Here is a 143,923-nt window from a genome sequence, read left to right on the forward strand (position 1 = left end):
TCCGAGGGTTGTGTTTGGTGAGCCAGGGGTGTCCGAGAACGACAGGTGCCTGAGGTGAGTCCATGAGGAGGAACTGAATGTCTTCATTGTGATTGCCAGAGGAGATGAGAGTAACGTAGTCCGTAGAGTGAGAGATGCTGGGAAGTCGTTGTCCATTGAGTGCGTCGACAGTGATCATGCGGGTGAGTGGGATGATGGGTAAACTGTTAAGTTGTGCAAAGTTGGTGTCCATGAAGTTCCCCTCAGCCCCGGAGTCGATGAGTGCCTGGCAGGTGATGTTGTGAGTCGCCCATCTCAGTCTTACCGGGAGGAGGGTGGATGGTGAGGACTTCTCAGCGGAGATCCCACCCGATAGTAGCCTCAGATTTACTACCGGGCTTGATCTTTTACTGGGCAAGACCTGAGGAAGTGACCTGATGCTCTGCAGTAGAGGCATAAGCCTTGGGATCTCCGCCTTTCTCTCTCCTCCCGGGAAAGCCGAGCTCTCTCTACCTGCATGGGTTCGGGATCTAAAGAGGAGCCGACCGTGTCCGCTGTATTGGCCAACCGGCCCTCCGCTCCATGAAGCTTAGCGTTAGCAGATTCTAGACGTTCCAGCCTTTGAAGTCGAGCATCCACTCGCAGCGCGAGATCGATGAGTCCGTTGAGTGTCTGAGGAAGATCCAAGACATAGATTTCTCGATGGACACGGTCGGCCAACCCATGCAGGAACACATCCCACTGCGCCTCCTCGTTCCAGCGGCACTCCGCCGCGAGAGTGCGAAACTCGATGGAATATTCTGCGACCGTGCGGTTACCCTGCTTAAGTTCGGTGAGTTGTCGGGCAGCGTCCTTGCCAGCCACCGCACGGTCGAACACTCTCCTCATCTCCTGGTTCTCCCACACCGCCGTTCCCCACAATGCTGCCTTCCCTGTCAGGAGCGTGATCACAAAAGCCACCTTGGATTCCTCCCTCTCGAAGTTGCGTGGCTGCAACGAGAAATGCAAGGAACACTTGTTCAAGAACGCTCTACAAAAGTTCGGCTCACCGGCATAAGTCTGAGGAACAGGAAGGCATGGTTCTGGCTGATCCCACCGCTCCAGCGGCGTGGGGGGAATCGGCGGTGGGGGTGGCGCAGTGGGAGCTCGAAGCTGTTGAAGTTGCTGGGAGAGCTCAGACACCTGCGTCACCAGTGCTTGAACAGCGCGTCCGGTGGAAGAGATACTCTCCTGCTGTTGGTCCATGCGGGAAATGCTGTGGTTGATGAACTCCGTCAAAGCTGCTGAGTTTGCTGCATCCATAGTTGGTCAGATCGTTCTGTCACGTAAATAATGACGGATGCAATAGCAAGTTAATCTCTTTTATTAAGAGCTTCACACACAGATGGTCAGTCACAGATAACACAACGAACACAGCAGGAGAGTGGTGACGCAGGGACCTCGATGGGCGATGAGAGTCCAGATGAATGGTGACTGGTGAAGTGCGTCCGTGAAACAGTGCCGTGTAATCCGTGGGTGAAATCCAGAGAACAATCCAAACGAGGAAACAGGAAACAACGATGAGAAATCCAGTCCAAGGAACAAACAACACGAGCAAACACGAGACAACAACACCAGGACTCCAAACAACGATCTGACAAACATGAGACGAAAGACAAGGCGTTATATAGGCAGGTGTAATTGCAAACAGCTGCCGCTGATCAGATAATCAGCGGCGACGCCCACACGAACAATCAGGTGACACACTACAGAACACACAGACACCAGAATGAGACAGCAGATTCATGAACCGTGACACAGCCTGCAGTCCAGATCTTTCACCCATAGAAAACATATGGCGCATCATAAAGAGGAAGATGCAACAAAGAAGACCTAAGACAGTTGACCAACTAGAAGCCTGTATTAGACAAGATTGGGACAACATTCCTATTCCTAAACTTGAGCAACTTGTCTCCTCAGTCCCCAGATGTTTGCAGACTGTTATAAAAAGAAGAGGGGATGCCACACAGTGGTAAACATGGCCTTGTCCCAAATTTTTTGAGATGTGTTGATGCCATGACATTTAAAATCAACTTATTTTTCCCTTAAAATGATACATTTTCTCAGTTTAAACATTTGATATGTCATCTATGTTGTATTCTGAATAAAATATTGAAATTTGAAACTTCCACATCATTGCATTCTGTTTTTATTCACAATTTGTACAGTGTCCCAACTTTTTTGGAATCGGGTTTGTATTTTACACAAGTGGAAAAGGGCAAATTACAGTTAAGTTTTTGAAATTTGTTCTAAATTTGTGTATCCATGACTTAGTGCTGATATAATAAACAGATACAAAACCTGGTCTCATTATTTATAGCTATTATTCTGTTTAATGTGTATTGCAAAATAAATTATGAAATAAAACAATTTTTGTTTTTAAATGTTTTTGTTGTAATTTTAGTAAATTAGCATGTCTGTATTAACCACTGTAAATAGATTATTTATCTTGTCTATGTGGTTTATTTTAGGTGGGGAAATACAACTCAGCAGTAATCTTTTCTAATTAAATGATTCTTATTAAATAAGAAAGAAGAAAAGAAACAAAGAATAGTAAATAGTATAAATTCAAACATCATTGAAGGGCAGGTCTTCAGCCCCCGCAAGTGTAGCCAAAGTCAGTCTAAATACTGGCTGAAGTGTAACAGGGTATGTAAACAATACCCTCAGTTCCAAATGACTAAACTAATCCCTAATCCCCACCAATGTTTCAGATTCTGTGTTTACCAAATGGACCTGACGCCGACATTCCAAAAAAATTAGCATTCATCCCTGATGTCATCTACAGAAGTGTGCAGCATTTTAGATAACAACAGAAGAAACAGACATTGTAATAGCATCTACACTTCACATTAGTAACAATGTCTTACCATAGTTTTTGGAGCTATGTCAAAATTTGGCAATAAAAAAACACATTTTTGAGCTGGGACGGCGCAGCTCAAAAAGGTCCCAGGTTCCAGTCTGGCTGAGTTAGGAGGTATTTCTGGGTGAAGTTTGCATGTTTTCCCAGTGTTAGTGTTTATTTCTTACATAGAGACTTAAAATGACCTAAAAGAGAACAAACCTACTAAGAATCAAATAATAAATAAATCTAATAGATCAAAATGCTCTTGATTGAGGACGTGAGGGAATGTCTTTACCATATCTGAGCATCAGGTTCACATGATCTGCTCCATTTTACATGTGTGTAGCAGAGAGCAGTCATCAGATGGTATCGCTAGTTTCAGTATGATCTATAATTACTGTGGAAGTGAGGCATGAATCAGAGCTGCAGCCACACACACTGAAGCATATTTCATCCCATCAGTCATGCTGAAGTGACTAATTCTGAACAGGTTTTGACAGCTAAAACCATCTTGCACATCTCCTAGAAAAGTAAACTTTGTTCACATCTACATAACTGGCTATCAGTGAACCAGAAACACTTCCTCTGCCGACAATAGCTGCCGTATAGGGACAAAGAAGAAGAAGAAGAAGAAGAAGAAGAAGAAAAAAGACAAACACCAAGTGTGTAATTGTATTTTGTCAGATTGGTTATTCAGAGAGAAATGTACTTTTGAGACATGCACATTTCAAATGTATTCAATGCATTAAATTTTTTTTTTGATTTGTGATTTTATGAATTCTAATAAATACCTAAGAAAAAAAGAAAAGAAAAAAAAAACATTTCCTTGATTTTTTTTGTCAAAAAGCCAAAAGGTATGTCAAAGAGATGATTAAGATACACATCAGCTTGATATGTGTACAGTGCTAGACTAACTGTGACTTGTCACAGCACTTGCATATTGTTGCCTTTTGTTGGTTTGGCTGCTTCTATTGTTCTCCTCATTTGTAAGTCGCTTTGGATAAAAGTTATAAAATGTATTTATTTAAAGATATTATTTTCTTTACACATAATTAATACAACTAAATATGTCTAAAATGACCTCCAGGATACTGGAAGAACTATATAGTAGTTATTCCTGCCTAGATGCCCTTGACCCAGGTCAAACTACTGTTGAGCACTTTTGAAATTGTGCCCTTTGATATTTATACGTGAGTTTACAGTAGCTACACTGTCATGTCACACAGGTGAATCACCTGCATAGAGTGAAGCTCAGAATTCATAACAGTTTTGTTTTGGTGCTGTGGTAACAGAGCACATGCATACAGAAAGCATGTTGTTACAAAGAAGAATTATTTTTAAGCATGGTAATAATTGCACGGATAAACCACATGTATGTTTTATGAAATATGTGCAGTTTTTATGTTTATTCAATAAATACAAATTGTAATAAAAAAAAATCATCAAATGTTATGAAAATAAGAGTCACATAGTGAAGTTAATAAATGTAATTTCGGGAGGAGTACGCCCATCTAATCTTCCAATTAATACCAAGGTATAAAACCAGCATCTTACCTCTTCCTGTTAGTTCTTTCGGCATCCCTCCTCCTCCCCTTCTCCTCCTTTTTGTACTATTTTTGCCTGTTATAGGGTGGCAATCAGAGCTCGAGTAGAATATCCTTTCCAAGCCCCTCTATAGCAGACAGCAAGCCAAATCTGTTTACCACTTACACTAAGATTATATGGGCACATGAACTCGTGAATTGGTTAATGAAGCTGAACTTCTGCAGTATATGCAGTATATAGCATATGATAGCAAAACATTTAAACAACAAAACACATAACTGACATTCAGTTGTACTATCATGTGATCTTGGACCTTGTTATACTAGCTGTCACCCCAGTCTCCATCTCAGATGACAAACACATAGACAGATCTGATTGATTGGTTGGTTTTACACAATTTCTGAGCCAAGATTTTTACAATATACAGTATTTTATTTTTTGTTTGTTTACAATATACAGGGCTATTGCAGTGAATGAAGAAAAACTTCATTAGTTAAAACTAGTGTTAAAACTAGTTGCTAGTTTTAACATGAGACCATTGTGTCACCATGTCATTATTTTTATATGAGCAATACAATAATTCCTGTATACTTTAAATTAGAAAGTATACCTAATTATTAATACTAGCAGATTTCATCATTAGTGGTGTAAAAAAAGTTCAGTTTGATGTTGGCAATATTTAAAAGTAGGCTACAAAAAAAAGTGACAAAAGAAAAAACAAGTCAAATGTCTGTTATATTTCAACATAAGGATCATCAACATCAGAAATTTCAATCAACTCTTTTTTTTTTTTAAATCAAAATAAACACATTAACATAATTGGGTTGCCAATTTCTACTGTCAGTTATCATGATTTTTAGTTATTGAGATATATTTCCCATAATTAAAAAATGCAGTTCCTGATATAGATACACACTTTAATAACTTCACCAATTCACACTTTCATTTGTCATATTATGACCATTGTATTGATCACAATTCCCCTGTAGAAGATGGAATAAGTGTATGAAGCCTGTGCAACTTTTCAGCACTCCAGCTCTCTCAGCACATACATGGTGATTACTCGTACATGACCCCTGAGAGAACTGAACCTTACAGAGTCAGCAGGTTACAGACATCACTTTGGTAAAATGAGAAGCCAAGCAGGTGTGTGTCATGGCACCTCTCAAACATTTCCCTCTCCCTTTAGAGTTTTTTTTTTCTTCTGTTCTCTCTCCCTTTCTCCTCATTCCTCTTATCGTTCTTTAAGCTGTATATATATATATAGTAGCTTCCTGGTTCATAGAGAGAGCAAAGTACATTAGCCATGTTTTGTCTCTGTACTAAAACATAGTGCTAACGGATTTTTGTAAAGCAACGACCCATACTTTTCTCACTTTTGCTTGATCTTTGGTGCGGGAAGTTGATGTGCAACGTTTCTTCCTCATGTGTAGTTGATATTTGAATATACATGAATATTGTATTTTGATACAATATTTAGTCACCCATTCCTAAGGGCAGACCAATGCAGATAAAACAGCTGCACCAGCTGAAAGCTTGGACACTTCAACGCTTCAACATAGTGATGCTAAAAAGAAAAAAAGAAAAAAAGAAAATGATTTTGGATACCATTGTACTTTTTATTATTGTAAGAAGTACATGGAAGAAACGCAATATATTTTGAGTTTCAGAATCAACCATAGATCTTGGGGACATGTACACACAGGAGAAGTTGTAATGCTTCCCAGTAATGTCGAATTTAATGCTGCGTAGGTGCTGAAAGAGGCTTTGAGTGAGGAGACTGCATGTCGCACAGACAGAGAGACAGAAAGTGCTTGTTTATATGAGTGTGTGTTTGACTATGAGTCTATGAACTTTATTTGGCGGAAGGACAATTGATGCCCCTTTAGAAGGAGGTGCTGTGCCGGCAAAGACTTGTATTAAGTGGGATATGACAACAGTACAAGGTAATCCCTATATCAGCAGCAGTCATGAGCTCATGGAGTAATACAGAAACACCATTTTTATGGCCCCAGTTTGCAGCACGCACAGAAGTTAACCTATTAACTGTAATTTCTAAAATACTGGTGGTCTATGAGGATGTATTAAAAAATACAACCAATCCTATGTTTTTAAATAATACTAAAAACATATAAACATGTCTGTAAATACAACCCGAATTCCTGAAAGGTTGGGACTTTTTTTTAAATTTTAATAAAATGAAAACTGAAAGACTTTCAAATCACATGAGCCAATATTTTATTCACAATAAAACTTAGATAACATAACAAATGTTTAAACAGAGAAATTTTACACTTTTATCCAATAAATGAGCTCATTTCAAACTTGATGCCTGCTACAGGTCTCAAAAAAAGTTAGCACAGGGGCAACAAATGGCTGAAAAAGCAAGACATTTTGAAAATATTCAGCTAGGAGAACATCTAGCAACTAATTAGGTTAATTGATATCAGGTCTATATGATTAGCTATAAAAGGGATGTCTTGGAGAGGCAGAGTCTCTCAGAAGTAAAGATGGGCAGAGGCTTTCCAATCTGTGAAAGAGTGCGTAAAAAGATTACTTTAAAAAATTATTTGAAAACAATGTTCCTCAATGTCAAATTGCAAAGACTTTGCAAATCTCATCATCTACAGTGCATTACATCATCAAAAGATTCAGAGAAACTGGAGAAATCTCTGTGCGTAAGGGACAAGGACGAAGACCTTTATTGGATGCCCATGGTCTTCGGGCCCTCAGACGACATTGCATCACTCATCGGCATGATTGTGTCAATGACATTACTAAATGGGCCCAGGAATACTTCCAGAAACCGCTGGCGGTAAACACAATCTGCCGTGCTGTGGCGGATGTCTGCAGAGCTTGGGTCGGGTCAGTTTTGTTCGTGAATTTAATTACATTTATTTTCAGTAAAGAAGACACAATAAGATTAATTTGGTTTAATAGACTTTATTTAAACTTTCGTTTGGAGTTAAGTGCGCACACTCTTTAACAAGTAGTTTATTCTTACCATTTCTTTTGTTTGCTAGTCTGTTACGGTGCACCATCAAAAGTGGTTCGGGCGGAAACTTCAGACCTATACATACAGCTCCGGCTGGTGATTTAGCCATGACCATTTATGTTTCTGCATAGTGGGACTTCAAGGACTGTTTCTCTTCTTTTATATATATGCATAAATTAAGTAAAGTTATAAGTGAAGTAATTCTGCAAATAGTTATTTGAAGTGGTGTTTGTATGTATATTTGATGTTTTCATATGTGTTTATTATGTGTAATGGCCATTATGTGTACATGTCTTCCCCCTTTTCTTGTTAATTGGTGCTGGCCACCAATGTATAAGTTTGTGAGCTTTGTCTGTAGAGGTTAGTGTTGTTCTTTGTGAGAACAGGTCCTACAGTCCCTAGATCTCTGTATTTTTTAACCCTCTGGAGTCTGAGGCTGATTTGGGGCTTGGAGAAGTTTTGACATGCCCTGACATTTGTGCTTTTTTCAGTTGTTCATAAACATATAAATGACAAAAGTGTCATTACACTGTATTCAGCACAAACTAGGCTACAATAATATGTGAGGAACATGTATGTACATGTTTGTATTTTTGAAGGAATAATGTTTATGCGTGGTTATTGAAAAAACAAAAAACTTAAGTCACTGAAATAAGGACAAAAAAAGTATATTAAATCTGTGTTCACAAGACTTTTGGGTATTGGAGGTTGTAGACTAGAGTTTTTGCTTCAGAATTATGTAAAAATTATGCTGCCTACTCCTTCATATAAAACAATATATTGATTTAGTTTTTGTAAGACACTTTTTGTCAAGAAACACAGTATGCATGGAGGCGTGAATCTGCATGAATAATCGGCCATTTACACCTGAGAAGACAAAAGAATCACATAATAATGACCTGAAATGACTTGCATATTAATGAGGCCTTTCAGTCAGGTAGGCTGTGAAAAAAAACCTCTGTAATAATGTCTCAGCTCATCATAAACAGCAATACTGTGAAATATTATTACAATTTAAAATAATGGTATTCTATTATATTCTTTAACATAAAATGTATTTCTGTGATGCAAAGTGTCTGAACAATTATGTTACCTCTATGGCATTTCATATAGGCTTTTAGCTTAAAAGCATGCACATTTGGAGAAATATTGATGGATTCTTATATATTTATGTCAATTTTCTATACTGAGAAGTAATATTTATTGTCATCACTATGAGTGCTGGATACTGTTTTTTCAATTCATACTTGCAGCCGGAGGGCGCTCTCTGTACACCTTTAGGCCACAAATTATTCTAAAGAAGAAGAGGACATTTCAGGAATGGTGTTTTTAATTCATACTTGCAGCCAGAGGGCGCTCTCTGTACACCTTTAGGCCACAAATTCATATAAAGAAGAAAAGGAACTAGGAACTAACGGCACGTCTTCTAGAGATCGCTAACCATTGCTTTAACATCCAAATAAACACTTTTCAAGACAATAAATACACGATTGAGACAATGTATGCATGTATTGCCTCTGAATTTGCGTCTGAATAGCGCTGGCTCCGTGGGCGTGGCCGCATTAGCGGATAATGAGCTGAATCACAGACTTCTGACATGGCTCTCTTTTCATACAGATTATATAAACACAGAATGTTTGTTTTCGATTTGACTTGCACGATTTAAAACCTGACATTTAAACGTTTCTTTAGACGTAAGTGTCGTTTTTTTTGTCATTAGTATTCATAAGTTACAGTTAATTTTCTGAGAACTATCAGATTGGACTTCGTTCAGAGGGAGAGGAGAGATCACGCATCATGTTAGTTTTCTTTATTTTACAAAAAGCCCAACATTGTGTTTTTACTCTGAATGTACACAAATAAAAGAAGACATTCTATAGTTTCAATTGATATATTACTTATGTCTCTATGACAAGAAATGACGGAGTATTTTAAGTCTGTTTTGCTGCAATGTGAAAAAAATCCTGCAAAACGTGCCGGCGCGTTTTCAGACCTCAGGGAGTTAAAAGGCAAATGCAGTGACCCATGCTTATTGTAAATTTTTGTTTGTTTGTTTGTTTGTTTGTTTGTTTTATATTTCTTTTTTCCCCTTTACATTTTGGTTTACCTCAGTTGGGTTAGCATTTATAATTTTTTTTGTAACCATATTCTGTGGAAATAAACCCCTAAGCTTTTGCAGTAGCCTGCTGCCTCTGTGATCTTTTGCTCTTCACTGTCACATCTATAACAATTGGTGGCAGCAGTGGGATGTGCCAGTAGGAAGCAGCAGTGAGTGACCTTTTTTTTTTTTTTTTTTTTTTTTTTTTTGCCTGTCAAAATGGGACCAAAGAAAGTCATAATGGGTGATGATATGGCGGCAACAGCTACAGGAGGAGTTGATGCTGAGGAGCTGCTAGGAGCAAGTGCCTCACAGAATGCTACAGTAGAGGAGTTACGGGACATGTTCTGTGCACATATGAAAATGCAGCAAGAAAGAGATAAACGAGTCGACCAGGAGACAGCGCGGCAGGTGAATAGATGGAAGGCTCTGCAACATCAGTTCACGCTCCTTCAGGAAGAAGTACATACAAGAACAACACCAACTTCTGTTCATCCTTCCGGTCTTCAATACACCCCTTCAAATCAAGGGAGCGAGCAGGCAGATGCTCTGGGTTCACCATCTGTTGTTAATCAAGTGGTAGAACAGCCAAGGGCTATGGTAGAGCCGCGTCTTCAGCGACTTAATGAAGATGATGATGTGGAGCATTTCCTTACCACTTTTGAGCGGATAGCCACCGCATGCCGATGGCCAAGAACTGACTGGGCTGTGAGGTTAGTGCCGCTACTTACTGGCAAAGCTTGTAGTGCTTATGTGAACATGGATATTAATGAATCTCTTGTCTATGATAGTGTGAAAGCTGCAGTTTTAAAGAAATATGATATTAATCCAGAGACCTATTGTTTGAGGTTTCGGTCCACAGATGTAGGAGCCGATGAGACCCCAAAGGAGCTCTATGTGTGTCTCAAGGACACTTTTAACAAGTGGGTTCAACCACAGAATCGGAGTAAGGAGGAAGTTTCAGAGGTGATCATCATGGAGCAATATCTTTGTGTGCTTGCTCCAAAGCTTCAAACATGGGTCAAGGATCATAACCCTGATTCAGCGGCAAAGGCTGCAGAGCTAGCAGATGTGTTTGTTGCAGCACGACGACGAGGCCAGTCTTGGTCTTTTAATCAATGGAAAGTGTTCAAAGACCCTAAGAGACCCAGTAAGATATCTGTATCGCTGTGGGTGATAATGGTGGTCTTGTTAGTGGGAGTTTGAGATCTAGCCCCAAAGTTATTGTGTGCTATCAGTGTGGACAGGAGGGACATACTAAGCAAATTTGTGTGGGGTACCTAGACCAGAGGATCCTACTTGCACAGCAAAGGTGTTCTTGCATCATGTGACTGTATGTTTGAATGGACAGGAAGTAAGTGCTTTAGTAGACACTGGGTGTATGCAGACATTGGTTAAAGCTGAATTAGTTCCAGTCCATCGGTGGAATCATACAACCCCGGTAGTGATTAAATGTGTTCATGGTGATGAAAGGTACTATCCTACAGTTAATGTTTATGTGAAGGTGCAGGGACAGACTTATCTGTTGGAGGTGGGCCTTTCACCTGAGTTGCCATACCCAGTGGTGCTGGGTCAAGATCTGCCTGTTTTGTTTGATCTCCTTCCTTTGCAGGCTTGTAATGCGGCTATGACTCTGGCTATGGCTAAGAGTGGAGAGAAGGAGGTAGGGTTACTTGGAGCTTTACCTTTTTTTGAGGCAGACCAAGAAGCAGAGCCTGGAAAGACCCGGAAATCCAGGAGTCAGAGGAGGTGTGAGAAGTATCGACATGCAGTGGCGAGTGAAAGGGAGCCTGGCCCTGAGAATCCATTGGGCTATAAAGTACCTTCAGACATTGCAGAATTACAGAAAAATGACAACATAGTCAGTCCCCTGTACAAGATGGTAGAGAAGAGAACACTGGCAGGACAGACCGAGGTGAAAGGTAGTCAGGGAGTCTTTTGTCTCCATAATAGGATCTTGTTTCGTAAACTTCAGTCCTGATCCCCAGTTGGTAGTCCCCAGTGAGGGTAGAGAATTAGTCCTTTCTTTGGGTCATTCGGTACCATGGGCAGGCCATTTAGGTAGGTATAAGACAACAGCATGGATCCTTCGTCACTTTTACTGGCCAGGCATGAGAAAGGACATAGCGATGTACTGTACAATAAACTTGTTCGCAATGTCAACAGACCTCCCTAAGGGTTGCTCCTAGAGCACCTCTTGAGCCTCTCCCCATTCTCGGTGTGCCTTTCGATCAGCTGGGTATGGATATTTTAGGGTCTTTAGAAAAGGTCAAGGCAGGGAACCGCTATATGTTAGTCATTACAGACTACACCAAAAAATATCCTGAAGTTTTCCCCCCTAAGTCCATCAAGGCTAGAGCAGTAGCTTGCTCCCTTATACAACTGTTCTCTAGAGTAGGTTTTCCTAAAGATATAGTCACAGATCAGGGATCTAACTTTATGTCACTGTATGTTACTTTTGGGGATAAAGGGAATAAGAACCACCCCTTATCATCCACAGACCGATGGATTAACAGAACGATTCAATCAAACTCTGAAACAAATGCTTTGTAAGCTTGTTACAGACAAAAGTGATGACTGGGATCAGTGGTTCCCCTATTTGCTTCTTGCCTTCAGCGAAATTCCACATACTTCAACTGGATTTTCCCTATTTGAATTATTGCATGGACGTGCCTCCATGATCTTTTCCTCTTCACTGGTCACATCTATCACACGTGCCATCTGCAGATGCCAACTAAAGCTCTATCATGCAAAAAGGAAGCCATATGTGAACATGGTCCAGAGGCGTCATCATGTCCTGTGGGCCAAGGCTCATTTAAAATGGACTGTTTCAAAGTGGAAGTGTTCTATGATCAGACAAGTCCAAATTTGACATTCTTACTGGAAATCACGGATGCTGTGTCCTCTAGGCTAAAAAGGAGGGAGACCTTCCAGCTTGTTATCAGCATTCAGTTCAAAAGCCAGCATCTCTGATGGTATGGGGGTGCATAAGTGCATATGGTTTTGGAAGGCAATATGAATGCTGAAAGGTATATAAAGGTTTTAGAGCAACATATGCTCCCCTCCAGACTATGTATATTTCAGGGAAGGCCTTGTGTATTTCAGCAGGACAATGCAAAATTACATACTGCAGCTATTACAATAGCATGGCTTCGTCATAGAAGAGTCCGGATGCTGAAATGGATCTTTCACCTATAGAGAACATTTGGTGCATCATTAAACAAAAGATGACCACGAACTCTTCAGCAGCCGGAAACCTTTTTCAGGCAAGAATGGGACCAAATTCCAACACCAAAACTCAGAAACTCATAACCTCGATGCCCAGGTGTCTTCAAACTGTTTTGAAAAGAAGAGGAGATGTTACACCACGGTAAACATGCCCCCCTCCCAACTATTTTGAGACCTGTTGCAGGCATCAAATTTGAAATGAGCTCATTTTGTGCATAAAATTGTAAAATTTCCCAATTTAAACATTTGTTATGTTATCTATGTTTCAGAGATGGGCACTCGAGTTAGAGACTCGGACTCGAGTCGCACTCAAGTCGCATTTTAACAGACTTCAGACTTGGACTCGGACTCGGACTCGACCTGAAATGACTTCAGACTTGACTCGACTCGGCACAAAAGACTCTGAATATTTTTAAAACGACTCAAGTCTTTTACCCTTAACTACTGATATAATAAATAAAGAATTTGTCTTGTGTTTAAATGGTTTTATAATATCTGTGTCACATATATTTCCTTAGGTGTCGTGGTAGATTGGACTCTTGTCATAGAATCTGATTATGTATGTCCGTGTCATAATAAAAGTCCCATGAAAACATGACGGGAGCTGTTCTTTCGTTTGGGTTTATTATCACGTCAAATCAGCTAGAAGCACAGAATGTGAGAAAACAATTAAAGACACCGGAACAACATCATCAAATTTTATGAGGCATCGCATAAAATATAGGATTTGATTATGAGAATTTTTTTTTTTTTTTTAATGACTCGAGACTCGACTCGGACTCGGACTCGGACTCGTGACAAAAGACTCCAGACTTAACTCAGACTCCAGTGATAAAGACTTAAGACTTGACTTGGACTCCAGCTTAAAGACTTCAGACTTGACTCAGACTCCAGATAAAAGACTCGTGAACATCTCTGCTATGTTCTATTGTGAATAAAATATTGGTTCATGTGATTTGAAAGTCTTTTAGTTTTCATTTTATTCAAATTTAAAAAATGTCCCAACATTTCTGGATTTCAGGTTGTATGTATGTGTCAGGAAGGATCTGAGGAAGGTTGTGAGGAAGGTTGTTCACTGACTGCCTAATGCACACTGCACACAAAAAGTGCTGGTTCCAGTCTTATCTGCTTGCTTTATGTGACTTGTAGGAGCAAGAGCATACTGTTTTATATTTTAAAAAATATATTTAGTTAGCACTTGTAGTACACTATTGGCTCAAATGTACTATAAGTAGTATCTAAATATATATTTTTTAAATACAGAGATGGTATATTAAAAGCACATTTAAGTTCATATTTCATGGTGTCTCAAAATAGCACAGTTGAGTACACTTAGATGTTCTTAAGATGATCTTAAGAAGTACTAAAGAAGAAATTTTAGTATATTAAGTACAAAATGAGTGCATGCAAATAGAGCACTTTAAGTACATTATAGAAGTGTACTTTTTTTCACCTGGGTTTGCAGGGGACTTGCCTCATTGTCATGGCAACGGTCCATAGCCAGGTCAGATTATGTCAGAGTGCGTTGCTGTTTGTTGGAAAACTGTTCACACTGCTCAGACATTCCACGACCCAACAAACGCCGATTAAACATGTTCAGTTGGGTGAAAATAGACTTCGCCAACACCATTTGTCGACGCCAACAAATTCAGTGACTTTCCACTAATTCAGTGACAAATTTGCCTAAATGAAGGAACATGCATTTCCCCAGTACATTTTGTGTATTATTACTGTTTGTATATTGTTATGCATGCCCTTCTAGATAATGTAGCCATTTAGGTGGTGTTTCATATCAAATTACTCCTTGTTTAATGACTCACACTTTGGTGGACATCACCTATAGAATGCATTGTGTGTTTGTTATATTTATCAGAGTATAAATTGACATAAACTACAAGCTTACTCCCCTCATGCAAATGAGTCCACTTTCAAACAAAGGAACTTTCCCTCTTGGAAATGCACCTTTCTCACTGGTCAAGCCAAAAGTCAAAGATGTGACTACTGTAGAGATTTAAAAGCCCCCCACACAGATCACACTCTCTCTTCTGTTCTTCTGCCTTTGTTCATGCTGATTCTACTAACTGCTGGTCAACTCACCTAGCCCAGGGTCAAATTAACAGCACAAGTTCATCGTCATTTCTTCAGTCAACACAGAACATTGATTACAACATTAGCACCACTGAATCAAGAATTAAGACAGAATCAAGAATTTCTCCAGAACCTGCAGATCCGGACACTCCTCAACAGCTAAGGCAATTGAACACTAAATGATGATTTAGTATTAAGTTTAAACCCCTTTGTTAACAAAGGTGCTTTATAGTGAGAAACTGATGGTACTTCCAGCTTGTTAAATTACTCTTTTCATAGCTCCATTTCCCTGTTATGCTACAGTTCAAATGAATCTCCCCTCTCTCATTCCCTATGTATGCGTGACCTGTATGTCTGTGTGTGTTTAGTTTAGCAATGTGTTTGTGATTTAGTTCAATAAAAATGAAATAAGTACTGAAGTACTGCACTGGCAAAGGGTTATGAGACAGCCTCCTTGGCTGTGACAGGACAGACAGAGAGTGCAAAAAAACGACTCCTTGGCCGACACGGGACAGGCAGAGAGTTCACACACAGCCGCCTTGGCTGATACAGGAAAGGCAGAGAGTTCCAAAATAACCTCCTTGGCAATTACTCGACAGACAGATGAGGTGGGAGTGGAAGGCAAGGGTGAGAGCATAAACTGCAATGACATGGTGCTGGTCGACGAAACAGGCATGGTGCTAATCTTTTCCCACTCCTCAATTATACTCCTCTTAGAGTTCAGCACACACTTCTCAGCATTAGAAGTAAGGGCGAGGCTCCCCATCATCCCTTCATACTCCAATAGTAAACCCACTGGAGCAGACTCATGGACCTGGTCAAACCTCATACATGGCTCAGGCTCTTGGGCAAACATGGTCTCAGGTAAATGCTTCATTATTTATGTTTGATGCAGAGATGAAAAAGTAGAGTTTAAGTTATTTACTAATACCAAAATCAAAAGAACAAAATACTCACTTGAAGTGAAATTCCTGTTTCCACTTGGAGTGAAACTCCTGACAAGAGAGCCTTAGAGGCAGCCATACTCCCAGTAGGAAGGTTGTCTGGAAGACTCTTAAGCAAGAGAGATAGCCTCAACTACCACTTGCTCATTCTCTACTTTGACGCTGGGGTGAGCCAGAACAGATATTTGCTCTGCCTTACGCCACAGGGCAGCTCTGTGGACATAAGCATCTAAAGCTTAAACTGGACAAAGCAGATTATTTCTTTCCTGGTCAGAGTCCCAAAAGGGAGGAGGACAGAAGGCTTGTAGTACAATAGATTTAGCCATATTAGTGGGGACCTGGTCTCGGATGAAGAAACACTTTCACCATGCCAGGTGCAAATTCCAAGCACGAAAGGGCAACCGACAGGGCTTGCAGATCAGATCTCATATTCTTTTAAGAGACATGATAGCCAGAAGGAACAACGCTTTAAGAGTCAAACACTTGAATGTAACATCTTCATTTGACACGAAAGGAGCCAGGGACAGGCCTTGGAGCACCAAGGTCAGATCCCAAGCCAGTACCCTAGTGCATATTGCAGGCCTCAGACTCAATGTACCACGGAAGAAACGTGTAACCAACGGGTCTCTCCCTGAAGACATTCCACCAAAGGAATGAGGTAAGCAGCTATGGCTATGGCTGCCACATAGACCTTTAAAGTGGATCGGGATAACCCTGAAGTGAATCACTCTTGCGGGAACTCCAGCACTGTACCAACAGGGCAGTTAACTTGGTCCAGCTGATGACCACTACACCAGGAAGTGAATACTCTCCACTTCAGGGCATGCGTTAACCCCCCTGGGGATTTATGTACCGATGTGTTGTTTGAGCGGACAAGTACATGTTGGCCCCTGAGATCTGGGAGGAAATTCTTGAGACAGCCATCATTTCCATGCAGTTGATGTGCCAGGAAAGATGATGCTTTCATTATAACCGAAATCCACACCACACCTAGAAATGTGGTCCTCTGTGCTGGAGAAAGCACACTCGTTTAACTTTAACCCCAACATTTTTATGTGAGCAAGAACAACATCTCGATGCTGAATCGCTAACTGATGTGACTGAGCTAAAATCACCCAATCGTTGATGTAGTTCAGAATGTGGATTCCCTGTGGACGCAACAGTGCCAGTGCTGCATCCATGCATTGGGTGAAAGTGCAGGGTGATAAAGCTTGACCGAATGGAAGAACCTGATATTGATACGCTTCACCCCTGATGAATGTATGCATCCTTGAGATCTATCATAATAAACCAGTGCTCAGATCTGATTGGTGACACAAATTGTCTCAGGGTTAACATTTTGAACTTGAGCTGCATGACTGACTGGTTCACGTGATGCAGATCCAAAATGGGACGCAACCCGGAAACCGGTTTCTCTTTCGGGAGAAAGTACACGCTCTATGGCTCCCTTCCCCAACAAAGTTTTTTGCTTGTTCCATAACCAGAGCCTGTTTGGACCTACCACTGTGGGCAGGACCCCCATAAATCTGGGCGGGCGGGACACAAACTAAATAGTGTAACCCTTTTCGACTGTGCGCAGGACCCAGCGAGATATATTTGGCAGTAGCTTCCATGCTGCCAGATAATCTACTAAGGGAACCAGCCTCTCGAAACTGACTCTGGTGTTTTTGAGCCATCACTTCGGAGCCCTGAAGTGGCACACTGGCAGGGAACAACTGAACTGGTAGCTCTGGGACCATCCTCAGAGGGAGCGAGACAATACCAACACCTAGCCGTTTTTTGGGAGACAGGTACACTTTGTCAGTTTAAATCTATATTAAAGACCCATCTCTTTAACCTAGCATACACATAACACACAATAACATTTCTATAATTCAAATCCGTTAAAAGATCTTTAGGCTGCATAAATTAGGTCAGCCGCAACCGGGAACACTTTCCATAACACCCGATGTACTTGTTACATTGTAACAAGCTTCGACTTCTCCATACCATATCCAGGCATGATGTATCCCAATCTTCAAGCAGAAGGAACAGGATAAAATATTTGGAATGATACCAATCTACAATCTGACTTATAATGCAGACTGGAATCATAACCACACTATGTTGGTTCATTTGGCCGAAGGGTGACTGAGCCTGGTTTCTTTCAAAGTTTTATTATTCTCCATTTTTGTCACCGATGGAGTTTGGGCTTCTTGCCACTGTTGCCTTTTGGCTTTCTTAGTTGGGGGCACTTAATATTCATTGATTTGACTGTACTGAGAGTACTGGAATGAGAACTGAACTGAGCTGGAATGAGCTCTTGCAATCCGCAGAGCTTCCGTTAACCAACTTTTAAAACCTGATAGGTTATCGTCTAGCTGGTTGTTTTGTGAAGGGAAAGATAATACCTGGTTTGGGATCACAGGTCAAGGAGTTTCAGAGAGGTTTCTCAATCCTCGATTGCCAGTTTGAGTGATCTGCTGAATTAGGAGGCCCAGTGTCTGTCATCTTCCAATCCAGCAGAGAGCATGTTGCTGGCACCATCTAGCTCTGAGGAGGATGTAGTAGATGCTGGACTGATGATGTAAGTGGCATGTATTGCAATAATTATGACCTGTCATCTGATAGGTCCAATACAATGCTTGATGTTAAAGCACTGCTGAGGTAATGGTTAAGAAGAATGGTCGTGGTGAGATGATGCACCTTTTCTTGTTCCAGGTGCCTTTTTATACTGGAGTAGAGTTTATTATGAGATTGAAAGAAGATAATAACAATCTTCTCTTTTGAACTCTTTAAGTGCGTCTAGAGGGTGCAATCTTTAAGAATTGATGAGACAGTGAGTAAAGAATATGGCATTCTCATAAGTTCCCCTTCAGCATACAGGTGCTGGTCATATAATTAGAATATCATCAAAAAGTTGATTTATTTCACTAATTCCATTCAAAAAGTGAAACTTGTATATTATATTCATTCATTACACACAGACTGATGTATTTCAAATTTTTATTTCTTTTCATTTTGATGATTATAACTGACAACTAAGGAAAATCCCAAATTCAGTATGTCAGAAAATTAGAATATTACTTAAGACCAATACAAAGAAAGGATTTTTAGAAATCTTGGCCAACTAAAAAGTATGAACATGAAAAGTATGAGCATGTACAGCACTCAATACTTAGTTGGGGCTCCTTTTGCCTGAATTACTGCAGCAATGCGGCGTGGCATGGAGTCGATCAGTCTGTGGCACTGCTCAGGTGTTATGAGAGCCCAGGTTGCTCTGATAGTGGCCTTCAGCTCTTCTGCATTGTTGGGTCTGGCATATCGCATCTTCCTCTTCACAATACCCCATAGATTTTCTATAGGGTTAAGGTCAGGCAGGTTTGCTGGCCAATTAAGAACAGGGATACCATGGTCTTTAAACCAGGTACTGGTAACTTTGGCACTGTGTGCAGGTGCCAAGCCCTGTTGGAAAATAAAATCTGCATCTCCATAAAGTTGGTCAGCAGCAGGAAGCATGAAGTGCTCTAAAACTTCCTGGTATACGGCTGCGTTGACCTTGGACCTCAGAAAACACAGTAGACCAACACCAGCAGATGACATGGCACCCCAAACCATCACTGACTGTGGAAATTTTACACTGGAGCTCAAGCAACATGGATTGTGTGCCTCTCCTCTTTTCCTCCAGACTCTGGGACCCTGATTTCCAAAGGAAATGCAAAATTTACTTTCATCAGAGAACATAACTTTGGACCACTCAGCAGCAGTCCAGTCCTTTTTGTCTTTAGCCCAGGCGAGACGCTTCTGACGCTGTCTGTTGTTCAAGAGTGGCTTGACACAAGGAATGTGACAGCTGAAACCCATGTCTTGCATATGTCTGTGCGTAGTGGTTCTTGAAAGCACTGACTCCAGCTGCAGTCCACTCTTTGTCCACTCACAATCCTCTCCAGGAGGCGGTTATCCCTATTGCTTGTACACTTTTTTTTCTACCACATCTTTTCCTTCCCTTCGCCTCTCTATTAATGTGCTTGGACTCAGAGCTCTGTGAACAGCCAGCCTCTTTTCCACCTTTTGTGTCTTGCCCTCCTTGTGCAAGGTGTCAATGGTCGTCTTCTGGACAACTGTCAAGTCAGCAGTCTTCCCCATGATTGTGTAGCCTACAAAACTAGACTGAGAGACCATTTAAAGGCCTTTGCAGGTGTTTTGATTTAATTAGCTGATTAGAGTGTGGCACCAGGTGTCTTCAATATTGAACCCTTTCACAACATTCTAATTTTCTGAGATACTGAATTTGGGATTTTCCTTAGTTGTCAGTTATAACCATCAAAATTAAAATAAATAAACATTTGAAATATATCAGTCTGTGTGTAATGAATGAATATAATATACAAGTTTCACTTTTTGAATGGAATTAGTGAAATAAATCAACTTTTTGATGATATTCTAATTATATGACTAGCACCTGTATATCTGTGAGGTTATGAGAGTGGGCAGTTTGATCATACACAGGATTCTGCAGTAAAAATATGGACTCTGCGTTGTCATTCGTAGGGAGGTTTAAGATTATTTAACTTTTTCTCAGGCTCACGGTGATTATAACTACTGTACCGAATTTCACAGGGATTGAGTAGGTTTGTTTTAAAGTAAAACAAGAAGATACAGAACCACTGTCACAATTACATTGAGTTTGTCTTAGTTTCATTTTCATGGACTTTAAGTTTGCTCATCATTGTTTCTTATTTCCTTTGTTCTAGTTTCCCACCAGTCATTAGTTGCCATGGACATTCATTTAACAATCACACCTGTGTGTATTTGAGTTCGTTGTCTGGTATTGTTTGTGCTACTGTTACATTGCCTCTCATCTTTGGATTACCTTGGTTTGCTTTATAGAACAATTACCTTTTGTTATTAGAATCATTTTGGACTCTTTTCATCATCATTGAACTTTAATACGTTACAACCACTCTCTTTGTCACGCTTAGAATAAAATCCTATGCAATGCTGGCAGGTTCATGCATTCGGTGAGATGTTGGAGAGTGATCATATTTATATCTTGCTGTCTTCACCTGCTCCCTCTAGACAGACTAGAGATGATACAAGGTGAACAAAATTAGGTGGTCATTATAGTTTCTCTCTACTTCATTTACCTCCTTCTACAATTACTGTTGGGTATTGAAGTGGGGATATACGCTCCTCTTTGGATGGGTGCTTCTATAGGACTCTTTACTATGACCCATATTTGAGAATGCTGACAAGCAGAAGCAGAGATTGTCTGTGGGGCATCCATCCTTGTTATCTATTGCATACTATAGTTTAGTGCTAAAAGATAGCAAAAAGATGAAAAGCTAGCTATAGCGGGTCTAAGGAAAAGTGTCTTTACTTAAGTCAGTGTATGAACTGCTCTCTCATAGTTACATTGAGGTCTTTGAGTAGGTCCTAAGCTCCCCTGTGACTTCTTTGGAGTTTAGAGCCTAGGTTATGAGAGTTACTGGGCAAACTGCAATATTTTCTACTGTTGTTTGACTCCCTTTCCTGAATACTGGTAAGGACGTATGCTCCCCTCTGGTTGGGTGCCATTACTCAAGGTTGTTGTTTGGGCATTATGGAGTTGGACTAAATCCTAGGAAAATAAGTGGTTACCCACTACTTGTCTCTACTGAGGTGCTAATTATTGAAGTTTTTAACACCTTACATGCTCCATTTGGTAGGCTGCTCAGGTACCCCCTTAGGGTGAACAGAATTATGGTGGGTAGTTCGCAAGAGTCCCTCTGTTTCATTTACCACCATCCTCAACTACTGTTGGGTCTTGAAATAGGGATATATGCTCCCCTTTGGATCGATGCTTCTATAGGCCTCTATAGTATGATCCATGTTCAAAATAATTCTAATGAGTAGTGGTAGATCGCCTGTGGCATCCCTCCTTGTCAGGGGCGCATTGGTCTCAGCCTCAGACGTCATGCCCACAGACTGTTGGCTGAATGTCTGATGCATACGGCACACTTATCTGGAAACACTTCAGCAGTATCGAAGTCGTCAAGTGGTTGGTTGAATTCTACAGGATGTCCGGGAGACGTGTGTGTTGCGTTCTTTAATGGTCCATTTGGAAACAAATGCTGTGACGCCAAACCCCCTCATAGAAGAATGCCATCATGTTTACAACTGTGACAATGAGCGCTTATCAGGATCAAATAAACGCTGGATTTTCAAAAGTATGTGAAGTTTGCAGCTCCATTGTTTCAGTAAACTTGCACAACATTCTTGACTGAATAATTTATAGATGCACGCCGGTCTGTTATTGTAGGGACATCGACTTTCATTTTCATGCCCCTAAACATGACGTGGAACAAAACAAACTCTGATTGGTTGCTTTACATGTCAGTCAAACGTCCTCTTGGGCGGTCCTTAGTCAATGAATGCTGCGATAGAGTCCAGACTTTCTGCCGTCTGGCTACGCGAGACTAGGGCTGCATTAACGCACAGGCTTCCATGCGCTGAAGCCCAGGAGCCTACACTGGCCTGAAATTATATTTTTAAAATAATTATTTGTATATATGGGAGTTTGCAGCAGTGATACCAGCATTAAACCAACTGTAATTTTTTAGGATTCTCAACTGCATTTTCAGCAAAGCTCTGCTGTACAAATGGAACAGGACTGGACAACTTGTTTTCTGTAACGTCATTCAGTGTGAGAGAGCCGCCCTGCGCTGAACGTGGGTTCAGTAACTTTTGTGCGGATATAATCTGCGTGTCATCTGAAGGATCCAGTCAATTTTCCATCAGTGCTGCTTTAAAGCTTCAATAATTTCAGGTGGTTTTAAATATATTGGGATGGAAAAACAGGACTCGCAATATTGCTTAAATGTGATAATTAAACTTCAAAAGGCTATGATTTAATTAATAAAGACACCAGAACTGCATGTTTCAAAGAAACGACACATTGCTGTTGTTGTGCGTTTTACACCCCTCCCTTCATTGCTCTGCCCCTAAAATGCATGAACATGCAATGCAAGAAGCGAAGCAAAATAATGCTTTGCAAAAAATAAAGCGAAGATGACAAACAAATAACAAGGAAGCATACACAAAAAAATGAACATACAGTACACAAGAGTATAGAAGCAAGAGTTTGTTGTTAGTCTCCAACAGCAGACCAGCTCCAGACATGACACTCAAAACAAATGTTACTCATGTATGGAACAGAAACAACAACTTTGGCATCCATTTTCTGCTTAGGTCTGTCCAGTGCTGGAAAGCTTTTCTAATATTAATGCGGATCCTAAACCTCTTGCCTGATCATAGCCCTTCTTCTTCCAGTGATACTCCTCTGAGCTTTTCTCTTTTGTATTGTCTCTCAGTTGTCTCTGCTGTAATCAGTGCAGTCTCGTTCCAGCCACCTGAAGCTGCCAGAGGACGGAATTGTAGAGTATAAGAACTGAGCGACTGATTTCCATGATGTAAATTATACAGTTGATCATGCACAGAGAGTTCAGATGCAGTTTGACCAAATACCTCCTTGAAATGACAAATAAATGTTGTGAGCGATGTGGTTACCTGGGCATTGGAATTCCACAGAGATTGTGCCCACTGAAGTGCTTTACCAGACAGTAGGGAGATAACAAACACCACTCGAGCTTGGTCATTAGAGAACTGTTGAGACTGCATCTCAAAATACAGCGAGCATTGGAGAATGAACCTGTTGCAATCCTCCGCCTCACCGGTGAATGCTGCTGGTCGGGCCATGGAACCGGCAGAGGCAGTAGGAGAAGCAGCGGGAGTGAATGGTGTGAGAGATTGACGAACTACTTGGACGAGGTCTGTAAATGGATTGGATAAACGATCGCTTCCAGGGCTTGTTGCACTCTACATTTTGTGGTCTGGTCTTCTGTCACAGAACAGAAGGCAACCATTTTTAGAGTTCATGTCACAAATGGTATCGTACAACAGGCTCTGGATGTTGCAATGGTGAGTAAAGCAGTTCGACAGAGGCATATGAAGACTTAGCTGAGGAATAACTGGGCTTTCTCTTGCAGGTGATACATGGGCAGGCTGGACAGGAACACAGAGGGCATGGAGCAGACGACAGATGACTAGAGACTGGATACACAGAGTCAGGTAAGTCCACAGGTAAGTAACAGGTAGAAGTCTGTATGTAAGAAGTCTGTAACAGGTAGTAAGTCTTAAACTCAGGTTTAAGTAAGGTGCGTTAATGAGGAGGTGCAGGTGCAGTTCAGATCACAATTCCAGGGAGAGTGAACGAGTGGGCGGATCTGGTGATGATGGGCTTATTGGTGTATGGGATGTTTGTGTCTCAGTGACACATTGCTAGAAGCCAGACAATTTAGTATTTACTTTTACTATGTAGTGATGTTTAATTTGCAGCAAGAGACAATGTTAGGTTCACTTAATTTTGTCGTGGCCATGACATATTAACTCGTACATGAAAATATGTTGTGGCCACACAATCCTACGTTAAGAGAATTACATATTTTTTTCTTATGGCAACAACTTCTTTATGTTGAGGGAACAACATCTATTTCTCATAGCCACAAGTTAAATGCGTAAACAACCTGTGTGACCATAGTCACCTGGGATAATCAGAAATGGATAGGCCTATAATAATATTTATTTTTAAATTAAGAATGACAAAAGGCTGAAATTAAGAAATGATTATATTAATATATTATAGTCTATTATATTGCGTGTAATGTTGCCTATAGACAGCATTCAAATTAAGTTTATTATCAATAAATCTGGTCTTGATCCTTCTGACATGGTCAATTACAGACCAATCTTGAATCTTCCGTTTCTTTCAAAGCTGCTTGAAAAAGTTGTTGCTGCTCAACTTCAATGGTATTTGTCATCTCACAACCTCTATGAATGTTGCCAATCCTGCTTTCGCACTCACCACAGCACTGAGACAGCACTTCTCAAGGTTGTCAATGACCTCCTTATGGCCACTGACTCTGGATCCATTAGCATTTTAATTCTGTTAGACCTTTCCTCTGTTTTTGACTCAATTTCCCATAGTATTCTCATTTCATGACTCTCTGCTTTTGGTATTTCTAGTATTGCTCTATCCTGGTTCATTTCTTACTCATTTCTTTCATGTGTGAACGTCAGCATTACATCTCTATTCGCCAAGCCAAGTCCACTACTGCCCCTGTTTCTCACGGTGTTCCCCAGGGTTCTGTTCTTGGGCCTTTACTGTTTATCATCTTCATTAGGTAACATTTAGTTAGTTTTCAACACAATTCTCCTTTTGTCATCAACTCCATATCTGCTTGTATTAATGATATAAATGCTTGGATGACCAGTAACTTTCTCAAACTCAAGACAGATAAAACAGATCTACTAATTGTTGGTTCACCGAAATCTGTATCTCGTTTCTGTCTTGACAATGTTAATATTGCAGGAGTCTTGGTTCAACCTTCAACTTCCATTAAAAACCTAGGTATAATCTTTGACTCATCACTCTCCTTCCTTCCACACTGTCAGGAAATGAACACAGACAGAGGATCCAAGTGCAAGTATAACAATATTTATTGACAGAATTCGCTTTACAATAACTTCACTCCAAATGGACAGTCAATGCAGAGACTGTGACGTGCAGAAATGGTGGCGTGTAGAGTAGTCACGAGCAGAGTGGCGCAGGGCTGCAGCGGGTATCAGAGACCAGGGATATAGAGCCCTGCACGGGCCACAAATCTTGGCCCTAGCCCGGCCCTGGCCCGAGACGCTCAGGCCTTAGCCCGGGACATGTTTGTCAGCTTGTCAGAATTTTCGGCCCGAGCCCGACTGGAGCCCGTTTTTTTTTTTTTAAATCCTATCCATAACGCAGTTTTGTTTTTAATTGCAAAGTAGTTGTAATCTTTTTCGTTTCTTTATTAAGTTAATTTAGAAAAATGTTTGGAGCACTTCTTTGTTTATTAAATCAAAGATTATGTTTTTAAAGTGACGACCGCAGCGGCCGACAGTGAGTTGAGCACGTTTGATCGATTTAGACTCTCAAATCAACACTTGTTCAATAAAAGCCATAGATATAAAACACTAATATAAACATATCACAATGTTAGTTTAAACGTTTATTAGCACTACCACAGTAAAAAACAACTTTTTTCAAGCTGAGGCAGGCTGCTCTGCTGCTCGTAACAGCGTGCAGAAAAATAAAAAAACAAAAACAAAACTGGCTTAAAAACAAACTTACAGGTTGTCTTACCTTACACCACAGCTGTGCATCAAAATCAAAGCTTCACCACTGAACATGGTCATTTTATTTTCAAATGAAAAGCGAGACAACATGCTACAGCCAGAAGAACACTCTCATAGAGAAAGAGAATCGTGAGAGAAAAAGCACGGCATCCGCATTGGAAAGTTTTAATTAGGGATGCTCATAATTGACTAGTTAACTGTTAACTAAGATGTTTGACCAATTAATAGAGATAGTTTAAAAACAAAACAAACTCTAAACATATAGCTATAGACAACATATCCTATAAATGGTAGCCTATTCAGAACAGAACCATATCGAAAAATAAAAGAACATGTCGCCTACCTCTCCAATTCGGCACAAATCCAAATGTTTCCATATTTGTGAAGTATTTGAATGCTAAACTATTATTTATTATGTAAATTATAGGCTTTGTACTTCGCTCACGTTCCAACATTACATCCTTCACATGTGCTTTTTAAGTGAGTCGATAGTATAGGGCTGAATGCCACAGATTGTACAGAATAGCCTATATATACATTAAGCAGTGTAACTTTGATTGACTGTATTTTATTTTGATAATAAACAGGCTGTGATGTCAAGTTAAAAATGTGAGAACTGATAGGCTATGTTGTGTATGTGCACAAGGCACCGGCGCGATTTCTCCATTCAAGCTCTGCGGGTAACTACATGACGTGTGAATACTCATATTCTGTTGTTTTATATGCCATATTTGCACATGTATAAAACTAAAGCCTTGAAAATAACATTTTGGTATTTTTAATGGGTCACACCGAAATGAACATCCCTAATTTTAATCAAATTCTCACTCTTCCAGCTGCTGCGCTGAAGGTGCACTCTTTGCTATACTAAACATGAGGACACGTGCACGCAGCCTCAGAAATGAGACGCAGCTATGGTCTCATCATGTTTCCGCCAGCACAGCACTATATCTATGCATGTGTTTGTTTTACCATCATCAGCTTCTCATGGTTTATTTTAATTAATGAATGTCCAAAAAAGTATTAAAAGGAAGAGAAGCCTAAAACAGGCCCGAGGCCCAGCCCACCTCTGAGCTATGACGTGAAAATCGGCCCGAAGCCCGGCCCGTGGGCCGTAAATAAGTAAATAAGGCTCGGGCAGAAATGCAGGGCTCTACAGGGATAATCCAACCTAGAACGCAGGGCACACGACGATAGTCCAGAATCCAAGAACCAGGAAGAGACAAAACAGAGAGTACGACACCGGGACAGCCTACAACGAACTGACAAAGATGACATAAAGACACACATATTTTATAATATATAAACCCAGTTTGATCTGGTGAGATAATGATTGATAAAATGGGCTCTAAATGTTTGGCGAGGACTTTGGATAATACTTTCACATCCACCCCGATCAGGGAGATGGGATGTAATTACTGCATAAAAGGGGGTCTTTGTCTTTTTTTAGAATGAGAGAAATAATAGCTTGCTGCAAAGTTAAAGGGTGGATACCAAAAGTGAGAGATTTGTTAAACATGCTCAGTAACAAAGGAAAAAGTTTTATCAGAAAAAGTTTTGAAACATTCAGAAGGGAACCCATCTGGGCCCGGACACTTCCTGTTTTGCATCTCACTTAGGACTTCCTTAATTTCCTCAGAAGTAATGGGCTACTCAAGTTTAGAAGCAATATCAGAATTAACCTGTGGAATAACTAGATACTGGAAAAAAAGCTATCATAAAGAGATTAATCAGCTGTATTGGCAGAGGAATAAAGAGTGATGTAAAAATCCCTAAAATCCCTAACTGTTCAGTAATAGCAAGGGGGACCACAGTGGTGCCAGAAGGGGTGGCTATTTGAGTAATATGATGAGAAGAAGAAAACAGATGAATTTGATGAGATAATAATTTACTTCCCTAACAGATCAAATTCGGGCTTAGTTGTGAGCAGATTGTTAACAAGGTCAGATCGCGGTGAACTGGCACAACTTGACTGAAGTTCCGATATTTTTTTTTTTTTTTTGAGTAAATTGGAGGTCTTCTCTGTGGCAAGTTTATTGCAATGAGCAACATGAGATATTATTTACCCCCTAAGAAAGGCCTTACATGACTCCTATATTGTTGATGCTGAAACATCAAGGTGACTGAGTCATGAAACTACCAGGAAGTGAGACCAACACTGGTGCATGATCAGAAATCACTATAGGCTTTTATGAACAGCCACATTTCTAGCATTTGTAAAAATGCATTCTTCCATCTTAAAAATATATCTAAACTATGAAATATGCTCTCAATAACAAATGCGGAACAGTTAGTATATGAGTTCATAACCTCAAGGCAAGATTACTGTAACGCTCTACTTGGTGGTTGCCCTGCTCGCTTGATAAACAAACTACAGCTGGTCCAAAATGCAGCAGCTAGAGTTCTTACTAGAACCAGGAAGTATGACCATATTAGCCTGGTTCTGTCAACACTGCATTGGCTCCCTATTAAACATTGTATAGATTTTAAAATCTTGCTAATCACTTACAAATCACTAAATGGATTTGCTCCCCAGTATCTGAGCGAGCTCTTAACGCATTATAGTCCTTCACGTCTACTGCGATCTCAGAATTCAGGCCAATTGATAATAGAATACCTCAGGGATGACGTGTTTTTGTAGGCCAACCCGGAAGTTAGCGGCGCACGGGTTCCCTTGATCGAAAGCCAATGCATTTTTCCTCTAGACTTTTGGAAAATCGCAAAAAATAAGCTCTATGTTTAACAAAGGGTTATGAAACTTACACGTTTTGTCTATCAAGATAATCTTTACAAGTTAACAAAACATTTATACATTTTGAAGCCTAAATTAAGTCATCAGATATAAAAAGCTAACAGTAGGCTATAAACGGACTACAGCACACCATGGTCGCGGATCAACGTCACAACCACCAAGCTTCCTCAAACTTTATTTAAAAAACAACATTATTTAAAACCATGCTCGCTGATTATGATCTGCACTGTGTATGAATACTTATCCACTTTTTCATGAGAAATGCTGTCCAAATGTCCTATTTGTCATGATGACATCTAAAGTCCCTGCCAAAGGAAGTAGTCCCTTTTAGCAATTTGTTAGCAACCGCCGTTTTTAAGACACAGTAAAGGTTTAAAAAAATCACAAGTAGGTTATCACTGGTGTGTTTTATGTGATAGATCAAAACATGAAAATATTTAGAGGCTTTGTTATCCACAGACCTTATTTCAGGCGATTTAGCAAAAAACCCACTTTGGAGCGATGGAACCAGAAGTCCTAAAATGCTAACTCTATAAATAGAATATCAAAATCAACCGCAGGTGGTAGATCCTTCACCTATTTGGCACCTCAGCTCTGGAACAATCTTTCTAGCACTGTTCTGGAAGCAGACACACTCTGTCAGTTTAAAACTAGACTAAAAACACATCTTTTTAACCTGCTGGCATACACATAACACATTATTAATTCCTGTTTTCAGATCCGTTAAAGGATTGTTAGGCTGCATAAATTAGGTCAGCCTTGAACAATTCCTATAACACCAGATGTACTCGTTACATCAGAAGAATAGTCTCTCTGTTTATCCCGAGGTTTACCGTAGTCAGCCGTATCCGGACCGTACCCAGGTGAGATTGAGGACCTGCACCTAGACACGACAACAACGCAGCCCTGAAGTGTCAGCAGAGATTGTGTCAACTAGATCATCCCCTGTGAAGGCCTCACCGACATGACAGCCAGTAGCACAGATTCCCAACAAACTGTCCCATAACAGCGTGATGAATACGATCTTCAACTAGATGAAACTGGATTAAATATTTTGATTGTTGCAGTCCCAATCGGACTTATGACCTGTGTGGGATTACAAATTTGTTCTATGTTATATTTAGGTTCCAATGTAATAGTATATGAACTGAAAACTTTATGTATATTGTGGCAAGGCAGGCAGACCAGGTGTCTGAGACACTAACCTTTTGTCTCATGCATTTCCTGACCATGTGGCATGACCAGCTCAAGATACAGCTGTGCTTTTGTCTCTATGATAATGTAAAGGTATAGGTGATACTGCCAGACTGATTGGATTAGCACCTATGCATTTGAATGACACATTTATGCTGATTAGATCATGGCTGGGAAATGTAGGCAATGATCTGATTCCTGTACTGCATTTGCATCCTTTGTTTAGATTGTCCACACCCCTACTCTATGTATCCCTCCCCCTTGAATGTATATGAACTACCAAGTCACTGCCTTAGTTAGATTTTGGATGACCACAGCGACGCACAGCGTGTTTCTCAATAAAGAGTAACTTCTGCTTCAAGAGATCCCAAAGTCTCCTGGTCTATGCTTCTGAGATTTCCAACAGTTTTGGTGCCGTGACCCGGATAGAGCTTCTCACCTCAAATCAGATTGGAACTTCAAGCACAACAAAGATCTGATCCAAAGGAAGATCCAGGCTGAATTTTCCTGTTCACCCAAGGGTTGGTGAGTGATACTCTATCCAAAAGAACCAAAGACCAGTACTAATGTGTTATCCTCTGCGCCGTCAGAGAAGAGTTAACAGACAGCTGTAGGGTTTGGTTAACTAAGTTATCCTCTAAAAATGTTCTTTTAGAGATGAAGTTTATCCTCTGTTCAGGCAGGGAAGATTTTAGCATCACGTGCTAATATTGGTTTATCCTCTGTGAAGTTAGGGAAGTTTTATCCTCTGCTTTATAAGGGAAGGTTGTTTATCCTCTGTTTAGGCAGGGAAGATTGGCATCACGTGCTAATGTTGGGTTATCCTCTGTAAAGTTAGGGAAGTTTTATCCTCTGCTTTATAAGGGAAGGTTGTTTATCCTCTGTTTAGGCAGAGAAGATTTAGCATTATGTGCTAAAATTGGTATCCTTTGTTCAGACAGGGAAGTGTGTTGTCCTCTGTTCAACGAAGGTTGACAATAGTTGATCTGTATTAACAAGTGTACCCTCTGCTGATCAGAGAAGTTTTAGTGTTTTGATTGTGTGGTAACCAAGGAACTCACAAAATGTTTAGAAAGAATGCTAGACTGATCCCCACAACTGATAAAGGTGGTCTTGCGACTCCTTTGTGGTCAGATAGTGAATTCAAATCACAGTTAGGAGTGCAAATGAGCCTAATAGTCACTGAGAAAGTTAGACAAGAACTCACTCAGAAATATGAGATCCATCCAGACAAGATTTGGTCTGTAGATGAGTGTAAAAAGGTACTAGGAGCATGTATTCGCAAGAACAATGTGAAAGGCATTATCTGCTGCCATAGAGAATTTGGTTTAGCGCTAGCTACACAACAGTCTCAGCGTAACTCAGAGCTAGAGGAACAGAACAAAGAGCTCCGTGCTAGAGTAACTTCTTTGACTAAGAAATTGAACCGCTGCAAAGCTGCAGAAAAAACTGATGGGGATGAAGTTAGTCAGTCTGATAACAATTACCCTGATTTACAAGCTTTCTTTGAAAAAGATGTAGCCATCCAATCAGTAACTGATGTGCCCCTAGATTCAGTGAAGGTGTGTGGTGCTAGGAGAAGATCTCAGGGAATTGAGGGAATTGACAGTGTTCCTCCAAATTCTTCTGTTGTCCAAGTACAAACTGTTGCCAAGGCGCTAAGACCTAAAGATGTAGAGAGACTATCCCAGAGCTTACCCTCAGCACGCACAAATTTTCCTGAATTTAGAAGTGCATTGATAAGCAAAATGCGTCTCTATGACATGTCGTTGACTGAAGTCACACAGCTGATGTCACAAATTCTAAATGAAACTGAATTCAATAGTTTTGAGTCTGCTGTTACTTCTGAACTACAACATGTCAGTAAAGGCGATTTGAGAGAAGGTGTTTTGAAAATTATAAAGAATATCATGGGACCCAAAATAGACTGGTCCAGAATCACTAACTGTGTGCAAAGGAAAGAAGAACCTGTGAGTGAATACACTGAAAGGTTTTGTCAGTCAGCTGTGACTTACAGTGGAATAGTTGATGATTCTGAATGTGTGCTAGATGACAAGGGACCCTTAGTCCGCATCTGGTCAGATGGCCTTTTAGTCGAGTACAGAAAAGCCTTGCCATTCCTAGATCTAACTTGGTCTAACAAAACCATCAGAACTAACCTAGACAGCTTAGCTACATGGGAAAGAGATGCTGATGTTAAGGCAAAAGTGAGAGTAGCAGCAGCTACGTTTAGCACAACAAATCAAGACAATAGATGGCATAGAAAAGAAGGCAAATGCTACTACTGTGAAAAACCAGGTCACTGGGAGAAAGAGTGTAGGAAGAAGTTGCAAGATAGTAAAAGAAACAATATGCATAACTCTGTTCCTTCTCAGCCCGCCTACAACCCTGAAGTAGTCCCGCCAAGTTACACTGAAACTTTAGGACAGCTCGCTCAGGCTCTTCTAAAAGCACAAAAAGAAAAGGAAAAAAACTAATTGTTGGGGCTGTGAGTAACTACCTTTCCCCTGTAATCCATCACAATGACCAAAGAATTTTTGTGAAAGGTAGCATACAAGAGAAAGAGATTGACTTTTTGCTTGATACAGGTGCAGAAATTACAGTAATTCCTACAAAATTGGCTGAAGGTTTAAACATCCCATACAAGAAAACTAAACTTTGTTTAACTGGTGTAATAGGTGAAGATTCTGTTTTGTATGAAACCCCGTCCATAGAGGTACAGTTAGGCCCAAAGACTCTGACTACGAAATTGCTATGTGCTCCATTAAATACAGGTGCAATTCTAGGCATGGATCTACTGAGACAAGTGCATCTAACTTTAGACCTGTCCTCAGAATCTGCTAGCATAAAAATTTCCTCAGCACAAGTTTCTACTAATAATGCGACCACTCCTGAGTATGCTTTCTTACAGAATCATCCAATTTGGGCTAAAGACAAGGATGATTGTGGGTTTTTGACAGGTGTAGAACCAGTCAAATTGACAGGAACTCCACCTCCTGTTACCAAACAATATCCGATCAATAAGGAAGCTATACAGGGAATCAAACCTATTGTAGAAAAATTGCTAAAGCAAGGAGTGCTAGTTAAGACTAACAGTCCCTGTAACTCACCCATATGGCCCATCAAGAAATCCAATGGGACATGGAGACTCACCATAGACTACAGAGTAGCCAATAAACATATTGATAAAATCACCCCCCTAGTAGCAGATCCATCTACAATTTGTAATGGCCTACCATTAGATTGCAAGGTATTTTCAGTAATTGATATGTCTAATGGATTCTTTTCTGTACCATTGCACTCTGACAGCCAGGCATGGTTAGCTTTCACAGTTGACTATGAGCAATATCAGTGGACACGGTTACCACAGGGATTTCAGAATTCCCCAACTATATACCATCAGGCTGTCAGACGTGACTTGTGTGACCCAGAATGTCCAGTCAAACAGTCCACTATGATTCAATATGTTGATGATATTTTGATTGCCTCTACAGATCACGAGGTACATCAAACTGAATTGGCAGCATTGTTGGACTATTTGCAGAAAAGAGGACACAAATGCAGCTTTCACAAAGCTCAAATTGCTAAAAACCAAGTCACATTTCTGGGTCAAACAATTGGTGCAGGAAATAGATCCATTACACAGGATCGAGCTGCTTCAGTCAAAGCCATAACTCCACCTACTAACATTAAAACACTCCGATCATTTTTAGGAACAGCAGGTTACTGTAGACCTTGGATTGAAGACTATGCCTCGATTGCTCAGCCACTCTATGACTTGTTGAAAGGCCAGGTTAAAGATTCTGATACTGTTTGTATGGAAGAAATTCATCTCAAAGCTTTCAATGATTTGAAGAGAGCACTATGTCAAGCACCAGCATTAGGAATTGCCCAATCTGATAGGCCCTTTGTGCTTTATGTCCATGAACACTTAGGCTTTATGACTGCATGTCTAATGCAAGATCATGGGGGCAGTTTACGCCCCATTCATTACTATTCTGGTAAACTTGACATAGTCGCTCAAGGGATGGGCCCATGTCTTAGAGCAGTGCAGGCAGTTCATCTAGCTCTTCAGGCTTCATCAGGAATGGTGTTAGGACAGATGGTAAATGTAAGATGCCCTCATACAGTGTCCGCACTAATGAATCAAGCAAAAGTCACTTCTGTCACCTCCTCTCGTTGGGGAAATTGGTTAACAACTCTCACAGCCCCGAACATTGTTTTACAGCGTGCGCCAGTCACAAACCCATCCTCATGTATGATGTCTACAATGACTGAAGTTGTGTTAGAGGATGAAGGAGAAATGACTCACGATTGTGTTACGCTTACATTTGCAGCTACGAGTGAAATAAAAGAAACTCCTATAGAGAATGCAGAATTGGAGTTGTTTGTTGATGGTTCAGCTCAAGTTATTAAGGGTAACAGACGAGCAGGCTATGCAGTAACTTCCATCACTGAAGTGGTAGCTTCAGGTCGACTTCCAGATCATTTTTCAGCTCAAGCTGCAGAACTAGTAGCCTTAACTAGAGCATGCACGCTAGCTTCAGGATCGGTAGCAAATATCTACACTGATTCCAGGTATTCTTTTGGGATAGCTCATGATTTTGGTGTCATTTGGCAGAGTAGACAGTTTCTAACTTCTGCTGGATCCCCCATTAAGCATGCTGGATTAGTGAAAGATCTAATGTTTGCCATGAAACTTCCAAAGAAATTAGCAGTGATCAAAGTGAAAGCACATCTCACAACTAATACTACGGAAGCTAAAGGTAATGCTCTTGCTGATGTAGCTGCTAAACAGGCTTGTTATTATGCAACAGTACAAGTGTGTTCAGGTAGTACAGCACAGAAGACAATTCTGCCTCCTGAATCAATAATTGATCTGTACAAAAACGTTCCTCTATATGAAGCATGGACATGGTTAGACAAAGGAGCCACAGCGGATTCATCTGGTTGCTGGACCAAAGGGGGAAAGTATGTTGCTCCCGAATCACTGCTGCCATATTTGGCTCAACAAATACACAATTTGGGTCACAGTGGTCCAGCAACGATGAATCACAGGTTCTCAAATCAATGGTGGAATCCAAAATTCAGAAATGTAGCTACCGAAACAGTCAAAAGATGTGTTACATGTCAGAAAAATAATGATGTGCCAGCAGCAACTACAGCAGCAACACATACCCCAGCTCCACCAGGACCATTTCGTCACCTGCAAGTTGATTACATATCGTTGCCTCCTTGTAAGGGAAAAACTGATGTTTTGGTAGTAATAGACAAGTTCTCAAGATGGATAGAAGCTTATCCAACAGGGCGTGCTACAGCTGCACATACTGCTAAATGTCTTGTCACTGATTTTATTCCCAGGTGGGGATTACCAGATTACATTGACTCAGATCAAGGTACACACTTTACAGGACAGGTAGTCAAGGAAGTGTCTAAAATGATGACAATTAAGTGGAATCTTCACTGCCCCTACAGGCCACAAGCATCAGGACAGGTTGAGAGAGCTAACAGAACAATCAAAACCAGGCTAAGCAAAATGCATCAGGAAGGAGTACCATGGGTCGAGGCACTGCCAGCGGTACTGTGTAGCATGAGAGCGTCACCTAACAGATCAGTAGGACTGAGCCCTCATGAGATTATTACAGGACGCCCAATGCAGATGCCAGGTGTGATTGATCTTAGAAATGCTGATGTACACATTGCCTCAGATGCTCTGATCACTTACTGTGAAAACCTCACAAAGGCAGTACAGAGTGCCAGAGAGAGAGTTGAGTCTTGTTGGCAGACTCCACCGGAAGGTGGACACACAATCATCCCAGGTCAGTGGGTCATGATAAAGTCATTCAGAAACAAGCCGTTAGAGCCTAAGTGGCAAGGACCACATCAAGTGATGCTGATTACAGCTGCTGCAGTGTTGTGTCAGGGAAGGAAAACCTGGACTCATGTGTCACACTGTAAAGTTGTTCCCCCACCTACAGGGATAGGATAGGACACACAGACCAGTGAGGAGCCCAGGAAGGAACCGAATGCAATAGGCATCGGGGGTTAATCCTGCGGTGAAGAATACCTCATAGGCCTTCCCCCACTCACTAGTCCATCCTTACCTCACTGTTCTTTAGGTGTCACAAGAATTAAGAAATAGGGAAAGAAGGAACAACAATAGCAGACTTAGATTGAACAGAGGATACAACCCTAGTGTTTGCAGACTTTTACAACACATACTGCTCTGTTGTCTTTTGTTTTCTTTCTTACTCTGTGCAGATACCACTTGATAGCTGTCCCGAGACCCATACGCACCGACCTCCTGACCTGCGTATGAAGACAACTAGACCCACTACCGAGCCAACTGTCACGGAAGAAAAAATAAATAAATAAAAAATACACAACGCAGAGAATCACATACGGGAACTTCAGTCATCCATCAACATGATCAAGATTGCCATACTAGTAATCATCATGGACATCGCACAAAGTGTAGACTCCAGAAACAACATATTCTTAGAGGTGATGAATATGTCAAGAAATGCCTTGTTTGCTGGAAAGAACGTTTGCATGCCACACCCACATTCAGTAGGAGCAGGAATTGCGTGGGTGGCACACCCCATCTCCAACTGTGACACATGTACCTTATTCGAAGTTCATACCAGTGGAATATACAACAAGAGTGCATGTCACAACATCACAACTCCTCCAGCTTCTCCATGTTGCATTCCTGGATTACCATCCTGCAACCTAACTTCAGCTACTCCCATCATGAACGATCTACTCTTGCCAATTATTTTTCCTTGGTGCGTGGAAAATTATGTTCCAGCCTCGACTCCATTGGGTGAAATTCCTCGTGAACGTTGCAACCTTATAGTCGAAAAGAGAACAGCATCCCATGTGGACATTACTCCATCAGCAGGGAGAGAGGAAAAGGACTTAGAAGGGTGTCTTAACCGGACACCATCTCTCCCAAAACTCTTTGCAATAAATCAGTGGTGTATGATTCCTCCACCAACTGGCACCTTTTGGTTATGTGGAACTTCTGTCTACAACATCCTACCCAGCCGATTCAACGGCAGGTGCACCCTGGTTTATGTTCTACCAGCTATCAGAGAAAATACACACTCCACCCCAAGCTCTCCACATCTATATAATTCAGCTCCTACCACAAACAAAGAAGATGGCTGCATTCCAGGACTCACTTGTGCTCAAACATGGTGGTCAAGAACTCTTGGAGCATTAATCCCGTCTTATGGTGTCATGCAGGCCCTTGATCAAGTCAGAAGCTTATCGAATTCTGTACAGAAACTGGCCAACGATACGGCTTTGGCTCTAGGTAACATTACAGACACTCTCGCTTCGCACAAGATAATGATCTTACAGAACAGAGTGGCTTTAGATTACATTCTTGCAACGCAAGGGGGAGCATGCGCCATTATCGGACCTGAGTGCTGCACCGGGTTAATGGATCCAACAGAGAACTTGAACAAAATCCAACAAGACATTCTTGATCTTTCAGCAAAATTACACCAGATGACTGAAGATAATTCTTCATGGTTCGGAAACCTGTTAGGTAAACCTTGGCTGTGGATCAAGGAAATAGCAATTCTGCTGTTGTTTTTCCTACTAGTTTACTATCTATGCGTCCACAGTATCAAGTGTGTCATTCAACAAATGACTCACACTCATCACGAAGAAATGACTGTTCCAACCAGAAAAGACTATTACCCGTAATAACTACAAGGGCCCTGGCTGCATGTTTGTTTCTGTGTCAACATGCCATTCATCACTAAAGACAATCAACACAGAGCAAGTGCTATGTGCCTGTAACGATCAAAGGTTACAAGAATGAAACTTTTAAGTGTCTAAATTTGTATTTTGTGAGAGTTATTAGAACTCTCAAAGGGGGAACTGTGGGATTACAAATTTGTTCTATGTTATATTTAGGTTCCAATGTAATAGTATATGAACTGAAAACTTTATGTATATTGTGGCAAGGCAGGCAGACCAGGTGTCTGAGACACTAACCTTTTGTCTCATGCATTTCCTGACCATGTGGCATGACCAGCTCAAGATACAGCTGTGCTTTTGTCTCTATGATAATGTAAAGGTATAGGTGATACTGCCAGACTGATTGGATTAGCACCTATGCATTTGAATGACACATTTATGCTGATTAGATCATGGCTGGGAAATGTAGGCAATGATCTGATTCCTGTACTGCATTTGCATCCTTTGTTTAGATTGTCCACACCCCTACTCTATGTATCCCTCCCCCTTGAATGTATATGAACTACCAAGTCACTGCCTTAGTTAGATTTTGGATGACCACAGCGACGCACAGCGTGTTTCTCAATAAAGAGTAACTTCTGCTTCAAGAGATCCCAAAGTCTCCTGGTCTATGCTTCTGAGATTTCCAACACCTGTAACGCTGCCTAAATCATAATTATGCACTGTTCGCTGTTGGCCAAAGGAGAACTGGCCCCCTGACTGTGCTTGGTTTCTTCCAAGGTTTTTTTCTCCACTTTTATCACCTGTTTCTCACCTGATGTCACCTATTGGAGTTTGGGTTCCTTTCCGCTGTCACCTTTGGCTTGCTTAGTTGGGGAGACTTGATATTCAATGTTTTTGATATGCCTGCATTGACACCATTGTATGCAAACTGAACTCAGCTGGACGATGACATCACTGTTTTCTCAAGTGCTGATATATAGGCAAATTAACTAAATTAATAATTATTGATTTTTACGGAATAATCAATACTGAATTTTCTTAAGCTGGACAATGACACCATTTTCTTTAAGAGCCAAAATTATTTACCTGTAAAAAAAACAAAAAAAAACAAAACAGGAATTGACAGAGGAAAGTCATTTATTGTAATAAGAAAATAATATATCCGCAATTGATGTATAGGCGAGAAAAGAAAAAATTGCTTTGTATTTGGGTTAAAAGTGCCACACATCAGAAACAGAGTACTGCTCCATAAAAATATTTTTTTTTTGTGGAAGTTTTAGACTGAGCAAGGGGCCTGGCTGATTAACTGTCTAAAACAGGATCCAGACAACAGTTCAGATTGCCGCCTAAAATCAGCTGGCTGGTCAGTGAGGGAAAAAAAGACATTGTTGTCCCAATTAGGGCCATATGCATTAGCCAAAATTAAACAACTATCACACATCTGGCCAGTGATGTCGAAATGCCCAATAGGGTCATAAATTACATCACGAACAGAAAAAGGCACAAATATGTGAATAAGAATAGCAACACCCCTGGAATTGCTGGAAAAAGATGAGTGATAAAGCTGACCCACCCATCCCGTATGAACTTAAGATGGTCTTTATGTTGAAGATGAGTTTCCTGGAGGAAAGCAGTTTTAGTATTTTTGACATTTTAGATGATTAAGAACCTTATGTCAGGGACATGAAGAGAGAGAACTCAAACGCAGAGGATACGTGCAACTGTTTAATAGGAACAATAGAAAATCCATATAAACATCCAACGTGTGTAGTGACACACACACGAAAATAAACTTTGTGAACAAACTCCAGAGCCGTCCGTACAGACACCTGCAGAAACGGGCTGTGGAGACCACCTCAGGTGCAAAGCCCAAACGGGACGTGGAAAAGAGACTGAGGATATCGGGCACACGGCCAGCAGAAAGACTCCTCGTCTAGGCGTCCTGAGCACAGCAGCGGAGAGAGGTAAGACGACAAAGACACACAGCACAAGCACAATCGTACATGAATGACAACACGAAATCTACTGACAACAAGGGACAGACACAGCAGAGAATAAAAGGGAGGAAGGGGACAAGCAACAGGTTAGGGTAATCAGCTCGTGATCTGCGCACACCAGCGCTGAATAATCAGTGCTGATTGCCCAGGTCACAAGCTGCAGAAAACGACAGGAAACAGACAACAGGGAAGCCGATGAAGCACCCTGAACCGTGACAATGTCCATAAAATCACCCTCCGCTCCAGAATCAATCAAGGCTGACACTTGATGAACAGTCCTATTAAATTGTAATGAAGCCTGGAGTACGGAACGACCACCAGAGGGCAGCAGTGTATTAGTGATGCTCACCGTACGCCCCTCGTTGGACGAAAAACGCCGCCCCTTCACTGGACACAAGGCCGCCACATGCCCCGCCCTCCCACAGTAAAGACACAGATTGTTAGTGAGGCGATGGCGCCGCTCGGTGATCATCAGCCGGGCTCTGCCAATCTGCATGGGCTCCTCCTCAGGCATGACGAGACGCTGAGAAGTCGAGTCACCCGCCGCTCCAGCGACCAAGTTGGAGAAGTGCTCATGAGATGCCACGCCCCTCCGATGCCAGGAACGAAGAGCTATCCGGTTGTCAACGCGGATGGCGAGGTTGACTAATCCGTCGAGGCTGGGAGGCAGTTCGAGAGAATATATCTCATCCTTGATGTAATCTGCAAGCCCATGAAGAAAATTATCCCACTGTGCCTTAGCATTCCATCTGCATGACGCGGCGAGAGTGTGGAACTCTATGGAATAGTCCGACACAGACCGACCTCCCTGTTGCAGCAAAGATAACGCCCGCGCAGCCTCCGTCCCAAGCGCGGAGTGATCGAATACCTTGCGGAGCTCCTCCGAAAACTCCTTAAATGAGCTGCAACATTGATGTTCATTGTCCCACATGCCCGTTCCCCATTCTCTCGCTTGTCTGATCAGAAGAGTGATGGTGAATGCCACTTTATATCGCTCCATAGAAAAACACGAGGGCTGGAGTGAAAAAGTCAGAGAACATTGTGACAGAAGGAACGACATGAATTGGGCTCACCGGAGTATGGAGCAGGTGGATTAAGACGTGGTTCGGCATGACGGGAAGCAGCTGTCTCTGGATCAGATGGAGGTTGTAGAACAGGAGTCGCGGGAGGAATAATCTGAAACTGATCAAGCCGTTCAGTGAGCTGATCAAGCCGTTCAGTGAGCAGTGCTGCCTGAGGATTCGGTGAACGTCGATCTCCTCTGCTGAGTCCATAATGGTCAGTAGATTCTGTCAGGGACGTGAAGAGAGAGAGAACTCAAACGCAGAGGATACGTGCAACTGTTTATTAGGAACAATAGAAAATCCATGTAAACATCCAACATGTGTAGTGACACACACATGAAAATAAACTTTGTGAACAAACTCCAGAGCCGTCCGTACAGACACCTGTGGAAAAATGCTGTGGAGACCACCTCAGGTGCAAAGCCCAAACGGGACGTGGAAAAGAGACTGAGGATATCGGGCACACGGCCAGCAGAAAGACCTCGTCTAGGCGTCCTGAGCACAGCAGCGGAGAGAGGTAAGACGACAAAGACACACAGCACAAGCACAATCGTACATGAATGACAACACGAAATCTACTGACAACAAGGGACAGACACAGCAGAGAATAAAAGGGAGGAAGGGGACAAGCAACAGGTGAGGGTAATCAGCTCGTGATCTGCGCACACCAGCGCTGAATAATCAGTGCTGATTGCCCAGGTCACAAGCTGCAGAAAACGACAGGACACAGACAACAGGAAAGCCGATGAAGCTCCCTGAACCGTGACACCTTATTACACTTTAACTGAGAATTCAGCTCTTTAACATTTCAGGAGGTGAGCCTTATAACACCACTAGAACGCATGTTTTGGAGGTATCTGTAACGTTTGATCATGCTCCAGATAGAGCCCTCACCTGAATAATGAACTCTGTCATTTCCTGTTCCTGCCACATCAGTTCCTGTCTTGCCATTTCCTGTCACCCTGTATTTAAGTCATGTGTTTTCACTGCCACATTGTGAAGTATTGCCAGTTCTCTGCCTTACAAAGCATTCTTCCATGCCTCCATTGGTGATTATTGTTATGACCATTGTTTTTTGCTCTTTTGAATCACATTTTTGGCTTGTGCAAGGTTTTCAATCAAACAAGCCATTGGATAGTTTTGCCTGTGTTTCGACCAAAGCCTGTGACCTGACTACGAGTTGTGACTTTGGATTTTATGCTCAGATACTTTAATAAAGATCCGCTTACGGAATCCACTCAGCCTACATCCTCCTTACAGTATAACAGTTCTTTGCAGTATTACAGAGAAGACCAAGTACATCCAGTTGTAATTGGCACAGCACACCCAAAATACACATAATAATAAGTGAGAGCAATAAAGAAGAGGAGAGAAAAAGGGATGAAGCACACTGAGATAAACATACAAAGGACCCCGATCTTTCCCCACCAAAACTTAATTTATAAAAGATACATACGCTGTACAGAGACTTTCCGAAAACAGCCGAGTACCTGTAGGCGTGTAGTTGTGAGCAGAGATAGAGTGACGAGCTGTCACAAGCATGCGCAGCTTTTGCCTAGAGATCGGTTGCAAGCTATCAATGGTCAGCTAAAGAAATATATTTAAACACACGCAATACACCATTGCGTTATCCATGGATAACTTTTGAATCACTATATAGCGTATAGTGAATGATGAATAATGAATTTATAAATTCACTAGGTTCATATTTTGTTTACATTAAATGCACTTAGGCGCCTATTGCCAACAAAACAGACATTTGAAGCAGTTTTACTCACCACCTACGGTTCTGACTCATGACCGGGATCATTATCACTGTGACTGCTCCAACTTTCAGTTTCAAACGATCTGTAAATCCAGTGTAGAACTGGGCCTTGTTTATGAAACAATAAGCGCTGATCCTGAGGGCTCGAACAGCCACGGAAAACACAAGATATTCTCCATTCATTTTAACCAATAAAAACGCGATTGCAACTATCAGTTTCTATGGTTATTTTAATAACAAGTATCGAGAGCGCATCAATGTAATGCGTGAGAATAAATCTATCAGCTCCACTTAACGCTGGGTTCTTTGGGAAGCAAGGTTATCTTTCCCTCACAACCAAAAACAAACTTCTTTGGTGACTGTTGATTTTGTGAAGTCCTATGACCTGTGCAGCGCTGCCGATGACTTCCGTAAAGCCGAACGCGCGTTAATGGCCGTGCTCTTGCTCTCCCTCTGGTCGACGTGTGCGTGCGCTTTTCCGGGAGAAGTGCCTGTACAAGGAATTCCAATTCTGGATATAAGACAACCAATCGTATCTTATATGATCCGTATCTTTATATCTTTGGAATGCTCAGTTGTGTACCCAAGTCTGCGGCACTGATATATGTGCTAGACAACACTATAAATACAATACAGCTAGACCTAAATCCGGAGGACGCTCATATCACTTTATATTGACATATTATCCAGTAATAAAACTTGTTCTGGTAAAGAGTTATGCAGGGAGATACTTTATTGTGTGTGTGTTGCTGAAATGCAGAGGGAATATTATTCATCATATTGTGTTAATGGCCAGAGTAAGCTGCAATGTGGACCAGACTTTATGCCAAAATCTAAAAGTCTTTCTGTGCAACATCAGAGGAACAGTAAAGACAAAATGGCTTCAAATACTAATGAGCGCTGCTCCAGCGGGTAGCAGTCGACATTACTGCTCTATATCCCTCATACCTGCACCAAACTAACCACAACAGTTTGCAGAAATACCATCAACAACAAGTGACATGCAGTTATCAACCTATATCATCCACATGCAGTGTCAGTAAACAACCTAACATTTGATTATGAATAATAATTAAAATATAAGTGCAAAAACAATTACAGTAATACAGTGAACAATCAGTTCATGCTTGGAAGATTTTTGTTTCAGACTGTAATCGGTCCAATGATATACTGAATGAGATTCATAATCAAAAATAATAACTGTCAGAAAGGCATCTCCTGATGTCACCCATGCATAGGTGTAGCTGATAGCTGAAAAGCAACCACTGTGAAATCTTCATGCATGCATTCTTACTCTGCCCAAGAAAAGTTTGCACAACCTTGCCTTTGAACCACAAACATTCTGCTTTTAATCTCCATATCTGAATCAAACATGACCTTGTATAGCACATTATTTTAGGTGACGTTTGGGCTGTAGTCATCAAAGCTATTATGGGAAACTCGAGAGTTTTTGATAAAGAGTTTTGATAAAGAGATAAGTTTCCCAGTGGGATTCAAAACCAACTAGAATGACTCAACTTGTTTTTACCTTTGAAACGTATTTGTGTTAGCTTTGAAAACCAATTAGATCACTGCTTGTAGATACAAATAAATGAACAACAACAACATACATAGTAGTCTGTCCTAGGTGCGATGTGACAGGATTCCAGAAGCAAGCAATTAGTCTATCCACACTGAATGGCTGGTTAAGACAAAAACTTGAATGCCTCTTATTGCTTGTCACTTAATAGAATCTGGTTAGGACACAATGTTGAGGTTGTAAAAATACAACACATTTTACTAGTAACAACAGTTATTACGCAGCTCTCTGGTTTATTTAAGCGTTCCATGGTCAAATATTTTTGTATAATAAGGGCTAAACTTTACATTTGGTCATTGCTCCAAACAAGTTATTCCTTACATAAACTAGCAGAGCTAGTTTAATGTCTCTCCTATCATATCATTCTTCACATATTCAAATAAACAATATTTTATGTGTATATATTTTGTAAGTAGCTATGTAATAAGAGGCAACGCACATTATCTTATCAACTGATTCAGGGTTAGATGCTTGTACTATAGTAAGTACATATATGTGTAACAAGGACAGTGTAAAATAAAGTGTTACAGAAGATCTGACTGTTTGTTATTTGAATCTATTTTTTAATGATGCTTTTGAAAATATCAGATAGAATGTTTCTAATGATACATACTGCACAGGAAATGTTCGAATTTTTTAACAGAAGCTGGAGACCTGCGGGTGAACTCTGAGATTGAAAGCAGGGATAAAAATCGAGGGATGGTATCCACCAGACATGTGACATACAAGACAATTCATTCAAATATGTAAACTAGAAAGAAGTGCTGCTACGTTGACAGAGTGGGCTTGTTTACTCTTTGGTGGATTGCACAATGCCAATTCTGACATGCTTTAGTGCCGGCATATTAATCATTCTTGGTTACTTGCACTGTCTTAGGTATAACGTTTGTCATCAGCATCTTGAACAACAGAAGAAACTGGCTGCGTTCCAGACAGACAGCAAGCTGACCTGAAAATTGTGCCAAAACATCCCACCAGTCTCTTTGTAACCCAATCCCAGATGAACGGATAGAGCACAATGCTTAGAACATCTGTTGAGGCGTACAATGCAAAATGATGAGCACAGCTTCACAAAGATGAGCAAAATGGCTGCCATCACATTTAAAGCCTTCCTAGTTTATGTGTCTGGTCTTTGTATACAGTTACATTCTTTGCAATCTCCAGACATCAATGATTCACAAAACATGCTCTCTTGTTTAGATGATGTAGAAATGCTGATACTTTATCAAAGCTACCTGCATGAACAGGAGTTTTCTTGGCTGCTTATTGGCATATGGCCCATAAGCGTCAGTAATGTCTACGTGCAGATCAGAGATCTTGAGTGTGAACTGGCAATGGTTTTCGGCCTTGTCGGGAAGATTAAAGACATTTCAGTGAGTCTAACCTGAACAGTTCGGCATCAGCGACTCATGCATTCATAGTAAACATTTCTGAGCATATCACTTCATGCAAATACTCTTCCAGCGTGCAATGATCTCTAGACTGCTGGGAACGGTGTTAAACTGATTAATAAAAATAAATAACAGGATGACATATAGATAAACAATAAATAATATTTTTCAGTTTTACTGTTTTTTTTTTTTTTCTTGTTTAATTGGGCTTAGTTTTGTTTAATTGGGTTTTTAGTTTACAAAACAAAAGAGTGAAACACTTCTTTCTAAGAATATGGTAAAAAAACAAGGGTCTGAGAGGCATTCTTTTTTTTTTCAGCAAATGATTAGTGAAAAGAGAAAACGTGGGACACAGCTAAATATTATGCTTTTGGAAATTACAGTGAGAACCTTTTGGCCACTTTACTGGCTGAGATTAAATATATCTCTGTACTAAGTGTACCAACAAAGAGGCAGTATTGACAGTGTAATTTTGTCCATTGCATGATTTTGTTATTATGCAGGTAACTGCCCTCATGAATAAAGAGGTAGCACCACAAGGCTGTGTTTTGAGCCCATACGCTTAAAGCACATGCATTTCTCCACAGGATGTATGATGTGGTGGTGGTAACCCATGTTCAGGAATGTGGGCACAGTGGTTGCAGGTTCAGTGGCAGATAGAGGTGACCTAGAATTGTGTCCTGTCAATGTGCCCTTTACCTTCTACAGTAGAAGATGAACTCTACCTTATCTATGAAGATCAAGCCGTTTCATGTTCACTAATGCACGTACATTTTCAAAAGGTAGAATTTATTAAACACTGTGTCACATGCAATGCAAAACGTTTTAAAATGTATTTCCTGAATTAATTTCATTATAAATATTGTCATAGATAATAGCTCTAAGAGGCTGTACAGTACTGATTTTACTACTGGTAAGAGAAGTTTTTATCATTCCTGTCATGCCTAAATCTCCATTAATCCTGGCGAAGTGAATGTAACACAGACACAGACTTATGTGACATTGCTTTTATAACATGGATTCAACAATATTACAGTAATATGTATTTTATATTAGACATTAACTGTAAAAAAAATAAATTGTGTAGTTGTGTTTTTTTTCTATTGTAGCCTCAGACAACAATAATTAAGCCTACTCTAATAGTACAGTAGGCTTATTACAGTACCAGTTAGGAGAAATTAATTAAAATTAAATAAGATTAAATTCTTAGCCAAAGGGACACTGATCACCATGGTGATAATTGAAACAAAATGTTTTTTTTTTCTTCATATCGCAAAGATGGCCATCATCTGTCCTGGTAATTAAGCAGGACTTCTCAAAAACGGCTCAGTTCTGAGCTTGCTAGAGTTGAGATAAGGCTGAAGAGGACACCTTTTCGTGAGAATCCTTATCTCAGCAGGAAGAGAAAGCCAAAAATGTACTGTCTTCTTAAAGAGGCATGAATCTGCTGGCTAAGTCACCGCCTTCCTGATAGTCATCTTATAGTCAGGATATTGTGCATCTCCAATGATAAGCAATCTGCCAGCTGCCTCTCCTGAACCCTGGATTCCATCAGGCTATTTGCTTTTTCTCTCTGTCTCCCTCAGTCCCTACCTCTTTCTCCTGTTTTTTGCCCTTCTGTTTTTGATCATCACCAAGTGGCATTACTAGCAAAACAGCCATTAGCTAGAAGCCACATCTGAGGCGCAGCAGGGGCAGGATGGTTTTCCCTCTTTCTTTCTTCCCATTATTGGAGTTTCTGAGAAAAAAAAGTGGACGTTTGGAAATGTGATCACATTACACTGATATAGTGATTTATTTCTATGTAGAAAAGAAAGCATTTGTGTGTAAAGAGAGATGCACTGATTAGCTCTTCACAGATGAGAGAGAAGATGATCAAACAATTGATTGTGTAATAGATCTGTCCTGACGTAGTTGGACCGTACAGAGATAGGAGACTCATCTGGTCATATACTCATAAGTCCTGGAGCCATAGGGGCCATTAAGAAAAGAACCGATAAGAGCCGCTGCACAGCACCACTGCATGAAACCAGAACATTCAATGATTTTAAACTATTCATTCAATGATGTTAAACATTCTAAAAAAAACAAACAAACAAACAAACAAACAAACAGTCTTTTACAATTAAAGGAAAAATTTTTTTTAAGAACTTGCCTTTATATGAGTCATATTTACTTGCATTCATGTGAGTTATATTTATATATATAACTCATTTAGGGCCAGGGCTATTATTAAACTATCAAATATTAAACATTGAGCAATGCAGTTAAATTACAATTTACAATTTACAATTAAACCTAATGCAATTAAAACAATCACAACAATTTAGCAACCACATAGCAACACCTTGGCAACAACCCACACTCCATAGCATTGTGGTGATGACTGTACAGAAGGTAAGCAGCACTTACATTTTCCTTCAGAAAATGTAAAAATCTTGTTTTTATATTTTATTCTCACTGAGAAAAAAACAACAACAAAACAACACACCATGTACAACATGTACGTTTGCATTGATTACATATTATCTGCCTTGTTCTCTTCATTCTCCAAACACAACTCATTTTCATGACAATGTTTTCTTGCGTGGGCCTTTGCACATGTCAGTCTCTGTCTGAGCAGAGATCTCTCTGATTTCCAGAGATACGGGGCCCCGATTTCAGCCTCTAGTCCTTTGATGAGTCCACGGTAATGCTGTACTTCAAAAGCTGATAACCATTTCAGTTGATATTATTGTCTTCTGCACTGATGAAAGTGGACTATACTGTGATGCTGCTGAACAGGTATAGAGCAATTTTTATGGGGGGGAGGTACCTAGTTAGATGTTGCCACTTTTTTTTTTCAAATTTATTCATAGATTACTGCTGCAAGAAATTAAATTTACCCACCTCAGTATCAGAGTCATAAAAACCACAGACAGATATGTCCCCCTCCAATTCTAATTAGTGGTCAACCAATATGGGTTTTCAAGGGCCAATCATTTAAACTTTCAAACTGGAATTCTTTATTAACCTCAATAACTACCCCTAAAGCTAATCACAATAAGTCTGGAATTCATAAATGTTTTGAACAGATGAATTCTGCTAGTATCATTCAGATTTGGTGTGCTTTGTAAATTATATAATTAATATCAGTTATGAATATATAATAATAACTGTGTAATATTAATGATATCTCTTTTTCAAAACATGCCTTAAAAAACTGTTGATTCCAAATGTTTTAGGATGACCGTAACAGGGTTGGAAATGGCCTTTGCTAGTTATTTTCACTATAGTATGTTATTTACAGAAAGCATTCTTGTATAATTAGTGACAATCAATCAAACAATCAATCAATTAAACACTAAAATCTGTTTTTGTCCAATAACAGAATTTAACTATTGTTTATACTTACAGTGGTTTGGCCATTACAAGTATAAACAAGGTGGTCAACTAAATACTTATTGAAAATGTCACAGTGGTTGAACAGAAAGTGCACGGACAAAGGCAATTTTAGCATTTTCACAGAAAATAATTACTAACAAATATACATAAACATGGTACTTCTTTAGCAGCAGAATAACAGATTCTGACAATATTTAGAAATCCTGATAATTTCAAAGCCAATTGACAATTATGCCTATATGTATCTTTGTTTTTCCTCACATTTGGTTTACCGTACAAACATCATTTTTTAAGAGGGTTTGGAGTGATAAAATGCCCCTCTGTAGTGACCTCCAGTGTGTGCCCCTGCCTTCAGGCTGCGCTGGTGTTTGGAGTTCTAGGGTAATGAGGGGGAACAAAGAACAACAAGCAGGAGCTGCCCAACATAAACATGCAGGGGAAAGTATTTAGTGCAAACTATGAGCCCAACAAGGCTGAGTGCAGTCAACGGCCCCTAATTCTGCTCTTTGTAATCTGATGCGTACTATAAACACACATCACACCCACTCACACTCGCATAATCGATGGACAGTGCAGAACTCAACATGAACAGGCACACCTGGCTGTCAGGTGTAGCACAGTCAGGTGTGTTTCAGGGAGTCAAAGGTTAGGGGTGCTGTTTGATTTATGATGAGGTGATGATTTGAAAGTATTACATGGAAAGTCTGTAATGTTGCAGTGCAAGTGGATCTGATTATCTATTTAAATCAAAATAATTTGACATGTTATGCTGCATAGAACCTTGTCAATATTTTCCAGACTCCATGTTTAAAGTGGAAAATCTTCTTCCTATTTCTTTTTTTTAGAAAATTTATTTCTAAAAAATTATTTCTCTTCTTGAGAACAGCCATCATAAACCATATTACTGTTATTTCAGTGTCAAAGTATTTTTTTCTTTGTTTTACATACATTTACCATCATAGTCGTCACACATTTCTGTTTCAACAGAGTTTTATAAAATATTTTCATTCAGTTTGTAGAATGCTTTACTCTACATTACTTTGCTGTGTGTCCCCTCATAACATAAATGCCATACTTTTACTTAATTTCCAGTCACACCCTATTACCTAATGCTTCCACACCTCAAGTCAAGGCCACTGCTCCCTATACACAGATCATGCAGTCTGCTTAAGGAACCAATCCCCCAGGGAAACTGTGAAACTGTTATTTACTGAGGTGAGTATTTCTCTGAATTATCAGATATGTTATGCTTTTAAGCATGTTATAAAACAAAAAATATATTGTATATACATGCATCACTCTTTTTCTAAAATAAACTGCTAACTCCAAAAAGACTATTAAACATTTACAGAAAATGTCACATTCACATTTCTAATAAAGTTGTTAAAAATGCATGTATTTTGTAAAACCTTCAGTTTGCCGCAGTATTAAATTGCATATATTGGTAACACTTTACAATAAGGTTCATTTGTTAACATTAGATAATGTATTAACTAACATGAACTACCATGAGCAATACATTTGTTACTGTATTTGTTAATCTTTGTTAACATTAGTTAATAAAAATACAGCTGTTCATAGTTTGTTCATGTTACTTCACAGTGCATTAACTAATGTTAACAAATGTAACTCTTGATTTTAATAAATTATTAGTGAATGTTAAAATTAACAAAGCTGAATAAATGCTGTAAGTGCAATTCATTATTAGTTCATGTTAACTAGTTAGCTAATGTTAACTAATGAATCTTATTGCAAAGTGATACCCATATATTCTTTATATTTTATGGTTATGGAATAGCAGAAATCATCAATAGCCCAGAAAAAGTCAATATAATATCATCAAAATCTAGACAAAATCTAGCATGTTTCCAAACTTTTGATCAGTAATGTAGTTACCAACTGAATTCATCACATGAACATCAAGAGGATCATGTCATCTATGTAGTAAAATGACACACTGTGCACATTTGTGTTTACACAACAAATGTGGACAACTCCAAGCCTGAAGATATGTACATTTAGATCCAAACCAAAACGCTGTTTGTCTTGCTTGAGGTGTTACTACATTATTACCTGAAAGTCACCCAGGCTGGTGTCTTGTTCTGCTTGGTTTTTAGAAGCCTTCTTATGTTAAGGGCTCCTCTGTTCTGACCAAATCTAAAATAAATCAAACAAAATTCAGTTTGTCTGAAAGTTCTTAGATCATAATCCCTTACTGAAATTTCTAGTATTAAATACAGTCTATCTGCGTAACACAGACAGCAACAAATCCCACCTGTCAACACTTCATTGGTTTCACATGGAGGGTGCATTTGGCTTCAAGTGAAAGACTCACTTGACTTTTTAAGAAAAAAGAAAAAAATACAATTCAGTCCCTGCTGTGGATTTGTGCTGTTGTCAAGACTAATGGTATTCTAAATTGGAAAACTGACTAAAACATATCCAATATTCATATTACAATGAAAAAATGGAAGGTATGGAAGGTAGCACAAATGTCATCGTCAGGTCACTTTGTGTGTGTGGCTCCAACAATGAATGTGGAAATGGAGGTGGCAGAATAAAGTACACCCCTATGAAACTTAACCCAGACATCTGCAGGATATCCCCCTTTACGGTGATGCTTAATGAATTCCAATGCAAACCAAATCATGTTGAACTTCTCAATGACAGATGGATTACTCTTGCATTAAGTCAAAAGAGATTAAGCTATGGATTTTTTTTTTTTTTTTATGTATTTTTGTTCTCTGTATCACTAACCCAGGATTGCCAAGTTATAAGAAGAGCAGATATAATTGTGAAATCATTTTACAGACATATATATATATATATATATATATATATATATATATATATATATATATATATATATATATATATATATATATATATATATATATATATCTCAATATATATAAAAAAAATTTTTAATAGTCCTATATTTCCTAAAGTGTGCATTTTTATATATATCTCAACATATTCATCATATCTTTCAATTTGTATTTATTGGTTCCTCACCTTTTTAACATTTACTTGTTGTTGATTTAATGCTAAACATATTTAGAAGTTTACTAAGAAATTTTGGGTACTAATGACACAGTTTGTACATTCTGTAAAATGAAATTTTGGTATCAAAATGTACATAGACAACTATCTAAAGAATACTTTTAGTAAAAATAGAATTATAGTAATAAAATATATAGTGATGTCAAAAAAATATTATTCATAAAACAGGAAATCACCGCTGCATAGTGGCAAATAACGCATAACAGCTTTGTTGGCTTAAAAAATGAAAATCCTTGTAGTACTGGTGCTGTAGTTAATGTTACTATTAGGGTGTGTTTTGTTTTGGGTGAGACCTTAGCTGCACAAAGCCCTTCCGATTAAAGTGCAAAAACAAAGAACAGTAACTACCATCATGTTGACATATGACATCTTTAACTACCTCACTGCCCATCCGGCCTGACCTTCATAGGCCTGTATCAAACAGTATGGCCCACTGGCTTTCACCTGCTCATATTCATCTCATTTTGGTATAAACACTCAGCAGCACTTCCGCTGTGGGACAACACTCTGACCTCTATGACTGTTAAGAGTACTTGACTCTCTTGCAGGGACTTCAATCTGTGTACCTGTGCACTCTGACTGATATGAAAACACATACACACGCGCGCGCACACACACACACACACACACACACACACACACACACACACACACACACACACACACACACACACACAAAGATAGAACTGTTGTAAGGTCTTTTATTTTTAAAATGTACTAAAGACATGTTTCTGTTGTATTGTACATCATGGAAGTGATATTTTATTTGTTTATCAGTTAGCATTTTCAGCTGTCACAACTCACAATAGGCCTGAAGTTTATAGGAACTTTTCAACATGTTATAAGATTTTTAATATGAGCCACTTCTAAAATAATTTTTGTATTATTGAAATGAACTTAATATGCAATATTAAGGCAGAATAAATATATTTAATAAATATAGAATATATTTAAAGATTACAGTTTTTAGCATTTCCTTTTACAAAAATTATATTTCTCCATTTTCATTAAAAAGATGATGATAGTAGGTATTAACAATTATATTAATTAAAATCTTTTCTGGCTTTCCAGCTTAAAGCTGCTGTCCGCAACTTTTTTGGTGTTCAAAATTTATAAAAAAATATATAATGAGAATGTACAACATGAATCCATTTTCCAAACCGTGTTTTTGTCTTACCCTTAATCATTATGGTACACTTATAATAAGTGTTTACATTCGGACTATTTCAGACTGGACTGGTAAGACCCGCAGCAGAGTATCACAGTAACTGCGTGACTCGCCATAGACATACACAGAGAAAAGTAGCTCCGGCTACAATGTTCTTCCGCAAGACGCGTGCAGTTCTGTTTATTAACCGCTAGAGGGCCAAAAATCGCGGACTGCAGCTTTAACTTGCAGTCATCTGGACCTGAGTAAGCAGATTGCGCCACCTAACGGTGAAACAGCTACGGACACAGTAAGGCACAGCAGAACCTTTCTTGCTCTTTTTTTTCATATGGTCTGTGCTGATATTTTACCAGTGACAGACTAACCATTAAAACATGGGTCCGACTGCATATTAGGCTACATTTTTATTTGCTTTGATGAACGATACCAAACTGATCCATTTATTTTCCTTATTCATACATTAATGAAGATTAGGATTACATGAAAATATGCTCTGTTGTCGAGTTGCATGAAAAACAAATTTATGAGAGTCAGCAGAACTGGGAAGTCGGACTCGGCATCTTGTGTAGGCTTGTCAGATCTCATGTAACTTAGAGAGGATGGGGGATGGTGACGTATAAAATGACTCAGGAAACCTCGACTGACCAGTGCCTCAGGGAAAAGAGCATAATAAACATTAATTCATATTTCTTGTTCTATCTTTTCATTTGCTAATCGCTGCCATCTACTGAAAATGCATCAGAAAAGGGGTCTCCAACACGTCGCTCGTGAGGTAGCCTACTATTAGCCTGTGGCCTTCCTAATTGGAGGTAGCTCGCCAAGACGTACTTTTCATCCAATCAGAGTGAGCTAATATAGACAGGACTCCCACCCCCAAGTATTTTCTGTTTCAAATGCAATAAATCCATGACACGTTTATTTTCAAAATAAAATTAATCCATCAATATAAAAGTTCTTTTTCATATTAGCCTACACAACAAAGTAAGTTGATTCACATATTATGACAGCCTCTTAACTTTGTCAATAATAATCTTATATACAGGCATTTGACTAAAAATACATTCAGTTGTCGCTCCCAAAATGAATTCAAGGAGTTATCTTGTTAATGTTATAAATTAATTATGTCTCTGTTTGTCATTACCGATTAAAGAGTAAGTTATCTGGCGCCACCGCTCGGTTAAAATATACACATTTGCCGAGTAGCCTACATTGGCATTAAAAACTGCTTTTAAAAACTGTTCATGATTCAGCTTTGGGAACCGTGACAGAAGTTTGATGCTGTCGTGGAACAAGCAACAGCCGGCATTTTCCTCCTCCCGACTCGAGTGCCTCATCTTTTTAATCTCCTCACGGAAATGATTACATTTCGATGGTTTACGTTTCTTACCCGCCGCAGAAACTACCACAGGTTCATCAATGCCGTCAAAATGATTCATTTTTCTGTTTTTGTTGATCACAAAATACAAAGTAGATAAGGAAAAGGATGCCGGGGCTGCGTTCAGCCCCGACAAAACGTTGCAAAACGTTTTTTAAACGGAAACGGTGGTGCGTTGAACACCCCATTCTGATGACGCAAGAGATGCAACTATGGGAGCTGAGAAGGACATTCTTTGTGTTCTTTTTGTCGAATTTTCGGAGCCTGATGAAGTCGGTAAATACGTGTTTAATACTGCAAAATACGCCCGATGTTACAGTCACTGCCCCTTGCCGTCCAGAATAAAACATCTCGATTTGTGAAAACCGTTTCTAATTATTGTGATCCAACATTTGTCTTTATGTTTATAAAAGTTTATGAAAGTATCACTCCACAGTACAATAACAAAATATATAAGTATAGATTTTTTTATGTTTATCACATTAATCAGTGTCTATCACACCTTCCTAAGGAAAGGATATGGACCAGAAGACAATGCAATTACTAAATGATATTTAGACTTAAAGAAGTTCCAGATCTATAGGCCTACTTGTGCTCTTATTATTTAAGTTATTTTGCCATTAATGTAAATAAACATGTGCAAACAATATACTTGCTCTTGTGAATTTTGATGTTAATTACATTTACGAGCTGTTTCTTTAATACCGCGTGGTTTATATGCATGTTGATGCTGATTGGGCTAACATTTTTGACACACCCACCAAACAAGAGAAAACGTATCTCAAACCTGTTGCACGCCGTTTCCAGGAAACATGTCGTTCAACACGGAAACCGTAGCAAAACGTTGCGCACCGGTTTGAGCTTGAACGTGCCCCGGGCAGCGCCGCCGCTCCCACCACGCGCATCACGCACTGTGCGTAGGGCACCAAGTGCTGAGGGGGCACCAAAAATAGCCTAATGATTTTTTTTTTAAATGCCGGTATTATTTCATTAGCCTATAGAAATATTAGGCACATTTTAGCCATATATGTAACAAAAAGGGGGAACAAGAAAGATATTTAATAATTGCTCTAGTCTAGTCTAGTGCCCCCCCGTGCCGGATGGTCCGTTCCGGTTGTTCGCGCGGGCGCCTGCCTGACGCAGTTTGACAGATTTGAGCATGGCTCAGAAAAGACAGCAGGAGTCGGGTGCTAAGAAACGAAAGAAGAAGAAACTGCGAGATGATGCCAGTGCATCACTTTCAGGTAAGTCCATGTTTAATCATTCATAAATACGGGAAATGTGCTGCATGTGCGTGCTGCTGCTAATCGTAATGCGCCTCGAACTTGCTGACGTTAATGTTAGCATTAGCAAACTATGTTATTATAACTTACAATTTCGGTGCAAGCTAAATTGAGATTTTACTGTTAAACATTACATATTTTAAAAATAACTGACCTGACGCCAGCTAGCTGTTACTTTTTTTTTTTTTTTTTTTTTTTACTATCTTTCTTTAGATATTGAGCAGTAGTTTATGGTTTATTTTGACGTGACAGTGGTTAATACTTTCTCAGTAACGTTAACAGTTAGCAGTCAGTGCAGTGCACATGGTAGGCTAAAAATTCCTGTTAAATATATATATATATATATATATATATATATATATATATATATATATATATATATATATATATATATGTCATTATGAATGATATGAAGCAAACATTACTGTTGATTTGTGTGCATTATTGCACCTCATTCTATTATGCTTTATATTAGATTAGATTTAGATTTACATTTATTTATTCATTTAGCAGATGCTTTTATCTAAGCGACTTAGAAATGAGAACAATAGAAGCAGTTAAACTAGCCTACTGTGTTTACAAAGTAAGTAAAGTTGTGACTTTTAGTCCTCTAAATCTTTGTTTTATTTAAGAAGACTGACTATTCTTGTTTGTACTTATTGATGATTATTTAATTTAATTTATTGAAAGTGACATTGAATTTGCAAAAAAAAAAAGAAGTCTGGATTATTTTGATAATTTTTTTATTTTGCTATTCTGTTTACAGTTTACAAAGTCAGCAAAGCTGTGAAGATTTTACTTTCTCTTTTCAGTGTTCTTAAGTTTTATACTGTGATGCTGCTATTGTGTGTTATTGGTATTGAGTTATGTTTGGTAATAAAAAGTTAAACTGGCAAAAACAAACGTTTTTTTTTTCTTCTCGGGGTCGGGGTGGGGGGCATCATAAAGGAATTATGCTTAGGGCACCAAAATGGCTAGCAGCGGCACTGGCCCCGGGTGTATTCAGAGCGCCGCCATTACTGTTTACAGGTGTTTTGGAACCAAACTCTTCAAACAAACAAACAAACATATATATATATATATATATATATATATATATATATATATATATATATATATATACATATACATATGGCTACCAGGCACTATTAGCAAGAAAATATCTACTGCATCCTTTCCTAAACCTTGTGATAGGCTACTCCTGTTGGTCAAATTTGTTTCTCTGAGTCAAGCCAAAAGTTGTAAAATAAGATCTTTATTTCTTTAGAATTTGATTTCTGTTCCTCCTGCAATTTTTCCTCCAGCAAAAATTCTTTCTTGCAAACAATGTGAAAGAAATTTCCTTTAAACTCATACACAGGTTTTACCCTGTAAAGAATTTTATACAAAGATTCAAAGCTGACATTGAGCTAACATGCTCTTTTTGTTCGAATTATGATGAAACTGTGGTACATTTATTTTGGTCATGCCACAGAAGCTTTGGAATGATATTGGTGTGTTTGTCAAGTGTAAGATTTTGCCAGGCTTCTCAGTACATATGAGAAATATTATACCACAAATGAAAATATCTGTTTTGTTATAAACTTAAATTTTTTTGCTAAGCAAATTTCACATTCACGAATGCAAATTTTCCAACTGTAAACCTGTCTTCTCTGTCTTCCTAAAAGAAATGGAAAAATATTTAAATGTAATTTCTAAGAAAGCTCATGTGATCATGTTTAGATGATGGCCCTCTTATTATTATTTATTAATTTATTTTTTTTATTATTATTATTATTATTATTATTTGTGTGTGTACTTTGTTTCCTTTTATTTTTGTGGTTGTGATGTATGCTTATTCTTCTGTTCTGTATATATATATATATATATATATATATATATATATATATATATATATATATATATATAGAGATATATATATATATATATATATATATATATATATATATATATATATATATATATATATATATATAGAGATAGATAGATAGATAGATAGATAGATATTTGCATTGATAACAACAACAACAATAATACCTCATTTCAAGACTGACATGAAGATTCATTATGAAACTCTACATGTACTTTCAAGCTGTAAAGCTTTCAGAATATGGACATTTACAAATAACTAAATTCCTACTTTTTATTTTGAGTAGGCCCATACATAGGCTACACTTCTTTTTGATTTTTTTTCTCTCACTCTATTTTCCTCTTCTTGAAAAACTGTGAATAATTTCTCTTTAACATTCTTGTCATCCTTTATACTTGTTATAGCACTCATTATAGGCTATTGTAAAAGAAACACCTTGTACTTCTGTCATGCTATATGAACATTTCTTTGAAAAAAAAATCATTTAAAAAAGTATTAGCTAGAAAACATTGTTTGCATCATGTCAAATCAAGTCACCTTTATTAGTGCCCGAGCACCGATGGTGTGAGGACCCTATTGTAATTGCTCAGTCAATTATTCTTCTTCTCCGAAATGGATAACATTTTTGAGGGCCTAAACATGCTTGAAAACTCTTGAAACTTTGCACACGCATCAGAAGTGGTAAAAATTTACATCTGATGTGGGTTTCAGAATTAGGCATGGCAAAATCACTCGATAGCGCCACCTACAAAATTTCAAATAAGCGCCCTTTGCGCTACGTTTCACGTGCAAGTATGAAATTTGGTACACACATTTAACAGCCCAATACCAAAAAAGTCCCTAGGTGCAAAATCTGAAAACCCAACAGGAAGTGAGATATTTTGAATTTTCTCTGCAAAATTGTTGCAGTTTTTGCCATTCCCAGACGATGAACTTTAATCAGATCAACGCGTTTCAGCAAAATAAAGTATTGGTCTTTTAGCTCTATTTTTTGTTTATTTCTGATCCCACAACACCACAAGTGTTGCTGGTATTGTTCATAAATAGCAACAAACGAACAGTGCATTATTATAATTCAAGCAGGATGAGTAAATGCAGCGTTAAAGAAAAACAACAACCACATTATTTTCATAAGGTAACAGAACAATTTATGATACATTATCTAAAACATTTAAGTACTGTATAACATGAGTAGCTCTCAGCCACTTTCATTTTTAAAAAGTAGCTCTCAAATGAAAAAAGGTTGGAGAGCCCTGGATCAGAAAATATTTTCTCCTCATCAATACTGCCATCTACTGTTAACTTGGACCAGAAACTCTGCTTTCTCCTTATGAGTACCCCTCCTAACGTATTGCTGAGTTCAACATGTTCCTGAGTCAACATTTTTGTTGATCCTGGAACAACATTCAAATCAACCAGTCAGATTTGAGGGACAAGTTTACAGATTATGTCAAGTTTAGGCTTAAAATCATCAACTGGTGCTTCTACATCAGTGTTATTCATCTATTATTTCCCTCTGATTTTTGGGATAACTTATGGGTAGGGTTAGGTTTAGGGGTAGGAATAGGGTTAAGACTACATTTTCAGACTGGAATGTTGTTCCAGGATCAACAAAATATGTTGACCCAGGAACGCATCTAACTCTGCAATATTAGGACGTGCACCCCTCCTATTTCCCCAACCATACCAGAGCCAAAAATTCAACCAGCGCTGTGTTAGGCTCTGATTTTACTTCCAGCTCCATACAGCAGCATGGGTTTTCAAACCTGTCCTGGCACACACCCAGCAATGCAGATTTTGAATGTCTTCTTCATCTGACACACCCACTTCAGGTCTTGCAGTCTCTACGATTGAGCTAATGAGTTGAATCAGGTGTGTTACATGAGGGAGACATCCAAAAAGTGCTGGGGAGTGTATGAACAAATGTGCATACATACTCATACTATTTGAATCAAATTAATGCATTATAGTATTATATCTGATATCTGGATTTAATATATTCCTAGTGTTAATAATCACATGTTCTACAGTTTCACTCTGTCCACACCATTCACACAATCCAGTTGGATATTTAGATAATAGATGTTATGTTTTGTTTAGACCTTAATCTAGAGATATTTTCTTTTCTCCTATTGTTTTCCACTACACCTTTCTGTTCCAACTTTTCCTTGTATTGAATATAAATGTTTTCCTTTGATTTCATTATTCTAATAGGGGGAGAGGGGGGCAGGGTTGCAACTGCATATCCAATTTTTCAGAGACTGTTTGAATTGGAAAGCCAAACATTTAATACAAAAAACACCCACATCTGTCAGATACCACCCCACACTGCTGCAACATTTGTACATATGATAATATAGGCTATGTACAATTTATACTTGAATAGACAAAGTCAAATGTTTAAACTGACATAACAGGGGACGGCTGCAACAGTCCTCAGGGGCAGTTGCAACATTCATTAAAATGTAATAAAATCATTCTTTAATATAATTTTTAAATTTATTTATTTTACTTGTGCACAGACTGGACAGGGTCTTCACTAAGTTAAATTAGCTGTATAAAGACAAAGACTAGTAAAAGTTGGGAAAAAAATAAATAAAAATTCAAGTGGCATAGGCCTACTGAAAACAGAACAGATCAAATGTATGCCTAATCTGATATTTACTTAATTAAAAACTGTTTACCTAAAAAGACTATAAAAGAGGTTCTTTATTAACACATAAAATTACAATTTTATGATGTTATTATGGCAAGGTTTTAGCCTACATCAATGTAGTAATAAGGGACATGTTTTGCTTTATTATTGACTTCATCTCTGTCTTGCAAAGTTTCATTTTCTACAATGTCTTATTTTTTATTATTATTATTATTATTATTATTATTATTATTTGCTAGTCTCTCCGCCTCTTCATTTCCTTTCATTCCCACCACGTGAATAAAATGAATCGAACAAAATCCACTCTTTTGAACAACAATCCCCATGAACCTTTGCGCAATGCGCATCCATGTGACCTCAGACTTCCGGCTGGCTGTATGTTGTTGGCTGTCGCGAGTGTCGGTTGCCAGGGTGAGGATGGATCACACCTCTTTAACAGAGAGATAAACTCACATTGTATCTCTCTTAAACATATCTGTCATATCTACACACACAGGCAACGACTAACAGGGAGGAGTGCCATTACAACGGGTGAGTTTACTGAGCAGAACTGCGCGGAGGATCATGCGAATGAGCAAAACATTTACATTCAGCCCACAAGAATCAAATGAAAACACATTTCAGATTAATAATGGTGAATTATAATGAACGATGCAAAGCTAATGGCTCTTTAAACATCTTTATGTTGCAATACTGATAGATAACACTAAGGGTTGATAGATTATGCTGGCTATGTTTAAACGCGTTCACGGAACACTAGTAAAATCATGTTTCTATTTATATGTTATGTATATAGGTTGATTTTTCTGTCCCCCCATGTTAATTCACACGTGTTTAGCTTATTGAGTGACCTTGAAGAGCATCTTAACTCCATGTGTCCTGTGTAGATCCAGTAATACCTCTTAAACCAGATTACTGACAAGAGATCTGTTTTGTGAGCCTGTACTCATACAGAACACCATTCATGTTTGACCTCATATTGGGCATATTTATAATGTATGAGGATTCAATGTAATGATGATAGCTGTTAGTTTTTTTTTCTGTGTGCTGTTTATAGTTTTTTTTTTTCCTTTCTTTTTTTTTTTTTTTTTTTAGCAGGATGGGTTGATCTGAATGATGTTATATAATCGGCCTGATGACTTTATTTCATTTAAATGTTCTTTAGTCTGACCGGTCAAAAGTCTCTTTATATGTGAAGGTCTTTCATTTTAAGAACATATCTGAGTAATGTTTCACCAAAAATGAAGAAAAAAGAAGCTTTGGATTGGATTGTGACAATGTTTTCAAGATAATTGAACACATTTTCTGACCCAAACTACATTACTACTGTGTGTGTGTATATATATATATATATATATATATATATATATATATGTGTATGTATATATATATATATGTATATATATATGTGTATGTATATATATGTGTATGTATGTATATGTATACAGTCCAAAAGTTTGGAACCACTAAGATTTTTAATGTTTTTAAAAGAAGTTTCGTCTGCTCACCAAGGCTGCATTTATTTAATTAAAAATACAGTAAAAAACAGTAATATTGTGAAATATTATTACAATTTAAAATAACTGTGTACTATTTAAATATATTTGACAAAGTAATTTATTCCTGTGATGCAAAGCTGAATTTTCAGCATTGTTACTCCAGTCTTCAGTGTCACATGATCCTTCAGAAATCATTCTAATATGCTGATTTGCTGCTCAATAAACATTTATGATTATTTTTAATGTTGAAAACAGTTGTGTACTTTCTTTTTCAGGATTCCTTGATGAATAGAAAGTTCAAAAGAACAGCATTTATCTGAAATACAAAGCTTCTGTAGCATTATACACTACCGTTCAAAAGTTTGGGGTCAGTAAGAATTTTTATTTTTATTTTTTTGAAAAGAAATGAAAGAAATGAATACTTTTATTCAGCAATGATGCATTAAATCAATCAAAAGTGGCAGTAAAGAAGACATTTATAATGTTACAAAAGATTAGATTTCAGATAAACACTGTTCTTTTGAACTTTCTATTCATCAAATAATCCTGAAAAGAAAATATTGTACACAAATATTTTGTACAATTGTACACATTAAATGTTTCTTGAGCAGCAGATCAGCATATTAGAATGATTTCTGAAGGATCATGTGACACTGAAGACTGGAGTAATGATGCTGAAAATTCAGCTTTGCCATCACAGGAATAAATTACTTTGTGAAATATATTCGAATAGAAAAGTTATTTTAAATTGTAATAATATTTCACAATATTACTGTTTTTACTGTATTTTTAATTAAATAAATGTAGCCTTGGTGAGCAGACGAAACTTCTTTTAAAAACATTAAAAATCTTAGTGGTTCCAAACTTTTGGACTGTACTGTGTGTGTATATATATATATATATATATATATATATATATATATATATATATATATATATATATATATATATATATATATATATATATATATATATATATATATATATAATAGACAAAAATATTCTGACACACCTCTTAATTATTGAATTCAGGTGTTAAAATCAGACCCATTGCCACAGGTGTATAAAATCAAGCACCTTGCCATGCAGTCTGCATTTGTAAACATTTTTGAAAAAAAGGGTTGTTCTGAAGAGCTCAGAATGTTTAAGCATGGTACTGTAATGGGATGCCTCTTTGCAATAAGTCAGTTTGTGAAATTTCATCCCTGCTAGATATTCCTCTTTTATTTCATGATTATTATTTGAAACTGGAAGCGTTTAGGAACAGTATAAAATATGCATAAATGTTGCCAATGCTCTTCTGATTTAATAGCTGAAATGTTCCAAACTTTCACTGGCATTAATATCTGCAAACAAACTGTGCGGAGCTTCGTGGAATGGGTTTCCATGGCCGAGCAGCTGCATGCAAGCCTCACATCACCAAGTACAATGCCAAGTGTCAGATGAAGTGGTGTAAAGCACACCGCCTCTGGACTCTGGAGCAGTGGAAATGTTTTCTGTCAAGTGACGAATCACACTTCTCTGTTGGCAGTCTGATGGGTGACTCTGGGTTTGGTGTTTGCCAGGAGAACGTTACCTGCCTGCATCGTGCTAACTGTAAAGTTTAGTGGTGGGGGTATATGGGGCTGTTTTTCAGGGGTTGGGCTTGGCCCCTTTGCCTGGCAAGGCCAGACTGATATATATTCTACAAGATATATCAGTCTGGGGTGCGTTTCCCAAATCGAACTATGGTCGCAAATTCCGTCGTTACCAATAGAGTTCAATGGGACTTACGACCATAGTTGGCTAACGATGCTTTCGGGAAACTCACCCCAGGTCAGTCTGCCATCCGTCGCGATTCAACTCCAAAACGTACCGACGAATCAGATTCGTTTATTTCAGTGACGCAAACAGCGTCACTCTAGTGCGGCGAAAGTCCCTTCAATATCGAGCAGAGCAGACCATGTCTTCTCTGTCTTCAGCTTCTTTTTAAGTGAAAACATGTAGAATCTCAGTATTGATCGGGTGACTGTGTTTTAAACAGTTTATTGAACAGCTTGATGGCCTGATACAATGTCACACGCATACACATAAACGAGTCGAGCCGAGTCGAGCCTTTTAAAGCAGCCGTGAGCTGACGGCCTCTTTTTAAATAAAAACACTCCAGCGAATCGACAAGAATGCAGTAGAAGTGTACATTTAAATATTGGATGAGGTTTTGAGAGAAACAGAGACGACTTGCGTCTCTAATGAAGCTTGTGCTCGTCCATTCTCGCTTCATTGTGTTCAAAATACATGGCGAATCTCATTCAAGCGAGCACAAACGCATTAAAGAGCTTCTTTGGTTTGTTTGACATCTGTAAAGAGGCTCGTTGTGTCGCCCGCGCCACTGCTGATCCCAGCACGAGCAGATGAGAGAGAGAGAGAGAGAGAGAGAGAGAGAGAGAGAGAGAGAGAGAGAGAGAGAGAGAGAGAGAGAGAGAGAGAGAGAGAGAGAGAGAGAGAGAGAGAGAGAAGCGGCGCTTCAATGTGATGACATAAAAGACAGCGTATTGCAAAATAATGGCAAGAAAACACCTCTTTCAATAAACTGCATGACGGTTGCACGCGAACGCAGCGCGCCCAATGTAGTCAGCTTCATTAACAAATGACTCTTATGAACCGGTTCTTTGGGAGCCAAAAACACAGCGCATCCAAGTTCACTTACGAATTGTTTTCCATTTGTTCGTGAATCGGAAAATTACTGCTTGTTGCCTAACTCAGAAGTCATTTTACTGTATCTGTAAATTTATTTTTGTATAGTGTAGTAGACAGTGAGCTGCAAAATAATTCCTGAATCCCAGTAAGCGGCATTTTTGTTAAAGTGTTACATGAATTGGCCTCACTAGTGTTCACTAGGCAGTGCAGTAGTCTGTGTATTTGTTATGTTTTGTGTGTCATCTGAGGCCAAAGTTTGATTTTGTCAGACAAGAATAAGTTTTTGACTAAAACATTTTATTTTGACCTGGAAGTCTGAAGTTTGTACAAGTTGGTGCATAGTTTTGAGATTGTGTTTATAGTTGTGAGAAAATGTTGAATTGTTTCATTTCAACTAGATTAAAAAGTTTGAAAGACAAATTTATGCTGGTTTGTCATAAAGCCAACTTAAAGTCTTGTTTAAAAAACATAAATAGTTTGGTCAGTTAGGCCAGAATATAGATGTTCTGGGTGATTGCTAAAGTGTTGCTAGGTGGTTGCTAGGAGATTCTGGGTGGTTATTCTGGGTGGTTGCTAGGCTCTTACTGCAATTGCTGGGGAGTTGCTAGAGTATGTAGTTGATAGGGTGTTCTGGGTGAACACACACAGACATTCCCACCAAGTTTTTGTTGTTCTTTAACTTGCACTAAAACATGTGATTTATGCCATCGAAGTAACCTGTGTAATATTAATAAAACTGCTCATCTCTTTTAGTGATACAAGGTCAGACTCATTTTAAAGCTGTTGATGTTTTTTTCATATAGTGCCTTTACTTGGTGCCATGATGGATATTGAAATCTTGTTATTTATTTTGGTAATGCAATGTTTGTGAACACAACTGTATATGTCAGGCCATAAATCTCCTCTAGATCCGCCCCTGCAAGATTCATTAAATCTTTGTTTATGCCATCTAGAATCTCAGCACTGATCGGGGACTGTATGTTTTAAACAGTTTATTGAACAGCTTGATGGCCTGATACGATGTCACACGCACACACACACACACACACACACACACACACACACACACACACACACACACACACACACACACACACACACACACACACACACACACACACACAATTGGCAATAACACCACGTATTCTCAGATTCTTACTGCAACAACGACACAAGTCATTAAAGTCGCTTTCTCTAGCGCTAGCCATGTTAAACTACTCTTCGTGCTTGCCAAAAAAACTCTTGTGCTTGCCCGGGGCCGTTTATTTGCTTTGCTAACGTCATATCCGTCCTTCTCTGATTGGTTTACTCCGCTTCCTGTTTGCTCGGATTTGCTCCGCCCTAGAAATCGAATTGATTCACTGGCTGACCAGACTCATCCACTAGTACAGCGGTGAGGCTGGATTTTCCAGGCAATTGGCCCCTTACTTCCAGTGAACGGAAATCTTAATGCTTCAGCAAACCAAGACATTTTGGACAATACCATGCTTCTAAATTTGTGGGAACAGTGTGGGCAAGCCCTTTTCTATTCCAGCATGACTGTGCCCCAGTGCACAAAGCAAGGTCAATAAAAACATGGTTGGATGAGTTTGGTGTGGAAGAACTTGACTAGCCCACACAGTGCCCTGACCTCAACCCCATGAAACACCTTTGGATTGAATTGGAATGGAGATTGTCAGTGCCTGACCATACTGGATGAATTCTTACAGAAACACTCAAATCTTGTGGAAAGCCTTCCCAGAAGGCATTACGGATTACATAATTATTTAGAATGCAATGTCATTATGGTCCCAACAGGGGAACATACAGGGGACCTACACTATTTTGTCAATATAGTGTATATTAAAGTCGTCATGAAATCAAAATTGGCCCTGTTTACTTTGCTAGCGCATATTACTAGTCTTGTGGTGAACAATTAATCCGTGCAAGGTAATACACAGAAAAAAAAAAAAAGTGTGTTGTGGTAATCTTTAATCAAAATCTGAAAAGTTACTTCCGGTCTGGAATGGCATTCCTTCTCTGATGATGTCAGTTTGACGGCTTGGGTTGAAAACGCTTGAACCACTCCCCTTCAACCGTTAGTCTGCTATGAGCGAGATTGTCCGTTTCACTTGGAAATACGTCACAACAATGGAGAAAAGTCGTTTGCAACTTCCGATTCACGGGGACTTTAACATAAAAATAAAAATGTTCATATTAAAAATCTAAATGCACAATGCTAGTATTGTTGTATTTAATAATTATTTTACTTAATGTAACAGTTTAACACAGTACTGTAAAGTACTAAGAATCTAAATAAAAATCCCTGTTTAGAATGATAATTACTTGATAATTATTAAAAAAAAAAAAAAAAAATCCAGATGCATCATGGACAGTAGAGAGAATTTGGGAGGAATGTGCTGTCATGAATTGTAATGGACCTAAAATAGGCTTATTGTTCTTTGTGCAAAATATGCTGCCATCTTTTCTTTTGATTTGGTGTTTAAAATTGACCTGGACATGTTTTTTGTGAAGTTCACTCCATTTGCATGCAGGTGTTTTTAGAGAGCAGTATTACTACTGTATGTCATTGCAGAACAAAGAAAGATATCAGCATCTGTCTCCTGTGTGCAGTAATTGGGCAGCTTTGTCTCTTGTGGAGTTCTTTAATATTGTTAATTACTGTTTGACAAAAAAGGTCCATTCATGACATCACATTCCTCCCAAATTCTCTGTACTGCCCATCATGCATCTGGATTTAAAAAAAAATAATTATCAGTTATAAAGTAATTATCATTGTATACACTATAATATACACTATATTGACAAAAGCATTCAAACATTACACCAACAGGGACCATAATGACAAGTGCAGGAACCTTGGAGCTGTTTGCTCGGCCTGTAAATCCCATTGGCTGCTCTCTGATGGTTGGAGAGCACCTCTAGTCCCAAAAGTGTGACCATGATGCAAGATCCTATTGAGATCTCACCGACATGTGTAATCTGTAGCCTGGCTGACTCATTTGCCCCTTAAGACTGCAGTCCACATTAAAAAAATAAATGTTTAACATGATCTCGTATCATGCTAACAGAACAATGTAAATTTACAGGAGCAGTAATTGAAGAAATTGATGTAACTTTGTAATAAGCTGTTTATCAGGTATGTGTTCGGTTGCTGTAGTGTGCTGTGCCATGCAGCAATAATGCAGGAACACATGAGATGGCATTTCTCAAATAACCAGACGAAGGCCAAAATACAACACTGAGAAGGTTCACTGCGCTCACAGACAAGATTTATTTGTAAATGTTTGATTGGTGTGCGTATAGTATCTCCTTTTAGAGATCTCATTAAATTGGAAATGGACATGGATAGTTGACGTCCTTTGGTTTGACATGCTGTACTCAATTTTAAAATATTTTAGACAGCATTTTGCTAATTTGCTATAACTATCCATGCAGCTTTTATGGCCTCATAAGAAACTACATGGAATATTTAGGCAAAAGGCAAAAAGGTGATCAAATGATGAAAACTTAAAATATGTCATGATCAGTTACAGGACCTAAAGTATACACTTTGCTTAGCTTTACTTTAAGTTGTTATAAAATCAAAATTGTCCCTTTTTATTTACATGCATGTTGTTGCTATTATTATGAACAATTCATTATTTTTTTAATACATTGTTTTCACTTTGGAATCAAAATTTCATAACTTGTTTGATAGCCATTTCACACCGAAATGCGGTAGTAAAGTGGTTCGGAACTTCTGTTTCATGCAGACTATGCTGAAATGTTTAAAAAAGGTCCATGGATACGTTATGTGTCAATTAATAAACAACTATATACAAACTGTGCAGTAATCAGTAATAGTTCTTCAAATTAATTTGCTATTAGTAATATCTGAAGCATAGATGAATGTCAATAAATTAGATTTACACAACATGATACAGGACTTTTACTCAATAGATACAGTAAACTGCATTATTTTCTATTTTCTGTTTTTTTCAGTGCCAAAAGTGGGATGGAGTGGCGTTCACTGCTTGACTTCTCTTAAGCTCAGGACAGGTATGATCAGGTGATCTATAAGGAGAGACGTCCATCTGTCAGTACTGTTTCTCTGGGTGAAGGTGAAGATGAACCGTTACACAACACTCAAGCAGCTGGGTGATGGGACCTATGGTAGTGTTCTGATGGGGAAAAGCAATGAGTCCGGAGAGCTGGTGGCCATCAAGAGGTGCGTCAAACAATTAGGCTTCATCTGAAACCGAAAGCATCTGTTTTTCATCACAGCTTTTTAGTGACTTAATAGTCACTTTGACTTTGTATGAAGACACCTTCTAAAGAAACTTAGGCTTCCAAGGCAGCATAACATCTCATGATATAGAGAAAATTCAAATGAACTTTAGAATGCTTGTCAGCTGAAATAATCATACAATCTTAAATAAAAAAAGGACATGGATTAAATGAAAATATGAATTAATTACTGCTTTAAACTGTTCCATCAGCCACCAAAACTGCACACATGGTTGTGGGATATCAAGGGCAATGAAGGAAACATCTGTGTTGCCTTCAGTAAATCACCATAATTAAAGCATCTTGTTAGACCAGATGTTATGCACGTATTCTATTTGGACATGTCTTAATGCTTTCCTGTGAAGGCAGCATTGATCAGGTTTCAGACACATGCATTTCTGATGCATTCTCTGCTTCTCAAAGGCAGTTTTAGTGAAGTAGTATTTGAGGTCAACATGAATTGACCACATTTACTTTCCTAAAACATGTTTCAATAAATATGTTATTCAATAAATAAATAATTCAATATGCCCACCATACTGAATAAAATCGTAATCTTTCATCAAAATAGCTTGCTCTAGCAGTAAAACATCTTTGCATTCTGACTGACACTCCAGTGCCCTCTCTTCAACATCCAGTCAATTCCTGATGAATAAATTCAAGTCCCTTTTGAAACTCAGTTTACGGTTTCACTCAGAAATCAGATTATAAAAGGAAATAGGAACTTGAAGAGTATACTAGATGTAATATAGCCACGTACCTATCCTGAAGAATGAGGGACAGATTGGCCTCAGACAGAGAAGACTTTTAATTTGTTTAGTAATGAGAACCATGTCTATGGTATGTTTTTTTTTTTTTTTTTTTTTTTTTTTTGTAAGTGTCTTTAAGTAAGTGTTTTCCCTCCTGAAGTGCTTAATATTAATCAGCCTCTTGGGTTTGTATGTTTCACCCCTTGGTTCATTTTAGCAATCCTCAAATTCTTGGCATTAGAAAAACAAGATGTAAAATGTTATATTGCATTCTTTGAGGATCTTCTCTTTATAGTGAGTGTCATAACAAACCCGCCTCACCCAGGCTTTCCTATGGGATTCACCCAACACGGGAACACACGCGTCTGCTCATTGAATGGGGGCTGGTGATGTGAATTATAAATGCCTCTCTTAGGTGTAATAGCTGTGCAGGAACAGGCGGTCACTATGCAAATTGATACCTGGGTGACAGTGAAAGCGGTGAAAGTGACCAAGCCTGCCTCAGTATCAACACTGCTCTCTCTTACATAATTCCAAGTGGACTTTCAGGCTCAGCTCTCAATCAGTCCTGTATATCAGCTGCTAGAGAGGTGTAATTATAATGATACTACGATTGTTAGACTTTCTTTAGTTTCTTTTAGAAACTGGAAAATCTGACATGGACAAGGGCTGGTCAGTATAGAAAAGTACAAAGTAGATTTTAAAAGTTCGATGCAAGAACTAAAATATAGTCAAAATCTATTAAAAATAATCAAAGTATGTTTTTCACTAATGGAACACAAGCAAGAATGATATTAAACCACTTATATGTACCAGTATAACTACATAATAATAAACAGCAATATGTGCATATCTTTCTACACAAATTAATATATGAAAAAAGCCACATGGAGACTTCTGTGAACATTTCTAATGATGACACTGATAAAGTGTTGAGTTGGAGTTTAGAATAGATTCTGAGACTAAAAAAGTGATTCTATGTAATCATGAACACACCTGATGATATCACATGTGAAGGTATTTTAGCATTGTTCCATTAATAATAGGGTGGTAGATTCTAATAATTGACTGATTTACCTAAGCTGTTTGTTAGCAAAGAAACCATGGAGATTAAATCAGTCATTGTGTTTCTCACAGAATGAAGAGGAAGTTCTACTCTTGGGAAGAGTGCATGAATCTGAGAGAGGTCAAGGTATGAACTCAGAGAACACATTTTCAGGAATAGTTCATCCAAAAAATAAAAATTGTCATTAGATTTTTAGAATGTCCTAACCAGACATGATGCGACAAGATTCCAGCAACAAGCAATTTGTCCACACCACATATGACAAGGCTACAAGACATGACAAAATCAATCACAAATCACAGCCAATCAGAGGGGCATGTGGGTGGGCTTTACAAGTGCTGTCTCAATAATCAAATTTATACAAAATTTAACATGGTTAAAAACTTATTGCCTTAACTTATTGACTTAATCGTCATGTAATACACTTGTTTGTTCACACAGAGTTTTTTTTTTTTAAATCTGATGCATGTTATCCATTGTCACTTTCATGATGAGTGTTAACATCACACGCAGTGATATTCAAACTAAAATTAAACTTTTTTTTTAAGATTATACAAAGTATAAAATATAAAGATAATCGGTACCTGAGATTATCACTGTCATAAAACACACAGTTTTTTTTTGTTGTTTTTTTTTCATTCTTGTTCCCAGCTGTGATGTTGCAGAAATAGAAACCATTCCAAAAATAAAATACCTTGTTGCAAGGCATGTATCGCTGTTGCGTTGGTTACGGTGCTGTGTTAAACTGTTAAATCTGGGTGTTCATAGTGTTTCTTTTGGTTTTCTTCATGTCTGTGTTGCAGTCACTGAAGAAACTGAATCATGCTAATGTGGTGAAGTTAAAGGAGGTGATACGAGAGAACGATCACTTGTACTTTGTCTTTGAATACATGAAAGAAAACCTCTACCAGCTCATGAAAGACAGGTATGAAGAGTTTCTATATTCCATCTGCCATTTTAATTAAGTGCCCATGATGCCTTTGATAAATAAATGAAGTAAAACTTAGTCACAATATTTTGAAATGGTCATTGTGGCTGATGAACGGCACATTGATTGTTTGACAGCTGTGCTGATTCTCTATCTCCAGAACCAAATTGTTCCCAGAGTCAGTCATCAGGAATATAAGCTTTCAGATATTGCAGGGACTATCATTTATTCATAAGAATGGTAGGTCACAGGGCCGTTATATTCATGTCCAACAAACTAGAACAACTGAGTCTGAGTCCAGTATCAGATAGACCTACTGTAGACTGAACTACATTAAATCTACTATAGACTTTCTGCTAAAGACTCAGTTGTTCTTGCATCTCTGTGGTGACAGGATGTGTGAGTATCTCAGCTACTGCCAACATGTGAAACTAAATCCTGTAAAATCTCAAATGCCCATGACTTCCCATCAGACACATTGTATTATAAGCAGTTGAAGGGGTCATATCATGTTTATTAAAAAGTTTTTCTTTGATGTCGCTGCCTTTTGATCGGCTATCTGCTTGCCTTGTGAAATGGTTAACAGCACTTACTCACAAGATGTGAGTTCAGCAGATGTGTGTTGAGTTCAGCATGGTTTTAATTGCCCTATCCCTCAATAACATTAACAGTTGTCACTGAAATGTGCCTTCAAACTGTTAAGATCAAACCAAAGTGATCAGGGATCTTATTAAAAATTCATTCTAGCCACTCCTTTCTAAAGACTAATTCACACTAGACCGATAGATGCTGATCAGCGGCAACAGACACTTTTGTCCATTTTTGTTACAATGACCTCTTAAAATTGAATTTATTTTTTCATGATATGATCTCTTCAAAGAAGCTAATACGTCTTCAGTGGTAGCTTTCTCAGCTTATACTACTTTCCAAAGAGCTTTAAACAAACAGAAAACCACTGAGTCTCACACATCTTGTGGGTGAAATACAGTTCCTCTCTTATCCTCTACCTGTTTCTTTTTTTGTCTTTTCTCTTCTGTCTCTTTTGTGTGTGAAATTCTCTGGCATAAGGGAAAATAAGATGTTTACTGAGAATGAAATAAGGAACATCATGTTTCAAGTTCTCTCTGGTTTGGCATTTGTGCACAAACATGGTAAGATTTCCTCTTTCAATACACTTTAATTTGTTCTTCTCTAATGCTTTAAGGAGATTTATAACACCCTTATGAACTCTTATTAGTCCCTCTAATTAGTACATTTTAAATAGTGAAAGGTGGCATGTTTCTTTAAAAAAAAAAAAAAAAAAAGTTATTTTACACCTACAGTCAGGGTGGGAAATTGACCTTTTCGCCCACCAGACACAGAGGCTGGTGAATGCCTTTTTTTTTTTAAATCTTCAACTCAAGATATGATATATCTTAAAGATATGAACAGTATTTTTGAAAAATCATTTTAAAATGTTGTACACATTCTCACAAGATGAACACTCCGGTCATATCAGTAGCTTAATTAAAAGATTAGTTAACATTCAAATGAAAATATACACCTAGGATGGCTTGAGGGTGAGTAAAGCTTGCGTGCTTTACTCAGCCTCAAGCCATCCTAGGTGTATATAACTTTCGTCTTTCTGATGAACACGATGTGAAATATATTAATAAATATCCTGATGCATCCAAGCGTTATAATGGCAGCAAGTGGGATCAACGAGTATAAGCTGAAGAAAATGCCTCCTAAACGTACTTCACACGGCTCTGGGGTGTTAATAAAGGCCTTCTGAAGTGAAGTGAAGTGAAGCGATGCATTTGTGAAAAAAATAAAAAAAATCCATATTTAACAAGTTATGAAATAAAATATCTAGCTTCCATATTCCAATTACGGAAAAAAAAAAACTTCCGTTGCGTCAGTTAAGCTTTTTCTGTAAGTTGAATAGAGAAGGTGTAGGACGTAGCATAAGCTTTTTGAGCTGCGAGAGTTTTACACTTTCTTCGTAAGTAGAATATGGAAGGCGGTCTGGCAGAAGTATTTTCTGTATTGTCCAGTATTTTACTTCATAACTTGTTAAATAAGGATTTTTTTTTTATTATTATTATTATTATTTTTTACATACATGCATCGCTTCGCTTCAGAAGGCCTTTATTAACCCCCTGGAGCCATGTGGAGTATGTTTGTGATGGATGGATGTGGATGGAGGCACTTTCTTCAGCTCATACTCGCTGATCCCGATCATTGCCATTATAAAGCTTGGTTGCATCAGGATATGTATTAATATATCTCCGATAGTGTTCATCAAAAAGAAAAAAGTCAAATACGCTTAGGATGGTTTGAGGGTGAGTAAAACTCGGGGTAATTTTCATTTGAAAGTGAACTAATCCTTTAAAGCAGTTTTACATTTTTAACAAAACGGGTGTCGTAACAGGTTGACCGCCGCAGTGTCTGGCAGGTAAGGAAAAATACCAGCCACTCCCAAAATACCTGGATTGGACTGGTAATGGGTGTTAATTTTCCACCATGTACACAATCCAAGTATAATGTGTTATTTGTTACTTAAAATCTTAAAAAAAAAATGTAATGGTGTTTATATAGGCTCCATATCTCTGTATTTGCATTGGGTGCAAAAAATACAAGTCAAGTCAAGTCAAGTCACCCTTATTTATATAGCGCTTTTTACAATGCAGATTGTGTCAAAGCAGCTTTACATTGATAATTGGTATATAATTTTCCTTTTAAAGAATAGTGTCAATGCAGGCAGATCAAAAGCACTGTTGAATAAATGTCAAGAATACTGTTGAATGTCAAGTCAAATTAAATTAAATTAGGGCTGCACGATTAATCGTATTTTAATCACGAAAACGATATCTGCTTCTCCCAATTTATTTTAAATAATTGTCACGATATTGGCCCACTCTATGAAAATGAACATAATTTGGAAATATTGGAAGTAATATTAGGAGTTTCGCTGTTTTATCAAATAAAGTACATTAGAATGCATCTTTATTTGTAAATATACAAATAAAGATGCTTTCTAATCTGCATGTTGACATTTACTATCTCTTTGGCATGATCCTCTAGGATTTTTTCACCGTGATATGAAACCAGAGAATTTGCTGTGTATGGGTCCAGAACTGGTGAAAATCGCTGACTTCGGACTGGCTCGAGAGATCCGCTCTAGGCCTCCTTATACAGACTACGTCTCAACACGATGGTATGGTGTATAAAAGTTTAACAGGATATCACATTATCACTATTTAGTAGGTGTGTAATGGATCGTATTTGATCCGTCATCCGTACTGACCAGGCCCCACGGTTTTGCACGTATGTGATTTGCGGATTAAGTTTAACCATCATAAAGTTTATAATTTGCATATTTTTGTCTTACCAATTTACACATTCACAAGATTTTAAACCATTCCAGTGCAAGAAGAGGCGAAAGAGAACTCACATCCTGTTATGTATGCACAGTCTGCACACAGCCACACACACCTGAAGCATGCACACATAGAGAGCTGCGTTTCGGACATTGCACAAACACCGGATTGATTCCTCTTTTGCGTCTTCTTGCGCTTGAATGGACACATACACACAAAATTGTCAAAATGTTTGTCTTGGCTAGTATTCATGTAACAGTAGGTAATGTCTTAAGTCAGTGGTTTCCAAACTTTTTCTGCCGAGCCCCCCTTTTGTAAAGAAAAATATTTTGAAGCCCCCCACCCCAAAACCCAACCATTTTTGAAAGTCTCTTATGCTCACCAAGGCTGCATTTATTTATTAAAAATTACAGTAAAAACACATTAATATTTTTAAATATTTCAATTTAATATAACTTTTTTCTCTGTTTGAATGTTAACCTATAATTTAATCCTGTAAAGGCAAAGTTACATTTTTCAGCATCATTACTCCAGTCTTTAGTTTCATGATCCTTCAGAAATAATTCTAATATGATGATTTGCTGCTCAAGAAACATTTCTGATTATTATCAATGTTGAAAACATTTGTGCTGCTTCATATTTTTGAGGAAACTATTATTTCAGGATTCTTTGATGAATATACATGCAGAAACTTGATTGCAAAATTATATGATTTGAAATATTGTTATTAGTACTAACTACTTAACTAGCCTACTTGGCATCTTAACTTGTTCGCCTTAATTACCCACCTTTGTACTCGTGAATCCGAGGGCAAGATGTGCTTTGTCATATTTTCTTGTCTTTTCACTGCACCAGATGTGATGGCTGTGTCGCAACAGCTGATGTCTAGACACGACAAACCGAACATTACAAATCCATTGGTCCTTTGTTTCAGAGAGCTGGAGTTCGTCAGAAATAGAAAGGGGCATCAGTTTACTGTCAGGGATTTGTTGTGTCGCATCACGTCGCGTCGCATCCAGTAACAGCATCGCTGATTGAACATCAGTGGGTTTTAATGGATTTTGTCACTTTGAGCCGCTCGCGCCTGGTGGTAGACATTTTGTTTTGGTATTGGTGAATCTGAAGTATATTCATCATCTGCTTTACGTTTACCTGGCACTGGCAGTCCTTTCACAAAACTGTCCATGCTTAGTGCAGAACCATGCATTTACTTATTTGTCAAGCAGCCGCATAATATGCAGGATAATTACACAGTGTAATCTTATATCAGCCTTCAGAGGTTTCTTTTGCATAATAATCTGCTAACTGTGCACTGTCAGCCTTGCCGCGCCACCTAGTTTGGAAACCACTGTCTTAAGTGAACGTAAACAGTTGAGAAAGAAATCGGATGTGTATCATTATATTGGATCTGTGCATTAGGTTTTACAGTGAGGGGCAGCCTATAAGTACCGGCTGTCATTACTGTTAATCAAACAACAAAAGACAGCTTTAACAAAGATGAATCTATATTTAATTTACACAGTGAACACTATGCAGTGGTAATTATTTAATTATTATACTTCTGTTCCTGAATAGTACTGTTAGACTTTATTTTATTTGTAACTTTGTTATATTGTATTTATCTATGCTTGTAATTAGTGTATTTGTTCTTATTTATTTACTAACTATTCACTTGTCTTGACTTTTTGCTGATCCGAAAATTATCCAATTCATGACTCAAAAAACGTAATATGATCCAAACAGTGAGTTTTGTGATCTGTTGCACCACTACTATTTAGGAGGAAAAGTTCACAACAACATAAACCAGCAAAACTAAGAAAATTCTTGTGTATTGAGACATGCCTATAGTGTGCTGAGAGCAATTGTGTAATTTTAAAATACAAATCTGCCCATTATCTTTTAGTGAAAAATATATGTGCATTTTATCTGGTACTAATTCTTCTAACTGTCAGGTATAGTATGTTTCAAGCAAAAGTCAAATTGGGATATACACTGCTCAAAAAAATTAAAGGAACACTTTGAAAACACTTAAGATCTCCATGGGGAAAAATATCATGCTGGATATCTATACTGATATGGACTGGGTAATGTGTTAGGAATGAAAGGATGCCACATCGTTTGATGGAAATACAAATTATCAACCTACAGAGGAGACAAATTATCAAAGACACCCCAAAAATCAAAGTGAAAAAATTATGCAGCAGACAAGTCCTTTTTGCTCAGAATGGTACTCCGTAGTTTGTATGGCCCGCACGTGCTTGTATGCATGCCTGACAACATCGGGGCATGCTCCTAATGAGATGACGAATGGTGTCCTGGGGTATTTCCTCCCAGATCTGGACCAGGGCATCAGCTCCTGGACAGTCTGAGGTGCAACCTGGTGGCGTCAGATGGACTGAAACATAATGTCCCAGAGGTGTTCTGTTGGATTTAGGTCAGGCGAGCATGGGGGCCATTCAATGGTATCAATTCCTTCATCCTCCAGGAACTGCCTGCATACTCTCGCCACATGAGGCCGGGCATTGTTGTGCACCAGGAGGAACCCAGGACCCACTGCATCAGCGTTGGGTCTGACAGTGGGTCCAAGGATTTCATTCCGATACCTAATGGCAGTCAGGGTGCCATTGTCTAGCCTGTAGTCCCTGCATAGATATGCTTCCCCAGACTATCACTGACCCACCACCAGACTGATCATGCTGAGCGATGTTACAGGCAGCATAATGTTCTCCACGGCTTCTCCAGACCCTTTTACGTCTGTCACGTGCTCAGGGTGAACCTTTTCTCATCTGTGAAAAGCACAGGTCACCAATGGCGGACCTGCCAATTCTTGTGTTCAATGGCAAATGCCAATCCAGCTCCACGGGGCTGGGCAGTGAACACAGGGCCCACTAGAAGATGTCGGGCCCTCAGGTCACCCTCATGAAGTCTGTTTCTGATTGTTTGGTCAGAGACATTCACACCAGTGGCCTGCTGGAGGTCATTTTGTAGGACTCTGGCAGTGCTCATCCTGTTCCTCCTTGCACAAAGGAGCAGATACCGGTCCTGCTGATGGATTAAGGACCTTCTACGGCCCTGTCCAGCTCTCCTAGAGTAACTGCCTGTCTCCTGGAATCTCCTCCATGCTCTTGAGACTGTGCTGGGAGACGCAGCAAACCTTCTGGCAATGGCACGTATTGATGTGCCATCCTGGAGGAGTTGGACTGCCTGTGCAACCTCTGTAGGGTCCAGTTATCGCCTCATGCTACCAGTAGCGACACTGACCCTAGCCAAATGCAAAACTAGTCGGAAAAGATGAGTAGGGAAAAAAATGTCAGTGGCCTCTACCTGTAAAACCATTCCTGTTTTGGGGGTCGTCTCATTGTTGCCCATCTAGTGCACCTGTTGTTAATTTCATTAACATCAAAGCAGCTGAAACTGATAACAACCCCCTCTGCTACTTAACTGACCAGATCAATGTCCCAGGAGTTTAACTGACTTGATGCTATTCTCTGATTAAAAAGTGTTCCTTTAATTTTTTGAGCCATGTACATAATATGAAATTAGTTAAATAAAATATATAGATTAGCTAATAAGTCAAGTACTTTAGCAACAATGATACTTTAATAAAATAATATTAATTATATATTTTAAAGATTCAATCTTTTAATTTTGTCATACTTTTATTTCATATCTATTGTTATAAATGATTCCTGCTAATGACAGTGATGGCATCTTTAATTAATTTTTAAACCAACAACCTAGAGATAAAAGAGAGGGCATAAAAATTCTATCAAAATTCCTCAAAGTGTAACTAAGAATGTGCTCAGTTGTCCAACTGGCAGCGGTTTCCCTACTGGCTGAAATGTGAGCATTTCTAAGCTCTTTCTTATGTGTTTGTGTTCAGGTATCGAGCTCCAGAGGTGCTGTTGAGGTCACCAGTGTATAGTTCACCCATAGACATCTGGGCAGTAGGATGCATCATGGCTGAACTCTACACACTGCGACCACTGTTTCCTGGCAACAGTGAGGTGGATGAGATCTTCAAGATCTGTCAGGTTCTTGGTACAGTAAAGAAGGTATGATCATGTGAAGATGAACCAACTTTTTTCAGGGAATTTGGAGCAGTCACAACAGCTTGAGGTGCCGTCACACTAGCAGACTTGAAACTACTTGATTTTTGAGGACAGTGATATGTCAGTTTTTCTGTGTGAGGATAAAGCTAATTGATCATGCTAATTGATCATGATCATGAGAGTCAGCCCCAGTGACTGAATTATAATTTCAAGCTAGTTGGTTGTTGACTTTGAGTCAGTTGAGCCATTAATTCACTATATAATTTGACTATATAAACAGAGGTGTAAAAAGTACTCAAAAATGTTACTCAAGTGAAAGTACAAGTACTGAGTGAAAATTTTACTCAATTAAAAGTAAAAGTATCTGTCCAGAATCATACTCGAGTAAAAGTAAAAAAGTACTACATTAAAATTGTACTTGAGTATTAAAAAAGTAAAAGTAACAGCAAGAATGAAAACTAGAGATTCTTGTTTAAGCTTTTATTCTCTAAAAACATGAAGTGAATGAACCACATACAAAGTTTTATCCTCCTTTAGAACTGTTTGTGTTTAATTGTATTTAATTATCAAACTATAAGACTACTACCTAATGCCAGTATGCAACATGCTACTCAAAGTTGCAAAACCTTGGATTTAACTTGAGCAGAAGCTGATTTTCAAAACTGTGAGTGTCAAGCCTAGCTCTTTTGGGGCTAAAAATCAATCCTGCAGTGCCTGAAACACTGGTGTCTGAAACACACTCTTTGTTATATTGCAGCCATTTGCTAAAATCATTTAAGTTCATTTTTTTTCCTCATTAATGTACACACAGCACCCCATATTGACAGAAAAACACAGAATTGTTGACATTTTTGCAGATTTATTAAAAAAGAAAAACTGAAATATCACATGGTCCTAAGTATTCAGACCCTTTGCTCAGTATGTAGTACCCTTTTGATCTAATACAGCCATGAGTCTTTTTGGGAAAGATGCAACAAGTTTTTCACACCTGGATTTGGGGATCCTCTGCCATTCCTCCTTGCAGATCCTCTCCAGTTCTGTCAGGCTGGATGGTAAACGTTGGTGGACAGCCATTTTTAGGTCTCTCCAGAGATGCTCAATTGGGTTTAAGTCAGGGCTCTGGCTGGGCCATTCAAGAACAGTCACAGAGTTGTTGTGAAGCCACTCCTTCGTTGTTTTAGCTGTGTGCTTAGGGTCATTGTCTTGTTGGAAGGTAAACCTTCGGCCCAGTCTGAGGTCCTGAGCACTCTGGAGAAGGTTTTCGTCCAGGATATCCCTGTACTTGGTCGCATTCATCTTTCCCTCGATTGCAACCGGTCGTCCTGTCCCTGCAGCAGAAAAACACCCCCACAGCATGATGCTGCCACCACCATGCTTCACTGTTGGGACTGTATTGGACAGGTGATGAGCAGTGCCTGGTTTTCTCCACACATACCGCTTAGAATTAAGGCCAAAAAGTTCTATCTTGGTCTCATCAGACCAGAGAATCTTATTTCTCACCATCCTGGCAAACTCTATGCGGGCTTTCATGTGTCTTGCACTGAGGAGAGGCTTCCGTCGGGCCACTCTGCCATAAAGCCCCGACTGGTGGAGGGCTGCAGTTATGGTTGACTTTCTACAACTTTCTCCCATCTCCTGACTGCATCTCTGGAGCTCAGCCACAGTGATCATTGGGTTCTTCTTTACCTCTCTCACCAAGGCTCTTCTCCCCCGAAAGCTCTGTTTGGCCGGACGGCCAGCTCTAGGAAGGGTTCTGGTCATCCCAAACGTCTTCCATTTAAGGATTAGGGAGGCCATTGTGCTCTTAGGAACCTTAAGTGCAGCAGAATTTTTTTTTGTAACCTTGGCCAGATCTGTGCCTTGCCACAATTCTGTCTCTGAGCTCTTCAGGCAGTTTCTTTGACCTCATGATTCTCATTTGCTCTGACATGCACTGTGAGCTGTAAGGTCTTATATAGACAGGTGTGTGGCTTTCCTAATCAAGTCCAATCAGTATAATCAAACACAGCTGGACTCAAATGAAGGTGTATAACCATCTCAAGGATGATCAGAAGAAATGGACAGCACCTGAGTTAAATATATGAGTGTCACAGCAAAGGGTCTGAATACTTAGGACCATGTGATATTTCAGTTTTTCTTTTTTTAATAAATCTGCAAAAATGTCAACAATTCTGTGTTTTTCTGTCAATACGGGGTGCTATGTGTACAAACAAAGAGTGAAAAATTTAAGGGTGTCTGAATACTTTCCGTACCCACTGTAATTTCCAGGTCAACAAAGAGCTTAGAACCCAAGAGGCGACACTCTGATACTTTTTAGGCAACAGTCACTAGATGGCGCTCTGGTAGCGCGGCCACCATTCTGGGGTGAAAATACTAACTGGAGCATTGAATCCTTCACATCTTATGCACCCAAAATCGCTGAATTTCACTGCCAAACCAGAAGCACAGTAGAACAGTTTTTTTAAATTAAGTCACCAGTAAATTGTATGATCCTACAGTAAATGTTGTATTGTCTTATATACGTTTTATTTTACCAGTTGTGGAATCCAACCATTCATCCATCTGAGGTAACGTAGTTAGCCTACTTTATTGAGCATTTTCATTTTATGAAACTTTACACATTTTTTAATAGTAAATTAATAATTAATTAATTTAAGATCATCATGTTTGCAGCGAACAATATATTTCAGACCTAGTGGAGTAATAATAATAATATCTAGATCTGAACTGAAATAAGCTATATTGTACGTTTTAATGGATCACGCTACAAACATAATGATCTTATGATCTGCTGTGTCCATTATCGCATAATTCCCACTTTTGGACACTTTTGCTTCAATGGACATTAGACAACACTGCAAAATCAAGCTGTTATATTCATATATTTATTGTCCAACATTCCCAATTTTTCTGATGCATGTCATAATTTCAATTTCATATGTCGGTATTAATTCAGTGTTTATAAGTCTAATACTAATACTAGATCTTTTAAAGAGTTTTAACCCAAAAAGTTTTTGTGAAAAAGTTTTTTTTTTTTTTTTTTTTTTTAACAAAGCAGCTGATATTGCCATAGAAACTAGTGGACTGCCAAGTCGCCTTCACCCCAAAATGGCAGAAATACAAGGCCGCTGCTGGCGCAGGTGTTGCAATGGAACATTCTGCCGAGTGTTGCTTCTTGTTAGTGTATATTCTTTGAGGTCAAGGTGCTGTGCATTGTGGTAATTGATGCAACATGACGTCACTTCCAAAGGACCAATGAACATGTCTGACCAATTTCATGGAATGTGAAAATGAATCTCATTGAATAAATAACCATTAAATTAAACTGGTCATCAGCGCAATTCAATTGGTTTGGTAATAGCAAAAGAAAATAGAATGAAGTGATCTCCAAAAAATAAGTACTTTTTGACTGTAAATAAAATTGTAAGGAGTAAAAAGTACTTTTTTTTTCTCAAAAAATGTAATCAAGTAAAAGTAAAAGTATTGATTTTTAAATGTACTCAAGTAAAGTAAAAATCCCCAAAAATAATACTTAAGTACAGTAATCAAGTAAAATTACTCAAGTACTTTACACCTCTGTATATAAATGAGTCTTACAACTGAAAATTGGCTGGAAAAATTAGCTGGAGTGGAATAAGATTGTGGGCCTGTAGAGACGGCTTCTCCAGACCCTTTTACGTCTGTCACGTGCTCAGGGTGAACCTGCTCTCATTTGTGAAAAGCACAGGGCTCCAGTGGCAGACCTCCCAATTCTTGTGTTCAATGGCAAATGCCAATCGAGCTCCAGTTTTATTTCACTCTTATTAAAAGCATCAAAGCTTCCCACAAATGCATGCTGTAAATGACCAAATTACACGTGAGACAATATGCACATTTTTATATACATGTTTTTACACATTTTTATACACAGTGTTGTAAGCTCAACTTAAATTACACAAATACATTCATATCCCGTGACAGCTATAATTTAATGCACAAATAAATGCACAGCCATTGGCATTTGTTCTCTGCACTGAAAATATATATGAACATGCTGTTGCATGTTTAATAACTTTTAATGGTTAAAGGGCCTTAAAGACCGGTTACACTCACAATGTGAATGAATTGCGTTTGTGTCGAAGACTCAGGATCTATTGAAGAGAACTTATGCGATGCAGAAACTCTTACAAAGCAAAAACAAACACTCATTTTTATCCATTAATGCATCTCTCACTTACTGTACAGGAAAACGTCACATCCTGTGACGTTGACACGAAGACAAATTTAAACCTGGAAGTTGAAAATAGTGCAAACTGGTTTCAAATTAACTAGGTTTCTTCTACAATCAAAACTAATGGATAGTAACATTGACTTCTATGATGTTCAACACACAAAGCTCTGTTAAAATCTCAGAAAATTTGGTTTAGAGTTTCATGGCCTTTTAATAATGAATTGTTGTCTGTGATCATTTAATGATGTGTTTGATTTGATTTATCTCTATTAAACTATTTAGTTTCATGGGTAAATAGGTAAAAAGTGCTTGTTATAGTAAACATTGATTGTTTTCCCTTGCAGTCAGACTGGCCAGAGGGTTATCAGCTAGCTTCTGCGATGAACTTCCGTTTCCCTCAGTGTGTTCCTACACCACTGAAAACTCTGATCCCCAATGCCACCAATGAGGCTTTAGATCTCATGAGAGACTTCCTCCAGTGGGACCCAAAGAAAAGACCCTCTGCTGCAAAGGTACATACGTACATGTTCATGCGGACTCCAGTATTGCAGTTGCAGAACTCGCAGTCAACCACTATTAATGATGTAAAAGTATTGCATGCTTGTCTACTAATAGTATAATGCTTCTTTCCACAGCAAATATCTCACATTCTTTGCATCTATAATTGCAAATCTAAAAGTGTTACCTAGCTGTGTGTAGCCACTACTAGTATTAATGGTGGTTTGTACATCTGAAACGAGATTCCTGTTTAGACCCTTGTAATAATGTGTAATGAATATAAATGTGTAAAGAGACTTGTGAGCAATGGAGGAGGTGGGTGGAATAGAACTTAAATAGGTTTGGTTCATCAAACCAAATGTGAATTAACAAGTGGTCTTGAAAGGGTTATTTCAATTTAGTTTATCTTAGACATCTACAAACATAATTTTTATATCTTCTTATGAAGACAGTATTCATGTTTTTGTAAGTAATTGTTTCTAAACATCATTTCAGGCACTCAGATACCCCTACTTCCAAGTGGGACAAGTTCTGGGTCCCCGTCCCATGACCCCTGATGTACGGAAGGTTCAGATAAAGCCAGTTCTGCCCAGTGAACCCAGATCAGAGTTGCAGTCTGTCTCAGAACCAGTGCTGCCATCACAGACTAAAGGCCAAAGTAGAAACTCCCATCAGCCACTGCAGCAGATTCCTCTGCCTCAGTCTCTCTCTCAGGCAGACCCTCTCGCTCCTCATCCACAAAAGGTACAAAACCTCCATATTAAATTTAAAGTCACCATGAAATCAAAATAGGCGATTCTTATTTTATTATGGAATATTGGTGTATTCATTATAAAAAAAAAAAAAAAGTGCCCTTGCAAAATTTAATTAAAACCGTGAAAATCAATGGGGAAGTAAACAACACCATAAATGAATGTTGAAAATAGGCAAATCATTGTCAAGTTGTCAGCATATACAAAAGTTTGTACAGATCAATAGTTTGGAATAATTAAGGTTTTTATTAAATATGTAATCATATTAGAATGATTTCTGAAGGATTTCACTGAAATAAATTACACTTTAAAATATATGTAAAAGAAGATTTCACAATATTACTTTTTTTTTTTTTTTTTTTTTACTATTATTATTTTTTTAATATATTTTTTTAATTAAAAAATGCATCCTTGGTGAGCACTTAACAACAAGAGACTTCTTTCAAAAAAAAAAAAAAAACATAATTATGCCAAATTTTTGACCTGCAGTGTAGCTAATCACTAATACATTTTATATTTTAGTATAAGACAGTTGTAATAGAATCACTTACCAACCTTGTCTTTGCAAAATTACTGTATATCCAATCAACTCATGTCATGATCAGCAAAAAAACAAAAAACAAACAAAAACAACCCATTTAGTCTTTGGTATACATGTGAGGATCCATAAAGGGACATAGAAGACATGTAAATTACATATAAATTGTAAATTACATCAGTAACACATAAACCATAACCAGAAGTCCATGCACCTATATGATGGGTGAAATTATTTTCTGTAATTTCACAGTTGCAGTACATGGGCATGAAAAGGAAAATGACCCAAAATGTTACTTTTAATAACATTACTAATGGTATGTTGAGGTACAGTCTGTTACTTAATTAAGCCAAGTGTCCACTGAGCCATTTCTATCTTTCTTGACAAAATAAAATTGTGATATTAAAAAAAGAGAGATTACCTTAAAGATTACCTGTATTAGTTCTCTATTACATTTGAGTACTTATATGAACATCAGCAGAATGATGCTTTTTCCTAACATGAGGTGGTCGGGGGTGAGAACAGTTTGATCGGACTGAAGAATGGTCGGAGAAGGTGGGGACAGACAAACATGAAACCCTCAGACAGCTGGGATGAGTCTGACTGTTCTGAGACCGCAGCTTCCCTCTCTAAAAAACCCAGCAAAGGCCTTGAGGAGGAGAAAACTACTCCACAGTATGATCGCTATATTCAAAGATTAACATCAGCAGTATTTACATTGACTTCATCTATAGCATATTTCAATGTGCACAGTATTCTGAAACCTAGTGAGCAGCCTTGCTGTCGACTGACCTACTAACACAGCATCCAAACTGAAATGGAACCATATAATTTGAAATGCATTTCATGGGTTTATGTTTGTAATTAGCATGTTGCTAAGATAACAATGTGATGCTCTAATAAGCATAAAAACACATAGAACTTATGAGGAATGAGTAAAGTAGCACAATTTTAGGCTGTATTATGTTAGGTTGAACTATTTTTGTCAATATATTTTAGTATTAAAAGAAACACTTATCAGCATGTCTTTTGATTCTGTCCACCATCTTGGATAGTTTTTTGAATAGATATTGTCACAGTTCTGGGACCTGCTACCTTACATTATGTAAACATATTGTAAAGTCTTTTATAAAGCTACATAATGTCTGTGTTTGGAACGTGCCTATTAAACCGACAAATAATATCTAGTATTATGGCTGCTGACTAGTTTTGAGAACAGGACTTTTATGTTTCTCTATTGCACATTACATTTCAATTATTTCATTTCAGATTTCACTCTTTCCTTCTTTTATGCTATGAAAAACTTTGCAGACCCAAGGACCAGAAACCCCTTTACACATTTAGCACTGTAACCAAGTTACCAAACACCAGCAGACTGAACCAGCCAGATTCTAGTCACCATAGCACCTCTTCAGCCAGACAACATTACCTGCGCCAGTCCAGATACCTGCCAGGTAAGATCTCAGTTTGATTTAGTCACTTCATGTGTGGTGATTGATCTTTTGTGTATAAATTGCACTGGTGCACAATACATCATATCATGAACAAGATGAATGATTATCAATGCATATCAAACCCAAGCACAATTCAATTCAGCTTTCCACACATTTTTAGAATTTATAACCCTGCATGTACAGATCATTCGGAGGAGGAGACAAATCAGAGGAGTATCTCGCAGGAGACAAATCACATGTGATGTGGCGAATGTCATTGCAATCTGCATATCATTTGCCTAAAGGTTTACTTTTCTCGACTTTGTTGAGTCACATCACATTGCCAACAAACATATATCATTGAAAACTAAGGAAATGTAAATTAATAGTCCTTTCATGCAGCAAATCGCTGTTTATGAACACCCCTTTTGGCTATTTTGTTAATATTAGTCAGTTTTTTTTTACTCATTGTTTCTGTCAATCTTAGGGTTAATAAGCAAGAACACACCATCTCTGAGCAACAAGGAGTCTCAACAAGACTTGTGGGACACCTCAGCTCTGATCAACAAACCTCTCGCACCCATTGGAGGAGTGCCAGTGTCCAGAATCAGCCCAGGTGAGCAAACAGCCACACACCTCATATCATACGTGAATTAAAGCAGAGACTTCTTCAATACGCAATATACAGTTTCCTCAAATTAATTTGCATCCATTCTTAAGACATAGTGCTTGACTTCTTTTAACCCTAAAATTAGGGATGCACTGATACCGATATCAGTATCGGGAACGATACTGTGCTCGTGTAATCGTACTCGACTCTGATACCAACAACCGATACCACGCAGCATGTACAGTACAGTGCTTTAGTCTATATAGCTGCTATGCAAGAGCTGATAAGAGAACGCAAAGTGTATAGAGCGCCCAGCGGCACAGACGCGTGAGCTTGTTGAACGCATATCCCTTTTTCACAGACATCGCTGGAAAGTTTTTAGTTCGGTTAGATAAGGCAGTAGCATAGAAAGTATAATGAGGAGCATATTACTAACGTTAACTGATGGTAAAGAGAGAGCGCGCACTTATGTTGCATGTTCTTGATTGCTGATCGTTCACTCAGCATACACGTGTCATTTTAATTAAAACTAAATCGTATGTGCAAGTAAAAACATGAACTGTCTGTTACATGATTTATGTATGAGTGGTTATCTACTAGGGCTGCATGATTTATCGTGAATAAACCACACGTGATTTGGCAAAGGCTGCGATTATTTAATGCGCAGCTTGTCAGAGCTGTAGTAAATGCTAAAATCTAAAATCCAGAGGGCGCTCTTGCACAGAAACTGCAAATATGCCCTGCCGCAGAAGAAGATAACACGCGTCATATCGCTATAGCTGAATAAACAAAAGATTGAAACGCTTTGATTAAACATTACTAATAAACACATGACTGCCTTATTCTGTGTAAGAAGCCACATCATCTCACAGAAGGATGCTCAACTGTCGTTATATAGTGAGTTTGGAGTAAAAACATATTATTAAATGTTGTCTTTTGTTGGACAAGATGTTAATAAATATTTCTCATGTCTGGAAAGATGTTTGACGTACGTTGCTTTTTCAAATGTACATTATAAGTGACTCAAACTCGCAGTGCTTTCAGATGGATTAGCATTTGGAGCCATACTCCATTAACAAGCTGCGCATAAAAAAATAATCGCAGCCTTAAGCGATAATTGCGTTTAAGTTTAATGTTATTTTTCGTATCATGCAATAAATCGTGCAGCCCTGTTATCGACATTATCACAGGAAGACAGTACAGTAATCACATGACATTTTCAAGAAGTTTTCTTTGCGCAAACATCCGAAGTGCGTGCCCAGAAAGCTGCCTCTCATACAACGCACAAATAGCCTATTAAATTGAGTTCTCTTTCAAGTCTTCTTGCGCTTGAATAGACAAATTTACACACAATTATCTCAAAATGCCCATATAGGAGAGTGTCCTAGATGGTTATGTCTTAAGTGAACGTAAAGAGTTGAAAAAGTAAATGCATTTGTAACAGATACATGCAACTCTTAAAGAGAGAGCAGCCTAATAAACCTACTGCTGTCTTTATCCTCAATGTTAAACTAACAACAAAAGACAAAGAGAAAATCACTTGACTGGTTGAGCCCTGCTGGAGCAGCTCTAAATATTTACTGTGTTATTAAATTAAAGATAAATTATGATAGAGCAATAATGTTAACAGTGAAAGTAACAGTAGCTCCTACAATACATTTTAACAGGCATAATTAAGCATGAAAATAACTTAACTAAATATCTATTTGCTAAGTCAACTAATTTGATTCATTTATTCATATTCTTTTGGTTTCTCTGCCCAGTATTTTTTTAAAATAAAAATGCAATGAAAATACAGGTATCTGTATCAAGTACTAAAAATATAAGTATCGGACTTGTTCTGAAAAAAGTGGTATCGGTGCATCCCTACCCTACCTAGAATGCATGAACCAAACAATCTACACAAATGCATAAATAGGGTCAAAATGAACTGTACTGCATTTATTGGTTTTCTTAAAATGAAGAGATTTCTTGATAATAAATAAAAGAAATGATGATACACAAATTATACACTTAATTTATACAATGTGTTTATTTGTTTACTTCTATTTGTTCAATAAAAGATAACATTTATTATTTTTAAAATGCAGTTGTACTTTTTTGAACAAATTCAAAACTAATTTAGAACGACTGTAAAGAATGCTGTAGTCTAAACTTTCACTCCCCACATTTCTTGAATAATGTGAATGAATAAATATTGGACATTTGACTGCCTTTATGCATAATTGGGGTAGAGTGATACAAGACTTTAAAACTGTCTCATGCTTTGGCCAAGAAATATGACATTGATGAGGTCAGAACCTTTTTTTTTTAAGAATACATGATTTATTGAATAATCAAATGTTTTTATTTTCACATAGTTTTAAAACCATTAGTCAATTTGACCTCTTTTATGCATTCTAGGATAATGAGACATTGTAGCAACCACCTTGTATAAAACTCCTCCATTTAGCCCTGAACTTAGTAGATTTAGCCTATTATTTGTCTTGCTTATTTGGCTAACTTAGAATTAGGGGACCCCACATTACTGACCAAGTGTTCAGTTCATCCAGTCATATTCTTAACTGTCCCACTTGATTTCACTACTTCAGTGTTGTGCATCATTCAGAAATAAATTGGCAATGCCTTGAATTGACACAGCAAACAGGATGCAGAATTGTAATTCAAAGTAGAAAACAGTGTGTAGTGTAGTTTTTAATGATACATTCATGTTGTATGCATTACCCATCAAAAACACAGCATATAATTATACATAAAAAAGATACCTGTAATAATAAAGAAATACCAATAAAAATGATGTGGTAGATACAGTGGGTACGGAAAGTATTCAGACTCCCTTAAATTTGTCACTCTTTGTTATACTGCAGCCATTTGCTAAAATCATTTAAGTTATTTTTTTTCCTCATTAATGTACACACAGCACCCCATATTGACAGAAAAACACAGAATTGTTGACATTTTTGCAGATTTATTAAAAAAGAAAAACTGAAATATCACATGGTCCTAAGTATTCAGACCCTTTGCTGTGACACTCATATATTTAACTCAGGTGCTGTCCATTTCTTCTGATCATCCTTGAGATGGTTCTACACCTTCATTTGAGTCCAGCTGTGTTTGATTATACTGATTGGACTTGATTAGGAAAGCCACACACCTGTCTATATAAGACCTTACAGCTCACAGTGCATGTCAGAGCAAATGAGAATCATGAGGTCAAAGGAACTGTCTGAAGAGCTCAGAGACAGAATTGTGGCAAGGCACAGATCTGGCCAAGGTTACAAAAAAACAATTCTGCTGCACTTAAGGTTCCTAAGAGCTCAGTGGCCTCCATAATCCTTAAATGGAAGACGTTTGGGTTGACTAGAACCCTTCCTAGAGCTGGCCGTCCGGCCAAACTGAGCTATCGGGGGAGAAGAGCCTTGGTGAGAGAGGTAAAGAAGAACCTAAAGATCACTGTGGCTGAGCTCCAGAGATGCAGTCGAGAGATGGGAGAAAGTTGTAGAAAGTCAACCATCACTGCAGCCCTCCACCAGTCGGGGCTTTATGGCAGAGTGGCCCGACGGAAGCCGCTCCTCAGTGCAAGACACATGAAAGCCCGCATGGAGTTTGCCAAGATGGTGAGAAATAAGATTCTCTGGTCTGATGAGACCAAGATAGAACTTTTTGGCCTTAATTCTAAGCGGTATGTGTGGAGAAAACCAGGCTCTGCTCATCACCTGTCCAATACAGTCCCAACAGTGAAGCATGGTGGTGGCAGCATCATGCTGTGGGGGTGTTTTTCAGCTGCAGGGACAGGACGACTGGTTGCAATCGAGGGAAAGATGAATGCGGCCAAGTACAGGGATATCCTGGACGAAAACCTTCTCCAGAGTGCTCAGGACCTCAGACTGGGCCGAAGGTTTACCTTCCAACAAGACAATGACCCTAAGCACACAGCTAAAATAACGAAGGAGTGGCTTCACAACAACTCTGTGACTGTTCTTGAATAGCCCAGCCAGAGCCCTGACTTAAAGCCAAATGAGCATCTCTGGAGAGACCTAAAAATGGCTGTCCACCAACGTTTACCATCCAACCTGACAGAACTGGAGAGAATCTGCAAGGAGGAATGGCAGAGGATCCCCAAATCCAGGTGTGAAAAACTTGTTGCATCTTTCCCAAAAAGATTCACGGCTGTATTAGATCAAAAGAGTGCTTCTACTAAATACTGAGCAAAGGGTCTGAATACTTAGGGCCATGTGATATTTCTGTTTTTCTTTTTTAATAAATCTGCAAAAATGTCAACAATTCTGTGTTTTTCTGTCAATATGGGGTGCTGTGTGTACATTAATGAGGGGAAAAAAATGAACTTAAATGATTTTAGCAAATGGCTGCAATATAACAAAGAGTGAAAAATTTAAGGGGGTCTGAATACTTTCCGTACCCACTGTATTTGGTGGTGTCATATGGCAAAATCTGTTTCATGGCTATATAATTGTTTTGACAGAATAGGACTTTAAAGAATTGTTAAAGCATTTGAGAAACAATATTCTACATATCAATCAACAATGGGCATAATTGGTTAAAATTAAGAATATAATTGTTTTGTAACAAAACTTGTAAATGGATAATTAAATTCCTTTGTTGTGTGACTTTTTTTTTTAATTTCTTTGAATTGCATTTCAGTACATTTTTAGCCTTCCATTTTCAAATTCTATAGCCAGATATTTTTAATTTCAATTTATGAATTGTCATGAAACCAATTCTGAATTTTGCACAACCCGGCTCCATGTTATACTAAGCCTTGTCTACTTTTACTGTAATATTGTCCATCATTTCTCCCTTTATGGATTCAGAGGAAAGCAGCAGTAAAGCCACAGATAAAGCTAAAGAAAGGACACTAGAGCAAAATGAACAGGTCAAAGGTACATATAGCAATAGTGCTGTTCTGCTTTTCACCACATTATCATGGATGTTGATCTGGGGTGTAAATATCTGGAAAACATTTAAAGAAAAATAGTCCAGTCATTGAGGAAATTGATTAGTTATTACAGACATTTGTTAGAATGAGTATCAAACCTCTTAAGTGGCTGTATTTTGCAAAAAAATAAATAAATATATATATATATATATATATATATATATATATATATATATATATATATATATATATATATATATATATATATATATATATATATATATATATATATATATATATACACATATATATATATATATATATACATACATACACACACACACACACACACACACACACACACACACATATATATATAATAGAGAGAGAGAGAGAGAATCAAACACATGTTTGTTTAGCTGGTTGTTTTCTCTTTCTTGACTCTAAGTTGTGGCCTCTACTCACAGGAAACTTTGTAACTACCACATACAATCTCTCTGGAGGATACATGCCTTCTTTCCAGAAGAAGGAAGTGGGATCTGTAGGACAAAGGATTCAGCTCGCCCCTCTCGGACACCAGCATGCACGTAAGAGTTCAGTTTTACCATTTAATATCTAATAATTTACTTCTCTCTGTGTTTTGACTTTTTGTGTTTGTTATTCCGTTATGGAATCACCATTTTTATGCTTTTCTACATGGCCTGCATATATTGATATGATGATGTTGGCTTTTGATACTGATATTGAATTTAAAGGTGAATTTTATAAAATATTTTCTTCTGTTTACACTTTCTTACACAATGGCACTATTCAAACATTGCGCTGTTTGTTTGAGCAGCCCGACCAACCAGAAAATTTCCAAAACAATAGTAGAAGGAACATTAATATTCATGATGAAAGCAGCCTTCCCCCACCTTCCTATACATTACTAGTCTGACAAAGCAACATTGCCTTAGATAATGGCATAATGGTTTGAGGGGGGGCTATCTGTTTGTCTCAGTCTAGTTTAAAATCCATTTGGTGACACTTAATGCTATAAAACCTACACACTTTACCTTTATACTTACTATTATTCTTCTGAGCCCCAAAATTTTGAACTCCTCTTAGAGCTTTCAAGCTTTTAATTTTCTTGCTTTTTAAAAAAACTGACATTTGTTTGCTTTATATTGTTCTACACATCTGTTGCTCAAGCTCTTTTAAGATCTGTCGTATCTTTCTTCATTCATTTATTCATCCACTCTCTCTGCCTATCTCTCTCTTTCAACTCATTTATATCTGCTCTTAGTTGATCTCTCTGCCACTGCTGACTCTAAAACTGGCAAAGCTAAACCTTCAAAGTCCAAACCTTCCTCTACAGTTTCAGTCAATGAGATCTCTGAAGGTAAAAGTTCAGAACAATAGTTGTCTTAGTCAACACCTCTTCTAAGGGTCCAAAATTAAGTTCGTCACACCTGCCAGGTTTATTGTTTTTTAATTATATATTTTTTGTTCCTTGTACTGTGGAATTATTTAACTGACTCCTTGCTATTAGTGACAGATACACTGAAAACATTTCACCCAAAAATGAAAATTCTGTCATTATTTACTCACCCTCATGTCGTTCCAAACCCATAAGACTTTCTTTCGTCTTCGGGAACCTCCATAGACACCTACGCAACTGACATTTTCACACTTCAAAAAGTTCATAAAGAGATTGTAAATCTAATCCATATGAATTGAACGGTTTAGTCCAAATTTTCTGAAGAGACTCGATCGATTGATATGATAAACAGATTTAATTTAGGTTTATATTCACATATAAACATTCATCAACTCACACATCACTTGTGGTAAACAAAAGCTCAAGCATGTTTGCTTGACGTGCAAGAACCAATGAGGTTCATTCTTGTGTTAAGCAGCACATTTGAGCTTCCGCAAGAGGTTTGTTGTCGCTTGTCAAGCAGGTTTTGGTTGAGCTTCTGTTTATGTTCGCTGATCATATATGAATAAAAGCCTAAATTAAATCTGTTCACCATATAAAGCGATCAAGTCTCTTCAGAAAATTTGGATCAAACCACTCAATTCATATAGATTAGTTTTACGCTCTCTTTAAAAACTTAAGTGGTAGTTGCGTAGCTGTCTATGGAGGGACATAAATCTCTTAGATTTCATCAAAAATATCTTAATTTGTGTTCTGAAGATGAATAAAAGTCTTAGGGGTCTGGAACGACATGAGGGTGAGTAATTAATGACAGTTATTTCATTTTTCATCTCTTTGAGAGACAGAGTTTTTTTCCTCCCTAATATTACCATTTTACCAAAGCAAGGAATATCCCAGGTGAAAAAAAGTACATTTCTATAATGTACTATAAAATTTCTATAAAAAATGTATTTAGATACTACTTATAGTACATTTGAACCCATAGTGTACTACAAGTGGTAACTAAATATATTTTTTAAATACATAGATAGTATAATAAAAGCACATTTTAGTTCATATTTCATGCTGTCTCAAAATAGCACAGTTGAATACACTTAAGATGTTCTTAAGATTATCTTAAGAAGTACTAAAGAATTTATAGTATATTAAGTACAAAATTAGTGTGTGAAAATAGAGCACTTTAAGTACATTATTGAAATGTACTTTTTTTTTCACCTGGGATTCCACATACAAGTCGCTAGAAGGTTTGTATGTCTTTGATTTGAAAAACTGATGTTGCAATTCCTAATTAAGTTACTGGCCAACTGGTTTTATTCACCAAATACAGTTTTTTACTTTTGTTTGGCACTTGACAAGTGTTAATTTTGGACTCTTGCCTCTTCATTGTTATTCTGTCAAAGTAGCCTTAAACTTTGGCTTTGCTAATTTCTCAGATTATGATGGATGGAAAAGGAGATCAGACCGAACCCAACTCAAAGGAACGAATTACGCAGCTCTAGGCAAAAACTCTGCCAATCTCATCGGTCGCGCTCCACCGGTTCAGCCAGTGCATGGACGGGTTGACTGGGCTGCAAAATATGGAAACCATCGCTAGTACATCTCATGCAAGCTACAACTGCTGTGAGGGCTAAAGTCTGTATCAACACTCGTGAATACTGTATAAACACATATCACATAACATCTTTTTATTTCTTAGAGGAGCAGCTAGGATAGATCCACACCATGTAAGCCAATGGCTCCTCAATTGTTCAATAAAGGCAAGAATCTGAACAATGGCTGTTTAAAACTTAACAATTTGATCACCTTTCAAATTTCAGTTTTGTTCAGTTTATGCATCCAATGCCTGTAATCCTTTTACAATGAAATGGGTAAATCTTTATTCCACATATTGCATCTATTTTTTGTAACCCTTTTGACATTTTTATAGTATCTAGTTTTAAATATATTCTTTTTATGCATTACTGTGATTTATGCTGGAAGGCAGTGTTATTTTTTACTTTCTTGTATCATTGATGTTAGCATCCCTTGTGTCATTTTTTTCTGTAAGCAATACTGAGAACTATAACTTGAACATATAATGTAGATAGCATTTATTGGGTTGGACTAAACTCAAATAAATAAATAGTGTTTTGTAAGTATTTTATAAGCATAAAATGGGCATGTTTTTAAAACAAGTCTTTAATTCAGAAATTCACCTTACAACTATTTATTGTACATTTTATACAAAATACCCATAAGGACAATAAGCAATAATGACATGTTGTTTAGCAAGAATGACTACATTTGAATGAAAACAGACAGTGATTTCTGTTTGGGCATCATGATTGCTGAGGTTTCTGTAGCATTCCGGCTCCAAGTTTTGCCAGCATCAAGACACTGCAACAAACATTTAAAGGAATAGTTTAGCCAAAACTGGAAATTCTGTCTTCAAGCTCTATAAAAGACAAATTTTAGTCTGTTCCTTTCTCTGAGCTATTGAGAGGACTTCAGAAGAACTGAAGTCTAGCAGATAAGGCATGTGGGCTACTTTTATAATACTTCTTATGGTGTTTTTTGTGTCATTAATGCTAGAAAGTCATACAGGTTTGAAACTAAATGAGGGTGAGTAAACTTGCCCTTTAGATTTTCCTTAGAAAAAATTCTGAAAGTTGACTGCAGTCATGTGACTATTTTAACTAATACCATAATACATATCTCAAAAAAAAAAAAAAATTGATTCCAAAAAAATTGGAATGAGACAGGCTGAATGATATTGTAGTAGAACAATGTGCTCAGAAGTCCAGGAACAGAATTATAATTTTCCCCTTTACACATTTGGCTGGAGTCTGCATGTGTATGCATGAGAATGACTTATTTGTCTTTTATTTTATTAAATGTTAATGAATTAAAATGTTATTTTAATAAAAGCCAAGAACAGAAAGGTTTCAGACCAGGGTTTTCCAAACTGTGGTTTGTTCATGAGGGCACTGCAGAGATTAAAATGAACTGAATCATGAAAATGTAAAAACAAAAAATAAATAGTTTTAAAATGAAAATACTAAATAAACCAGACAAAATATTTTGATTACACTGCATGTCATTTGACCATTACCCAACATCAGAGAAATGCAAGTATGCCATTAAATTACTGCTATAGTAACACAAAAATTTTGGGAATCCCTGTATTAGACAAATGAAGTGTGATGTGTGTTAGATACCTCGCTCCAGCGATGAGACCAGCGGGCATGATTTTGCGTGAGCTATAGAATCTCTTCCCCATGATAGCAGCAAGTGTTCCGGATGCAGCTGAGAGAGAAAAACATTGATGACAGATGGTAAAATTCAACATCACTATTACATCATTTTATAAAACAATCACATATACTGCTTCTAGATCACTTTCTGACTGAAAAAACAATAATAATTGCTGCCCTTAAAAAAAATACAAACCTAAAGACACCCAAATATTTTTGGGATCTTGTGATGTCTGGTAAGCACCGAAGCCAGCCAAACCCCCAAAGAGTAGACCTGCTGCCAGGGATGGGACACTGCCTGCAGGACAAAGGAATTAAAACATAACATATACTAAAACACTGATGAATGGTATAAATCATATAAAGTGACATGAGGTATTCAGAGTACAAAACAAAATCTGTTTTTTAGCATTTAGATGTCATGTCAAGTCGCCTTTATTTATATAGTGTTTTATACAATAGATATGGGTTCAAAGCAGCCTATCAGTAATAAAAAGGATAATAACAGTGACACAAAATTCATCAAATACGAGACTAATTAAAATTCTGCTGAAAGCACCTCCAAAAGACAATAGTGTCATTATTCAGCTTAAGACAGTTCAATGTCTGTTCAGTTCAGTTCAATAACTGTTGATGTTGCAAAATTCGTCATTTAAAAAAAAAACTAATTCGATTAGGCTATAAAGCAGCTCAGACAACGGCATCATCATGCAACTCAATTCAGTTCAAGTTTCTTTCTTGAGCATGATGTGCATGTGCTTGAGCTTTCTTATTAGGCTTACCTGCTTTGACATATCCTATGACTCCTCCAGATGCTACTAGTGCTGCGTATCCATAACCAGCCCAGTCCACTGCCATCATCAACACCTGAACACACATACAGAAATATTTTAAACACAGCCAGTTAAACAGCCAGTGTGTGACTTATTTGCAATTGCGCACCTGTTTAAAAACGACAATAGCAGTAGAATTCATGGGTAGATTATTGTACAGCTGACTCAAACACTGAAATTTACACACACATTCACTAACTCACTCCCCCACACCCACACACGCGCGCGCACACACACACACACACACACACACACATATATATATATATATATATATATATATATATATATATATATATATATATATATATATATATACACACTGCACACACAAACTCAGATCAGTGCATAACCGTTTAATAAAATGCATGTCTGCTAATTGCTGTGAGTGCAGAGACTGACATTGTTTATTCAAAATATTTAATGGTGATACTCGAAATAGCCTATTCTAAATTACACCACTGTAATATAATTATTAATGTTAATACTCGCTGCCTGAGTCTGTTCTGTTCTGCCTGATGTCCTTGCCTTGTGGTGCGTATGGCGGTCGACTGGAATTGCGTAAAGTTCCTTATGACCGTATAATGACTGACAATCACAAACGCCAATGAAAACGTACGCATCTGACGTACATCCGTTACAACGTTTCTAAAGTGGACTTATGGGAAATGAAGTTTACTTCAAAGTTCCTAAATTACCTCTCTCTAAATTTCACCAAAAATCTTTATTTGCTTGGAAAATAGTGCACGACCTTTCTCCCAACAAAGAACTACTGTGGAACATTTTTTTATTTAAAATGTATTTATTTACAATTTTACAAATATATATATATATATATATATATATATATATATATATATATATATATATATATATATATATTATATATACTACAAAACAAATGTAAATTTTACTGGAATAATTTCTTTTGACAATTTTCACTGCAAAACAGCATGGTTATAGGCTGAAATTGTTGCATTTCTAACAAAATTAGAGAAATATATTTTGTATAATATCTCTCCAACTAGCTCCCATAGCTTTGCTTCATTTATTTTATTAATGCAGTTCCTTGATTCTTATATATATATAGATAGATAGATAGATAGATAGATAGATAGATAGATAGATAGATAGATAGATAGATAGATAGATAGATAGATAGATAGATAGATAGATAGATAGATAGATAGATAGATAGATAGATAGATAGATAGATACATATATGATTTAAACACACATAGACACAAGGAAAACATGCAAGGAAACCGAGCCACCATGCCCTATTTGTAACCAATAATTTAATAATGATAGCATGTTGTTCACCAACTAAAATAATTTATTAAAAGCAAATAAACAAATTAAGAATATATTTCTACAGCAATAGTGTTTCTTGTTCCTTGTGGTCTAGATAGCAGAGCAGAGTTAGGACCTTATTGTTGCCATGGTGAAACAATCTGGAAACAGTCCAAAGTCTCCAGGAAATCTGATCTTTTCCACACACCTGCCAAATGCTTTTCCTTTAGTCACCCAACATCAATCCCACTTAACAAACACCTCCTCTCCCGGTAACAGCATCAGATCAGATTCTGAAGTTACTTATAACACATGCTGCTTCGTTTTGTGTTTTTGCTCCTCTACAGAGCATCTAGTGGTCTGTTCTCTTGTCTTTAGTTGTTACAGAAAACAGGGTAACAATTTACTTCAATGGTCCACTTGAGAAATTCTACTAACTATAAGTAACTTTGCAACTAACTAACTAACTCATAGACTGTCTGCTTAATATCTGCTAACACATTATTTTGATGCTCCTCCAAAGGACATTCTACTGTCTTTGCAACTGCATGTCAACTTATCCTACTAACCCGAACCCTAACACCTAACCATAACCTAACAGTCTACTAACAGTTTAATACTCTAATGAGAGTAAATTGACATGTAGTTACAAAGTTACTTATAGTTATTAGAATGTCTAAAGAGGGCCATCAAAATAAAGTGTAACCGAAAAGATTTTAGAAAGAAAAAGTAAAACTAATAGTTGCAAGGGTATGGGTTACTTTATTGGAAAATATTATGCTTATCATGGCATTAAAATTAAATCAGAAAAACTGAAATTGCCTGTTGTGTATGTTTTTTTTTTTTTTTTTTTTTTTTGCTTAAATACTTTTAAATAAGTATTCAGCAAGGCTCCTTAAAGTATATACTAATCAATATTTATTATAGACATAGCCCATTAACATTTTTTCAGCCAGTTTTTTTTCTTCCAGTTTAAACATCTGCCTTTATAGACGAAAACATTGTTATGTATGCGATTTACAGTTAAGCAAATAGTATTTTGTTGGAGTTTTAAATACCATCGTTAGATGGCGCCAGATGACCAAATGAGAAACACATTTAGTAGACATATTTAATAACATGTTTGTTGGTTGTGATAATAAAAAAGGAATAATGGGAACAATTTCATGTTTTATTTGATTTTGTTTATTTATGTAAAAGTTCTGTTTTCAATATTTATTTAAAAGTAGACCTAGCCTATGCTCATAAATAGGTATCAGCGTGTACATTTCTTTTTAGGCTCTCGTGAATTCATAATAGAGAAGGTCAAATTAGTTATTTGGGGAAGGGATTTTAACTTGTCGATAAGGTGGACAGGTGGAAACGTGGAAAGGAAAGATCTGACTCCTGCAGACTATTGTCCAATAGAGGGCGCCAGAGAACATCAGATGAATTAGGGGGAGAACATTTAGCCCGCTACTTGACAATATTCTCTAGTCTAAAAAATGTCTTATTTTTCACGCTTAGCACAAAAAGGTAAACTGGTTTGATTTTAGTTTAGATGAAGTGGCCTATACAGTAGTCTTGTCAATACTGATATTAATCAAGAACTAATCGATGTCTTGGATGAGTAAAAGAAAAGCTACAGTAAACCCCGGAGCTGCTTTTTTGACGAAGCCGCATTTTAATAGAGCTTTTTTGAGAGACATTCAACCTACAGGCTAGTTCTTTAGAAAAAAAAAGTTGATTGAAAGGTTTAGGCTATATAGACCTACTAGTGGCAAGCAACAACAACGAAATGTAGCCTAAAATTGTATTTTTTTAGACTACTTTACTTAGGCTACTACTTTACTTTCTAAAAAACGTGTTTCCATAATACGATGTTTGTATTAGAGGCTATTTCTAATACCTGTTGTCGCCAGGTCTTACTAGAGTTTATATTTTGTAATCATAAAGTGTATCAAAAAATATTATTTCAAAAAATGTTTTCATTTTTTAATAGATCATAATGACATCTCTGACCACACATTTCATTGTCAGACTGGGGGTACATTTGTGCGCATGATTTAGGCCTATTTGTGCTTAAAGGTGTAGCGTCTATTGAAATTGCTAAATCGCGTCCACTATCCTCTCTTTTTATCTTTCACTTTTTTTTTTCTTTTTTTTTTAATAATTAGTGCTATACTAATACTTCTACTAATGATCTCTTTCTGGTGTGTACAGTTAAAATAAAGCATAATAAAGTGATGTCAAAAAGCGACAGGGGGTGCCATCATTTAAGCTACAGCATAGGCCGATACTGAGGCTCATTTCTCATTTGGCCCATTATTAGTCACTCTCCGAGATGCGCATAGAGTTATTTTTAAAGATGCTTTTGGTTCATTCACACACACATACACTTACAACCTATGAGTTCTGTTTTTGAAAATAAATAAATAAATAAGTAAATAAATAAATAAATAATCACAGCCTAAATTTCGCCCTACCATGAATGTCATATGTGTGATATAGGTGATAGGCTATAGGCTATTTGTTTTATTAGCTTACATTTCGCTCAGTAATTTTTTCTATAGTCAAATTAACTGGAAAAAAATCCAGTGGTGCACTTGAATTAGTGAAAATTACTGTTTCCTTTGGGGATAACGGATGTCGCATATACTGTAACTGCTTATGTTTAATGCATCTGAAAACACTTTTTTATGAATGCTGCCTGTTCGAGATTCAGTTTTAATATCTAACACTTAAAACAGCAGGTGGAAAAGTCAAACTATTGCTCCTTTCTGTCCATGTTTTTGTGCAGCAGGAATCTCAACATTGCTTTTACCTTTTCCAGGTGTCGTTGTCTTACACGTGCCCGTATCAGAGCGCATGCGCCGTGAGGTGGTCCTCTGTTTTTATTGCCAGGTGAGTAGATTTTGTTCAGGTAAAGTGGAATTTTGCTTAAGGACACAAGACCCAATGAGATAACACGGTGTGATGTACCACAATCAGAAAGAGGACACAAGAATGTCACTAATGGGCAAAATGGGAGACTGGCAGGTAAGTTCTCTTCCTTTTAAGGTAGTCTATATGAGGGGGATGCGGTTTCAAGCTTTTACTTTTCCATATAATTGAGAATTAAGTCTTATCCACGGTAGCTTTTTCAAAAAGTTTTCCTGACAGTAGGCCTATTGGTCATTAACCACTGTAAATAAAATTCTACACACAAAAACTGTAGGCTATAGAACACGCAACTAGGTTTACATTTGAGACTGCGAGAGTGAAGGCAATGGCGAAACAAAAAACTCTTATGATCAGAGTTCTGTAAAAAAAAGGAACTGTTGTCATATAGGCCAAATTTGTTGTTAGATATTGGATACGTATTTATTTTATTTTGCTCACTGGTGTAAATGTTTGAATTTTATTAACTGATTTCAGATATTGCAATTGCATTCTGTGCAGGCATACTACATAGTGCATTTCCTATGGTAGCAAAACGGGAAAGACCGAATATTTATTTATTTTCTTTTTAAACTTTCCCCCACTGCTTTCCCATGTATCTTTTCCCATGTTTCAAACACTATCCTTAAGTCGATGCGGTCCATTATGACAATAAATAAATAAATAAATAAATATTGTGATTCGATCATTTACTTTGTGAATATAACGCCATACATAACTGACTAGGCTAGGTTTATTTAGACACGAGTATTGTAAATGGGCGTTTTTCCCACAGTGAAGATTACCAAATATTGTTAAAGAATGAAGACTAGTTTTACTTTTCTTTTGTGCGATTGGTTTCAATGATGCGGACCCCTAATCAATAAGCAGCGAACAACAAAGCAGCGCAGCCATCCATTTCTATTGCGCGTTTCTCTGCCTCTCTTAATCGTCATTGTATCTTAGTTTCTTTCGGCCTCTCATTAATGACAACTGGACTCACCCCACCAAAAATGGTAATGGAGATAAGGGAGAGACAACGCCTTAGAGTCGGCGACCTGTCCCCTGACCTCATTCACATTTAACAAGCCATGTTGTTGTGTTAATTATTTACATTTATCAAATTGCGCCGTTACACGTTCTAAATAGATGTATACCTACAAAAGAATCGACTTTTTTTGCATAACAGTATTGAGAGTATTTTACAAGCCCAGGTTCACTATAGGACTAAAACAACAGTTTACAATTGTCAGACTGGAAGCAGTGTGGTTTGCCCAAATGAAGCATGTGAACGTTGCAGCAGTTTAGCATTGTTTAATATATATTTTACAGGAGCTCTTTGGAGCTGGTTGTGGATTCGAACACTTAGAACTTCTTGAAAAATGCGTGTATGCATGCAAAGAGTCTGGTCTATGATAAAAAGAGAAAAAATGTTCTTAGTTGAGGTTATTCTTGGCCTATTAAGTCCACTTTGAATACATTCAATTGGATGATTATTTCAAATGAAAAGGTGAAGTCCTCCTTCAGCACTGAAGGCATCAACCCCTGCATTTACTGCTCCCTTTTGAAATACAAATGAAACTCAGTAAAGGTATTCTTACTGGAATTCTCGTTGCAGTTTCTACCTGTGTATATTCATTGGCTTTGGTCTCTTGATATGCTAATGAGGGTTATTACAGTAGCGCTCGAGTCTCTCTCTTTCACCATTAGAGGGAGATCTGAGCGCGCAGCTCGAGCCTTGTGCACTGTGTCAAACTCAAGCGAAGGCGCACTTCACTCTATCCACAACCAATGAAAATGCTTTGGAAATTAACTGATAATATTAAATATGAAGACTGCGAGGTAAGCGGCTTATCCAGGCTTTTAATACAAAATGTTGCATGATATTTACCAAAATTTGGAACGGTTTAACTTTTCACTCAGTCAGTTTTAATTTCAATTTTAAACTGGCTTGCTTTGCTTGCAATTTTAACCTGGCACAATTTCATTTAACACAAGAACAAGTGATAAATAAAATACTACAATAGGCAACTGCATGATCCAAAACACATGTAATTGTTTTCAAGCATAATAATAATAATAATAATAATAATAATAATAATAATAATAAACATATCAACCATTAATTGACTGTAGAATGTCTATAGAAAAAAAAAGATCATTAAAATGAATCATTCTTAATATCGAAACGTGTGTATAAAAATAAAAGACAAGAAACAAACTTACCAAACGTAGGTTTGGTTAACAATCAAATGTGGCAGTTGTTAAATTAGTTTTAAAATTAATGTGTTTGTCCAAATATATTTTTAAAGTTTTTCCCCTCTATTTGGCACGATGTGTTTGTGGTGAATGCAGTAATATATGGGAGTAGTTTTTGCAGTGGTGAAGCCAGTAAAACGTGTTTTCGCTCGTTTGTGGAGAATCACACACGCCATGATCAGGAAAGAACCTCTGCACTTCGCGTGTCTTCTTTCAGCGCATAGACTCGCGTTGTTTGTAATAAATAATTACATTCGGTTTCATAATAATCGCGCGTGATGTGAAAACTATGTAAAATGCGTATACACGCGTAAAGTTTGTCGAATATTTGCTCTGGCCGTGAGTTAAGCTGCATCGGCGTGTGTTGATGTGTCTTGGCCGTGGCTAAATTCGTGGTGAGGGATTCTAGTGGGCCATGGAGCACGAACAGACGAGGACTAATGTGAAAAACAACGAGGTAGAGGAGAATCCAGTGAACAGTAAAAATGTGCCAGGCCAGATGCCCTCCGCGTTCGCTGGATTTTCACCAGAATCAGAGGTGCACATTGTTTCCTTCCTTGTGTTCTTCCCCCTCGTTCTGTCTTTCTTTCACTTTTGCTTGCCCTCGAACCTTTTAAAATGTTCCCCCCTCTCTCTGATTCGTCAGACGCAGGAGAATGTCCCTCTTTTTGTCTCTCTCTCCCTCTCTCTCCCACTCACTCTCTCTCCTCATCTCTGATTAGATATACTGATTCCTCATTCAATGGACGTCATTTAGTGCAGTCTGCCTTGAGTTGCTTCCTCGCTTCACGCTCGATTTCCGACCATTCTTCTCTTATTAAGTATTCGTGTAATATTAATAGTCATGAATATCTACTATTAGGAGTGCAGGGGAAGAGGCAGATCTGTGCTAACATGAGCTCAAGCGAGGGAACAGCTCACTGACAGAGCCGGGAGACGCCAAGGGGATCTAAGAAACTTTAGAGAAAAAGCATTGCATCTAAAGAGCAGATGAAGAACATTGGGAATTTACCCAGATTGTGATGGATTATTGCTTTATTTGAACGCTGGCCACCGCCACCTCGCCCTACAATTATTATTGGCTTGATTTAATTTGCACGTTCGTTTTCGTTTTGTCCCTCTGAAATTCTTGCCTTTTGAAGTCCTCGGGAATCTTCGCAGATGTTAGTGCACAGTTTTTCCGCGATGGTGAGTGACTGTCGGGAGTAAAGATCTGAAGACTGCGCTCAACATTTACTCTCCGATTGTTTTTTTGTTTTTGTTTTTCTTTTTTTATCCTGTCGTTTTGTCTGTTTCATCATGCAAGCTGTTCTTGGTAGCATCAAATGCTATTACAAAGACTTTATACTTGATGTGAGCTCTGGTTATTTTTCTTTGCCTCTCAGTAGGATCTTTAATTGCTAAATGAATTGCAAATTATTGATGTCCATTTTAATGTAGAATAGCACGTATTCTGATGGTCGTGGGGGTATAATTATAATTATAATTATAATTATAATGTAGTGTTGTATTTGATGTTGTTCTTGACCAAATCAAAAGCTTGATCGGTTTTCTGTTGAAATAACAAATTACTTCCTAAGTGCGATAACAAATCACTTCTGGTTGTTGTTGTTATTATTATTATTATTATTATTATTATTATTATTCGTTTTTTTTTCTTCTTAAAAATTAATTAAAAAATAGAAAGAAAAGAAAAGAAAAATTATATAACAGCACTAAAATAGCACTGTATCGTTCTCTCTCTTCTAAGGATCGCCATGACGGGACCAGCAATGGCACAGCCCGGTTACCCCAGCTGGGAAGCGTGGGCCAGTCTCCGTACACCAGCGCTCCTCCGCTCTCTCACACGCCCAACTCAGACTTCCAGCCGCCATACTTTCCGCCACCCTACCAGCCCATCTACCCGCAGTCTCAGGACCCTTACTCTCACGTTAACGACCCGTACTCCATCAACTCTCTACACGCCCAGCCGCAGCCACAGCACCCGGGCTGGCCTGGCCAGCGGCAGAGTCAAGAGAGCAGCCTGCTGCACCAGCACCGCGGGTTACCGCATCAGCTGTGCCGAGAGTACCGCAGAGAAGTGCTACTTCCCTCGGGTCACGGCATTGAGACTGGACTCACGGATTCAATCCCTATCCATGGAATACCTCACTCTTTAGAAGATGTTCAGGTGAGGAGAAAAATTTGAAATCATTTAATATAACACGCAACCTCTATACTCCCATCGCCATTATCCAGATTTGATGCTGGTGCTATTAGAAGAATATCGGACAGTTAAATATTGGGTCACATATTTAAGTTGTTTTTATTAAAGTTGTTGTTTTATTGAAAAATATTATGGTAATGTATAACAACGGTGTTTGTCACAGTAAAAAAGTGGCAAAATGTTGTTTTAATGTAACGTTTTCAATTTTAATCTTGGCTATATTTGGTGATTTATACTACGTATTTTTGCCTTAAAGGCCTATGATGAACATGCCATGTTTTGTGAGGAAACAATTTAGAAAATAAATGTCATTTTATGTAAAATTGTATTTTTGAACGACAGCGCGAGTAATTAATATATACATAAAGAAAATTCTTTTTTTTTTTTTTTTTTCATGATTTACTGGATTTCTTATATTCACTGTTGTTCGCCCCAGCAACACAAAGTGAGTGGTGTGCTGAGCTTTTTGATTAATATTGTCTGTCATTTTTGGACGTGATTCTTGGCTGCCCCCCTTTTCATAAGTAATTTGATTGCAGTGTGCCTGCTGAAGTGATCTGACGAATCGAGCCTTGACAAAATTCTCTGTTCCACCACCGCTGCATCTTTTCTTGTTAATTTTCTTGGTAGATAAAATTGAAATAAATATATTTACTATTATTATATTTATGATATAATACAGAATCGTTTAAACCTTTTATTACTTCAATAAGTGGCGCATGCTGAACATACAGACTTATAGGTCAAAGATCTATAGCTACTTTCTCTAAAGATGCAGTTTATAGTGTGCGTATAGTCATAAAATTACTAAAGCGTTTGTGCAATTTTTCTCTTTGGGTTGAATTTAATTTCGTTTGCAAAAAAAGTACGATGTTTTTAAACTTTCGATCATTATTAATTTGCTTTTTGATCTTTGCAGCATGTTGAGGATCAAGGAATTCACATCCCAGACCAAACTGTAATCAAGAAAGGTAAGCAATTTCCTCTCAAATACCGTACGTGGTTCCACTAGCAGCTCTCCGCTCGTAAAGTCTACCCGTGCTTGCTGGGAGACGGATCGGGTTAATTTGTAGGCCTTGAGATAGCCTGGCGATAAGGCACAAACCATTTTAACAAAGTGTTCCATAGCGGACACTATTGTCTGTGTTAATATGGTGGTGCTTGGCTTATAGCTTAGTCTGTGACTACATTTAAAATGGTAGCCTTTAATGAAATTTGCTAAATGTCTCATTCAAAGATGATGTGAGAAACGCGTGTAGAGGTTTCGTCTATGAAACGCTTTTGTTAAAATAGATTTAACAAAGGCCTACTGTATAATTTTCAATTTATGTCATTTTTGCAATTACGTCCCTTTGTTTCGTTTGGATCGCAGTTGGTCAATGTGGGCTGCAGGAGAATGAGTGTTGGATGGGGTTGTTTTCTCATAAAGTGCGCTGCAGTGAGATATGATTTTCTTCGCTTTAACAATGTGAAAGCTTTGACATGTTAAATTTGATGCACCATGCATAAATCCACAAAAATACTCGTTGCACATACACGTAATAATTGCGATCTCACGAGTTCGTTTAACTCCTCTTGTCTCTATTAGTCTCCCCTGAGCTATTAATGTCACTAGTGATCTATCCAAAAGTGCCTGTGCTTTTGTTTCCGGTTAGCACATAAAGTAACAACAGGCGCTGCAGCAGGATTTAGGCCGGAGCACTTATTTGTAAGCGCTCGTGTGTGAGTCTGAGCAGCCTATTTGAATCTGTGGGTATCGTTCCATGGCATTGTGTGGCGTGGTTAGGGACTGTTTAACGCTTAAAACTAATTTGGAATGAAGAGAAATAACGCATTTTTATTTGTGAAAAGTATTGGAGTAAAATATTATTTATTTAAATAATAATAATAATAATAATAATAATAGGCCTATATAATAGTAAAAATAAAGAGTTTATCGACATTTGCGTGGATTATGCCAGTTTCTTTTTTTGTTTATCAGTTTGTGTTTAATGACGTCCAAACAGTGGAAAATTTGAAGCAATGCCATGCATGTTGAACTGTCATTTTCACCGAGCTTGGTGTGGAGTCACCATTGCGATATAAAATGAAATATTTTGATGGCTGGGCCACTTCATTACTTGGGGCATATTCCAGCAGTTACATTCATGAGCTGAATGAAAAGCTATTGCTCTGGTATCTATTTTCCTTCCTCTCTGATAAGACCAAACTGCCTTTGATTCCACATAGGCGTGCGAGATGATGTGCATATAAACGCATATGTCTAATCTTACTCAAAGGCTGCCTGCTGCATAGTAATTCATCTTTTTCCATTTGGTTGATGCTGTGGTCTCGAATGGGGGGCCTAATCATGTTCTTTTTTTTTTTTCAAGGTCCTGTTTCCATATCCAAGAACAACAGCAATGTCTCTGCCATACCGATAAATAAAGACGGGCTTTTCGGAGGTGTGGTAAACCCAAACGAAGTGTTCTGTTCGGTTCCGGGTCGCCTGTCTCTTCTCAGCTCAACGTCAAAGTACAAAGTCACAGTAGCGGAGGTGCAGAGACGCCTTTCTCCGCCTGAGTGCCTGAACGCTTCCCTGCTCGGCGGGGTCTTGAGGAGGTGAGCTGGACGTCCATTGCATAGGCTATATCAGTAATTATATATTATCAATCGCTTTCCGTTGCCAAACCCAACGACATGGAAGCCTATTGAAGTCATACCCCAACAAAGGCAAAATATTGTGGCCTACCAAATTGCGATGAGCACATGCTGTCATGTCTTTAATGCAAGACGGTTTAATGGCCACTTCCTTAGTATAGCAATTAAATCTCATGTCATGATTTGCACTGGGCTAATAACAAATATGACAAACTGTTAAAACAAAGTAAAAAATAACCTAAAACAAAGTATTTAAAAGTAGAGGTCTTGCTTTTAGCATAAAAAGTTACTCAAAGAGCTGTTATAAACAAGGCTCTTCTGACACTTTTATTTTTTATTTTTTTTTTTTTTTTATTATTATTATTGAAGTTAATGGACGATCCAGTCGGAAATAGCCTATACATATTATAAATTATAATATAAATGATACGTAAATATATCGAATGTATAACTATATAAAACGTGTTGCATATATCAGTAAGACAAATAACTTCACATAATATTTTTTTTTTTTATTATTATTATTGTCATTTATTTCAAAGGGCCAAATCTAAGAATGGCGGAAGATCTTTAAGAGAAAAACTAGATAAAATCGGATTAAATCTACCAGCAGGGAGACGCAAAGCTGCCAACGTTACCCTCCTGACGTCACTGGTGGAAGGTAAGTTTCCTGATAAATATATATTTTTTAATAAAGCAGGTGCTTAATGCAGCTTTCATTCTAAATCAGCATTTTCATTCATCCGTGAAATGGAGAGTTTGTCTTGCAAGCAACAATGTTGAAGGATATAAGAAAGGAGAACGGAATCAGGAGATATAATTCGGAAAGAAATTTGTGGGATTACAGAAATATCTCTCTCTCTCTCTCTCTCTCTCTCTCTCTCTCTCTCTCTCCCTCCCTTTCAGCAGGACCACTTGACTTTAAATTTGAGCATGGTGTGGATTCGGGTGTCTTTGGGGCCTACTTTGTGCCATGCTAGCAGTGTTGTTTTATGGCAGTTTGTTTTGTGTAGTTGCTGGATATAAAGCACTACATCCGAAAATTAGTATACCATTTATTATTATTTTTGTTATTATTATGTGTGGACTTTATCCTTGTCGGCTTGATTCAGTTGACCTGTAGGTTGAAAGCCTATTATAAAATATAAATGAGTTAATTATGTTGCACTGCGAAGATGCCATTGCTGTTGAATAAATCCATTTTGCTTGCAAAGTTGGAGGTGATTATTCCGTGCAGTGATATTTGGTGTGCCATGGGTTTTAAAGGTGAAAGCTGGAGACGGTTCATTGGCTCCTGTTAATCATTGCCGCTGAAGACTGAATGTAATATTCATCGTGCTTCATTGAAATTTAGTCTTGTATGGTAATGAGCCTGAAGAAATGTATGATTCCTGCGAGATAAGGGCGAGGGGTGGGGGTGGTGGACACGCAAGCAGACGCTGATTTAGTCGGAGGACATTGGCTTTCTGAAGTGCTGTTATTGTTTATGATCTGCTCCATTTTATGGAAAGCAGTTTAGTAGAGTTGAGCTTTGATGCTAATTGGCGCATGCGTTCTTCCGGATTCTAGGCTTATGACAGGAAGGCTCGCAGTAAAATTCCAACTGTTTCAGGAAATTAAACCAAAGACTTGAGAAAAAATCAACCAAACACACTGACCTAGTCGGAGTAACCTATTTTACATGGCTAGAGTATAAGAAGAAGGTTTACTTTTAGCCGTTTGAAGTTTCTTTCGTATAGGCTACATCATTTTAATATTGATAGAAGGATCACGAATTAATTGACATAGTATCTTTTGGAATTATTATCCGATATTCTGTTAATCTCAGAAGAATGTGCATGCTGATATGTATTTGACAAAATTCAATTTTCTACTATAGGCAAGGGAAATTAAAGGTGCATAATGATGTCAGAAATGATAGAGAGCGATGTCCTGCTCATTGGCCGAGGACGTTAATTATATGGCAATTATTAAAGATGTTCATCAATCTACATTTTAGTGCAGTAACATAAATACTGAATCTTGTTTTCTTCTAGGTGAAGCTGTGCATCTAGCCAGAGATTTCGGTTATGTATGTGAGACTGAGTTTCCAGCCAAGGCGGTAGCTGAATACGTGAACCGACAGCATTCAGACCCAAATGAACAAGTCCAAAGAAAAAACATGTTATTGGCAACGAAGTAAGTGCTATTCTCACTATTCAGATGTCAAAGCGCATTTATCAGTTTATGACTGCGTCTTTTCGCGTTAATTGTCGTGTTGTATTTATTGGAGTGTTCTGTCTGCTGGATAGCCCACAGAGCTGCTAATGTGTAGGCTAGCTTTTAATAAATAGGACTGGATTCAGTGTCTGCTTTTTGAGGCCGAGTGGTTTCGTAAAATACACAAAAATATGCTCTATATATTCAAAACCTGTAATGAATTAGTAGCCTATTTTTCCTTACATTGTTTTATAGACTTTCTACAAATGAAAAATAAATAAAAAGTCAAACTATAAAAAATGCGCACCACTTGTAATTAAAATACATAAAAAATAACCATGAATAACAACAAAAAAGTATCAACAAGGCGACGCTCTACTTTAGATGTCATGGAGCCTAATCAGTGTTATCCAATTCTCACATCTCCGGTTGACGTATTACTGACGTATATGCAACACTCTTTTCAAACTGAACTGTCCATCGCTCTGATTCCACACTGTCCAACGAGCTGCTGTCTGAAGGAATACGTGTGCCATTGATTAAGGGACACATAAGGAGCACATAGTCTTACTAATACATTTCTGACTTTATTCAGCTGTAATTAGCTTCATCCTGACACGCATCCTGCATTGTGTCTCCTTCTAGACAAATCTGCAAAGAGTTCACGGACCTGCTCTCTCAAGACCGCTCGCCCTTGGGGAATTCACGTCCACAGCCCATTCTCGAGCCCGGGATTCAGAGCTGTTTGACCCACTTCAGTCTTATTTCACACGGATTCGGGACTCCCGCCATGTGCGCGGCCCTCACGGCGCTGCAGAACTATCTGACGGAGGCCATTAAAGCCATGGACAAAATGTACCTGAACAACAATCCCAACAGCCACAATGAGACGGGGTCGAAAGCGGGTGACAAAGACGAGAAGCACAGAAAGTGATGTCCAACCACCTCATCCCAATTGATATATGACAAAATACATAACAAACACACTAGTGATCAAGATGAAACATTGAAAGCACCACCTCCCGATCTTGACATTTTGAAATATTTTTGATTTTTTTAATAATTTAAAAAAAAAAAAAAAAACAGTTCACTTTGGGATTCGCGGACAAGGCATTTCTCTGAATCAAAATAAAGCAGTGTGCCAATGAGAGGAGTACAGATCTGCAACAGCAGGACTTTTCATAAACTCCCTTTGTATGAGTTCAACGGACTGAAATTCAGCGATTTCCCTTCAGTATCCCCATTTACGATTGTAGCCATGTGACAACAAGAAGCTGAAAGAGGAAGATTTTCTATCAGTATTGTGAATAATAAACTTGAAAAAAAAAAAAAAAAATCTACAGCTCCATGCTATGACTTCAAGAACTGACTTTTCACTCGACCAAGCGACCAACTTGAACTTTGAATTTTAACACGATTCACGGTTATATGAGGGAATCTGTGTTCATGTATGTATATATTTATTTATGTGTAATTTAATGGGAATTGTAAATATGGTACGTCTGTTCAAACTTCTTTTTTTATTTATCTGGTGCCTCCTGTTTTAGTGGGTTTAAATATTCGCTTAGTTCTTCATGTGGTTTTATGGTTCTTAGAAAACAGAAGTTTGGGGTATTCTTCTCTGGGATATTTCAATTCAGCCCTCTTGTAGCATGTTGAGGCGACACTGAAGCAAGTGAACAAATTGAAAAGAAATAAACATCCATTTCTCTATATATTATCCTTATGCCATTCAGTTTTAGATCGAAAAAGGTCATTGCGGAGACCCCGATGCTAGTTTTGTGTTTCTATCTTCTTGTTTTTATACGAGCTTTTTATGTGTTGTGCCAATCACCTCTTGTTCTTCCCTCAAAGCACCACAAGAGCAATAAATGGATATTGTCTTATGAATTCTTCTTCTTTTTTTTTATTTCGAATAAATTCAACATTTGGGACCATCTGATAACTTGTGTGTCCACTGTCTAAATTGGAGGCGGTTTTATCTGTATTGTATAAACCTGTGCTGGCAATAGCTCCCATGCCTGTCAATGTATTATAGTTCTTTGTTGCCCAGAAAAAAAATAAATATTTGATACGCTTCATGTCGATTTTTATTCATTATTTTTTATTCACTGCTTGCTGCCATGTATTCCTCTCTCTCTCTCTCTCTCTCTCTCTCTCTCTCTCTCTCTCTCTCCTATTCAGCACAGTTACTGTAATTGAGTTTAACTCTCCCTTGACGATTGCTCCATGCAATAAGCAGTTGAACCCATTGTTTCCCTCAAGTATGATAATAAAAAAAAAAAAAACTTACTTTCAACTCTTAGTTCAGAGCACAGGATCATTCAAATATGGCAGGGAGCTTTTTTGCCAAGCCAAATGACACAAAAAAACAATGAATTCTCTTTCGTGTTTGAAGTGAATGTGTGTAGATTTAGCCCTCGAGCTAGAGCGCTCTTTAAATCAGTCAGATGTAGAATCCAGCTGAAGGTTAGTGCAGTCGCCATTTCCATGCTTTTATTTGTAGATGCCGTGCACCTTACTTTTCCTAATACACTGTCAGCCATGCTATGATAAATATTTATGTCATTATAATGCAAATCCATTTAAAAAAATATTTTGCTGATATCAGTTTACAGTTCGCTTGAAAGAAATTGTAGGCATGGCACTTCGGCGTTAAAACGAAAAGCAGCATCCATGTCATAATTTTACTCGTGCAATTTCGTTGAGTCATTGGGTACACTTACAGATAGTGTCGTGCCCGAACACGCATGGTTATTTTGTGCATTGCATAACTCAGATTCAAATAGAGTTTGATTGTTTATTGATAGCACGCGCCTGGAAATCAATCTCCATTAGAGCTTGCTGGATTTGCTGTATGCATTCTGGTCATGTACAGAAGACGTCTGTCATTGCACTGAGGAAAGAACTGCCTGCACAATATTTTCACCATAGTGGCTATTCGTTTAAAAAAAAAATCGCAATTTTTCTTTTTAAGCTCAGTCTGTTCGACTCAGATGCAGTTGTTTTCAAATAACATGAACGGAGCCTAACTGTACATGTCCTTGGCATAATTGCAATGCACAGTGCAGCAGCAGGTGAAGCGAGGCATTGTCTGTCAAGACTGTTTTTGTTGGCTGCTTCTCAGATTGTGTGTGGGATTCTAACCTCGGGCACAATAGCTCTCCCAGAAAGGATACCCGGCTGCTCCTCCTGTTCAGGCGCAGAAAAAAAGCGCATGAATAGTCATTTTAAGGGAAATCACAATCATGTTAAATCGTATTCATCGGAATTAGGAATTCCTTCACGTGAATCTGTGTCATTAACGCTAATGTCATTGATTAAGTATATTAGCGGCCCAACGTTTTTTTTAAGCAAAGAAAGCATTTGTATATACAGCAGACAAGCACGAGCGTTATTTCGCATTAATTTATAAAAAACAAAAGACACGTCGCGTGTATTTATATCAATACAGAGACGGTAGTCCGTAATTTAGATTTGTAATTTTTTTACCCGTTTCTTTTTAGTTGAACTAGTTGAACACAACTATGCCTTGCAGCAAAATGAAAATAAAACGCAGAATAGGCTAGTGAAATTGGAGTTTACTGCAATACCCAGCTGAATTCGGTTCATTCACTAGTCTACATAACCTCCCGCACCAGCTATATCAATTACACATAATTCGTCTGTAATAATTAACATGTGTCATTTTATGTAATTTTTCCCAAATAATTATTCATTTGTTGAAGAGATTTTTGCACAATTCTTTCGATTACAAAAATAGAATGTACAGACATGTATTAGGCCTCTCTCTCTCTCTCTCTCTCTCTCTCTCTCTCTCTCTCTCTCTCTCACACACACACACACACACACACACACACACACACACACACACACACACACACACACACACTCACTCACTCACTCTCACACACACACACACACACACACACACACACACACACACACACACACACACACACACACACACACACACACACACACACACACACACACACACACAAACGGTCTGTTATGCATGTGTGCACACAGTGTGTGTCGGTAAAGGAGGGTTTGGGTATAGACATTTACGCAGGCGCGTTTGGATTTGCTTTTAACTCTTTACTTGTAACTCTTGTTTTATTTTGAACTTGCTTTAACAATCTCAGTTAAAACGAATGCCACGGACTAATAAGTTAAAACTTTTTGTGGGCATCCAATGATGACCATAAAAATCTTGTTGCAGTCTTGTTATGAAATAGGCTATTCTTAATAATAATATTAATTTTAAAAGAAATACTTTCTACAATTAAGTAAAACCAACAAATGTCAATTGAGTGAACGTGTTAAATGAATGCCTTCCTCTCTCTTCCTCATCCTTATCTTCCTCCAGAGGCAGGTTCAAATTTTCTCCTATAGCCTTATCTGTAGATGTAGCATGACAGTCACATATGTTGTACATTGGTAGACACAAGTCTCTGCAGCACAGTGTTTATACGTTAAACCGTATAATGTATGAATACACGAAGTGTCTCTTTATAATCTCATTACATGCGTTCATCTTTTGAACTATTTTTATTATTCATGTAGCTGTGCATTTATAACTTTTTTTTTTTTTTTAACCATATTCATTGATTAACATATTCGTTGATAACATTCCACGCATCTACAGATAGGCTAGTCTATTTTTGTTTGGCAGTAGTTTCGCACTACGGGCTGGGGAGACAAACTCCTTGATATTGAAGAAGATTTTGGCCTCAGTTCAGCACCTCTGGACTTGACAGCTCCCGTAAAGAAAGTTTTATTATTAAAATATCACTTGATATTACGCTCTGCTGTTGTAAGCGAATAACGAATAAAGCGAATCCAATTAGGCTAAGTCATACCGAGCATTTGTAATTTTTTATTTTATTTTATGAATAGTAAACTCAATGCGCAGTAATATTTTTCACCTTCGTTAATACAATTAAATGGATGCAAAGCGATCCATAAAATTGTCACTAGGCTACTTACACAAATATGAGCAAACATTATGAAACAAATGGAAACGAATGATGACGCTCATGATACAAATAATATAAACACACACACACACACACGCATATATATATATATATATATATATATATATATATATATATATATATATATATATATATATATATATATATATATATATATATATATATTATTGTTATTTGGACTTATTATAGTCTATGTTGTCTCACGCAGACTGCATTAATAAACCCTGATACTTAGGGATGCTTTAGGAAAGAAAAAATGCAAGTGCCTAGACAAATGACACACGTCCGCAATCGAATGACGTGATTCTAGTTTTCAATGGAGCGCAAAATGGTTAATTGCGCTGGATTCGTAACTTCATCACCCCCTCAACTGACCCCTCCCGACTAAATAGAGCGGGCCCCCATAATGTCAAAAGAGGTCAGAAGCTTCATCAAATCACACATTATTATTTGAGACATAAGGTAATCGATTAGATAACATTAAGTGCCTTCGAATAAACAGATTATTGTAAATAAGGGGACACCTCTGAATGTAGAAATGTTCCGTTTAAATATAAGGTCTGGATAGAATAAATCTCTCTTCTACACCCTACTCCCTCCCTCTCTCTCTCTCTCTCTCTCTCAGAGTCAGCGCTTCATTGCTCGATTGTTAACATTTACACACTATTGCCAAAGGGTGTAGAGTACTTACAGAACAGAAATATAAAATATACACTCTTAAAATAGGTTCGGCAAAGAACCTATGGTTGAATATGGTTCTTTTTACTTGATGTTCCGAGAATCTTCAGATCCACATATTAGTTTTTGGATTTTCTAAATAAATAAATAAATAAATAAATAAATAAATATAAAAAAAAAACATATAAAAGAATTTTTTTTTTTTTTTCCCTCAGGCGATCGTCTGACCTGCAAGACATTATGTTTATAATTATAACCTTGTGAGTGAAGAGAATTTAAAATAAAAGCTAAGTAAATAAAATGAATGGCGAAAAAAAACAAAAAAAAACCCGAGATAAAAAGACAAATATGACAATTGAACAAGATTAAATGTGTAATCATGCTAACCGTGTTGCTTATAGGAACTCAGCATTTCAGTGTCATATGCTTCTGTTTGTTTTTCATTCATTAAAATCTGAATCGAACTTCACGTCCTGACCTCCTCAGTCCAAGGTCTTCACATAGTGTTCGTGTTCACCCCAAAATAAAACATCCACGACTGTTATGTTTTGCCTTTTTCCTACAAATAGTTGATATTCTAGTTTCTGCCTCCCTCTCTTTCCTCTCATTCTCTGAAGCCAGCCGGGGGGAGTGTCGCCGCGGGCCAAACATATGCTTCTTTCCATTGCACTAATCCAAATTCAGCGTGCAGGAATAATTGCTGGAGTGGCCGTGCTTTCGCAGGGCTTTGTCCCGCTCTGGCTCCCGTCAGCCAGGCACACGCCATTTCAATCAACTGCTTTTGAGGGCTGTCTCTTTTTATCAAACCTCAGAACCTCGCCAATGATGTGAACATTTAACAAACCGCTTCACGCTTCACCAAAAGCATGTACTTTGCGTATGAAGGGACCTGCAGTCTCATTATTGCATCTTATTATTCATATGCTTGTTTGTATTTCCTTGTTGGTTAGAGTTATATTCATAGCATTGCTCATCCGGATGTATTCTGTCAAAGTAATGCCTCACGGGGTCAATTTCATTGACAAGTCAAATGATCAAATAACTGAGAAATTATCAAAAGCCAAATCTTGTGACAAATGCTAACACTATCAGCCCGTTCTGTTTAGTGCCTATTTCTACTTCTATTTGACACTTTATTATATTAGTCTATATATTATTGACTCGAATAAAACATGTTTAATTTAGATATAACAACATATTTAGTTAAAGGGAAAGTTTACATTGAACAAACATTCATTACAATACATTTAGAAAAAATTACAACTAATTGAATAAAATAACCTATTGTCAGTTGGCGCCCGATAGGCCATTCGCCTCTTCTGTCGCTAATGATCAGGCATGAGTAAATAATGTCATGCCAATGCAATATTGTTCTTCAGAAATCGAAATGAAACCCTCAAACGTTCCAAGGGGTAGGCTATATGAAGGTCAAGGGTTATACAGTGGCCATGCAATAGCGGTAGTAGTTCTGTTGTATAAACAGAAATAAGAGTAGGCTAATTTATACAATATACTATATCCGATAAAGAGAAGTCAACTTTTAGAAAAAGAAAAAAAAAAAGCTTAACATTGATAGGTCCGAAAAAAATTCATTCTAATTCTAATAAAGAAATAGCGATTACCCACAATAATAATAATAATAATAATAATAATAATAATAATAATAATAATAACAACAGTAATATTAAGGACCCACCTTATATAATTAGCATTTAAATTTACTTACTGTGTACATGTTATTTGCACATTGTAGGCTACTTTGATTTACCTGCATTACATATGTAACCAATACTAACCGATACCAGGCATATACTACAGAATATATATGTGTAATGTTTACTTTCTACATATAATGATTTCTTGGTGAATTTGCTCATGCAATTTGTTCATGATATTTTGTCTGTTTTCCTGACTTGTTGAACGCTTTTTTTTCTTTTTCTTTTTTTACCCTGTCGTAACCTTTTTTCTGTGAATCAACGGTGAAAAAGTAGTATGTAAAACGGCCCATTTGCTTGGGAATCGCATGTTTTCACGGATAGGGGACAGAGAAGAGAGAGAGAGAGAGAGACTGAATTAATAGACGTGATAATTTCACAGTAAAGAAGAACACTATTTCATGTGTCTCTATCTGTTCCATCAGAGCGCAGCTGTGCTGTTATGATGAAGTTTGATGATGATGGTCTGAATCTTCCTCCAGGCGACTCATAGCTCCAGGCAGCGCCAGTGCCCGACCCTGATAAACGACTTAAACACACACGGGCTCGCCAGATCACTTGTGTTGCTCTCTTCATTTTTTACCCTCACAATACACACAACACTCAGTTTGGCTTATTGCACCTCTGCCGGATATATTTATTTATACAAACATCACAGAGGGTACAGCACAAATGCGAATCTGTTTAAAGTAGTTAAAGTGTTGATTGGTAAAATTGTTATTTTAACACACGTTTGATGAGGAAAATCTTACATTTCTGGTCAGCATGCTGGACTTAAGTACCATCTTTATAAAATGTGTATAGCTATAATAACACTTAATATATATATACTTTCTTACTTACTTTCTTTTTATTTGTTGTGTTCCGTGTTTTAAGAATGTAGTACATCTATGCGCAAGCTTGTTTTTTTCAGTAGCATATATATATATATATATATATATATATATATATATATATATATATATATATATATATATATATATATTAATCCAGAAACGTAACCATGTAATTTTCAAGTTGTTGCTACCAACTCCGAATTTGGTTGAAGTGAACGAATCTCGTTTGAGCCAGTATAGACCTGTAGTTAGCGTCGTTCCGTTTCATTGCCAGAAACGAACAGTAATGCCAGGTGTAAACAGCACTGATGGCACCATTTCCACGTTTCCCATGTTTTTAAAATTAAAACACATAATATATATTGTCTGTGACTGAAACCCCTTTGGGAATTGCGTTTTAAAACATGCTTTAGCATTATTCTTTATTGTAAAGTAAGCTGTAGGATGTCTGACTGGTAGTTATATTTCTGGTTGCATAAAAGAGTAATTAATAATTAAATTACTGGTCGAAATCCAAAAGTAAACCTTCTCAGAATATGCTGAAACTAAGAGTCTGTTGTTTCAAACAACTAATTACTTGTTTGCAATGTTATGCGATAGAGAATACTTCAAATCCGCTCACAAGACTTGGAGACATCTGAAAAGAATTGTCAAGTAGGCTATATGTCAACACTGTTCGTGGGACTATATTGCCCGCTGCTAAACATTATTAAAAAGACTTAAAAAGGTTAATCCAAAATAATTTTTGAAAGCGGTTGATTCTTCCTCACCAATTCGCAAGACAAAAATAATTCGACAGGAAAACACCGGGGTTTTAAGTAAGTTGTTCTAAAAAATGGCCAGATTTGACAACATCCTGAAAAGACTTGGCATTACCCGACCCATTTCTCTTCCTCTGTTATCAAACCTGGCAGCATTTAGAAAGAACATGGGAGTGTCATTTTTTCCACTTTCTTTCTTTTGATCTATCAATGAGGGTGAAATGGTTTAATGCTCCATCATGCAGCACAACTGATCACTTCTCCTGTGGTCCAGGATCCAGCCAGAAAAAAAGGCCTTTGCATGTGACAGATGTGAGGTCACAACAGGGTAACAGTTTTATTTTGGTTAGGGGTGATTCCTGAGAGTAGGGACCTACTCAGATAACTTATTATAGGAACATAGGATCAAAAATACAGTGGTGTGGCAATAACATAGCACATCAGGGCTTATGCTGCTCCATTATTGTGAAATTCTGCGCTAAGCAATTTGAAATTCATTTTATGTGTCAGTGTGTTTCTCCCAATTCTTGCTATTTTGCCAGAACTCTTTTAGGGCATGAATAGAAGACGCGCATAAGAAACGATCCTGAGTCAGTGAAGGTGTTTCCCAATAATTCCTATTTAACCCATCATCTATTGCTTCATCTCAGCTGCATGAAACACTGTAATTGTTCAGCTTATCATTACTAAAAGAATAATTTATCACCGTTACATTAGGGTTTGGTTTATTTGGTTAGATGAGCCATCATTTAATCAGAAAGAGGACAACGGAATGCTTGGTAACATGCAGGCCGTGATTCAGCGTACAGTATGTCACTTGTTAAAGTTGTGATTTGTCATTTCATCAGCTTCAGGATCTTATCTGTATACAGAAATGGCCATATATGTACCTTCAAAGGGCAAATAAACAACCAAGTATTGATGATCATGTAAACATAACAAAAAAGCTTTAAAGACAGTTGCACTGTCACTTCCCTAACTGATATTTGTTATCAAATGCACAATAAATATCTCATCCTTGACTGTGTTTAACACAAGTTTCATTAAAGTAGTCCATTACTTGTAGAGCCTGAGGCCCGATAGCAGCAGGAGAGAGAGAAAGAGAGAGCGGCAGAGAACGAAAGAAGGGTAGAGAGCTGAGAAAAGCTCATTGATAATTAAGTGTTGGTTGCTCACTGTGTGAGGTGTCGCTGTACTTTGCTTACCAATCCAACGGCTGTTGGTCTCCTCCTCCGTTTGTGCCGGCATCACGCGCCTTCTAATAGGCTTCAATTAGAGCAACGGGAGCTGGGGTTAATTATGACTTAACACATTTGATTGAGTGGTTCAGATCAGCAGTGATGGGGACTCAAGGGGAGAGGGACTCATTTATTAGTCTCTATTTGTGTTCTTGTTTCACAGTGTTAAAGACGGTGGCTAAATATTGTCGGTGTGGGACTCTCAAAGCTTCTTGTGTCAGATCACGCCAGGCATATTTGCGTGCCACATTCAAACCATGCGCTTTGCATGTCTATAACTGCACGCACCTGCCCCTGTAGACTATCAATAGTGTAATGGGATATAGGCAAGAAAAAGAACACACACCAACATAATACTCTTTGCTGTTAGAAATGACTTGCATCTACAGATTATGAGGTTTATCGAGAAAAAGGAGGTTTGACCCTGAAAGCATCTAACCATTCCAATGGAAGCCAGAACCTCGGCTGATTACGAATGATTTTGGAAAAATATTCTGCCAGCCGAAAGATTCTGTTGCTTCCCTCAGGACATCATCACGGCTGTTTCCCTCTTCAAGTATTCTCAAAGGTTAAAGTCATCCTTCAGTAACACAAAAGCAAATTCTAACTTACGGCCCAAAGACACAAACTCAAGGAACCATCACTGAAGAGTAAATATTTACAGTGGTAGACTTGAAAGTCGGAGAGAAGAGAAAATTTAAAGATCTAAACCGGTCAGCAAAAAGAATGACAGAAAAAAGTGATTCACAACAGGCAAATTGATCGTGATCATTATGCCAAATAAGCGGCTTCCTCCCACTGTTGAACAGATCCACACAATAAAAGTAAGTTGGGAATGAAGCTTTTGACAGGCTGCTAATGAATCGCTGTAGGCCCATCTGCCTCAATGCAAACAGAAATGTGGTTGGATCTCGTGAACTGTTACCACTGTCACTGTAAACAATAATTGTCAAACATATTTACTCGCAATCATTTTAGCAGATGTCACACTTTTTGTTTCCGCCCGGCTTTTGTATCTCTCCTTTGCAGACGTGCCACTTGCCCTGAACACACTTTTCGCTTGAATATTGAGCAGGTATTTGCAGAGGTGCTTCGGGGCACAAGGTTGTGAGGGGGAGAGAGGTTAAGAATGGATGGAAAGCGAGAGAGAAGGAGATTATCTGGCCCCCTCATCAGGAGAGCGGCCCACTCCCTACCCATGATGCCCTGAGGCCTAGGGGGGCAGCCCTGCCTCGCAGTCATGCACCTCTTTATCACCCTAATCTGTTAATTGTGGAAGCTCAATTGGCACATGGTGGCTTTTTATTACAGCCTACCCGCATTAACCAGACAGAGACTGTGGCAGAGTCTGCGCAGCCCTTGCATCCTGTAGTCCTCCACCCCTTCCTCTCATTCGTTCTCTTTAGTGTCAGCTTTAAATGGGCTTGGCCCAAAAGGTGAGTCTTTTTTTTCAAGACAGTGCACAACTGATCCCATCTCTGGTGCTGCTTTTTCTCTTTTTTTCCTCCCCTCCTGCTTGTTTTCTTTTGTGTGACTTGAAACAGAAAAAAATGAAAACAAAAGAGAGCATGCTGCTGATTTTTGTGTTTATGTGTTAACCACATGGAGAGGGCCGTCTGTTTCAAATAGCTCTTTTACTAAGACTGTCTGACTTCATTTCCTCCAATCTGATGCTCAGCATCTTTCAAGTCAAAAGCATTCGTTTTGATAAAAGTGCGCTTCACACTGACAATGTCAGTGAATGTAAATGGTGGTATTCTGCATGGGGGGAAAATGTAAATAATATATAGGCAACATTATGTGTTATTTCAAGCAATACCATGTGCGTAACATGAAAATATAAGGAGTCAAATTTAAGCAGCCCCAGAGCAGTGTAAGACCCGTTCAGTGTTGGTTATTCAAATCAGTGCAATATTTGAATTCACACTTTTTGTGAGAAACAATGTTTTCGCATATGAAGTAATGGGAAGATTTCGAATAAGACTGACTTCAGCAAGGCTGTATAACTTTCGAATATATAAACACAAGCATGCATACACACTTTATCCAGTACTTTATGATTGCAGTAACAACTCACGTTTTTCTACCCCACATTTGTAGTAAATTTACAGTACATTTTTACAGTCTAGCTTTATAAATAAGAACAAAATGTAAATGTTTAAATGTAAAGCTAATTAGACTAACCCTTACCTTACTCCTAAAATAAATGAACATTGTTGGCTTTATTTATTAATCTTTATTATTATTATAATTATTATTATTATCTTTGAGTTAAAAGTAAAAAGGAAGTTCTATCAGATTTAGCTCACTTCTGGCTGTCTTTAAACACACTTTGCTCTAGTGATCTTAATCAAAAACTGTTGGGTTGAACTGAAAGTCCAGGCCACCAAAAATGTGGTACTGCGACTTGATGACAGCACAATAGAGTGAGCGATTTATGACAGGCTATTAACGGTTGCTGTTCTCCGTCACTGCAAACAGGTGTTTGACTAATCTACTGAAAACTCCATATAAGAACACTCTCTCTGCACTTCAGTGGTACCGACACATGTACACGAGCATACTCAAAGAATCACACACAAATGCAAGCCTTTCAATTCACCCATTGTGCACTTACAATAATACCATGGTACTAAATAATTAATTTTATTTACTGTACATGTTAGTACAAGGTACTACAGTACCATGTCAAAAAAAGAAAACAAAACACATAGTAATACCATAATTTTATTGGTAATTTAGTTAGGTTCTTCAGTAAATTATGCCTTTTTCTCTGATTTTGTGTCACAGTGTACTCTAGACCATCTAGGTAGATGAGTCAAAATGCATCAGAATGAGAAATTAGATTTGGGGAAGATTGAATTTGACCATTTTATTTAATGGAATTTAGCAAGACTGTTGGAGAATGACTAATTTAAAATTAGGAACACTAACGTAACTGCATTTTTAGAAGTGTAACAGTAGTTCAGCTTCCACTGTATTACAAGCTACTTTGTAGAGATGATAAAACGCTACATCACTGTTTTTATTGTCAAAGTGCTTACACTGAAAGCTTTACTGCTGAGTGAACTGACATAATAAATAAACGCATTGAAAAAGGTCTGTTTCAATGTGCTATGATATTTTTCAGACAGATATGTAAATTCACTGATACATCCCTGTGATTAATCAATGTTTTCAACATAGGGTACATTTTAGTTTTAGTATAAATGTATCTATGAGACTGACATTGTTATGTTCATGTATTTATTTAAAAAAAAAAAAAAAGCATGCTTTACTTTGTATTTTAAAAATATAGCACTTTATTTTACAGTCCTGTTCCCCATGTACATACTATGTACTTATTATAGTAATTGCAATAACTAGGTAATAACTAGGTACTAACCCTGAACCTACTCCTAAACCTAACCTTAACCCATGTAGTTACCTTATATTACCCAGTACTTTCTTATAAATATACACTGTAAGTGCACGTACTGTAAAATAAAGTGCAACCAAATACTTGCATGTAATTACAGCTGTATTTAATTTCTGTAATTACATCTATAATTAATTACACTGTTGACCCTTGCCTTATATCTTGACCCACCCTTAAACATAACCATAACACTAAACCTCTCCCTAACCTGACCCGTATCCTACCTCAATAGCAGCAAAAGAGTTTTGCAATACAACATAAAATAAGTACATTATTATTATTATTATTATTGTTGTTGTTGTTGTTGTTGTTGTATTTAAGTACATAGTAGTTAAAGACATAAAATATAAAGTGTGACCAAATAGGGTCCTGCAATACATTGTTTTGTCCAGACAAAATACACCTAAATTAAATCATTGGATAGTTATAAATTTAAGAAGATATTGCCCCTTAAGTAGCTTCAGTATAGTTAGCTTCTTTTACAATGTAATGCTAACAAGTTAGCTAATATTTTACAGGTCTATGCAGATGACACATACTTTCCAATGCAAACACATACACCAGAAAAGACTGTTTCAGTATGCAGACTATGTTTTATACATTTGTGTTAAAAAGACTTAATATATGTTTGATTGGTTTGTTTGTCTCATTGGGTCAGATATTTGGGTTTTCCTCATCCAACAGATAGCTTGGACTCCTCATTCGTCTAAATGCAGTTCATTTTATCATATCGGTGCGGCTACAGTAGGTGTGTAGGCCAACCCAAATAGGGTTTTACAAGTTAAAAGAAGTCTGTACCCCAGGCAACGTTTTATTACAACTACTGTTTACCTCTGACAATACATTGTAAGTGTTTTATTATTAAGTTTGGACAAATCATTTGCCTGGGGTTGAAGGTGCTATGCCATTGAAATGTAATCCCACAGCTGATCTCATTACTGCCAAGACAAACAAGAAGAAATCAATTTCAGGGGAAAAGAAGAAGAGGAGGGAAAAGAAAGAAAAAAGGTGAAAGAAATTAGATCAAAAAAGAATAAGAAAAATGTTGATGCAGCATGAGATTTGTTGACACCAGATACGGTTTCCTTGGCTTTCGTCTGCACTTTACACTTGTTCCTCTAAGTGCAGAACAGATATATTGAATTAAAGACTTGTATTCATTATAAACAAACATTGTTTCGGTCTTCAGGCAGACTGCAGTGCCCTTATTTTTACTAAATACATGCCTGACATCACTGCAACTCTGTTTTTTTACAAGTGTTTTTATGGTAAAATATTGTTAAGATTATGTTTTTTTTTAAATTAAGAATTAAAAGTAAAGTACAAACCTTATAACCCTATAAAGGATCATTTAAACCATTCTATATGTTTACATTTAATTTAAATGTATATCTTATTTTTGTTTTGAGTTTTATGTTTATTTATTCATTAAAGCAATAATCATTTTGGTGTCCTGTGTGTTTAGTGTCATGCTTATCTTTACATGGTTGATTTTGGACAATTTTGCTTAAATTTAAGTGTGCTCACCACCTGCATTATTATCAGTACATATACATTTATAGTACTGAACAGATTTTCATAGCTCAAAAATATTAACAGTATATAACTGAACGACATTACAGTTAGGAACTGTAAAATGCTGTTACTAAAATTCCAGCCTGTCACGCTTATAACATAGGATATGTGCGGTATCAAATCTAAGTTGTCCAATTAACAATTGTCACCTAGTGGAAGATAAAACAGGTGATCCCAACCATATCTAGAGAACAGAATATCAGAAACTTGGGCATCAAAAAGGCAACCACCCAGAAACTCCACAGCAATGTCCTGCCAACTAGAATCCTTACCTTACTACCAAACAAATATAACTGAAATACAAGTCAGAGGAGTAGCCTGTGCTTTCAGAATACTAGCCAATGTACACACCCTACCTGTCAATTATTTTGCACGTTCAGGTTTGCAGACATCGGGTTAGCTGACATTTCTTTGAAGGGTGGGGTTTTAGAGAGATGGTGTGTAGCTAAAGCTAGCAAAATGACTGGAATTGCTTGCAGCACCTTCAAACATCATTGAATTTAAAGAAGAGTATTTACACACACAGAAAATGGTGTGTGTGTGTGTGTGTGTGTGTGTGTGAGAGAGAGAGAGAGAGAGAGAGGGGTTGTGTCAAGTGTGAGTGTCTGGGGAACAGCAGAGTACATGACAAAGAGTAGCAGAAAGAGTGACTCACTTCTGTTCTAACATTGCCTCACTCTGACCTTTAACAGCACAGGGCCCTCACACACACACACACACACACGCACACACACACACACACACACACACACACACACACACACACACACACACACACACACACACACACACACACACACACACACACACACACACACACACACACAGGTTTGTTTTGCTATCAAAGTGGACATTCCATATGCATAATAGTTTTTATACTGTACAAACTGTACATTCTATCCCCCTACACTACGCCTACCCCTAAAACTACCCATCACAGAAAACATTCTGCATTTTTACATTTTTAATATAACATTGTTTAGTATGTTTTTAAAGCTATTTTAAACATGAGGACTCATGAAATGTTCTCATATTTCATGTTCTCATGTTTAATCATAATGATTTTATACTGTACAAACTGTACATTCTATCCCATAATCCTACCACCACCCCTACCCCTACCCCTAAACCTAGACATCACAGAAAACTTCCTGCATTTTACACTTTCAACAAATTTAATTTTGTATGATTTATAAGCTGTTTTCATGGGGACCAAAAATGCCCACACAAAGTCAAAAATTACTGGTTATACTATCCTTGTGGGGACATTTGGTCCCCATAACATATGGAATACCAGGTACACACACACACACACACACACACACACACACACACACACACACACACACACACACACACACACACACACACACACACACACACACACACATACATATGCTCACAGGGCAGTGGAGGGCTACAGTGCTCATTCACCATTTAAACACAGAGCAGAAATTAGCCTGAAGATGAAATGCACAAGCAGATCTCTGGCACAATGCCACTACACACACATAAACCCACAACAAAACAAAGAGAGCGAAAGGTGAGATGCACATGGAAAGGGAGAGCAAGAGGAAGATGGAGAAAATGCTGCAAATAATGATCAGCTAACAGGGTTAATGCCTGATGAATGATGTCATGGAAAAGTTGGCTGTGCTGCTGAGCTGTGTTGCAGTGATCTGATCTGGTTTTGCTATGACAGGATGGCCAGAGTGCTGGGCTGGGCCGGGCCAGACCGAAATCAGCTGAGCTGATCAGATGTCGGTGATTCCTGATCTTTAAATCAGCTTCTCCACTTTCTACTCTTTTAGTGTAACTGTTGTAGGCCAGTAAGAGCTGTGCATGTAAACCTCACTCCTCTGATCTCAAAAGGCACTTAAGCAACTGACGCTAGAGATTGCGGTCTTTAGCCTCCTTGTTAGGGCGCCCGACTCCCATGCCGGCAGACCTGAGTTCTCACTTGAAGCGGGCAGTTTGAATAGGAGGGGCTCCATTTGGTGTCGTGACCCGGATGGTAGAGAGGTTATGCATGAATTTTTAAACAGTTGTGTCAGTTGTAGCTGTGTATGTGGCAGTTGTAGTGTATATAGTTTAAAATAGATTTTAAAATATTTACTGGAGCTCAAAGCATTTGTGAAGTAACAATGTGTCTGTCCTTAGCCACAAACAAACATGAACTTCCTTTGAAGTATTCTTTACCTTGACCTCAGATCCGTGTTCTATCACTGTGAGGGCTGCTGAGACCAGGTTGTGTTCAAATATGCAAATAGAAGTTGATTAACCAGATCTGCAACAATTCAATAGCAGCTTGAATTTATGTGTTTGTGAGACATAGAGAGAGAGAGATAGCATATTTCATGACAATGAGAGAAAGTGTCATACAAAGCATCTGACAGTTTGACTTCAAAGGAATAACTCACAAATCTGTCGAGTGAGTATTTAGCTTGGAAGAATAACAAGAAACTAAACAAAAATGCAGTATTTTTCAGTAATATCAGTAGCCTTTAAAAAAGTAACGTTCACTATATGCTTTGTATAAGTAATGAAAAAATAATTTCACATCACTGTAAAAGTCATTGTCAGAGGCAAGTATACTCTTTAAAATAATATTGTAATATTGTAAAATTATTTTGAATAATATTGTATTTGAATCACAATGTGTGTGTGTGTGTGTGTGTGTGTGTGTGTGTGTGTGTGTGTGTGTGTGTGTGTGTGTGTGTGTGTGCCTCAAGCCCAATATTACCATCCACTCCACAATAAGAAATCTGCCAGTCAGGAATTGTTCTGATGTGAGGCACCCAAACAGAAGGAATAACATGCCTGTAAAGCATGAACATTTGTATTTTGCCGTATGTCATTTGTATTTTTCAGTATGTCCTGTTGTCTACAGCTGTTTATTCTAGAGTAGATCCAAAGATATGAGATGACAAGACAAAGAGTGGGGGAATCGCCCCTGGGGCACTTGTGCTTAAAGTTGTGTCATTTCCCTTCATGGCAGGCAGCAATAAATAAGTAACTTATAAGCATTTATTGATGCACGAGTGTGGCATCTGTTCCTGGTCTGAAGCTTTGGCTGCAATTAACCCAAACCTTACACTTCAATCAAGCGTCACGCTTTTTAAAAGAAGACCATTTGCTCCCTCTTGCCCTTTTTTTCATGTTTGTCACAGTCCACAAAACACAAATCCTTGAAGCATCATCATTAGGCTCTGATTATTATCCTCATTATTATCACTGGCACATTTGTGGTATGGAAAACAACAAACAGCAAAAAGCAAAAGAAGAAATAAAACAGAAAATGGTGGTGGCATTCTTCTGAGAGGTAGTGTTTTTTTTAATGGCACAATACAACAAACCTCATAGAATGGGAAGTGCTCACGTCTGATAATGTATGTTTACTAGCATAACTGTGAGAGTGACACAAACTGCCGTTTATATAAACTGTGCATTTGTACACATCCACAAACTATATATAAGATTCTAGAAGATTTAAAAAAAAAAAAAAAAAAAAGTAAATGTTTTGGTGTGAAGAGCAGTGAGGGGGTTTATATTCTAGCCCTCAGGTAGAGTCTTTGTGTTGAGTCTTTGTGTTGAATCTCGTTTGACATTACAAAGAGGTTTTAAAAAAAAAAAATTTATTGAGCGTTTGACATGATAGATCAACCATAAAGTGTTCACAATGGCCTGGACTGCATCACACAGTAAATGTCATTTGCCATTAACAATGCACCAGTGAGGTACATAAACCATTAATATACCCTTTACGACTGTTCGGGCTAACGGGACACATCTCCTGTGTTGCCTGTCTTTAATGCCGAGCAACTGCTCTCCCTGAATTTGATTGAAACCATGCAGACATTTAGAGTGTTTACCCTTTGATTTGGAATCTAAGAACTGGGAAAAGAAAACAAAGAACACAAAAACTTTGTTTGATTTGTGTCATTGCTAAATGCCATATTGAAAGTCTTGTTTCAGTAGGTAAACAGCTTCCAAAAAATAGAGTCCTTAAAATGTGAGCAAATAAACTGATTTTCAGATAGAGACCCTCTGGGTGGTGGAAGAAATGTATGATATTGACAGATGAGTCTCATTTAAGACACTATTGTGGAAAACAGTAACTGACAGGCTATCCGTCAACCCCAGGAGTGAGACACCCAGCAAGGTCCATGGAGCCGGTCTGGGTCGGCACTGCCGCCCAGCTATAGATCATCAGGGGGAGTCTATTGGGCAAAGATGTGACTAAAGCAATACAATGGGCCACAGTCTGCAGGACGCAGCTAAGCAGCTGGGTGTCACCATCCTGAATAGGGGCCAGAGAGTCCCCCTCAGACAAGCCTTTATGCATTGTCTGTCCCTTGCACTAGGGATGGTCAGGGCTAGTAGGGTGCCTATCATTGGTGACTTATGTGGTGGCCAGTTGACAGTAATAGATGAATAGATGAGATAGAGGAAAACAGAGGAAAACATAAGAGATGCTTACAGAGAAATTAGAGAAGGACAGGCTGCACATTATAAGCCTGAAGCAGAGTGTCTGTTTATTTGGAAGGGAGGGAGAAAGTAAACAGGATACGTGCTGTATGAATGGAATAAAGTGTTTGGAAAGCTCATTCAGTGAGATATTACCAGCCAGCTTTGGTTATTGCATGAGATGGCTCTTAATTTGCAGCAGGTCCATTGGTATGTGCTCAATCATGAGGTTTTGGGCATATAAAAAGCTTAAATGAGGTTGTTGTCTGTCTCAGATCTTGGGTTAGATAGAGTGGGAGTATTAGGTCAGCCTCTTCCTGGACTCCTTTTCTGGAGAACACTCAAGGCTGAAGAGATGAAAATCTTTAGCTGTGCCAAGCCATAATTTCTTCCCGTGTCTCAGTCAAGCATGTTCGGGCACATGTTTGTCATTGAGATCCCAACACCTGCTGCTGTTGGTCTCACCCTCCAGACCGTCATTATTCCCATCAAAACTCCACCCATACACATATCGTAATTAGGGAGGAGTCGTCTATATTATCATGACTCGGCTTTCACCACAGCCTTGAACTTTTCCAGCGCTGCCCTTGGTAGAGGAGCATTTAATCGTATTAATTGAATTCCCTCAGCTTCTAGCTGCCACAACATGACAAAGAGGTAGCTGAGTCTGGTGGTGGAGAGTTCACCCCGAGTTCAACACGTCTTTAAAAGAGATCTTATGTTCACATTATGATGGCACATTAACCTTTTCTTTAGAAGCACATAACAGAGAGATGGATTTGATTCAGACCTATATGGAGAGTAATGTGCTGTGATGAATCTCTGATACTTTGGGTACAAATAGACCAGAGGTGGTTCTTGCGTCTCGCTGTCTTATCACTTGACCAGAGGAAGTGAGCAGATTAGTTCCTCATTCATCATGGCCTTGTCAGTCCCTGACCCCAGTACAATTATGAGCCAGATGTCAATGTGTGGAGCTCTAGCGTAAGCTCTTTGGACCAGAATTCCCTTTAGAGTGTACATCTTTCTTCTTGCGTGAGGATTAGCTGTCCTGTGCTACAGCCATCTTGATTTTGCCAGGTAATACGTATTCCTGGATTATTATCTTTTGTTCCTAACAATGAAACTAGCAATGCACCAAAGTGGAAATTCTAGGAAACTGAAAATTCTGGACACATTAGGAAAAAACAGAAACTGATTGTACCACTCCCACCCCCGATTTTGAAGTACCAGTTTCTGTACAAATTTTTGGCCAAAACTGAAAATGGTATTTTGAGCCAAAACGTTTCAATGGCCAAAACTTTGTGGCCAAACTCTATCAATGAGCTATAATTCAGTTTAGAGATTAATGATAGGCTGATTCAAATATGGTTCAAGTCTCTAACTTCAGCCCTAAACCTAACCCAGCCCTACCTGTTCTTATTGCTGAAATCTGATTGGTTGAAAGGAATGTTGTACCAGGACCAACAAGGATGTTGATCCAGTAACATGTCCTACTTTGTCAATTACAGTCACAACAGCTTTACAGTTGGAATCAGCTCTCAACCCTAGCTTCACGATAGGGATAAACAACATAACTGTGCATTGGGATTAGGATTACCAGTTGTGAACTGCTCATGGTTAGGGCTTCTCTTGCTTACTGTACTATTATCTCATGCTGCCATATCAGTATGATAGTGAGAAGGGCTACTTAGATGCTCCCAAGGTGGACTCTCCTATCTGTAACTGGACAGTAATGAGAGCACTCAATCAGGTCAATATCTACTTAAATACCCTACACTGTGCTAAATGAGACCACCTGATGGTACAGCCTGTTCACAGTCCTATTGTGTGGACAGAAGGTGACATATGCATTGAGTTAACCTCTGTAACAGGCCCTACTCTAACCCTTCCCATCAGCCAGGGTCTTCTTCTGTCAGGCCAGCTCTGACATGCCACATTGAGGACACAATGAGTTAGCAGTGGTGACTAATTCACTAGATCTGGACTCTAAAGGGACCTGGGTAGACCGTGCAGCCTAAAAGACTCCTTCTTACAGCCCTACACCCCGGGAGGTCATCCACGGAAACTTCTGCCAACACAATACTAATGCTGTGCTGAGACAAAGAGGTACTTGTGGTTCTTTATGGGGGGACCAGGGCATCCACATGTTTCTTTCCCACACTTTTCATTGCAGCAGTCGTGACAGATCACAACAACGATGGCAAAAAAAGAGAAATAGCACAGTCATTGATGGTGGTCCCAAAGATACTAAGAGTTCATTGTTTTACAAAGACAAATGTGTTTATGGTCAGAACTATAAATAGAAATGAAGTTTTCGATAAGATAGGACAATTCTGTGAGTCTTTCAATCACATTGTGAGGATTTATTGAATGGCATTGGCGGTCAACATAAAATTAATCAGTATACATATTCTAAATGGCTGATACAGTACAGAAGATGATAGATAGATAGATAGATAGATAGATAGATAGATAGATAGATAGATAGATAGATAGATAGATAGATAGATAGATAGATAGATAGATAGATAGATAGATAGATAGATAGATAGATAGATAGATAGATAGATAGATAGATAGATTCTATCCCTTCCCTCTAACCTCTATAGGTGAAGACACTCAGACCTTCTCTTCCCAATTAAAGTGTGCAGCTCTAACCATCTAGAAACAAGGAAAATTAGATTGATTTATATTATTATATAACTTTATATTATAGTAATTTGAATGAGGCCTTATCCACAGTTGGCAGCCATGTCACTTTTTTACAGATTGAAGGACGGACAATTCCATCATTGTGTTGACAATTAAAACAAACTGCAAGCTGGCTAACCAGAGAGGAAGAAATGCAAATGTGTGTACACACACTCACACAAATGCTTTGTTAGTGTGGAATACAAACATTCAGCAGTACTTTAGTTGCTAAAACAGGAAAAATGCCACAAAAAGAAGTGATGCACAGCAGCAGGGAGCTGTTTTGGGCCTAAAAAAGTGGCTTCTGATAAAAATAACACAGTAGACGCTTTTCCAGATTTTGCCTCAGGCCTCAAGAGAAAGAGAAGAGGTAGAGGAAGAGGAAGAGGAAGAGGAAGAGGAAGAGGAAGAGAAAGAAAGAACATAAGAAACAAACAAAAACAGTTGTCCCAAAATCAGTGGCAACCTGATTAAGTTTAATCTTTTTTTAGGATTTGTGTGAATGTTTTTTCTTTTCTTCTTCTTTTTGTGGCGTGATGAAGAGTGTTTTGACCCTTTGCTCTTTGTTGTACCTGCATAGATATGAAAGGATGTGCAATGTGTGCAAAACATTTAGTCCAAGTTATGAATAGCAAAATTACTAATAGTTGAACATAATTAATGGCAAACACAGGCACAAAAAATAGGCCTACATATATTTCTGACAATATTAAATGTCACATTTTTCTGAGGAGTTTCTGTAATGGGTGTAGTGCTTGTGCTTTTGATGACTTGAATGTAAAACATGCCATTAAACTGCAGGGTGTAGTTTATCAGTGCTAGACACACAGCTTGCAATTTGTTCTAGGAGTTTGTCCATTGTGAGCAAGTAGGATCATTCTTTGCTCTGCTGCTGCTTTTGGGTCATTCTCAGGAAATGCTGCTCTATGTGTGCGGCGTACCTATGACTTACTACTGATAGAATTAACAGGATACTTGTACTTGTTTAGTCTGTAATACATAAGAATTTTGTGACACTGACACTCTTTTTCTTGTTTATTACTTTTAAGTTGCCTCAATATGCCCATCATATCAACCTCAATAGTTAAATAAAATAAATAAAGAAATAAAACTCTATGGTTTTACATTAGAATGCACAGAAATTAAGCCACAAATATTAGTATTGTGATTCTGTAAAATTAAAGTATTTATTATTAATATTATTATTATTATTATTATTATTATTATTATTTATTAATAAAACTTTGTATTTTACAGTGCATTAGCATTTTTGTAATGGGAATATATATTTTGTAATTTTTATATTTGTATAAAATTGTGTTTTTTTATAATAATAATAATAATAATAATAATAATAATAATAATAATAATAATAATAATCTCTGCCAAATGGCTGTGTGTTTTTTTTTTTTTTTTTTGTCTTTACCCAATCACATGCCTGAGGGATACAGCCTACTGACAAACAATAAATTACTTTGAAATATCTATTGTCTAATAACTAATACTATGGAAGGTGGAAGCATAGGAGTTACTGGCAGAAGAGATTGTCAAAGTTGCAATTCATCATCATGCGTGAGTTATATGTGAAATATCATAATGTTCAGCTATGACTAATGGTAGTGTATTAATACTAAGTACATTCATACCAAAAAGCTACTGTCACTTTTAAAATTGAATAATATCATTATGAATGTTGTTCTATGTCTGTGATTCATTTTTATGTAGTATTGTTAGAAAATAAATAAGATAGCATTAAAAGTTTGTTGGTGTCACTAAGTTTATGTTGCCTCAACTGGGATTTAGGTTTGCACAACTTTAAATGCCTTGTTGGTCAACTAATAATTACAGGTTTAAGGTTCAACACCAATATATGTGCAAACAACTGAAGTTTCTTAGCTTACCTAACACACTATTTTAAGGCAGCCAGGTTACAAATTATTTGGTCACACTTTATATTAGGTGTCTTTAACTACTATGTACTTACATAAAAACATAAGCACAGTATACTTATATTGTATTCATGTTGTATTGCAAAACACTTGTGCTGCTATTCAGGTGGGATACGGGTAAGGTTAGGGACATAGTAGTATGGTAAGATATAAGGGAAGGTCAACAGTGTAATGGAAACACTTTACAATAAGGTTCATTAGTTACATGAAGTAACCACGAGCAATACATTTGTTACTGTATTTACTAATCTTCGTTAATGTTAATTAATGAAAATGTTGTTTGTTGTTTGTTCTTTTTAGTTCACAGGGCATTAACTAATGTTAACAAAATTGTAATAATGTATTAGTAAAGATTGAAATTAACATTAACAAAGATTATTAAATGCTGTATGTGCAGTTCATAATTAGTTCATGTTGACTAATGTAGTTAACTAATATTAACTAATGAAACTTATTGTAAAGCAGTGTAATTATAGATGTCATTACAGTTAATTAATAAATTAATTACAGCTGTAATTACATGCAGGTATTTTTTTTTTATTATAATATTATGTAATTTATATATAATATTAATGTCAGTTAGAATATAAAATATGTGATTTATTACAAAGCACACCAAATTTGGGCGTGGGGTGGTATTTTGAGTTAGGAAATTATAATTTTTTGAAATAATAACAAAAATATGTTCGTAAATTTGACACAGTCCTGAAACTGACGCTCAAACAGAAGTTAAAAAAAGTCAGATAAAACCACAACTGTATTGTTAGGGTTATAAAAAGAAAGATCCAGACCTAAAATAGCAGCAGAAGGTCATAAAGTAACTCATTATCTAATTTTGTGCGTTAGCGTGAACATGACTATGTGGAATGCCCATGTTCTTGAAGGGGGCCCATTGCTGACGTCCCCAGCACACACACTCCTCTCATTGTGTTCCTTTATCATGCGTGTGTTGATGATCGGGTGTTGGTCATTGACCGCTCAGCCACTGGAGGAGCTGCTGATAATTAAAAGTTCTCAACCCCTGCAGCCCTCAAGGGCCTCAAGGGCCTGGCTGGTCGGCAAGGAGACGAGCCCACGCATGCAGCCACCATTGCGTCACGGCTGTCACACGCAGCCTCCAATCGATCAACTTCTTAACAATCATTACCGATTGGTCAAAGCTGATTGGGGCCATAGTCACCAAATCACCTTCACCCCACAGACATGAATGCCAGGCTCTACGTTAAGGCTTTTGCTCTCAGTTTCTGTGTACATTTCATGGAATGCACAATTCTCAATCTCACTGTGCTCTTGTGTATTTGGTCACCAATAGAGGCTAATTTTATACCTCAACAAACAGCATTCTACCATTGGTCGATGAGAATTGTATAATTAGTATTACTTGTTTACTCTTTCCACTATTGTATAAGTATTTTACACAAAATCTCATTACACACAGCTAAGATACAAACGCTTTTGCAATCCAAATGTACAGTTATTGTCAAGCCATAAAACACACATGTACAGTGCATAGTGTCTAGGAAGTACACTTCAAGCACAGTGGTCCTGAAACCAAAGTAAGTTTAACGCAAAAAGAATGCCCCACGCTGACATCTCTGCTTGTAAGCGTCATGGCGAAAAAAGAAATTCTTTCAGCATGACTTGACAGATTTTACAGCAGAAAGCAGATGCTCTGGGGACAGGTATGAAGCAAAGTGCTGGAGCATAGCAATCTACATTTAAATTACACACACTGTGAGTGTTTGAGTGTTTGTGGATGTGGGAAATGGAGGGGTCTTGTCAATGTGAGCAGCATATCGCTCTCCCCCCCTCAGGCGAAGACTTCATTGTTTTCTGCAAACAGGTTTTCTTTCTGTAGTCGTAAAACTGCATCCAAAAATCTGACAAGCCAAAAAACTTTTGACAGTACTGTACTGTTTTAGAACTTTTTATGGAAACACTTTACAATAATGTCTTATTTGTTAACATTAGTTAATATATTAACTAACATGAACTAACAATGAACAATACATTTGTTACAGTATCTATTAATCTTTGTTAATGTTAATTAACAAAAATTCAGTTGTTCATTGTTTATTCATGTTAGTTCACAGCACATTAATTAATGTTAACAAATACAACTTTTGATTTTAATAATGTATTATTAAACGTTGAAATTAACATTATCTAAGATTAATGCTGTAGAAGAATTGTTCATTCTTTGATCATGTTAACTAAATTTGTTAACTAATGTTAACTAATGAAAGTGTTACCCTTTTATACTACATTGTTTTTCATAACTGTTTTTAACGTTAAGTGGACAGAAATGTATTTATAGATTTAATGTGCAAATTTGTTTTTGTATGTGTGTGTGAGATGAAAGCCATAGGGGGGTCAGCTGACTTTTAATTCTAAGGAAAACATGGGCACCTCTGACTCTTGAACTTTGACCTAATACTGGAGACACCTGAAATGTGGGAAGGCCCATAAATTCCTGGCCATATAATCGAGCTGAAATCATTGATAAATCTGCATTGACAAATTTTATGGCTTGCGAAGCATCAGGAGCTATAAAAGCCCTCAGGTGGAGATTAATGAAAAGCATTCTACTGGAGACAAACACTACAGCCCCAAACAGTAAGACAAAAAGGGACCATGAAAGCAGCCTGTCAGAGAAAAGAGGAGATTTGCATCAGTCCTTTCTTCTCTCGCTGGCTCTATCTTTCAGTACCGGTGAAAAGATGCTTTGAAACGATTAAGTTTAAATAAACAGTGTGAGGCCTGAGGGTGTGAGCGTGCAGGCCAGAGACTCTGATGCTATCAGACAGGTAAAGCCAATAAGCACAACAACCAGAACTGACCCAACCCTCTGCACAATTATCAGCATCTACATATTTATCTGCAGTTTCTCATTCATGCAGCCTACAATGCACCCACCTCTCTTTCCTTATGAGAAAAGTACTGTGGTAGTACCATGGTGCAGGGAGGCTATTAGTAGATAACACATTGGCACTTTGATATAGGTAGTTTTAGGATACCCCATGACTTACCACTGATATAAATAGCACAATCATGAATTTATTATTATGGTAACAGTTTACAATAAGGTCTCACTTGTAAACCTTAGTTAATGTATTAACTAACATGAACTAACCAATGAGTAATACATTTGTTATTTATTAATCTTTGTTAACGTTAGTTAATAAAAAATACAGTTTGGCTGTGTTAGTTTACAGTGCATTAACTGATGTTAACAAATACAACATTTGATTTTTATAATGTATTAGTAAATGTTTAAGTTAATATGAACTAATTTTAATAATTGCTGTAGAAGTATTGTTCATTCTTAGTTCATGTTAACAAAAGTGTTACTGTTATTATCAACATTAGTTGACAGATTTGGCACTGTTTAGTGTGGGGTGCAAAAGCATTTAAAATAAAATATTTACAAATTATGTAAAATGTTTGTTTTTCTTTGAAATGTCTGCTACATATTCCCATTCATGACTGCTACATTTATTTGGTTATATAGAAAAAGATGTAATTCATTTTGCAGACCTTTGCAGAAGTTGTCTCTGTAGATTTAAACAGAGGTAAGTTTCTATTACACTGTTCATTGCACACACTGACATAATTACTGCACATATGATATGCATATGCATAATTTCTTGAAAGGTTAACCTTTTTAAATAAATGTAAGTGTCATGAATGGGAATATGTAGCAGACATTTCAAAGAAAAACAAACATTTTACATAATTTGTAAATATTTTATTTTAGATGCTTTTGCACCCCACACTAAACAGTGCCAAATCTATCAACTAATGTTGATAATAATAGTAACACTTTTGTTAACATGAACTAATGAACTTTAAAGAATACCATGGTACCAAATCCAAAAAAAGGAGAAAATGTTACTACTATGTTATTACTAGTAATTACATTTTTTTTTTTTTTTTTTTGTTAAATACAGCAAACCCAAAACCTATAAAACACCTATCTCTGTTCAGATTTCAAACAAAATCACTTTCCTTTCCTTTCAAGTTTTTCTTTTGCTCTGCATATCTCTGCATATAGATCAAAGTCATGGTTTTCAGAAAAGACCATAATAAAAAGGACCATGGCAAGATTCTCTCTGCAGGTTACACTCGCGCAGGAGACAATAGTCCAGGCTCTTAACTTATAACCAGACAGCACCCTGACATCATGGACAACACTGCTTTCTCCAGCCAATAGGAGAGCAGCATCCTGCTGGACGTGTGTGGAATATGATATCACGGTGAATAGTTTGAGTGTGTGTATGAGATGAGGTGAGGTCATGCATGGATGACGATCTGTTTATGCCATTGTGCAGGTAATCTGATAACAGGAGAAACATCCATATCTGTCCAACATCTCACACACACACAGAAAGATTCAGTAGTTCAGTAGTGCTATCAGTCATATTTGGTCTTCATGGGTAAAAAGGTTACAGTATACCGCTGACTGCACCTGTTTAGGTTATGGTTATTTATATAGCATACCGATTTAAGTACACCTACTTAATGAAGATGTATAAAGTACCTGTATATGTAAATGAAAATGGTGTGGTTGTAAAACTATGGCTGTCTGAAATCCTCAATCTCTCAAATAGGATTGGCCCATGATTTCTCACTTGTTACTGTAGATACAGTCACAGCAGCACCTACCCAATTGCCTATATTTAAAATGTAGTTGGAATCAATGATTGAGAGTGTCTCAATCAAAAAAAAAAAAAAATCCTGAATTGAAATCATATCACATATACTGCGAGAAATTCGGATTCACTTTAAAGGAGGAATTATATTTGACCCAACTTTTTTGCATTGTGCCTGTCATGTGCATGTTTCATGTTTAAGGAAAACAAGTAACACTAAAATGATGCATAATATAAATTAAATAATAAACACTTTTTTCACGTTACACTAATGCACTATCTATTTATTAAATGAAAATTAGGAGGATATGCTTAATTGGAATGAAAACAAGCTAATAATTGTCTTAATTTCAACTCAAATTTAGGCTGATTTTAGTGTGGAATATGACCTCAATATGACAGGTTTGGTGAGAATTACCCCTTTGATTTGTCACTCTCTTAAAGAGTTAGGAGGGTGAAGGGTGGAGTGGACAGGTGGGCGGGGCTTCAGTTGGGGTAACCCTAGAGATTAAGGTGGTGTTGGGGCTTAAACATGAAAGCCATAGAGTGACAATGACCTCTCTGGCATACTGCAAAGTATAGTGGTATGTATTATAGTGGTCGAGGCTCTGTATTAGTAGCACACACATTTAAAAAGTCTAAACACTCTACTGTCCTTGAGAGAGGCTCCTGCTGTAGAGAGGTTAACTGGAATTAAAGTACTGTTAGGCACTGATGAATGACAAGTAGCCAAGTGATGTAGTGCCTTAAATTGCTGATCTTTCATAAAATGCTTGATGAAATGACTAAGAAACTGTGTTGTATAATGAAAGAAAACGTTTTTAGTAGTTTCAATTAGTCAAAGGTCAAGAGAGTTGTCTATTTCTAAACATTTTAGCAAAATCTCAAAATAAAATTTTTGAATATAATTTTCATAATTTGTACAGAAAAGTGTCCATTTATTAAAATTAGGAGGACACATGAGAGAGTATTGTGCGCACACACACCAACTGATAGCTGTATATACAAACATTGTTTACATTTTAGAGTCAAGAGCCATGAAGACTTGTCAAAACTATATGACAAAAGTCTTGGATTGATTTTCTTAAATTTAAAGTCTCTCGTAATACCCTCACATGGGTTTTCTAAACCTTCCTGACAATCTTCATAACCATGAATCATTGCAAATAATAATTTATCAGAAAACAAAATACTTCTGATGGTTCACACTCTAACACAGTTGTTTGTGTGTGTGTGTGTGTGTGTGTGTGTGTGTGGGTGTGTGTGTGTGTGTGTGTGTGTGTGTGTGTGTGTGTGTGTGTGTGTGTGTGTGTGTGTGTGTGTGCGTGTGGTCCTGGTAAACCCTACGTTGTGGGAACTAAATGTCCCCACAAATATGGCAATATCAGAAATTTTTGACCTGGAAGGGACATTTTTGGTCCCCATAAGGAAAAAAGCTTATAAATCATACAGAATGATGTTTTTTTTTTTTTTTTGAAAATGTAAAAATGTGGAAAGTTTTTAGTGATGGGTATTTTTAGGGGTAGGGTTAGGGTTTAGGGGATAGAATATATAGTTTGCACAGTATAACAATCATTATGTCTATCCATAAATATCCATAAAACATGGAAACCCAACATGTCTCTCTCTCTCTCTGTCCCTGGGGTCTGATTCTGTAAGCGATCTGATCCGGGAAACCCCTGCTATCTGATCTTCACTTTTTCACCCATCCTTATGGGTAACTAATACTCACTGTTGACTCAAAAATAATGATAATGACACCCAATAGTCACCTCTCTCTGTTCTCAGCTCACTTGTGAGAGATACACTCACTATTCCACATACACACAAACACAATACTGCCATTACATCATTAGTTTCTCAGGTTTTTACAAAACATCTGTTTTAAAAACGCATGTCAAATGATCAACTACTTTATCTAAAACTGTATGTGCATTTCGTGTTATGAACATGAACTGTCATGTCTGTTGTCCTAACACAAGTTAGTGATCTATAAAAAGACATAGCAGTTAAAAGACATTTAATCTCAAGCTGAGAATAACTTGATATTGATCTGTCCAGTCTTATCCAAAAGTTCAGGTTAACAGCACTGGATCGAAGGAGATATTACAACACAACAGTGTCATATCTCTGTCAGTTGCTATCTATCTATCTATCTATCTATCTATACATTCGATGATTTTTTTTTTTTTTTGACAAACTATATTTTCATTGTATGTCAGGCTCAAGTGACCCCACACCATCACCGACACTTCATGACAAACAGGAATCTAACTGAGTACAGTGAAAACAAATATTTTCAGATCATAATTAATTAAGTGAATCCTCATATAAAATGAAGGTCTTCTCTAAATATTCATTTATTGAGTGCAGGCTAATTATTGGTTTAATAAAATGTTGGCCTTTGTGATATTTGAAACAAATTTTAATGAAGTTTATCTCCCTCTCTTGAGGTAGAGGCTTGTAGGAAAAGCACAACGTTCTCTGAGGGCTGTGGTGGAGTATCTCTGTCCATTATGTTAAAAAGAGAGGTTACCCCTCCCTCCTGTCTTTAGTCTTGTGTAAATGTTTAAATGTTACCTCAGCCTTTGCCTTTGTGTCAGGCTGCAATTAAGGGCCCATGACTATGAATAACAAAAGCAGCACTGCTCATCTGTGTCTGGCCCCGGGTGCTATTGACACGGCCGCACTTCAAAGACATTTTTAACCTCTTGCAGTACCTCCGTTCAGGTATTAATCCACACTGGAAAACACCATCCTAATCCCATATGGGAAAAAAAGGATACCCCAAACAGGTAAATGGAGAATAAAATGTTTCATAATTTTTTTTTTTTTGATTACATTTTTTTTTTTTTTTTTTTTTTAGATAACACTGGGCAACAAGGTTGTACGTACGTATGTATGTATATGTATGTATGTACACAAGGACAAAGATTTCGGATACTTTGCATAATGTAGGGTTTACCAGGACCACACACAACAAAGTCAATCTCTGGAGAACTGAATGAATAGATATAAATGTTTATATCTAAATGTATAATTTATCTAAAATGTCTTGAGATGAATTATATTTGAAGCATATTTGCATTTAATTTATACTCATTTGACTAGGCAGATGTGTTTTTGAATTTAAACCAAATCTATGAAGTATTTTCAGCTTTCATCTAACGTTTCATTGATGTGACAGCATGGCCTCAGGTTAGAGCAGGTTATTGGAGAGCTAAACACAAAAGTGCACCATGCCAGAGAAATGACTTCATTAACGCCATGACCCTTGTTCACAGTGACCTGCTGCAGTTTGGCCTGAAAGCTGTCTGTCTGATGATAGGAACAAGCTTTCATTTATATCAAGCATAGAGGAGGAAGACAATGTGTGTAAAACTAAGCATCAGTGTACGGTGTTCATATTGATAATTGTGTTTTGCACAGCACTTATGCAAATGAATGTAAATGCACACACACACACACACACACACACACACACACACACACACACACACACACACACACACACACGCACACACAGCCTTGTCAACTACATAAATTTTTATGCATTCTCCACCTAAACTACACAAAAGTCTTTCTTGAGTCAAGCTCTCTACTTCCCCTCTGTCAGCATTTAAAGTTTCTTTTGCATCTCAGGAAATGAACAACAGAAAACAGTAGACAAAAACTACTCTCATTCACAATCCTGCCATGTTTCTGATTAAACTACTTTTATGTAACAAGGGTGATGCACGCAAGATGTTCTTGTAAGTCATCACACACTTTAGAAACCTCATAAGAACAGGCCTCCTGCTCTCTTGTGCTTTATTAGACACCCCACAGCGCCCTACATGCACTGCTTTGATCAAGTTACAGACACACACACACACACACACACACACACACACACACACACACACAGAAAGAGAGAGAGAGAGAGAGAGAGAGAGAGAGAGAGAGAGATGCTCTGGACCCTTCTCTAATTAGAGTGTGTATATGTGGGTGATTCTCAGGAAATGTATGACTTTTTTTTTAAGAAGATTAATGCTGAACTAAAATCATATTTTAACACCCAAAGTACCAGGGCTGTAACAACAAAGTGGTAGGGGTCCTCTCTGAATAGTCAAATTAATGGTCACTGTGGGTGTTCCAATGGTCAATTCTTTAAACTGTTCCCCCCAACTATGTGATTACAGCATTGCACATTAACCAATAGTTATTTATCC

General features: G+C 37.8%; 3 protein-coding genes and 1 long non-coding RNA gene across 22 annotated transcripts; 2 read left to right on the forward strand and 2 right to left on the reverse strand.

The window, feature by feature from the left end:
- Positions 1-46,249: 46,249 nt before the first annotated feature.
- On the reverse strand, positions 46,250-54,536 carry LOC125258498. 2 transcript variants are annotated; one of them, XR_007182637.1, is made up of 3 exons: positions 54,410-54,536; positions 50,865-50,948; positions 46,250-47,145 (listed from the first exon to the last, which is right to left on the reverse strand). It is a non-coding gene; the product is annotated as an uncharacterized LOC125258498 (long non-coding RNA). The 2 variants fall into 2 exon arrangements; XR_007182638.1 differs by lacking the exon at positions 54,410-54,536 and adding an exon at positions 51,067-51,362.
- A 5,979-nt stretch (positions 54,537-60,515) lies between these two features.
- On the forward strand, positions 60,516-94,935 carry mak (male germ cell-associated kinase). 8 transcript variants are annotated; one of them, XM_048174335.1, is made up of 17 exons: positions 60,516-60,617; positions 60,703-60,737; positions 68,366-68,591; positions 70,537-70,591; positions 71,269-71,390; positions 72,462-72,544; positions 74,460-74,592; positions 78,639-78,810; positions 83,362-83,529; positions 84,011-84,259; positions 85,311-85,480; positions 86,117-86,259; positions 86,726-86,854; positions 91,681-91,749; positions 92,213-92,332; positions 93,031-93,126; positions 94,599-94,935. In XM_048174335.1, exons 3-17 carry the CDS (start codon positions 68,491-68,493, stop codon positions 94,757-94,759), a joined length of 1,971 nt encoding a protein of 656 aa, XP_048030292.1. In that variant the 5' UTR covers positions 60,516-60,617; positions 60,703-60,737; positions 68,366-68,490; the 3' UTR covers positions 94,760-94,935. The 8 variants fall into 8 exon arrangements, with proteins under 8 accessions (XP_048030292.1, XP_048030293.1, XP_048030295.1 ...); XM_048174336.1 differs by lacking the exon at positions 72,462-72,544 and adding an exon at positions 71,554-71,633 and having other exon boundaries at positions 60,561-60,737; XM_048174338.1 differs by lacking the exon at positions 93,031-93,126 and having other exon boundaries at positions 60,561-60,737; positions 92,213-92,338.
- Positions 94,936-95,325: 390 nt separating this feature from the next.
- tmem14ca (transmembrane protein 14Ca) lies at positions 95,326-97,869 on the reverse strand. Of its 7 annotated transcripts, none has more exons than XM_048174345.1 (5): positions 97,720-97,869; positions 97,181-97,265; positions 96,595-96,696; positions 96,363-96,450; positions 95,326-95,541 (listed from the first exon to the last, which is right to left on the reverse strand). In XM_048174345.1, exons 1-5 carry the CDS (start codon positions 97,852-97,854, stop codon positions 95,484-95,486), a joined length of 468 nt encoding a protein of 155 aa, XP_048030302.1. In that variant the 5' UTR covers positions 97,855-97,869; the 3' UTR covers positions 95,326-95,483. The 7 variants fall into 7 exon arrangements, with proteins under 7 accessions (XP_048030302.1, XP_048030306.1, XP_048030307.1 ...); XM_048174349.1 differs by having other exon boundaries at positions 97,724-97,828; XM_048174350.1 differs by having other exon boundaries at positions 97,760-97,821.
- A 3,517-nt stretch (positions 97,870-101,386) lies between these two features.
- Positions 101,387-112,807, forward strand: tfap2a (transcription factor AP-2 alpha). Of its 5 annotated transcripts, none has more exons than XM_048174983.1 (7): positions 101,387-101,542; positions 105,432-105,851; positions 106,807-106,858; positions 108,260-108,488; positions 109,070-109,188; positions 110,564-110,705; positions 111,372-112,807. In XM_048174983.1, exons 1-7 carry the CDS (start codon positions 101,480-101,482, stop codon positions 111,658-111,660), a joined length of 1,314 nt encoding a protein of 437 aa, XP_048030940.1. In that variant the 5' UTR covers positions 101,387-101,479; the 3' UTR covers positions 111,661-112,807. The 5 variants fall into 5 exon arrangements, with proteins under 5 accessions (XP_048030940.1, XP_048030942.1, XP_048030939.1 ...); XM_048174985.1 differs by lacking the exon at positions 101,387-101,542 and adding an exon at positions 103,123-103,264; XM_048174982.1 differs by lacking the exon at positions 101,387-101,542 and adding an exon at positions 103,842-104,219.
- The last annotated feature ends 31,116 nt before the right edge of the window (positions 112,808-143,923 follow it).

The sequence above is a fragment of the Megalobrama amblycephala genome, linkage group LG22, assembly GCF_018812025.1.
Source record: "Megalobrama amblycephala isolate DHTTF-2021 linkage group LG22, ASM1881202v1, whole genome shotgun sequence".
In the NCBI taxonomy this organism is placed as follows: domain Eukaryota; kingdom Metazoa; phylum Chordata; class Actinopteri; order Cypriniformes; family Xenocyprididae; genus Megalobrama; species Megalobrama amblycephala.

Bases quoted from the DNA above. Each gene is read 5' to 3' on its own strand.
- mak (XM_048174335.1), top strand. From the start codon at position 68,491: ATGAACCGTTACACAACACTCAAGCAGCTGGGTGATGGGACCTATGGT. The intron at 83,530-84,010 runs GTACATACGTAC...ACATCATTTCAG, and splicing joins AAAGACCCTCTGCTGCAAAG to GCACTCAGATACCCCTACTT. The intron at 92,333-93,030 runs GTAAGAGTTCAG...ATCTGCTCTTAG, and splicing joins TCTCGGACACCAGCATGCAC to TTGATCTCTCTGCCACTGCT.
- tfap2a (XM_048174982.1), top strand. From the start codon at position 104,097: ATGGAGCACGAACAGACGAGGACTAATGTGAAAAACAACGAGGTAGAG. The intron at 105,852-106,806 runs GTGAGGAGAAAA...TGATCTTTGCAG, and splicing joins ACTCTTTAGAAGATGTTCAG to CATGTTGAGGATCAAGGAAT. The intron at 108,489-109,069 runs GTGAGCTGGACG...TTTATTTCAAAG, and splicing joins CTCGGCGGGGTCTTGAGGAG to GGCCAAATCTAAGAATGGCG.
- tmem14ca (XM_048174344.1), bottom strand. From the start codon at position 97,854: ATGCGTACGTTTTCATTGGCGTTTGTGATTGTCAGTCATTATACGGTC. The intron at 97,266-97,719 runs GTATTAACATTA...ATGTGTGTTCAG, and splicing joins AGAACAGACTCAGGCAGCGA to GTGTTGATGATGGCAGTGGA. The intron at 96,132-96,362 runs GTATCTAACACA...TAATCTCTGCAG, and splicing joins GGTCTCATCGCTGGAGCGAG to TGCCCTCATGAACAAACCAC.